This window comes from Dunckerocampus dactyliophorus, chromosome 9 (assembly GCF_027744805.1).
Source record: "Dunckerocampus dactyliophorus isolate RoL2022-P2 chromosome 9, RoL_Ddac_1.1, whole genome shotgun sequence".
NCBI classification, from domain to species: Eukaryota; Metazoa; Chordata; class Actinopteri; order Syngnathiformes; family Syngnathidae; genus Dunckerocampus; species Dunckerocampus dactyliophorus.
This window is the reverse complement of record NC_072827.1, coordinates 18,629,897-18,751,792: the sequence shown is the minus strand read 5'-3', so window position 1 is coordinate 18,751,792 and position 121,896 is coordinate 18,629,897. Positions and strand designations below refer to the sequence as shown.

At 45.0% G+C, this 121,896-nt stretch overlaps 10 protein-coding genes across 13 annotated transcripts; 3 read left to right on the top strand and 7 right to left on the bottom strand.

Moving 5' to 3' along the window:
- Positions 1–10,483: 10,483 nt before the first annotated feature.
- On the bottom strand, positions 10,484–11,413 carry LOC129187341 (olfactory receptor 6N2-like). The gene has a single exon (XM_054786459.1). The coding sequence runs from the start codon at positions 11,411–11,413 to the stop codon at positions 10,484–10,486; it is 930 nt and encodes a 309-aa protein (XP_054642434.1).
- Positions 11,414–18,486: 7,073 nt separating this feature from the next.
- Positions 18,487–21,069, bottom strand: gdf3 (growth differentiation factor 3). The gene is made up of 2 exons (XM_054787844.1): positions 19,552–21,069; positions 18,487–19,357 (listed from the first exon to the last, which is right to left on the bottom strand). The coding sequence occupies exons 1-2, from the start codon at positions 19,826–19,828 to the stop codon at positions 18,525–18,527; spliced, it is 1,110 nt and encodes a 369-aa protein (XP_054643819.1). The 5' UTR covers positions 19,829–21,069; the 3' UTR covers positions 18,487–18,524.
- Positions 21,070–21,278: 209 nt separating this feature from the next.
- On the bottom strand, positions 21,279–39,818 carry trappc10 (trafficking protein particle complex subunit 10). Its single transcript, XM_054787843.1, has 23 exons — positions 39,651–39,818; positions 37,973–38,054; positions 37,744–37,879; positions 36,406–36,605; positions 36,139–36,334; positions 35,925–36,036; positions 30,924–31,171; positions 30,434–30,580; positions 30,203–30,317; positions 30,052–30,128; positions 28,519–28,610; positions 28,308–28,448; positions 26,972–27,081; positions 26,348–26,892; positions 26,003–26,144; positions 25,771–25,929; positions 25,319–25,545; positions 23,973–24,073; positions 23,768–23,891; positions 23,526–23,690; positions 23,262–23,442; positions 22,509–22,703; positions 21,279–22,433 (listed from the first exon to the last, which is right to left on the bottom strand). Exons 1-23 carry the CDS (start codon positions 39,709–39,711, stop codon positions 22,183–22,185), a joined length of 3,807 nt encoding a protein of 1,268 aa, XP_054643818.1. The 5' UTR covers positions 39,712–39,818; the 3' UTR covers positions 21,279–22,182.
- Positions 39,819–41,477: 1,659 nt separating this feature from the next.
- On the bottom strand, positions 41,478–45,215 carry cnga4 (cyclic nucleotide gated channel subunit alpha 4). The gene is made up of 6 exons (XM_054786458.1): positions 45,157–45,215; positions 44,748–44,854; positions 43,028–43,611; positions 42,706–42,951; positions 42,170–42,335; positions 41,478–42,028 (listed from the first exon to the last, which is right to left on the bottom strand). The coding sequence occupies exons 1-6, from the start codon at positions 45,198–45,200 to the stop codon at positions 41,478–41,480; spliced, it is 1,698 nt and encodes a 565-aa protein (XP_054642433.1). The 5' UTR covers positions 45,201–45,215.
- A 12,303-nt stretch (positions 45,216–57,518) lies between these two features.
- On the top strand, positions 57,519–74,024 carry fhip1b (FHF complex subunit HOOK interacting protein 1B). Of its 2 annotated transcripts, XM_054787645.1 has the most exons (13): positions 57,519–57,787; positions 60,012–60,165; positions 62,600–62,944; positions 63,251–63,655; positions 63,746–63,976; positions 64,360–64,605; positions 64,691–64,858; positions 66,632–66,711; positions 66,798–66,967; positions 68,540–69,835; positions 69,910–70,088; positions 70,160–70,322; positions 70,404–74,024. In XM_054787645.1, exons 3-13 carry the CDS (start codon positions 62,816–62,818, stop codon positions 70,721–70,723), a joined length of 3,387 nt encoding a protein of 1,128 aa, XP_054643620.1. In that variant the 5' UTR covers positions 57,519–57,787; positions 60,012–60,165; positions 62,600–62,815; the 3' UTR covers positions 70,724–74,024. The 2 variants fall into 2 exon arrangements, with proteins under 2 accessions (XP_054643620.1, XP_054643621.1); XM_054787646.1 differs by lacking the exon at positions 60,012–60,165.
- A 1,066-nt stretch (positions 74,025–75,090) lies between these two features.
- Positions 75,091–78,424, top strand: LOC129187339 (uncharacterized). The gene is made up of 2 exons (XM_054786457.1): positions 75,091–76,824; positions 77,157–78,424. Exons 1-2 carry the CDS (start codon positions 75,091–75,093, stop codon positions 77,898–77,900), a joined length of 2,478 nt encoding a protein of 825 aa, XP_054642432.1. The 3' UTR covers positions 77,901–78,424.
- On the bottom strand, positions 77,978–96,250 carry ankrd50l (ankyrin repeat domain 50-like). Of its 2 annotated transcripts, XM_054787678.1 has the most exons (6): positions 96,149–96,250; positions 88,287–88,426; positions 85,792–85,917; positions 85,091–85,645; positions 83,478–83,695; positions 77,978–83,394 (listed from the first exon to the last, which is right to left on the bottom strand). In XM_054787678.1, exons 4-6 carry the CDS (start codon positions 85,498–85,500, stop codon positions 80,006–80,008), a joined length of 4,017 nt encoding a protein of 1,338 aa, XP_054643653.1. In that variant the 5' UTR covers positions 85,501–85,645; positions 85,792–85,917; positions 88,287–88,426; positions 96,149–96,250; the 3' UTR covers positions 77,978–80,005. The 2 variants fall into 2 exon arrangements, with proteins under 2 accessions (XP_054643653.1, XP_054643652.1); XM_054787677.1 differs by lacking the exon at positions 85,792–85,917.
- On the top strand, positions 91,840–94,958 carry hpxa (hemopexin a). Its single transcript, XM_054787679.1, has 9 exons — positions 91,840–92,003; positions 92,226–92,311; positions 92,569–92,726; positions 92,949–93,102; positions 93,234–93,446; positions 93,587–93,682; positions 93,932–94,062; positions 94,133–94,280; positions 94,518–94,958. The coding sequence occupies exons 1-9, from the start codon at positions 91,942–91,944 to the stop codon at positions 94,745–94,747; spliced, it is 1,278 nt and encodes a 425-aa protein (XP_054643654.1). The 5' UTR covers positions 91,840–91,941; the 3' UTR covers positions 94,748–94,958.
- Positions 96,251–110,114: 13,864 nt separating the features above from the next.
- Positions 110,115–112,100, bottom strand: olig1 (oligodendrocyte transcription factor 1). The gene has a single exon (XM_054787295.1). The coding sequence runs from the start codon at positions 111,998–112,000 to the stop codon at positions 111,299–111,301; it is 702 nt and encodes a 233-aa protein (XP_054643270.1). The 5' UTR covers positions 112,001–112,100; the 3' UTR covers positions 110,115–111,298.
- A 4,512-nt stretch (positions 112,101–116,612) lies between these two features.
- On the bottom strand, positions 116,613–118,480 carry olig2 (oligodendrocyte lineage transcription factor 2). Of its 2 annotated transcripts, none has more exons than XM_054787293.1 (2): positions 118,411–118,480; positions 116,613–117,669 (listed from the first exon to the last, which is right to left on the bottom strand). In XM_054787293.1, exon 2 carries the CDS (start codon positions 117,648–117,650, stop codon positions 116,892–116,894), a length of 759 nt encoding a protein of 252 aa, XP_054643268.1. In that variant the 5' UTR covers positions 117,651–117,669; positions 118,411–118,480; the 3' UTR covers positions 116,613–116,891. The 2 variants fall into 2 exon arrangements, with proteins under 2 accessions (XP_054643268.1, XP_054643269.1); XM_054787294.1 differs by lacking the exon at positions 118,411–118,480 and adding an exon at positions 117,763–117,817.
- Positions 118,481–121,896: the final 3,416 nt, after the last annotated feature.

The following is a 121,896-nucleotide window of genomic DNA, read 5'->3' as shown; positions in this document are numbered from 1 at the left end:
GCCGGCACTGTCGCGAAATCGCATTTTTTCAAGCTGCTGAAACGCCACTTTTCCGGCCCGGGAGGTGGGCCAAACCCCCCAAACATTCATCGGGGGTCCCGGCAGGACTCAAAGATGGCAAAAAACCCAACTTTTCCGAGGGGTCGATTTTCACCCGTTTCGACAGTGCCGGCACTGTCGCGAAATCGCATTTTTTCAAGCTGCTGAAACGCCACTTTTCCGGCCCGGGAGGTGGGCCAAACCCCCCAAACATTCATCGGGGGTCCCGGCAGGACTCAAAGATGGCAAAAAACCCAACTTTTCCGAGGGGTCGATTTTCACCCGTTTCGACAGTGCCGGCACTGTCGCGAAATCGCATTTTTTCAAGCTGCTGAAACGCCACTTTTCCGGCCCGGGAGGTGGGCCAAACCCCCCAAACATTCATCGGGGGTCCCGGCAGGACTCAAAGATGGCAAAAAACCCAACTTTTCCGAGGGGTCGATTTTCACCCGTTTCGACAGTGCCGGCACTGTCGCGAAATCGCATTTTTTCAAGCTGCTGAAACGCCACTTTTCCGGCCCGGGAGGTGGGCCAAACCCCCCAAACATTCATCGGGGGTCCCGGCAGGACTCAAAGATGGCAAAAAACCCAACTTTTCCGAGGGGTCGATTTTCACCCGTTTCGACAGTGCCGGCACTGTCGCGAAATCGCATTTTTTCAAGCTGCTGAAACGCCACTTTTCCGGCCCGGGAGGTGGGCCAAACCCCCCAAACATTCATCGGGGGTCCCGGCAGGACTCAAAGATGGCAAAAAACCCAACTTTTCCGAGGGGTCGATTTTCACCCGTTTCGACAGTGCCGGCACTGTCGCGAAATCGCATTTTTTCAAGCTGCTGAAACGCCACTTTTCCGGCCCGGGAGGTGGGCCAAACCCCCCAAACATTCATCGGGGGTCCCGGCAGGACTCAAAGATGGCAAAAAACCCAACTTTTCCGAGGGGTCGATTTTCACCCGTTTCGACAGTGCCGGCACTGTCGCGAAATCGCATTTTTTCAAGCTGCTGAAACGCCACTTTTCCGGCCCGGGAGGTGGGCCAAACCCCCCAAACATTCATCGGGGGTCCCGGCAGGACTCAAAGATGGCAAAAAACCCAACTTTTCCGAGGGGTCGATTTTCACCCGTTTCGACAGTGCCGGCACTGTCGCGAAATCGCATTTTTTCAAGCTGCTGAAACGCCACTTTTCCGGCCCGGGAGGTGGGCCAAACCCCCCAAACATTCATCGGGGGTCCCGGCAGGACTCAAAGATGGCAAAAAACCCAACTTTTCCGAGGGGTCGATTTTCACCCGTTTCGACAGTGCCGGCACTGTCGCGAAATCGCATTTTTTCAAGCTGCTGAAACGGAAACGCCACTTTTCCGGCCCGGGAGGTGGGCCAAACCCCCCAAACATTCATCGGGGGTCCCGGCAGGACTCAAAGATGGCAAAAACCCAACTTTTCCGAGGGGGTCGATTTCACCCGTTTCGACAGTGCCGGCCACTGTCGCGAAATCGCATTTTTTCAAGCTGCTGAAAACGCCACTTTTCCGGCCCGGGAGGTGGGCCAAACCCCCCAAACATTCATCGGGGGTCCCGGCAGGACTCAAAGATGGCAAAAAAACCCAACTTTTCCGAGGGGTCGATTTTCACCCGTTTCGACAGTGCCGGCACTGTCGCGAAATCGCATTTTTTCAATCTGCTGAAACGCCACTTTTCCGGCCCGGGAGGGGTGGCCAAACCCCCCCAAACATTCATCGGGGGTCCCGGCAGGGACTCAAAGATGGCAAAAAAACCCAACTTTTCCGAGGGGTCGATTTTCACCCGTTTCGACAGTGCCGGCACTGTCGCGAAATCGCATTTTTTCAAGCTGCTGAAACGCCACTTTTCCGGCCCGGGAGGTGGGCCAAACCCCCCAAACATTCATCGGGGTCCCGGCAGGACTCAAAGATGGCAAAAAACCAACTTTTCCGAGGGGTCGATTTCACCCGTTTCGACAGTGCCGGCACTGTCGCGAAATCGCATTTTTTCAAGCTGCTGAAACGCCACTTTTCCGGCCCGGGAGGTGGCCAAACCCCCCAAACATTCATCGGGGGGTCCCGGCAGGACTCAAAGATGGGCAAAAAACCCAACTTTTCCGAGGGGTCGATTTTCACCCGTTTCGACAGTGCCGGCACTGTCGCGAAATCGCATTTTTTCAAGCTGCTGAAACGCCACTTTCCGGCCCGGGAGGTGGGCCAAACCCCCCAAACATTCATCGGGGTCCCGGCAGGACTCAAAGATGGCAAAAAACCCAACTTTTCCGAGGGGTCGATTTCTCACCCGTTTCGGCACTGTCGCGAAATCGCATTTTTTCAAGCTGCTGAAACGCCACTTTTCCGGCCCGGGAGGTGGGCCAAACCCCCCAAACATTCATCGGGGGTCCCGGCAGGACTCAAAGATGGCAAAAAACCCAACTTTTCCGAGGGGTCGATTTTCACCCGTTTCGACAGTGCCGGCACTGTCGCGAAATCGCATTTTTTCAAGCTGCTGAAACGCCACTTTTCCGGCCCGGGAGGTGGGCCAAACCCCCCAAACATTCATCGGGGGTCCCGGCAGGACTCAAAGATGGCAAAAAACCCAACTTTTCCGAGGGGTCGATTTTCACCCGTTTCGACAGTGCCGGCACTGTCGCGAAATCGCATTTTTTCAAGCTGCTGAAACGCCACTTTTCCGGCCCGGGAGGTGGGCCAAACCCCCCAAACATTCATCGGGGGTCCCGGCAGGACTCAAAGATGGCAAAAAACCCAACTTTTCCGAGGGGTCGATTTTCACGCCGTTTCGACAGTGCCGGCACTGTCGCGAAATCGCATTTTTTCAAGCTGCTGAAACGCCACTTTTCCGGCCCGGGAGGTGGGCCAAACCCCCCAAACATTCATCGGGGGTCCCGGCAGGACTCAAAGATGGCAAAAAACCCAACTTTTCCGAGGGGTCGATTTTCACCCGTTCGACAGTGCCGGCACTGTCGCGAAATCGCATTTTTTCAAGCTGCTGAAACGCCACTTTTCCGGCCCGGGAGGTGGGCCAAACCCCCCAAACATTCATCGGGGGTCCCGGCAGGACTCAAAGATGGCAAAAAACCCAACTTTTCCGAGGGTCGATTTTCACCCGTTTCGACAGTGCCGGCACTGTCGCGAAATCGCATTTTTTCAAGCTGCTGAAACGCCACTTTTCCGGCCCGGGAGGTGGCCAAACCCCCAAACATTCATCGGGGGTCCGGCAGGACTCAAAGATGGCAAAAAACCCAACTTTTCCGAGGGGTCGATTTTCACCCGTTTCGACAGTGCCGGCACTGTCGCGAAATCGCATTTTTCAAGCTGCTGAAACGCCACTTTTCCGGCCCGGGAGGTGGGCCAAACCCCCCAAACATTCATCGGGGTCCCGGCAGGACTCAAAGATGGCAAAAAACCCAACTTTTCCGAGGGTCGATTTTCACCCGTTTCGACAGTGCCGGCACTGTCGCGAAATCGCATTTTTTCAAGCTGCTGAAACGCCACTTTACCGGCCCGGGAGGTGGGCCAAACCCCCAAACATTCATCGGGGGTCCCGGCAGGACTCAAAGATGGCAAAAAACCCAACTTTTCCGAGGGGGTCGATTTTCACCCGTTTCGACAGTTGCCGGCACTGTCGCGAAATCGCATTTTTTCAAGCTGCTGAAACGCCACTTTTCCGGCCCGGGAGGTGGGCCAAACCCCCCAAACATTCATCGGGGGTCCGGCAGGACTCAAAGATGGCAAAAAACCCAACTTTTCCGAGGGGTCGATTTTCACCCGTTTCGACAGTGCCGGCACTGTCGCGAAATCGCATTTTTTCAAGCTGCTGAAACGCCACTTTACCGGCCCGGGAGGTGGGCCAAACCCCCCAAACATTCATCGGGGGTCCCGGCAGGACTCAAAGATGGCAAAAAACCCAACTTTTCCGAGGGGTCGATTTTCACCCGTTTCGACAGTCGCGAAATCGCATTTTTTCAAGCTGCTGAAACGCCACTTTTCCGGCCCGGGAGGTGGGCCAAACCCCCCAAACATTCATCGGGGGTCCCGGCAGGACTCAAAGATGGCAAAAAACCCAACTTTTCCGAGGGGTCGATTTTCACCCGTTTCGACAGTGCCGGCACTGTCGCGAAATCGCATTTTTTCAAGCTGCTGAAACGCCACTTTTCCGGCCCGGGAGGTGGGCCAAACCCCCCAAACATTCATCGGGGGTCCCGGCAGGACTCAAAGATGGCAAAAAACCCAACTTTTCCGAGGGGTCGATTTTCACCCGTTTCGACAGTGCCGGCACTGTCGCGAAATCGCATTTTTTCAAGCTGCTGAAACGCCACTTTTCCGGCCCGGGAGGTGGGCCAAACCCCCCAAACATTCATCGGGGGTCCCGGCAGGACTCAAAGATGGCAAAAAACCCAACTTTTCCGAGGGGTCGATTTTCACCCGTTTCGACAGTGCCGGCACTGTCGCGAAATCGCATTTTTTCAAGCTGCTGAAACGCCACTTTTCCGGCCCGGGAGGTGGGCCAAACCCCCCAAACATTCATCGGGGGTCCCGGCAGGACTCAAAGATGGCAAAAAACCCAACTTTTCCGAGGGGTCGATTTTCACCCGTTTCGACAGTGCCGGCACTGTCGCGAAATCGCATTTTTTCAAGCTGCTGAAACGCCACTTTTCCGGCCCGGGAGGTGGGCCAAACCCCCCAAACATTCATCGGGGGTCCCGGCAGGACTCAAAGATGGCAAAAAACCCAACTTTTCCGAGGGGTCGATTTTCACCCGTTTCGACAGTGCCGGCACTGTCGCGAAATCGCATTTTTTCAAGCTGCTGAAACGCCACTTTTCCGGCCCGGGAGGTGGGCCAAACCCCCCAAACATTCATCGGGGGTCCCGGCAGGACTCAAAGATGGCAAAAAACCCAACTTTTCCGAGGGGTCGATTTTCACCCGTTTCGACAGTGCCGGCACTGTCGCGAAATCGCATTTTTTCAAGCTGCTGAAACGCCACTTTTCCGGCCCGGGAGGTGGGCCAAACCCCCCAAACATTCATCGGGGGTCCCGGCAGGACTCAAAGATGGCAAAAAACCCAACTTTTCCGAGGGGTCGATTTTCACCCGTTTCGACAGTGCCGGCACTGTCGCGAAATCGCATTTTTTCAAGCTGCTGAAACGCCACTTTTCCGGCCCGGGAGGTGGGCCAAACCCCCCAAACATTCATCGGGGGTCCCGGCAGGACTCAAAGATGGCAAAAAACCCAACTTTTCCGAGGGGTCGATTTTCACCCGTTTCGACAGTGCCGGCACTGTCGCGAAATCGCATTTTTTCAAGCTGCTGAAACGCCACTTTTCCGGCCCGGGAGGTGGGCCAAACCCCCCAAACATTCATCGGGGGTCCCGGCAGGACTCAAAGATGGCAAAAAACCCAACTTTTCCGAGGGGTCGATTTTCACCCGTTTCGACAGAAAATCGCATTTTTTCAAGCTGCTGAAACGCCACTTTTCCGGCCCGGGAGGTGGGCCAAACCCCCCAAACATTCATCGGGGGTCCCGGCAGGACTCAAAGATGGCAAAAAACCCAACTTTTCCGAGGGGTCGATTTTCACCCGTTTCGACAGTGCCGGCACTGTCGCGAAATCGCATTTTTTCAAGCTGCTGAAACGCCACTTTTCCGGCCCGGGAGGTGGGCCAAACCCCCCAAACATTCATCGGGGGTCCCGGCAGGACTCAAAGATGGCAAAAAACCCAACTTTTCCGAGGGGTCGATTTTCACCCGTTTCTGTCGCGAAATCGCATTTTTTCAAGCTGCTGAAACGCCACTTTTCCGGCCCGGGAGGTGGGCCAAACCCCCCAAACATTCATCGGGGGTCCCGGCAGGACTCAAAGATGGCAAAAAACCCAACTTTTCCGAGGGGTCGATTTTCACCCGTTTCGACAGTGCCGGCACTGTCGCGAAATCGCATTTTTTCAAGCTGCTGAAACGCCACTTTTCCGGCCCGGGAGGTGGGCCAAACCCCCCAAACATTCATCGGGGGTCCCGGCAGGACTCAAAGATGGCAAAAAACCCAACTTTTCCGAGGGGTCGATTTTCACCCGTTTCGACAGTGCCGGCACTGTCGCGAAATCGCATTTTTTCAATCTGCTGAAACGCCACTTTTCCGGCCCGGGAGGTTGGCCAAACCCCCCAAACATTCATCGGGGGTCCCGGCAGGACTCAAAGATGGCAAAAAACCCAACTTTTCCGAGGGGTCGATTTTCACCCGTTTCGACAGTGCCGGCACTGTCGCGAAATCGCATTTTTTCAAGCTGCTGAAACGCCACTTTTCCGGCCCGGGAGGTGGGCCAAACCCCCCAAACATTCATCGGGGGTCCCGGCAGGACTCAAAGATGGCAAAAAACCCAACTTTTCCGAGGGGTCGATTTTCACCCGTTTCGACAGTGCCGGCACTGTCGCGAAATCGCATTTTTTCAAGCTGCTGAAACGCCACTTTTCCGGCCCGGGAGGTGGGCCAAACCCCCCAAACATTCATCGGGGGTCCCGGCAGGACTCAAAGATGGCAAAAAACCCAACTTTTCCGAGGGGTCGATTTTCACCCGTTTCGACAGTGCCGGCACTGTCGCGAAATCGCATTTTTTCAAGCTGCTGAAATGCCACTTTTCCGGCCCGGGAGGTGGGCCAAACCCCCCAAACATTCATCGGGGGTCCCGGCAGGACTCAAAGATGGCAAAAAACCCAACTTTTCCGAGGGGTCGATTTTCACCCGTTTCGACAGTGCCGGCACTGTCGCGAAATCGCATTTTTTCAAGCTGCTGAAACGCCACTTTTCCGGCCCGGGAGGTGGGCCAAACCCCCCAAACATTCATCGGGGGTCCCGGCAGGACTCAAAGATTGCAAAAAACCCAACTTTTCCGAGGGGTCGATTTTCACCCGTTTCGACAGTGCCGGCACTGTCGCGAAATCGCATTTTTTCAAGCTGCTGAAACGCCACTTTTCCGGCCCGGGAGGTGGGCCAAACCCCCCAAACATTCATCGGGGGTCCCGGCAGGACTCAAAGATGGCAAAAAACCCAACTTTTCCGAGGGGTCGATTTTCACCCGTTTCGACAGTGCCGGCACTGTCGCGAAATCGCATTTTTTCAAGCTGCTGAAACGCCACTTTTCCGGCCCGGGAGGTGGGCCAAACCCCCCAAACATTCATCGGGGGTCCCGGCAGGACTCAAAGATGGCAAAAAACCCAACTTTTCCGAGGGGTCGATTTTCACCCGTTTCGACAGTGCCGGCACTGTCGCGAAATCGCATTTTTTCAAGCTGCTGAAACGCCACTTTTCCGGCCCGGGAGGTGGGCCAAACCCCCCAAACATTCATCGGGGGTCCCGGCAGGACTCAAAGATGGCAAAAAACCCAACTTTTCCGAGGGGTCGATTTTCACCCGTTTCGACAGTGCCGGCACTGTCGCGAAATCGCATTTTTTCAAGCTGCTGAAACGCCACTTTTCCGGCCCGGGAGGTGGGCCAAACCCCCCAAACATTCATCGGGGGTCCCGGCAGGACTCAAAGATGGCAAAAAACCCAACTTTTCCGAGGGGTCGATTTTCACCCGTTTCGACAGTGCCGGCACTGTCGCGAAATCGCATTTTTTCAAGCTGCTGAAACGCCACTTTTCCGGCCCGGGAGGTGGGCCAAACCCCCCAAACATTCATCGGGGGTCCCGGCAGGACTCAAAGATGGCAAAAAACCCAACTTTTCCGAGGGGTCGATTTTCACCCGTTTCGACAGTGCCGGCACTGTCGCGAAATCGCATTTTTTCAAGCTGCTGAAACGCCACTTTTCCGGCCCGGGAGGTGGGCCAAACCCCCCAAACATTCATCGGGGGTCCCGGCAGGACTCAAAGATGGCAAAAAACCCAACTTTTCCGAGGGGTCGATTTTCACCCGTTTCGACAGTGCCGGCACTGTCGCGAAATCGCATTTTTTCAAGCTGCTGAAACGCCACTTTTCCGGCCCGGGAGGTGGGCCAAACCCCCCAAACATTCATCGGGGGTCCCGGCAGGACTCAAAGATGGCAAAAAACCCAACTTTTCCGAGGGGTCGATTTTCACCCGTTTCGACAGTGCCGGCACTGTCGCGAAATCGCATTTTTTCAAGCTGCTGAAACGCCACTTTTCCGGCCCGGGAGGTGGGCCAAACCCCCCAAACATTCATCGGGGGTCCCGGCAGGACTCAAAGATGGCAAAAAACCCAACTTTTCCGAGGGGTCGATTTTCACCCGTTTCGACAGTGCCGGCACTGTCGCGAAATCGCATTTTTTCAAGCTGCTGAAACGCCACTTTTCCGGCCCGGGAGGTGGGCCAAACCCCCCAAACATTCATCGGGGGTCCCGGCAGGACTCAAAGATGGCAAAAAACCCAACTTTTCCGAGGGGTCGATTTTCACCCGTTTCGACAGTGCCGGCACTGTCGCGAAATCGCATTTTTTCAAGCTGCTGAAACGCCACTTTTCCGGCCCGGGAGGTGGGCCAAACCCCCCAAACATTCATCGGGGGTCCCGGCAGGACTCAAAGATGGCAAAAAACCCAACTTTTCCGAGGGGTCGATTTTCACCCGTTTCGACAGTGCCGGCACTGTCGCGAAATCGCATTTTTTCAAGCTGCTGAAACGCCACTTTTCCGGCCCGGGAGGTGGGCCAAACCCCCCAAACATTCATCGGGGGTCCCGGCAGGACTCAAAGATGGCAAAAAACCCAACTTTTCCGAGGGGTCGATTTTCACCCGTTTCGACAGTGCCGGCACTGTCGCGAAATCGCATTTTTTCAAGCTGCTGAAACGCCACTTTTCCGGCCCAGGAGGTGGGCCAAACCCCCCAAACATTCATCGGGGGTCCCGGCAGGACTCAAAGATGGCAAAAAACCCAACTTTTCCGAGGGGTCGATTTTCACCCGTTTCGACAGTGCCGGCACTGTCACGAAATCGCATTTTTTCAAGCTGCTGAAACGCCACTTTTCCGGCCCGCGAGGTGGGCCAAACCCCCCAAACATTCATCGGGGGCCCCGGCAGGACTCAAAGATGGCAAAAAACACAACTTTTCCGAGGGGTCGATTTTCACCCGTTTTGACAGTGTCGCCACTTTTCCAGGCCGGGAGGTGGGCGAAACCCCCCAAACATTCATCGGTGGGCCCGCCAGGACCCAAAGATGGCAAAAAACGACTCTTTTGCCAATTGTGGATAATATCTCTTCCTGTGGTTCTCTGGAGTCCCAAAGCTTCAGAAATGATTGAATTGGAATGATAGGAGTGTTTTTGCAGCTGCAGCCTTAGACCTCAGAGCTCTGTGACACTGTGAGGACATGTGTGTGCAGACCAAAATCTTCTGCAGATACAACAACAAACCTTGGTTCACACCCAAACTCAGGCAGCTGCGTTTCATCGTATAGTTAGTAAAATCCACATGATGTAAAAAAAAATTAATTAATTAATTAAATCAATCAATCAAAAAACTATTTTGCTGATCTGGTGAACCTTCAAAAAGCTGAAATTATGCATAAAGCAAACAATAATCTGTTACCCACAAACGTAATCCAATTCTCACAACAAGAGAGATGAAATATGACCTTAGGGGAAATTTTAATTCAAATGTTTAAAACACGCATTCTTTGTTTACACCACATTGTGCAGACTACGGGATCATTGAAGGGACATAAGAGATGGCCGTCGATAGCATAGTAAGCGAGTGAGCTAACTAGTTAGCCTCTCCAATTTATTTCTTCTGAATTTAAGAAACTGTTTCATACAGAGTGGGGAAGAAGGACAAAGTAAGAAGCCAAAACGTACGACTTTCACACAAAATGAAAGGAGAACTTTTCTTTCACTCGATCATGACATGTCCGTCTCAGCCATGGCATGTCGGCTCGGCAGCCAGTCTCCATGCAGTGTGAAAGGTAATGTAATCTAACGTCATGTCTCATCAGTGTAACATTACTACATATACTACATATAACTTGTCTTTCAATATTTTTTGACTAACAGGTCGTAGTCAACAACGAAACAGCGATGATTAATGAATTACTGAAAAAACGCAACATTACGAGGGACCACTGTATTAGCATTTCTGTTTTACATTAAAAGACCAGCCCAAAAGGCCACAAAGTTGATCTCAAACATCAGGCCAGAGGTTAGCAACAGGAAGCAGATCCATTCAAAATTTGAATTTTTCAAGTACATGAAACTGGTATAGTATGTTTTACATTTCTGTGATTGTATTTAGTTTGTTTGCCGGGAAAATATAACTTTGCATGGCAGTCATGGACATTTGTAGATTGACACATGTGTTTATTTTGACTTGACACAACAATCAGACATGAGATTTTCATTTAACAACAATTTCACATCATCGTTTTTGTCAGCATGTATTAACATCAGTGACAAAACATCACTATCACACTGAAATCCCGTTTTTACTCATGTTTTATTTCATATGTTTGACCTGACACAACAGTTTCTTGATGTGTTTCGAGATTTCTTTCATTTTCACTCCATATATGATTGGATTGAACAGAGGATTAGACACAACTACTTCTAAAGCCATTATTAAATGTACACTTTTTGGCATGTCTGACTCAATTCGACCTGTGATGAAATCAAATATACACAAACAAAAGAAGCACATTAAAACCATCAGGTGAGGTAAACATGTCTCTGCTGCTTTTTTCCTGACTTCTGCACAACTGTGATAAGTTATTATAAATATCTTTATGTAGGTGAAAAGGATGAAAATCACAGGAACAACAACAGCATTTAGCAAGACAACGAAACCATAAACAATAAGAAATGTTGATTTTACACAGTGAAGCTTAAACATTTTATTGTTACAAAAAATTCCTCCTATTGTAAAGTCACAGAGTTTTTGTTTTGAACTAAATACAATTCCCACTGCTAACTGGCTTGCAGGTAGAAACCAGGCCACAGTCAAGAGGACAGTGACAGTTATATTTCCCATGATAGTTGAATATTGCAGTGGTCTGCAGATAGACACATACCTGTCATAAGCCATGACTGCCAGCAGAAAAAAATCTGAACCACCTAAAGAATAAAATGTAAAATTTTGAAACATACAAGCGGAATAAGAAATGGTCTGCTTCTGAGATAAGATGTCAGTGAAGATTTTGGGGTAGATGGCAGTGCTAAACAAAACAGAGTTGAATGACAAAGCTGCAATGAAAATGTACATAGGCTCATGAAGGTTCCTGTGAATCCAGATTAGACATATAATGGTGCAATTAGCGCAGAGAATGAGAATATAGAGCATCAACAAGCTGATAAAGTAAAGATATCTGTATTTGTCCAATTCTACATAGCCACCAAGAGTTATATATGTTCCATTGAATTCAGCATCCATGAAGTTAGTCCCAGATGAAGTCTGACAATGAAGATCACATTAATTCAGATGCAGATAACTGCTCTTCATCTCCACCATCCACACTGGTTGGCGTGTTGGAGTAGGCTTGTAGAAGACTTGTTCACCCTCAATGGATCTCACTAAGTGCTCCACCAAGAATTGCTGTTGTGTCAGCAAGCTCCTCCAAGTCTTCACGTGATGCTGTGAGCAGTCAATGCTGAGAAGAGTAGCAAGTCATCCACCTTATAAGGATGGCTCGCAGGATAAAGACCACCTGTGATTGGCCTCCAAGGTGAGGAGGTGTTCTGTAATCTTTTTGGCGGTTACAATCATCAAACCATTCTCAATGGGCACGTAATGCCCACGAATGGGAGGTGGGCAAATGCTCATTTACTTTTGGTAACAGGCCTACATTCTTATCCACATGGTTTCCCCAACAACAGACAGTGAGCTTTGCTGAAGTTTTATCAGGTGTGCTCAATGAGTTAGAATCAGTTATAGAAATTACGGTATGTAAAGTGGGGGAAATCAGTATTTGATTCCCTGCTGATTTTGTAAAATGAAAGGATAAATTTGTTATATATTAGCATGCTACATACCCCCTTGCTAGCACACACATACACTTGATAAAATGAAGATATTGATTCTTTACCACTGTATTTCTGCATGCTAACTGTTGTATCACTATTAAATTGTAGCATAGCACACAAGTGCAAATGGTCGTCTTTTAAAATGTGGCACACAATCACACATACAGTTAAATCTGCTAAGAGGTATTTATGAGCGTAAAAGCCTCGATGGAGCCAGTATAGGATGTGTTGTCATGGTAACCCAAGCCAAATGGAGACATCAAAGGACAATATAAGGAGCCATGAGAAGTTGAGATGTGTCTCTTTCCAGGACAGCCGCCTGAAATTGTACCTTTTGCTTCAATCAATCACGCTGTGGTGAATCTGACCGTGAATCTGAAATTGACAGATGCTGGATGAGTTTTGTTTCAACAATGAAATGATTCCGTGCTAAGTATAGCCCTTACAAAGATATAAACAGTCCAGAGTTTTTGTAGTAGTTTTATTGTAACAGAGAGAAACACAATGCAAAAACATGGTGAACTAAAGGTTGGAAATTCATTTGTATTAGATTGAGAGAAATAAGTATTTCATCCCCTACCAACCAGCAAGCATTCTGACCCCCACAGACAGGATATTTTCCCATGAAGATCACAAATTTGTCCTGTCTCTTTAGGAAAGTATTCCTAATCTCAACTCATGGATAAAAGACACCTTCCATCCATTCATCTTCTACCGCTTACCCGAGATCGGGTCACGGGGGCAGCAGCCTAAGCAGGGAGGCCCAGATTTTCCTCACCCCTGCCACTTCATCCAGCGGATCCCGAGGCATTCCCAGGCCAGTTGAGAAACATAGTCTCTCCAATGGGTCCTGGGTCTTCCCAGGCCTCCTACCGGTCGGACTTGCCCTGAACACCTCCCCAGGGAGGCGTCTGGGAGGCATCCTGACCAGATGCCCAAGCCACCTCATCTGGCTCCTCTCAATGCGGAGGGGTAGCGGTTCTACTCCAAGTCTCTCCCGCTTCCACCCGCCATCTTGTCCGTTCGGTCATTACCCAAAGCTCATGACCACAGGTGAGGGTAGAAACGTAGATCGACCGGTAAATTGAGAGCTTTGCCTTTCGGTAAGCTTAGCTCTCTCTTCACCACAACAGGGGCTAGCGCTTCCTGTCCTGCGCTGTTATTTTGGCAAGCTGTGCTTCCTGCTCGGTGGAAGAGGCAGCTGCTTCACTTCTGGTGCCAGCGCAGCTGTCGCCAATTAGTAGCAGTTAAAAGGCCAGCGTCGTCATACGTACGGCGCTGGCTCATTGAGTTTGTCACTCGTGCTATACCGTAGACTACCTACTTACCTGTGCCTTGGAATGTACCTGTCAGTTTTTTTCACAGAGCTTTCCTCTCTGTCACTTTTTGTTCCCATGTCTGATTTTTTAATTTCTGAACTATTAAAAACTTTTTATTTTGCACACCATCGCCTCATCTCTGCATACTGGGGGTCAAGCACTTGACAGCCGCCACGCATTCGTGACATTTAGTTCATTTAGCTATTTTTATGCTTGAAAATGATTACTTCAGGTCAAGAATAAGTACAATTTACTTAAATATGCATATTTTTTTACTAATAATAGGCCGTATTCAACCACGAAAAAGCGATTATTTATTAATTAATTTACTTAATAGTGTGAGGGACGACATTGACCAAAACGTCTTAGCAGGGGCGAGGCTTACAGCTCATTGACCATAATCCACTGACCATTTGTTCCATCCAGTGGCGGTTTTAGATATGGGCCACATGGGTAATGCCGCAAGGACAAGGTGGAAAAAAACAAGATTCATATGTTTTTTTGGTCGGCGCACATTTACTCGTGCATCAGGTCAAGATACAGTATGTGTATCAGATGGGTGCCCACCGCTCACATGAAGTGGATAAAACCAAATGAAGTAGGGAGTAGGGTAAGTTCACAGCTCAACCTCAGACCCTAAGTTACAAAATTTAAATTACAACAGAAATTCATCCTGCTAAAATTAAATCTCTTCTGTGTTGGTGTGAACCATTTGAAATAAGACGTAATTTAAAGTTATTTTGTACTTACATATGGCACCATACAAGCGGTTCCTGTTAGAGCGTAGACATTTAGATTTCTACAGACCCCACTTCTAAGTCGGGCGTTACACAATCGCCAGACCCTTCGACGCAACCGTTACATTGCAATACAGAGATTAGAACATGTCACTAGCATTGAAGGAACCACCAAAACTGGTTTAAATCTTGTTTATATGATTGCGTACAGTTTACAAGTCATGGTAAGAAAGGACTCTGTGTGTGTAAAAGTTACCGGTAGTCGTGGTACCCTGCAGGGATCAGTGCTTGGACTAGCACTGTTCGGTCTTTTCACCTACTGCCAGTGAATATTGTCATTATCCAGATCATCGTATTCTCATGGCATTCAATTCATCACGACTGGACTGTTAAGTTGTTTACAGCAACTTTTGGTTTGGTTTTGGTTCGGTTTAATTTATTTTGAACATGCATATGTCCGAAAAGGAGTAGGAAGAAGCAGAGCTTATTTAATCCTACCCACTCTTCGTAGTACATCAATTGCTAATACATACATGTTTATACATACAGGTACATATATATACACATACATCTGCACCTACACAAGTACACACATATACAATATACAATTTCTTTTTTTCTCCCTTTCCTTTCCTTTTCCCTTTCTATTTATCCTGTCCTTTCTCTCCTGTTGATATCCACATCCTCTTCGTTATTGCACTGCAATAACATGTGACGCTGGGTTTGTATGCAAGAGTTCCTTTTATTAATTATGTCAAGGTTATTGCTATGGAATGTAGTCCTTCTCGTTGCATTGGTCTATCTTGTAGGGTGTTTCCTCCATCATCCTTATTGTCATAGTAATATGATCTTTAATATGTATCCAGATCGCTGATATCTTGGACAACAAGCACTCTTGCATCTCCTGGACCTCGTTTTAGTTTGATGTACATTTTCCCGTTAATGCTCCGTTAGTTTCCCTTAGGCGGTATTATTACCAAGCACTTTGTTTTGTTATGTTGGCCAAGAACTGAACCCATATGATGTACTAGTTATTACCTCAGTACTGCACAGTAATACTAGCATCACGATATATCGTATCGTTAGTTCTCATGGTACATTATTGATGCGCCAACATCAGGTATTGATTTTCACACCGTCCATCGGTTTATTTAATGAATTGTTTTCATTAAATAAACTAAAATTGTTTTAATGTTTTCTCAACGGGCTTTACAGGCTACTATGACATGATATTTCGCCAAAACTTACATTTACATGACGCAGTTTTGAGATTTAAATCACAAACCATAACACAAAAGGTGATGAAATGAAATTAACGTCAAGCTGAAGTTTGTTGTATTGACGGCACACTGGAATTTAATAGGAGTTGCCACAGCAAACATCATGATGGTGATAGTGTCATCAAGGGAATGTGCTTGTTTGTCAGACATGACATCCCATCAGGCCACCTCACTGTGACCAGTGGCTCATAATTAGTTGTTCCAGTGTGTTCCCCTGAGGCCTGCCTTGTTATTCACCTCATGTTACAGTATCCTGACAACACTCTCATTCCTAATTAACCACAGTGCGTCCCACCGCGTCTGTCACGTTTATGTGGACAACAAAAGGCTTAATGGAGTGCAACATGGTCAACTAGCATCCATATCAAATCACATCACTCGCGTGTGTGCTAGTAAACACTTTGTAGGGTACGTGGTAGGAGATGAGTTAATTGGAAAAACAAAAAATACTAATAAAAAATGTTCCAGGATTTGATTGGTCTACTCTGTCTACACGGGCCGCGAGTGTTTGTACTTTCAAGGTGATGTGTGTGTATGTTGTGTGTGTGCATGGATTATTCATGGATGAAAAGTCCGCACTTGATCTTGCATCACGATGGTGGACAGGTAGATAAGTATATGGATGGAGATGAAAATAAAACAGTGTTCTTCTAAAATGAGTGAAGAGCATCAAGAGTAGATATCAAGGAGGACCTTTGTTCATGTCACTTAAAGGCTGAGTAAACAAGAGCAAATGAGGGTGTACATGAGTATACAAACAATAACAGTAACTCATCTGATCTTATCACCATGTGCACCCCACCTATAGGCCTTTTGTTTAAGACAAGTGAGGCTTGACATGATGACCCAGGTAAAAGAATACTTCAAAGAACTTGTGAATGTGGAAAACGAGTAAGAGAGAAGGATGGAAGTTGGCACTGCTGCAAATGAGGATGTTCCAGGCATCAGAAAGGGTGAAGTTAGAACAGCTCTAAAGAGGATGAATATTGAGAAGGCTGTCGGGGCTGATAACATACCTGTGTAGAAGTGTTTCAGCGAGACAGGATTGAAATTTTTACCAAGATTATTCAATAATGTCTAAGAAAAGGATGCCTAATGAACCGAGGGTCAGTGTACATGTATTGGTGGCAGTCTTTAAGAACGAGGGTGATGTTAAGACAGACGAACCATATAATTAAGTTAATTGTCACACAACTATGGTGCGATCAAGGACCGCCAAACAAATTGGGAGAAATTAATAATTAAACAAAACAACAATAAGCGTGCAAAAACCCTGGGCTTTCTAACAGTATATTATTGTTTACTCTAAAGTAATAGTCCCTATGTTGAAAATGTATATGCATGTACATTAAATCCGATGTAGTCAACGTTTACAAAAAGAGAAGAAACGAGATCTTTCTGTGATAGCTTCTATTAAAAGGGCCCTATCATACATTTCCAACTTGTCAGACTTCTGTATAAGTTTAAAATGTTGTGCTTGTAACGGATGCTAGCCTGTGAGGCTGCGCAAGTGTACGTTGGTAAAACCTCACTCCCTTTGCCTTAAGAGCTGATCACGCCTTCGACAGTCTGGGATTTTCGTCGTGTGGTCTCGTCTCAAGCCCCGGAGCAGGCAGTGTGAAGCAGGCGGGTTACATACTCTTGTTCTAGATGATGTGGAAATGCCATATCATGAGGTTGTTGTGTATTTAAGGTATCTCTGGTTTATTTTTCATGCGACTAGTAAATCTTGTCAATGGTCACGCGTGAGAACTTGAGATTGAGATAGGGGGACTGACCCTCGACCCCTGATCAATGGCAGCAGAGTATGCATGGCTGGGGAAGGAGGCTGCCAAATATGAGCGTTTCAGCCAAGAGAAGAATGCAGATTTACTATGTACACAACCTTGGGATTTACCAAGTATTTTATTAAAACAAACTTAGTGTTACTATAGTGCCCCACTGGGATCCACTATCATTTTAAAAGCCCCTGAAATGTGCAGGATAAGGCCCCTTTTTACACATGCAACAAGGCCAGTGTCATTTCATCACCTTCCGTGTTATGGATCCTTATTTAAAGGGGAAAATGTGTTTTGTGGACTTGGGAAAGTCATTAGACCCTGTCCCCCATGGTGTCCCGGGGGGGATGGCTAATAGCGTAATAGCTGTTACGGATCATTCGGTGCTTGTGCAATCACAGCACTTTGGTCCTCTTTGCTGGCAGTACGTCAAGATGTTAAAGGTAAATGTTTCTCAGCATAAGCAAGGAGGCAAGGAGGACCCATAAGGGCAAAAAAAAACGTTCATCTTGATTATTGCACCATCTGGTGGGCAACCTTTACAAATGCATTTTCAGCAATTTGAACTCATGCATATGAACGGTCATGTGTTGTCATATGTTTCAAATGCGATGTGTTGCGCAAATTACTTTTAAAAATAAGTTATAGTTACTAGATACTTTCCCATAAAGATGTCATTGGATTAGCAACAAAACTACTCCTTCATAAATTTAATTAGATACCAGGTGAAGTAATTATTGCTTTACTTAAAAAAAAAAAAACGAAACCCTTTAACTATACAAACAAATTCAGATTTAGCTTTATAGCAACTGTGCCGTTAAGAGATGTTTCATGAGATTATGGCTGAGCTCTTGACTTGCCATTTTTGCTTTGTGTGCCTTGAAAAGCACTATAAAAAATCCAACCCATCATTGCAGAGGCAAGAGAAAACAAGGCAACAAAGGGGAAGCAAAACAAAATTTTTAAAACAGAAAATGTCAAAAGTGTAGAAGCATTTCAGGCTAAACAGCAAGTTGAACACCATGTTGTGTATCCATTATAACGCTGCACTTACATACCACAACGGCATATCTTCCATGTTGCAGCATCTTTGAAGACACCTACAATGGCACCAAAGATCCGAGACAAGGTTAAATTAACATAGTGCAAATCAATGAGATTAAAGTTAATATACTTTACGAACATCACGTTAGCCGTGTGGGTCAATTATGACTACTGTCCAATGTGTGGCTACTTTTATACGATGGTTTGACCTTAACGTGACTTCACTACATTACTACATTACTGCGTAATGAAGACAAAAGTAATGCAATCAACCATGGTGTCATTCAAAGCTTTATTCAAGTTGTGAGTACACTTCATGGTCAACACAAAGTCGGCAGCAAAAGGGAAGCAGCGGCGGGGTGGTCATCGACAGCCACATTCATCTACCACCATGTCCTGGTAGTGACGCAGCACCACGTTGTCGTTGTTGTCATAATACAACATAGAGACAGGTGAGAAGCGAATGGGGACACAGCATGGCTGCGGTGTGCCGTGTGGGTCTAGTGAGTGGACCAGGGTCTGCAGGATAGCATGGTTGGTTCCGTTGAGACTCTCGCTGAGCGGGAAGGGGCACTCTCCATGACAGTAGTTGGCCAAGTAGCCCTGAGGGGCAATGATCCAGTCCTGCCAGCCCACGTCCTTGAAATCAATGTAGAGGCGGCGCGCCTTGCACACATTGCTGGGCGACACCAGGGGACGGATGGCGCTCCTTCTCTGACGGGATCGGCACTGGTTCGGGTTGAGCGATACCACCACCAGCGAGGCCCGGACAAGAGGCGCAGGCGAGGACGACTCGAACGGGGTAAGAGGCTTCTGCGGGTCGGCCCCGAAAGGGCGCAGCTCCAGCAGCAGACCATAGTTACGGGCCAGGCGGCGCCAGCAGTCTGTCAGCAAAGTGACATCCAAGGTGACGGAGACTGGTTCTGAAAGCAGCTGGACCGTCTGCGACAGCAGCAGCCGACGGTTGGCCCGAGGGTCAACTCCCTTCAGTGTGGCCCTGACCACCTTGTACAGAACGGCACTGATGGTGGGAGGAGCTTGCAGCAGTGCCATCGGACTGCTGGATCTCCACAGGAAGTGCAAGTGCAACCGGGCCAGAGACAACACCTCGACTGATTCTAGAATCGACATGTTGAAGAACAGATGCTGGTCCACACAGGCCGCACATGCCCCCCCTGGACCAGACACCAGCCGTCCTGCATGTTCACACACACATTCACACTTCAGATAGCTGTTTCTGGAAATTATTTTTGAATTATTTTAACTTAAAGCTTTAAACGTGTATTTTTTTTATGGTATAACAACATTACAACTTGTTTTTTTTAACTTGAACAATTACACTATTACAGTATGCTAATAATTACTGGTTCCAATGCTCCAGTGGGCTTACCTTGGTCTTGCACGTATCGGATGATGTTGCCGCGGACGCCGTACTCTGACACCGTGCATGGGTCGCTCTCCTGGGCCTGGACGTGGTCCGACTTCCGGAACATCTTCCAGAACGCGGGGGGGACGTGGCGCCGGGCTCGGGGGCCTTCGGCGGGCCGGGGCCGCTCGGAGAGCCCCATGGCAGCGAGGAGGAGCCGCTCCTGGCTGTTTGTGTCCTCTACGCTTGGAAGAGCGCACACGCCGAGGACAAACACCAACAGGTCGAGGACACCAATCATGGTGACGCTGGTCCTTCACGACTTAACTAGACTCAGCTGTGTGCGTCGCTCGCCGTCACTGCTAATAGTTGTGGCGGATCGATCCAAATATCGATAGGATCAATACAAGAGTGGTGTCTGTATCGAATCGATACTAGAATGAGGTTATTATTTGTGTCTCTTCTACTGTATGTTTATTCATTTAATCTGTTTTTGTCGCTGTTACATTGTTAATATTGTTATATCAAAATACTATTGGTAGTACGTTCTTGCAGTTAGGGGGGCTTTGGGGCAAAAAGCTGAAGGATTTGAATGAGAGCCAATGGTAGTTTCACTTTTGAGTTATTGCTCAAACTATTATATGTAGTATATGTTGAATAATTGTATGGTTTCGTGGGTATCACTACATACAATTTTGATAATTTTGGTTTTTTTGATTGCCAAACATCTCTGTCCTGTTTTATTCTAATTCTAATCATGATCTACAAATGGGAAATCACAAAATCATTCAAGAATCTTGAAAAATTTCAAGTAAAAACAAAAAAATTCAAATAAAAAGTATCAGAATTGGCAAAAGTGTCCCTGCATTTAGTAGACTTTGTATTGGATTGATACCAAAATCTGCAGTATCGCTCAACCATAGTTCGATTTAAGTGGCAGGGCCCCCAGTGTGCATGATTAGATAAGTTTGTTTTTTTTTCTTTTTAAGATTATCTTATTTGTTTTAGCTCTTTGTAGAGACCTTATCTAACACACACCACACAGATGTTCAATACCGCCCTGCATTGACAACATCAAAGAAAAACGATTAAATGCTTTTGTCTTTGATTGACAGGAAGAATGGACTGCAATGAGCCGAGCTAGCTGGAAAAACATACCACGTGACTACATTGGATTTATTTTTGAGTTTTTAGTAAACAAAAGCGACCCTTGCATTCAGTTTTTCTGTATGCGTGTTTTGTTAGAATCACAATCATGTGTCCCTTGATTATTTTATTACTAATATTGCTGTCAATCAAATCAACATTATGCAGTCAGTGCCGTTTTCCCAAATGCACGATAAAGGACTGCTTGGGGCTCTGCGGCCACTAGGGGGCCCACAAACACGGATGGCACAGTATACTCTGTGCTTCCAATAAACAAACTGGCATGTCAGCTAAACAAATGAATTATATCCTCAGAGGTCTATACTGCGAAAGTGGCTCCTCATATCCGGACTTTGTGCTCATGATGCAGCTCAACAAAGCCTAGAGTTAAATGGTACTGCAATGGTGGATATCAACTTTGTCAAGTCCAGTTCTTGGCTTTGTGCTCAGTGCACACCCTTATACATTTAAAGCAAACTGGAGTAATAGCTGTCTTTTTTCATCTTTGAAAATGGTCACAACTCCATTCTCCACGAACCAAAAAAAAAAAAAAAACAGCAATTTGGGGAACACCAAAAATCTCATGGCCAAAAAATGTGTACGTCCAGTTGTGACCTAGGCTTAGTGTTTTGTTCCAGTTGATTGATGCCTCAGAGTGCTTATTCCTCCAGCAAATATTGCAAGACCAACAGGCAGTACTCACTTAAGGACTGCTGCGACGCAGACGTCTGCTAACGCTGGCCGAATTAACATTCCATTATTGTATTATATTCCTGACGCTTGGCTCAAAAAGTGAACAAATGTAAGGTATTCCCTCAGCTGAAATTCCATATCTCTTATCGAGAATTTCATGAGGGCATGCTAGCGGATCAGTGTGACCTCAAAGAAGCCACTCCTGTTGTAGTGATAAATGGTGACGCCATCTCCGAATGAGTTACAGATGTTAACAGATAACAGATGCGCTTTCATAGCCGATTTTAAGATGAAACCTGGTCGGGACGAGGTTATGAGCTAAGCCTAAGTTACTCTGGTGATGTAGAAGTATTAATAGAAAGCCACCTTTGTAGCACAGGTAAGCCTGGCTTTTGGCTCAACAGACCTCGCTAATCCACCAAACTCACTTCGCAGTACACCCATTAAGTGAGCACTTTTGGCAACACACACACACACACACACACACACACACAAACTCCTGGCTGTAATGCACGATGGGTTGAAGAGGGAGTCACATTCAGATTCCAGATATACTTAAATTTATATACATATATCCTTCCAATCAGCTATATACAAAGTCTTCATTCATATCAAATCATGTGATTGGCTCTCTCTGATGGTGAGCAGCGAGTTCATGCTCTGGGGACGGAGGAGTTAATGGGGGTCCATAGTGCTGAGTCTTTGACATGGACCCACCTTGCTCAGCAGAGTCCATCAGGGTATGGCTTCAGTCTTAATAGGGTGATGTGAGGGTTGGGGTGGGCTGGGAGGTAACTGGGTGAATGACCTCACGGGTCACGTAGCGTTCACCTCCATGATGTGGTCGTCAGTGGCAGGAAGTACCAGGACCTGACGGGCCAGGCTGTGGTTGAAGACCTGGCCGGGGCTGAAGGGTTCTAGCCGAGGCATGGCCACACCCCTGTGCTGCTGATCGCCAACTCCCCCCAGCGAATGCACGCTGCCCCTACTGCGCACGCTCGCTGTGTCTGCCTGCTCGTCCAGCGTCTTGTCCAGCAGGGACAGGCTGTCATTCTCTACTAGGCTGTCTGAGGAGGCCACACAAAAAAAACACATTGAGGAACATGCTGGAACATGCTGCATGTGTGTGTGTGTTTTCATACCAGGGTCAGGCTGGATAGCCATTGCAGGGTTATGAGGCAGGTACTTGAGCACTTTGATTTTGGGGAAAGGCAGATGGCCTGCAAAAAGTGGCATTACTTCGATGTGAACCTTGTGGGCGGAGCTTGTGGCCACAGGCATCGCCACCATGCCCGAACTCTTCCCGCACACAGCCCAGTTACTGCTGCTGTCTGCCACTGTACACACACACACACGCACACACACACGCACACACACACGCACAGATTTGGTTGAAACACCAAAAAAAGTCATACCCAAAGTCAATGTATAGCTGTCATTGAACCATTTGGAGTGGAAATCAAGCTGGATCTGGGTTTTTTTTCAGAATCCGTCTAAGTGCTACGTACACTGACAAAAAGGAGTTTGAATACAATGAAAAAGTATATTAATTTATGGGGGTCCGTCGTAACTGCAAAACATCCTAACACCAGGACCGCCTGTATATCAGTCGGATCTCATGTATAACACAAATGGGACGGGGGCATAAAACCCAGACTTATCATGAAAATAATAGATGGAGGGCCGTTGGAACGGCAAGGGGTTAACTATGCATGTCAGGAAAGAAGGAGACCCTGGGACAAGTGGCGGTGGCTAGAGACAGTCTGGGCTGCTGCCCTCCGGAACCAAATAAGCGGAAGAAAATGAGATTGATGGATGGGTGGTTATTTAAAAAACGAGCGGGTCTGACCCAGCGACCAGCAGACAGAAGTTTCTCCTCAGCAGTAGAGGCCTACCTTCATACATCAGTTTGGTGGTTCTGAGGCCGTCCACATCAGTCTTGTTCTCGTCAGACAGCTCACCCTCTGCAGGCTCAGACAGTCGTGTAATACACACCTCCAGCCCACAAAGGGAGCCAGAGCGACAGTGCCGCTCACCAGCAGGAGGCAGGATGTCCGCTCTCACGCTATACAACGTCTGGAATCACATAGCGAGGGGGGGAGGTGCTTATTGGTGGAGGACAAGTGTTCCGAAAGTCATCAAAGTACTCTAATACTCACAGGGACTCGCTCCAGCAGGAAGTGGTAGTGGAAACGCTTGAAGGCAGAGGCGTCCTGGCTGGGAGGAGAGAAGTTGGCGGAGAAGACACACTGGAGACATGAGGGGAGGTCGTTCTTCCACTTGACCTCCCACAAGCAGAACACACTGTGTTTGCTGCACAACAACTACAAACACACACACAAACACGTCTTGGAGAAAGTCTTCCCAGAAGATGTTCTTCACTTGTTATTGTTCTGCTCACCTGGTTTGTTGTAGTGTTGAGGGACAGCAGCTCCAGTGAGGTGTGCTGTTTCTCTGCCAGCTTCACATTAGCTAGCGTGAAGTTAGAATCAGACACGTTTTGGACACACACCTGGATGTACTTCCTGTGTGTCGTGGAGACAAAACACAAGCAGTGACATTCCATCCTGTCGTTGACAACTGAGTTTTTTTTTCGGAGCAATCACCTGTTACCGGCAGACAGCAGCGAGTGTTTGGTTTTGAAGGGGATGTAGAAGGTGAGGGCCAGCAGGGTGGAGTAGATGGACCACGGACAGTCAATGGACATCTGTGAATATAATTTTAAATTGGAATATAATAAAAAAAAAGTTGTAATTTTACTGAAAGTAATCATTTTACAAAAAAAAAATGCAATGTTATAGTCAGAATATGTGGTCGAGGAACACACTCGAAACGTAGGGGTAGGAACATCCTCAGATACAACACCCGCTGACGAGACGGCCGAGCGGAGACCGAAAGAAGCATATATAAATGTAGGTAATTAAGCATAATTATTGATTTTCACAGTAACATCAATCATGTTTTATTAGTCAGTCCTTTGCTACTCCACGTAAATGCCATGTTTTGAATCGTCAGTTATCCCTTGTAGTAACGAGCCGTCTAGCACATATCTCAACTCACTGCAATCTATTGCATTTCATACATAATTAGATAATGACCACATTATCCTGTTAATCGGAAGTTATATTTTAAAATCCCTTGCCAGCTAGCTCACATGGCTACTGTAGAAGCTGCATTACTGAACTGTACTGTGACGTTGGCGTTTTATATTAGCCGTCGAATCACTCATGTAACACAGCACATCGTAGTGAAGTCTGTTTGCTGTGAATTATAGCCACCCTAGTTCACCAACAATTCTCATGGTGAGATATGTTTATTATATTCAGCATACAGTATGGATGGTCAGGAAGTGAGTTAAATAAAACTTTGGCAATAAATATCACAGTTTTTAAAAATGTGTTGCACGGTTTGCTCAAAAGTAAGAAAACCAAACATTTAAAAGTGACTGGACGGACCGATATACCATTATTCCTCCAGAATCCAGTGCCAAACCACTGTGTCTCCTATACTCTGAAATTGTAGCACTGGTCAAAAGTGCAAATGTGATGCAACAACCTCACAAAACACAGATAATTAGAGGGGAAGTATTCACGAAGTCTGATGTGAGAGCTTGGAAAATAACAGCTTAGGTCCCAGTATGAAAAATCTACAATAGTCTTAACACATTCATTCATAGCACAGCAATATGCAAATGAGTGTTCACTAAGGATCGTATGCATAGTGGAGCAAAAAAAAAATCCTTCACTGACGAGAGTGTTAATGAGTGTTTCTGCTTACTTCTGACCTTACTCAATGGTAAACAAAAAGAGGAATCGTGTGAGAAATTCAGGCACATCCCAATGTCAGCTCCAACAATAACAAGAAAATCTGAAACTTCAATAGGGTATACTATTGCAGATTTTCTGTTAAAGAGACACTTATTAAATTGCTACAGCGTGCATGCAGACCTCACCCTCTGGTCGACGGCGGTCATGGGCGTGTCAGGATGACTATAGCTGCGAGGACGATGGCGGACCTCTCCGTTGGTCAGCCTCTCGTTAGTGGGCCGGTCTAGGCCTGTCGGGATGATGCACAGAACCTCCAGCTGGAATTCCATGGTGTGGTAGGGTGGGGTGGGGGGCAGGCTGATGCTGGTCACCTTGTCGGATGACTGGATGGAGAGCACGCCGTCAGCCACCGCTGTGAATACAAGAAGCAAGCGCTTGGTTTCTCTGCAAAGTCCACTCATCTACAGGTATTTGCTGGTGCACTGTAGTTTTTTAGGCTGTCATGGTAACCGTATCATGACAAAAGAAACAGAATCACGGTGGAAATGGACTAAGATTACAAACCGGACAAGTAGGCTCGAGGAGCTAGCACTAAGAGCTAAGTACTAATGTCATGGACTAAGAAGCAGACACGTACCAGCGGTGGTGTTGCTGATGCGGGCAGTGCAGCTGCTAGAGGCTAGGATGGGCATAGTGTCACTGTTGCTGAGCTGCAGAGCGTCGCCCTTCTTCACCGCATAGTGACCCGTCAACAGCGTGAACTTGACCATCTGAGGCAGGCCGGCCAGCAGCGGTTCTGAAGAAACAAACAAGTGTTAGCTCGGAGTAACAAGAAAAGATACAGCACGTTCCCCAATGTGACGTCTGACCTGAGAGAGGTTCCACAGTCAGTTGGGGCTCCTGAGAGTAGACGTCATACCGGATGGATGGGTAGATGTGAGGCAACACAAAGTGCACCTGACCCACCGTAGCACACAGCTGACGCAGCGTGTACGACCCTGGCTGGTTGCTCTGATAAAATAAGCACCAAAGAATCACACGACACTCTTTCCTTCTAGAATTCTATCAATACACAAGTTTAAATAAACTGGTCTACATTAAAAAAAGGAGCACAAACACACTTTGTCTTTCTGATGACTGCAACAGAACTAATGTGAATTTTAGACAGCATAGAGTAAAGATTGTGAAGCACGGAAGGTGACATGTGACTTTACCGGCGCAGTGAGGAAAATGCTGTTGTCGCCAGGCACCAGCGTGACGTTGTGCACCCGCAGCATTTGCACTCCCTCCTTCAAGGTGACGGGAGGCGGGCTGACACAATTGGGCGTGTCCTGAGGGGAGTTGCTGTCATGACGACGGATAATGAGGTGAGTATTCTTACACACCACTCCTGCAGAGGTTAGGGAATTGTCCGAGGGACTGCGGTCATGGACCTCATCCATTTCCAAAGGGGGGCTGACAGTCAGGGAGGAAGGGCGCCCCGTTGAGGAGCCACCATGTTCTAAGTCTATTGTCCCACTGCTGGTCTGTCTCTGATTTCCCTTTGGTCTCCCCTGAGAGCCTCCGTGTTCTAGGTCGAAGTGAATGCTGATGGCTAGTTCCTGTACCTGCACTGACATGGGCATTAAACATCGCAGCATGAGCTCCACCTGCAGGAGAGCACCTGAATGCACGGAGGCGCTGGTCGGGTGGAACTGTAGCCGTGTGAGCTGAGCAAAGACACCCATGCTAAGAGTCACCTTAGCAGAAGCTGCTGGACCTGAGGAAAACAAAGTAAGTTAGCAAGAAGACACAAAGGTGGCCACCTAAGAATTCTTAATAAGGAGACCACAACTCACTCTGATTTCCAGGTTTGCCAGCGAAGGCCAGGACATCCTGACAGAATCGCCTCCTCTCCTCTTTGGTGAGGTTGGTGTCTCCGGCTAACAAGGCGCTGGTCTGCAGGGAGCTGTGCACAGCCACTTGTTAAGGAAAGGAAGTGCTACATACAGAGGATGCTGGACCACACCTGCCGGGTCTATTCTAACTCCACAAGAAGTGTCACTGCCTGTTAGGGCTACACAAAAAAAATTGAAAAAAATAGCGACCGTGACTCACACTAACATATGATCTCTATTTTTTTCCTAAGTTTACTTAAGGAGCTAAACCACAAACATTGCCATTTCACTCAAAGGCTCACATTACACTGTCGTTGGCTTGACGGCACGTCTATTCTGACTAGACTTGTCCTATCTAGTCTGACTGGTGTGTGTCCAACCAAGTCTTTGAGCATGAACTGATGAAGGCTGGTCCAATGAGGGGCAAAATTGTGGAAGACTGCCTAAACGGTCCACTTGCGATCGATTCATTGCCGAGAACACCTTGACCTGGATGAATGAGAACATTCACAGGCAAGTGTAGTTTATGTTGTGTTTTCTCAAAGGCCAGTGGAATGGGGTAACAAATTCCAACATGTTCTGTGACATTCTGAAAAACCCCTCCCTTGGGATACTGGGCGTATGGCAGTTTTCTGACATGATAAGGAGTCCAAACGCACCTCCAACATGTTAAGTGCCTTGTTGAGGTAGCAGAAGGTGATGAAGTGGCCAAGTACAGTGGTGTGAAAAAGTATTTGCACCCTTCCTGATTTTTTATTTTTTGCATGTTTGTCACACTTACATGTTTCAGATCAACAAATTTAAATATTAGTCAATGGCAAGACAAGTGAAGACAAAATGCAGTTTTTAAATTAAACATTTTTTATCATTAAGGCAGAGAAAAAATCCAAACCTACATGGCTCTGTGTGAGTCCATTGCATTGCCTTTTTGTCACCACCACTTTCGAACAAATTCAGCATACTGGATTGTCCGTGTTGATGGGCTAACCTTGTTCATTTGGTTTGATGGCGATATATTCCCACACCGTGCTATGGCATTTGGCTTGGCAAGCATCTTTTCCCCTCCTAATATCTACTACATTACCTTGCATTGTGCTATGTTGAATTATTTTCAGAGGTTACTAAACCTAAAGTGCAATTAAAGCTGTACACTCACTACTCTAAAATATAACCAAGTTTATTTTCTACAGGATTAGCCCTTGGGAAGATATAATAGGATGGAATCTGAAGGGTGTACTTTTGTGAGATACTGTAATTGGAGAGACATGAAGCCACAGGGGAAGTCAGAATAGGATACTCAACAGTTCTTCCCAGTAGCTTCTGGCATTCAGCAACCTGTTTCCTGGTGTGTGTGACCGGGAAGCTCCAGCCCTCAGAAACATACGACTTGAGGGCTTCCAGTAAGAAGATTTCTGCTCGCTCAGGGTCTTCCTTCCTCCTGATAACGACACACAAAGTATACATGAGCACAAATGTGAGCGTACAACTACACCAGCAGACTAACTCACATGTAAAATTCTGCCAGGCTTTTTCCCACCAGCCGGGCTGACCGGAGCCGACCGATGGCCCGGTACATCTCCATGGCAGCATGGGACAGTTCCTGATTGGACAGAAGGGAAATAGCATTTTAGATGAGACCGATAACCACCGTTAATGAGATCCAATACAATAGATCCACGGCTATTTGCAGTTCGGCATTCCACAGTATAGTCGCATATTTCTGACAAATTTACTGACATGGGCAAAATGATGTCGGTTATCATGGTAAATTTCGGTAACGGTAAATTTTCGGTTTATCGCCCAGGCCTAGCTGTTGGTAATATCAATGTGGAAACAGTCTGTGATTGTAGAAGCCTGTGTGTGTGATTGTGAAAGAGAGCAAGGAATTCAATTCAGTCTTTTTTGTTGCAGGGAAGTACGCTAAGATGAAGGATGAAAAAAATTCAGGGAGCTTTTATATAAGTTAACTTTACAAGAGTTGCTGGTGAGCTTGTTAACTCTGTGCTTTTTGTTGTGTTTGAACTTAAAACAAAGATAAGCTATATAAAAATGTTACTTTATTTACTGTGGAAACATTTCAGGGAGCTATTTAAGTTTTAATTCACCTTCTAAGAGATGCTTCTGAGTCTAGGAAGGCTCTTCTGGAGCTATTTTTCTGTTCGTTTGGTTAAATAAACATGCTTTAGGCAGTTTAAAAAAGTTAAGTGTATTATTCAACATTTTTTCGCCAATTTTTACACTTCTACTACAAATAAATATCAGCTTCAAATATCGGTTATCGGCCTCCTTAACTACTAACAATCGGTATCAGTCCTGAAAAACCCATACCGGTCCATCTCTAATTGTAACTGTTGAATTAAGATTATAATGACAAATGGGTGTAAATAGCATAAAGGTAACGGCCACACTGTTTGAGTGGAGATCTGCTTGGTAAATAAAGGTGTGTATTATTTAAATATTGGCAGAAAGCTCTAATAGTAAGACTCCTGCAACCTGGACACTGAATTTATACTGTTATTTTTTTTTTATCTAGAGCTAAAAATAGTTATTGAACAGTTTATTTCCCTTGTATTCATATTATTTCAAAACATGCATCAAATTAAATTCAAGTTTATGTCAAATAGTACAAAAAAAACCCCAAAACAATCCACCCAAACACCCAAATTTTTATTTTTTAATAATTACCTACTTATTGCCAGGGGCTCTTGGAATTGTCCAACCTGACTAATATCACTCATCATAAATAAATAAAAAAATGTACAGTTAATCCACGGGAACGGTATTGGCCGATCTCACTCACGGACGGTATTAGAATCAGCAGCATAAAACCATGATCGGAGCATCCCTAGTTCAGAGTATCAAGAAAAGGCATTTTAGGGCTTTTTGTGGGTGCATCAATTATTTGCAGTTTTTCAGGAGTCTTGAAACATAAACCCTGATAATAGCAAGAATCTACTGTAGAAAAATTCAGACTTTAGAGAGATTAAAATGCTCTGTTTTGTGACAGCTGAGTGTATTATATATGAATGACACCCACTTACAAGATAATGTCTTTCAAAAGCTTCCACAGATGATAAGGCCTCTTTCAGCTTCTTGTAGGGGCTCTGCAGACTGTTCACTGCAAGGCAACAAGCACTCATTCACCAGCTACATCATCTTAACTTTCATTCCTTCAGCAGCGTGTATACTAACCAGTCTCGGGCCGCTCATCTCCCAGTCCGGCCAGCAGGTCCACAGTCCTGTTCAAGTCTTCTGAAGTTGGACCTTTGCAGGACACCAGCCCACAGAGCTCGCCCAGAGACTTGAGCTGCACAGACAGGACACATCTTTATCCTCCTCCTCCTTCTTCCTCCAGCCATCCATTCATGCTCAGAAAAAAAAAACAGTGGTGTGTATTGAAGGAATCAAACACAAGCGTGTTACCTTGTCGGTGGCATAGGCCCACAGCCCCACAGTGTGCGAGCTGTTGGCAGCTAACTGAGCCTGGTCGCAGCAGCTCTCGATTCTGTGCAGAACCTCCAAGCAGCTGAGGAAAACCCAGCAGTCCAGCGCTCCCTCCAGCACAGACACCTAGACCACAAAAGACTTGTTAGTTCTTCACCCCTCAGAGATCTGGGCTTCATCTCATTTCTTTAATTTGTATCCCTCCTTAATCCTTGATACTCACACTAGTCTCTAGTCTCACACCATCTCATTATTGAGGCTCATACTGCATAGAGGAGCTAAAATCGAGGATACACACATTTGCGTCCCTCTAAGGAACACGTTTTGTCCTTGCCCGTGATGTATAAAGACTGGCGTACAATAGCACAGTCTATGGCGGGAGGAGCTAAGATGCAAACAAAGGACGCAGGATGACTCAAATAAGGAAATGAGATCAGAGAACAGCCATGACAGCTCACAAATGGACAACCTCCAGCAGGCGTAGCTCCTGAACGCAGTTGTGCAGCAGCTCGAGCGCCCTCTGGGTCACCTCCCAAGGCCTCTGGAGGAAGATGAGCAAGGTGCACTGACGAGAGAAGAGGTAGCTCCTCAGGTCCAGCAGGCTGGCCTCGCCACGCTGGATCCCATCCCTTTTCTCCATGTCAATGGGCCGCCGGAGCAGCAGGCCACTCCAGCTCCGCACCGGGGCACAAAATGAGCCCAGCCATTTGGCGGTGTCTGAGGACACAAATAGTAAAAAAATGTAAAATACATGGAATGCATGGCTGAAGATGACCACAACCTGGCTTTCTTCAGTACTGTAGAGGTAAAACAAACAATCAGGTTAAAAAATAATGTCTGCTTTCCACAAAACAAGGTGTGTCAAATTAAAGCATTAATTGCCATTAATTAGTCATATTTAGTGTGTTTTTTTAAATAATTGCGCTAATCTAATTTTTAAACACTAACTTTACTGTTTCTCTATGCGAGTTGCCTTTTTATAAAATCCATTTTTATGCGTTGGGCTGCTTGTGTTTGTGTTGTTGGGGGCTTGAAAACAATGGTCAGTAACACCCAGAAGTGGACGATGATTGCCTGTAATTGTGTTTGGGTTTGTTAACATCAGCTGATGGGCTCCAATTGTGGTTGGGAGAGTGAGTTGAGGAGCGGTGAGTTGCGGAGAGGTAACGTGGCAATGGAGGAGCATTTGAGAGTTGTTAGTCCAATGAATGGGAAATTTTTATTCCAATGAATAAATGTACAGTGATATGCCTTCTTTGTAAGGAATAGTTTGTGTTCCACCGAAGTAGCGCAAATAGCCGAGTACTACATCAACACAAAGCACTAGGCTGTCCCGATCCACATTTTTTGGCTTCCGATACAATTTTTTTTATAGTCTTGCCAATCCGATTCGATCCCAACCGATACCAATCCTTTTTTTTTCTTTTTTTTTTAATAATAATCCTTTGTTACAAACATGAATTTGCGGAATTGAATATGGTTATGAAAATAGCTATTCAAAGCATTAACAATAATGCAAACAAGTATTGCTGAATTAACTTTTTTATTACGCAGCATGACCAACAATATTGTTGGGCTTTTGTAAGAAACGTCTTAGTCAGGTTCCTAATCCAATAAAAGTCCATCAAATAAAAGATAAAGTTGGAAAAAAACGGGCGTGTAAAATACTTTTAGGGTAGGACTAATGATTTGACATTGTTATAGATTAATTTGTGGTGTGATTTAGAATATATGACTTTTTCTTTTAACAAACTTTTTTAGGGCTCTATGAAATCCATTTTAATTTTTGAGAATTCAGTTTTTTTACCTTTTACACTTACTGTATTTTACCAGCAAATAGTGTGTGCCATTTGGGCTAGTGAATAAAATGGGAAAATCCTTACATTTATTGGTGCAATATATCATTGACCCATTTTGTCCAGTAATGGATGTAGCTTCGCTAACTTTTCTAAAGGGATTGCTACACAATCTTCAACAAACTAATGCCTGTGCTTGTTACTAAGGAAGATGTAGTCACAGATGTAATTCAAATTGCGTTATTAATGTAAGATATTTTAAAGACACCCTTGTTTTGTTTACACAATTAGACAAATGTGACAAAGAGCGCTCTTATTTTGAAGGCCAGAATGTATTGTGTGTGTTGAGAATGGCAAATGACGGTTGATACGCGCTGGGTGAAAAAATAAACCTTCCTCTCGTCCTTTTTCACTCACAACCTGCAAGTTGTCAGTGGTCATTGTAAAATGGTCCTTACATTAAAGCAGTAAAACAACACGGTGAAAATACTGTATACTCATCCAGCCTGAGTCACGCACACACATACGCAAAGCTGCACTAAGCAAACCCCGCTAGCTTCCATTGACGCTCCTAACAGGAGTTTTCAAGGCTTTTCGCCGCCGTTTCAACATGTTTAGTAGTGTTTGTGCGGTCCCTAATATAAGCAACTAGCGGTTAGAGCGGCACTTCCCATGCAAGCTCCCTACACCATGACGCAGCAGTCCGGGAACAGTGAGAGGAAACTGCCTCTACAGCTACGGAGCCAACGTCCAACGTCAAACGAACTTCACCACGGTACACCGTTGCCTATTCTTCTTCTAGCGGGTGGCGTGAGTCCAGTGGCAACCAGCTTTGAGGCGCATTACGGCACCTACCATGTTGGAGTGAGGCTCAGTGTTATGAACGTGATACGGCAACCGGATCGGCCCGATCCCGTGGCGGAAGCCGATATTATCTGATCTTCACAAATACAGCGGATTGGCAGCCACATCCCTACAAAGCACCCAGTCGCAACTGCAGCCACAGCTAACGTTACCAGCAAAGACATTACCAATTTAGCAAGCCATGGCTCTTTGCCAAACTAAACTCGAAGAGAACACCCCGCGTATGAGAAAGTCTGCGACCGACTGGCTGACATATATTCTTGCCAAGTGGATCGCGATGAACTGCAGGCCGATAAAAAGTGGAAGACGAGAGGTTAACAGGTGTCACAAACTGCGTCCAATGACCCCTCATACAAGTCACAGTGCAGGACTACAATGACGACCAAAATCAGCCAGATGTATGACAGCGAAAAGAAAAACAAAATTAAGATTTTAGTGAAGGATTCGCTGATGTATGACAGCGAAAAGAAAAACAAACTTAAGATTTTAGTGAAGGATTCGCCCAAATGTGTTGCTACAACCAGAGATCACTGGCCCTCAGATGGTTCAGTGGTCAATACAAGGTTGCAGGCAGCACTTGGGACTAGTCTCAAATACAGTGGAATGCAAATAGCTAGGACTTCGTCTGTTCAACACTGTTTAAAACAATACATTCACTTTATAAAAGCCATTTTTTGTCATATCAATATTTTGATGTGCTACAATAATCTAATGAATTTAAATGAAAATATCTCAAGGCGAGGGCTTTTCTGAGCAATTTTTAGGTGAGGTTGAAAAAAATTAATTATCTCATAATTACATTTCTCTTTTTTGATCTCTTGAAAGCACTACACAAAACATCTAAAAATGATCGGTGCCTGGAAGAGCACTCATGCGGCAGGTGACACAATTTGTTGCCTGATACAGTACCTCACAAAACTTCACACACCCTCTCATATCCTTCACATTTCAGCAACCATATTATATTCTTTAAAGGGATAATGGTATAGAAGGTAAACTGTTTATAGTTTACAGCAGTCAGTATACACCTGCAGCATAAGTTTATTATCCCCTGCCTACACTGTCAACACACATCCATTACTGTCTACTGAGCATTGTTCCTGGAGAAAGTAATTTCTTGCTACAAAAATGGCAAGAAAAAAGGGAATTAACAATGGAAGAGCGACAGACCATCTTAACACTTAGAAATTTAGATTTTTCCTCCAGAGAAACTGGAGTGTTCTAAAACCTTTGACAGGTGGTGTACATTTACTCAGCAATAGAAGGGGTCGATAAAAGGTGACGCATTCGGGTGTGGGGATGTGCGGTGCATGGGGTTTCAGGCAGGCAGGCAACCTTCACAAGCCTGCGAAGTATGCATTAAAGAGGCCATAAAAAGACGAGGCGCAGAAGTGTGCAGAGCACCCCCACAAGCATGTAACCCAGCCTTTGACTAGTGGGAGTCAAGAAGACAGTGTGCAGACCCTTTCCCGTCGTTTAATAACTTTTTGCCTTCCCGGAGAAATACGTAAATAGGGGGGGCCCAACGTACGGCCTGGGGGCCTTTTGCTGTACATGGCTCGGTTTTATTGGCCCACACTGCATTGCAGAAATTCAATAACAAAAAAAAAAATCCACGAGTAATGGAAAAATATACCAAAAAGGCATAATGTAATGAGAATAAACTGAAATGTTGATACTAATAACACAAAGCTGTGTCTTTATATTAAACTCTTTTAGCCTTATCACAAAATTATATATCTTAAAGTGGATGTCGCATTTATTATGCCGCCCTTGGTGGAAAAAAGTTTGTACACCCCAACGAAAACAGACCAAGACAAGTATATTAGACAAAATCAGTGAGCTGGCATTGTTCAGGTGCATGCTGCACTTCAGCCAATAAGGAACTTTACTTTTTTTCAACGCTTACTGTTGCAAATATGATACAGCATATCATACTTAGTGATTTATTCTTCAAAAATTATTATTATTCAATATTGTATTTATTTTGTATTTATTTAAGAATTACCTGCCAGCAGTTTGCAGTTTTTTACTTTTCATTTTAAAATTCATTAAACCTGTTTACACAAAAGCAAAGCAGTTTTATATTACTGTACCGGAAATAAACCGAACCATGACCTTAATACCGTACCGATCCGTGTTGATGCCGTACCGTTATAGCCCTGTTATCTAGTATTGCCTTAATCCTCTTGGGTATGAAATTCACCAGAGCTGCACAGGTTTCTCTTCCATGCCTCCATGATGATATCATGTAGCTTGTGGATGATATCACGCACCTCCTGCTTGGGGATGCCCCAAGTGGGCTCGGGTCGGAAGACATACTCCATCATACTCACCTTTAGCTTTCTCAACAAAGCAATAGTCATTTTGAAGGTGTTTTTGGACTCCTTATCATTTAGAAAACTGCCATGCAGCTCAGTTTTCCAAGGAGGGGTTTCACAATTTCACAGTTGAGGATGAAGCGGTATAGAAAATGGATGGATGGATGGATGTTGGAATTCATGTTTCCCTCAATGAACCACGGATCCCAAGTGCCAGGAGCACTCATGCAGCACCAGACCACAACGCTACCACCACCATGCTTGACGGTAGGCAGGACACAGTTATCTTTTTACTCACCTGTGTTGCCAGCTATTTAGACAATACTGGATGTGTGCTGACTCATTGTCAGTGGACAGTAAATCTATACTGATATACAAGTTGTACATTGACAACTGTAAAGTCCATCTAAGTTTCATCTTTACTGTATAGGATGTCACTTTGGAAGATATACTGTAATAAAAACTGTTGGTGTAACAATGTACACGTACCTCCAGCTCCAAAGTTAAGGACATACTGGGTGAAAAGAGCATCCAGCTCATCATACTGGACCAAGGCATCTTCAAACTGCTGCAGCATCTCAAACACAAAGGCGAGTTCTTCCTGCAATTTCAACAAGCACACAGACACAAAAATCCCAGGATCAGGAATATAGAGCGCTGGATTTCAAGTCTTACTTGATTTAACAAAGTGTTTGATGGTCACCTGGACCATGAAGTAGTCACAGAAACTCCAGCCAGGCTGGGTGCGCTTCTCTCTGAGAGTACGCATGTCATCTTCGAAGCGTCCCAGGTTCTTGGTGAAGGACATGAGGAGAAGGGTTCTCAGCTTGAGTAACAAAGAATTCCAGGACTCCTGAGACCGGGATGAATCCTTCAGAGGGTCTGACAACACCACGCATCTGCAACAAAGTTTAATAGTCAAGGTTTTGAGAGGAGTCCAGGCTGACCACGTGACTGAGGTTTCTTTCACCTGTCGTTCTGCTTGTTGCAAAAATCACTGCGAATCTTGTCCACAATGGAGGAGCGGGGCAGGATGTTAGTCTTGTTCTTCTTTCTGGTATCACTGGTATCCACCACGATGATGACCCAGTCGGCCGAGCTGTGCGTGCGCAGACTGTTCTGCCAGCGCATCATGTCCTCCTTCACCGAGCTCTTGTACGTTTCCGTATCCTGAGGAAGTACAGTGACCATTACAACTGGATCCTCAAAAGTCCTAACGGGTGATCCCACGCCAAAGGATTAACCCTACAGTAAAGAACAGTATCAGTTCAGTATCGAAGATACTGAACCCTCAGTTGCTCCTGATGCTGTGTCATCAGTAGGTAAATGTCCTAACAGTGTCAAAGCGCTTTGAGTGCCTTGGAGGTGGAAAAGCACGATACAAATGAAAAGATCATTTACCATATAAATCATAGTAGAACCATTTCATAACAGGCTACATAGGCCCTAAGAAAAACCAAGCTGCTCAAATTTTTAAAGACAGGAAAATAGTAAGTAGCTTAGAGAACATTTATTGTGCAAAACTACAATTATACAACATAATGTTGCAGATAAATTTATTTACAAGAAAATTCAAGTATTAGCTGCAGAGACTTACCTCACGGATTGGGTTTCTCTCCCTTAGTGCAAACCATACAAAAAAGGCATTACAAGGTAGTTTTATTCGTTGATTCTAAAATCACGGGAAAAGCTGGTGTCCAATTAATAACGGAATGGATACTGTGTGAGGTAAATACTAAATATTAGTCATGGCAACTTAAAAAAAAAACATTTATCCATGATTACTGTATCTACTGTATCAGCACCTACAAGCCAGTCCGCGGTAAATAGCAACTTCCGGTGTCCAAATATGAAAAAATATCAGTTTTTGGTCTGTTTTTTCCATTTCTGTTGAGTGGTGACGTTATTTTTTGTTATATGAAATATACAATAAAAATAAAAACGTTTTTTAGAAAAGATAAAAAGAAGAATGCTTTGTGTTTCAATTTTATTTTTTTCATGTCAAAAATTTTTTTGACATTTTTGTTTTTTCATTCCCATTAATGAAAAGAAAATTCAGTGACCAAAAGTTAGACTATTGTGGCTAGACTGCGTCAAGGCATTTTTTGTGATAGAGCAAAAGATTTTAAATATTTTAAATTTATATAGTTTCTATCGCATGTTGTTTATATCGCCCATTACTACTTGACGATTTCTTTTTTTTTGAGGGCACGCCAAAAGGGGGCTGATGATGGCAAAAAGGACCTTGACCAGCGTCCCGGAATGGACTGTATTTGCACTTGTACAAGATCAGAGCGACAGCACTCACACAGCAGTCTGTCCAATAGATGTGGAGAAAGGGGAAGGTGAGGAGTGCCTTGTTGCCATCCTTGGGGAGGAGCTCCTCTTTAAACTGGACAAAGTTAGCCTCAAGGTGGATCATTTTTGGAGCTCGGCCATACGTCCTAAAGGGAAAAGCAAGCTAGTATGTGACATGTTCTCTACAATGAAGGATTATCTTATCTTGCCGCTTTGTAGTTCGGTCATTTGACACCCACCTCCTCCACTCCATGGGCTCCCTGGGGAGCTGCTGGGCCAAGGAGGTGTAGAGAGACGTGAACAAGCCCTGGTCTCCGGCACCTGTGAGGAACAGAACATTCATGCAGTCGATGCTAAATTGATTGAAGTTCCAGGAGTGACAAATTCAGTGATGACGCGACACAGTCCCTGACGACCGTGGTCCAAACAGAAGTGAAAGGTTTAACAAAAGGCCAGAATAGGAGGATGCTTACTCTGCTAATTCTACAAGTTCTGACCCGGTGTCACTTTGCAACAAGCCTTATGGGCAATGAACAACAAAGATTGCTCCTATGCAGTTACATTAGGAGTGCACATGCGCAGCAAAAGTGTGCGTGTGTGTGTGTGTTGGGGATGACAATCGAAACACTGATACAAAGACTTGCAAAGCGTTGCAAAGTGTATTGTAATTGCTACTCCACTGTCACGTTTCACAAACTTTCATAATACCAAGCGATAGTAGTTCAACGTAGTCCACAAACTCAAAGACTTGTCATTTAATCAATGCAATCGCTCCTCCGCAAGCAATACACAGAGCAGTAGAGAAATTGCTAATGCGACCAGGTAACAGACAGAAATGACATGCTGTCATGTAAATAAGATATAGGATATTTTCTTTGTTTAATGAAAGAACAATGTATAGACCTGTTCTATTTTGAAATACATCTGTTGTCATCTAGCGCTGTCTAAAAAATTAAATTTAAATTAACTTGACCTTTTTAGGGGTCCGAGGGAGTACCTTAATACAATACAACGCTTATTACAGAAGAACCGCTACTGTTGAATTGCCTTACGGTCGTAAAAACAGAAATGTGCCTCTAAAGTTGGGGAAAAAAACCTGCATTGTGGAGCTGTCATTTTGCATTAACTCAGTACAGGTTTTAATTTTTCTTGAGGATTGTTGGGGGATCAGCGTCAACAAGCAGTGCTAAGAGAAGAATGAAGTTCCAGAAAGTCAAAACTCGCATCCAAAGAAGTAAGACTGATTGTGCAGTGCAAAAGAATTAATCAGCTCTCATCTGAAAACAAGAGGCATGTAAGGAAATTAAATGACAATATATAAAACACACTTTTATTGTAACTCCTTATATGTAAAATGTAAAAATACACCAACACAGCAGTGTGAACTTCAGCAATTAGTGCTCAAACTCTTGCAGAACAATGTGTGGGAACTGGCGATAGTTGCTACCATTGAGCAAGGCACAGAACTGCTGGGAAGTGCAATGCCGTCTTGTGTGACATTTCTCCAGCATGTGTGCGTCTCTCTAATAAAATACCGCGAAATTGTTCTATGTTGTACAGCATATTACACACATGCAAGGTTGAAAGAGTATATGACTACAAGTCCGAGACAAGACAACCAGGTGTGTTGTCTGTCAGTGGTGTCCGACGTTAGCAGGCCTGCTCACCTGTGTAGCTGGCTGCTACGTTAGCTGGCACACACACACACACACAACACCAATGTGCGCAAACAGTGGTCTTGGTCGCAGCCGAGTCGTTGTTCGAACCACAAACAAGAGCAGACGAGACGTAAAGTGACTCTAGAGCGGAATGGTTTGTATCGCGCTGCGGCGGAAGCTAACGCGGGCTAACGAAGCTAGCAGGCTAGCTGTCAAGAGCAGCAAAATGACTGTTAGTGTTCTGTAAATGTGCACTCACATGTCACAATCGGCTTATTTTCCATAGTATAAATGATGGGCTTCTCTTCTTGACACTCCATTAGCGGTGGCACTCCATGGAAATGACTCACGGGCGCAGCTTTTTTATTATTATTATTATTAGAAGTAAGTGCTTAAGTCTGCAATCGTACGGGGGGAGGGAGGGGGTCTGTCGCTACACTGCACTTCCGGGATATGCGTCAGCTGATGTCCTTAAAGGGCCAGTCCGCATTTTTAGGGAAGTTTGAAGTGGAAAGTCGGGTTGGGTGATACTGGACATTTTGCTATGGATCCGATACAACGTAAATACACGGACAGTGTTATCGATACCGATACTGATATCGATACTTTTTACTCGAAAATCGTCAAGATTATTGAATTATTTTGTGATTTTTGATTTAATTTGTTTTGTTAATTGTAAAATTTTGTTTGAAATGTTCATTTTAATCATGATTTTAAAACACAAGACATCGGTTTTCTGCATAAAGAAATATCAACACAATTTAAAACTTAATATTTAAATATAACAAAACAAAACAATGCAACAATTTCAACAAAATAATACAATTCTTCCCCTTTATTACAGAGAATTGTTTGAGTAACAAATAGTGAAAGAGTACTAAAGACTACTGTTGGTTGTTATTCATATCCTTTGCCTTTTTGCCCTGTCCAGTGTTCAAGAATTATTTATATTTATATTTATATTTATCCACCCATCCATTTTCTATGCCGCTTATCCTAAATTATTCTCATCTGCCCACCAATTGTCCCTAATGCGGCGGGCCGAAAATGCTGTAAGTCTGCGGAATCCATTGTGGCCAGATTGTTCTGTCAAGAGTGGCCAAAGCCAGTGATAGGATCCCAAGATTCAGAGATGAGACAGTCCGTGTAACCAAAGGTTATTAAAAAACGAGTACAAACAAGAGTCAAAAAGCAGCAAACAAAACACCAGGTAAAATTACAACACAAATCTATCGGACCAAGTCACAGGGAAAAATGCAAAAATACTAAACACAAAGTGCTGTTAGACACAGAGATAGCAGGAGGAAAAATATTATACTAACAAAAAACACTGCTGAGAACCGAGCAGGACAAAACTAATATTAACAAAATGCCCTTAACCAAGCAAGAAATACATAAGGCCAAAGTACAACAAAAACCACCGCTGGAAGTAGCCGAGCAGGGAAATGACAAAGCACTCACAATACAGGTAGGTATGACCAGAAAGCTAACAAACAGGGACAAATATATGAGGCAGGGAGGACCAGGAAGAAGGTGTAGATCAGGAAACAATCTGGCAACAGATAAGTGGCCATTTAGCTAACTAATGCCGGCTAGCTAGCTAGCGCCGCAGCATGTCTCCACAATCAATTAAAGATTTATGGCTGATTATTATTGATACAGGATACCTTTTGCCGGCAAATCTGAATTGTTTGCTCCCCAAACCAATTATCCGGTCGGATCGGTTTATCGTTCACATCCCTAGTGTAGACTAATTATCACAAGATTTGGTGTTGGTTGTGTGATCCAAGATGGCAGAATAAACAATTCCGGGAGTAGTCTCTCCACATCTTAATTAATACCAGAAGATTCAACGTGCCGAGGGGAAAATATAAGAGGCAAATGTTACACTCAATATTGTACGATAACTGAGACAATGTATGAGAACCGAGGGTAAATACTGGCAACAATTTTCTATCAAATCATACGAAAACAGGGCCGTTTGAAAACCGAGGTTTGACTGTATTTTATTCAGATGAAACAAAACTGATTTTGATATCCTTTACCAGCGTCCTGCTCACTCGCCTTTGTTTCCCTCCAACATCCTTTACACGTCTTTCTTGGCACTCTTCCTGTCGTCATTCTTGGCGGCCTCACTACTGTCTTCACCCTGTCCTCGGATGCAGAACTCGACCTCCTGCTCCTCGGCCTCGGCCTCCTCTCTCTCGCACATGGCATTCTCGCCGACCCCCAGGCCTAGCCATTGTCCCCCTCCATCGTGGTTGTCCTCTCCCTCTGCCAACCGTCTGTGGCGAGCGGCCACCTCCCACTCCAGCTGCATCACGCGGGCCTCCATCTTGCGGTTGCTTGACTCCGCTTCCACCATGAGGCGAGCCAGTTTGGTTTGCATAGCCTCCAGGACGCTCTCCAGGCAGCTGATCTTCACCTCCACTTTCTCTGCAGTATCTTCCTCTTGTGCCCCACCAACCTCCAGCATCCCCATTTTGGTGAGGATCTGTCTGCCTTTCTCTTCCAGGTGGCGCTTGGTCGCTGGATACTCAGAAAGCACGTCTGTCAGGTCCTCTTTGGACAAGCTGAACAGGTCAGAGTAGCCGATACTTCGGATGTTGGCAGTGCGGCGATTGCCCGACTTGTTGCCTAAAGCATTTGGACATTTTCAGAAAATACAAACATTATTAACACAGATGAGCTGAAATACCAAAGAAAGAAAGGAATCAAGAACAATATCTCTGACTGTTGTGAGAAGCGTAGAAAGAATACAATGTGCCCTTGACATACCTCTAATGTTAAGAATGCTAATTTCGCCAAAGAAATTGCTTTCACTGAGCACAGCAAACTCTGTGACACCGTCGTCTGCAACCACTGCCAGTTTGCCTTCTTTAATGATGTACATTTCATGGCCCACATCTCCCTTCCTGCACACATACTCTCCTGGACTGAACACCTGCAAGACATACAACATAAAGACTTCATGTGTCTTTAGCAGTCAGTGCTTGGGGGGCACCGTACTTGCATCATCATAAAGTTCACCAACACGAAACAACCGAACCGAACAAACATCTACTGTATATGAATGAGCATCTGACAAAGCATGTGACTTAAGCAAGTAGAGGAAAATTCAAGGCATTTGGAACTGCACACCAACTGCACACCAAGTGATAAGTTTACATTAATTTAAATGGAGGACTGGAAGAAGCCAAAGTTTGTGTTTTCATAGACATCAAGGAACTGAATAAATATTAAACATCACATCATCTTGACCACAAGAAAAATGAAAAGCACAACACACAAAGAGAAAAGACAAGCCACTTGACCTGGGGTGTTAGCTTTAGCACCAGTTCCTCCAGCAGGCTCTTCTCGCAGCTCTGGAAGATGGTGACTTTGGAGAGAGTGGGCAGGTGAACACTCACAGCAATCTTGGTCCTCAGGTGGACGGGCAGCTGCTGCAGGATTTCATTCTCACGCATGATCTTCTTGTTGATGTGTAGGTGTTGGTACCAGTTGTCAATACGCTGCCTCAGCTCCTTGCTGATGTGATGGCTGCGCAAATAGGCTTTTACCTGCAATGGGGAAAGGCAACTTTTCATCCAAACTTTTAATTCTAAGACTGAAGAGCAGCGATGCAAGCAGTCTTACCAGCTCATGATTGGGGAAAAACACGTTGTCCCGGTCTCTCAGACTGGTGATGACGTTTCCGACGTTGCCAACTATCGAAGCAAACACCAACACGGCAATGAGCAGGTCGGCTATCATGAATAAGAATGCCTCTTCCCGACTCGGAAGTGGAGTGTCTCCGACTGTGGTGAAGATCTGAGCCGAGAACCAGAAACAGTAGAAGTACTGACGGCGCGTGGAGGCAAACACCGGATTAGTGATGTTGGGGTAAACCCAGCCATCTCTCCCGAAACCAATGTAGTTGGACAATGCAAAGTAGAGACAGGCATTCCAGTGGATCAGGACAAAGATGTAGATCATGAGTTTGGAGATGCGGAAAGTGTTGGGATAAGAGGTCCTTGTCTCCATGCGATCGAGTGCCTCATTGAGTCGCGGTGTCCGAAGAAGACGGTTTATCCTCACCATGGCCGTTTCGATTCCAAAGACCAAGTAGAACAAGTCGGTGGGCAGCAGGGACACCAGATCTCTTAAAAAACGTTTTGAGTGAAGGTAGCGCTTCTTGAGCTGATTTAGGTCTTTGATTATGATGCCCTGGTCCAGGTATCCTGGAGAGGTTAGATGTCAGTCAGTCAAAACATTATAAATTTGTCTTACGATAGAGATTTTCATTCTATCGTCCTATTGAGATAATGCATGTCGATGACACAATCTAGCAGCAGCCTGCAAAATTGAAAGCAACAAGCTGCAACAGGCTGCAAGGTATCGTCATTGTAATGTAGCGTCCTGACAGAGGCACACAGAGTCTGATTCCTGACCTCAAGGAGAACAGAGCAGAAAGGAGACAGAGCATGAAGTTGTTCGTTGCTCTGTGCATTATAGCAGTGGTTTATTTTCTGTCATGCCCCTCCTAGGAGACAGAAATGTATTCACGCAGCCCCCGACTTGAAATACTATTGAGAAACTGAAAATATCTATTTATTTTTCCGTGCTGTACAAACTGAACTCCAAACTGAAACCAGGAAAATCTAATTTTCCTTTTCAATTTTGTATTAAAATAATATGCAGACGTAAACCATAGCTATCATGAGTGGACAAAAAAGTGAAGCTCACATTCAACCCATTCATACAAAAGGATGCCAACATCAGACTGGAATAAAAGATATGTAGGATGGCTACATATCTATTTATCAGTGCTCATGTGAAACTTTATCAAAATGCGACCATGCAAAATACACATTTTGACCCGGAATTACTACAAAATGAATTATCCAATTATGTTCAATATTTCAAGTTAATTAAGATAAAAACGTTTATGTTTTTTAAGTGTGCAGGAGTAGGGGGTACATGGCATCAGGTCAAATGTCTGAAGGGGTACGCGACTGTAAAAAGTTTGGGAACCACTGATTTAGCTTGTTAGCCTCCTTCTTCTAAAAGAGAGACGGTGAGTGTTATTGGAGCTGGAACTTATCCATATGTTACAACAAGCACTTATATTGCAAATGTTGATCTGAAGTCGGAGAAGACGCTCTTGAACGAGTCATCTAATAGCTGAGCAATCATAGCATTTTCCGTCAGCATCATCACGACACAAGGTTATGTTTTTTGGAGGAGCACAAAGGGGGTGTGGGTAGGTTGCTGCTTTCATAGCATACTCCGGTGCATCCACACAGAAGCAGAAACCAGGACTATTTTCAACACTGTATCGCCAGTTGTTAGCACTGGTAAAATTTTACATTCTTACCGGTACGGATGGCGATAAGCATATCTGTGGCATACAGCAGGTCGGACACATAGTCAAGGGTGAGCCACACGGGCAGGTAGCTGAAGGCGATGGACGTGAAGCAAGTTCTGTGAAAGTAAAATCATATGTGACACACACTATTTCCTTTTACAGCAGCTAGGTCTTCAGTAAATAGCTGCGTCACAGTCACATTTATTTACGCAAGTGTAAAATGTGTAGTTTAACAGCTGCTAACACAGAATGGGGTGAGAGATTAAGTGAGAGCTGGTATGCAGGACAGCACCAGTGTGTAAGGAAATTCTGCACTGCCCCACTTTGCTGCAGGTTCTGTGTAAAAAGCAAAGGCGGATGCCGCCTCTGATGCTGTCGTTTTCTCTGTGTAACCTCTATGTGAGAGAGACTACTGTACCTCAAAATGATGATCACCCAGTTGTAGACGACGGGTAAAATCATCACCTGCAGCCACACGTAATAAAAGTGCTCGGCCGGGTCCACCACCCAGCCTCTCCAGCTGAGGAGAAAAGCAGGAGTGTTAAAAATAATCATATACAGTAATGGTAATAATTTAATTTATTTTGAACCTGCATACATGTTACACTGGAATACGTCACATTTTACAGTTCACAATTCCACATGTGATGAGTGAATACAGACAATGTGAAACTTCAAATAGTCCTAGGAAATGAAGAATAATGAGTAAGTGTCATATGATATAGCATTGTACAGATATTTCCCTGTGGCTCAAGAGTCTTCCTCCTTATATTTTGTAAACATCAACTGCCTGTACTGTTTCTTGAAATTGCTCATTTTAGTGCACTGTTTGAGCTCTTTACTCAGTCCGTTCCATAATTTAGGCTGAAGCCCAATTTCACCCTTTAGCCTTCCCCTTTGTCTTATCTCTATCCCTACCCCTTAAAACTAAGGGCCAAGGGGAAGAAGCTACTAAGAAATGGGACACCACTTGATTCTCATTACATCATCAGTCTTCACTGCTTGCTGGCTGTGACGCAGGCAGATGAGACAATTACATTTTTCATAATAAATGTTTCCTACATAAAGTAAGTTGCATACATTTCTACATTATTTCAATGTTATACTGTATACCCTACCTCAGAACAACCTTTTTTTTTACAAACCGTAACATTAGCCAATCACCTGGAGTGTAGTGTAGTGCCCTAACTAACGTCTTGGGCAGCGTCCTCCTAATTAATTGCTCTCACAGACGGTCCAAAAGCTGCGGGGTGGCCACCCCAGGTCACTCTCTGGCAACCCCACTGGCCATCTAGACAATTCAGGTATCAACTCATTGCCACCTCTATGTGATTAATGGCCTCACCTGTTCCACCCCAATGAAAAATGTTTATTTTCCACCATGTTTTGACCTGATTACAGATCTCAGAGAAGCTCCCCTTGAGGCTTTCAATGTATGATCTCAAATCTTGCCACATCTCCTGCTGCAGCTCTTTCATTTGCATTTGCATTACATTGTTCAAGAGGTTAAACAAACAACAAACAAACATCTGTGAATCAATGACTGTTCCTAGTTATTCATTTATTTATTTATTTATTTATTTTAATTTGATTTTAATAAAATTTCTTTGGATGGGATAGACTGTATTACACACTAAGGTTGTCTTCTACTTAGGATTTCTACTAAGTCGAACAATTGGCTTGATTTTTTCCATAGTCAACTAATTGTCAAATGTTGATTTTTTTTTTTAAGTTTTAGAACAGTTAATGGGGATCTCTACAAATCAACAGATCTCATATGCAACTTTTTCCACGTCAGTGAAAAAGGCTAAAACACCCAGATAAACAAATCCCATGGTAGTTGTGAAACAACAGCACACTGATTTATTTAGTTTCACAGAAAGCAAGGCCAATGGACATATCACACATCAAAAAAGTGTACATAAAATGGAAACAACATGGCTTGACAAACAACTTGCCAACACTTTGTTGCAACCTAATTTATTGTATTAAAGTCGGCATACAAAATTAAGTTGGCGTAACAGCCTAACCCGTTTTAAATGATACATCATGTTGGTTGTTGTCGCGTGATATGCAAGAAGCTGCTGACACAAGTTGCACTTTTAGTAGCCATTATGAGCCAATAAGTCAGTCAATGTTGACAGTTGTCCAAACACTCACCTCAGCTCATTTGGATTGTGCAACTGAAGTGGATGATTTTATGAATGTATAGTAAGTGTAGGTCTTCTGTTTAAACACACACGTCATTTAAAATTCTTTATTAACACAAAATAGATAATTTATAACAAAAACAAAGATATTCTATGTAAAAATGTATGCTCAGCAGCAACCGAGGACACCCCGATGTAGTCAGAATGGTACAATCTTGATCACATGACATGTTCATACGATTCGACGGTGAGGTTGATTGTCGAATCAGATTCCTCCGAATCCACTTGTCGAATAGTTGATTATTCTAAGATACCTCATTACACACAGTAATTTTTGCTTAACTTTTACAACAAATAAAATACTGCACAATATATTTTCAAATATTTACAACATTATGCATCTCAATAAATACACCTTCCACGTAAATCAGTTTGTGTGATATATAAATATGATATATATAACGTTTGCAGTGTGCACATTTTACAATGCATATTGCAGCTGATTGGCGGGGAGCACATGAAGGAGGTGAATTTGGTTTGTGTGTTACACTGCTGCTTTTCAGTCATTCAAGCAACTTCTGTTCTTCTTCTTCACTTGCCATCTCTTGTTCTTATTCTTCTTCTTTTTCTTCTTCATGTCATTCACGTCGCTCTCCTTCTTGCACTCCACCTCCCTCTGGTTGGACTCAACGGACGCACTTTCTGTGGCCTTCATCATCAGCTCCTCCTGAGGTTGCTCCATCTTTTCTGAGTGTTCCATTTCACAGGGAGTGTCGGGTTGTTGACCCTGGAACAAAGACGTTGTATTTTGTGTGTTAGCGCCAAAAAAGCCGTTAAATCTGTTAGCTGGACTTATGTGGTCCTCTGACCTGCAGCTGGTCTGTCTCACAGACGTAGACCTGAGCGTCCTCCTCAGTATGGCTGGTCCTCTCATTCCATTGCCTCTCCAGAAGAAGCTCCATCTCCATCTCATCTAGCCTCTTCCTCCAGCTCTCCTGGGAGTCTGTCATCTGCCGACGGAGGTTCAGCTCCAGGGCGTCATACCTGCTCCTCCACTGCTCCTCACTCTCCTTCAGCTGCATCTCACGCACCGTCAGCTGGTACAACGTGTCCACGTAGGCTCGGGTGCGAGCGCGGCGCCTCCAAAGGACTTTGGCCAGAATTTCATCTCTGCTGTTGAGCTCCGAGACATGACTGATCTCCAGGAGGACAATTTGCTGCTTCAGGGCATGGTTTTCCTCCTGCAGGGACTTTATCTCACTGGTGGCACGCAGCAACACGTCTCCCAAGTCACGCTTATGCTCCGAGTCATCGGGTAGCTGCCAGACATTCGGCAATAGAGTGGAGCTGATCTTCTCATCTATGTCGGCCATGAGCGATGCGTGACTCGGACTCGACGTTGTGACGAAAGACGCTAATGTTGCAACCTTGGTCTTTCAACGAGGCAAGACAAGTTTTTTTGTGGCATTGAGATCTTAGGCTTGTGTCACAAAGCCTCTATACATCATATGAGGTGACATAATTGTGAAAGAAAGAAAGTCATCACCATCGTCATCATAACTGAAAGACTCACAAAAAACAAATCCAAAGAGGCTGCTCCACAGAGGCGAGAATGTCATCTCACGTCCAGCTGCAAGATAAACTGAGCTACTACCTCACTAGCAGTGTAGTTCGTCAGGCAAGGGACACTACAGGGTACTCACATGTACCCCTTTTCTACGGTGGCTGTTTCAACTCGACGAAGGTACTGGACTTAGAAGGTTTGATCTAGCTGACGTGAAATGTGGGATGGACTCGCATGGATCGATGCATGGAAACAGGGTTAATAACTTTGGCCTAGGGGAATGGGCCCACGAAACAGAGAGCAAGCTTCTTGGACCCATAAAGAAAGGTTCTCAGTGAACACCAGACTTACTGGCCAAAAGCATGGATAGGGCGGGTGTATTCTTATGATCCGCTTCTGCCTTGTAAATGTCCGACTGGCGCTGAAGGTTGCTGCAGGCCCACTTCCCCAGTTTATTCTGTAATGTCCCACCAAGACAAAGCAGAGAGAACTGTGCAATCCTTGACAGGTGAAGAAAACAGAGAGGGCTGGTGACCAAACACCACGTGAAGTGGAAACTGGTGGACAAGGAAGGACAGGTATTGTGGGATAGCCAGATCTTCCCACAAGTAGTGCTAAAAACAAGAAGACATTTTCTGAGAGGCCAGACACCGTAGCTTGGTCTCCAGCACTTGGTTGAGCCTTTCTGCCTGGCCATTTGACTAGGGGTGGAACCCGGAAGGGAGGCTGATGGTGGATCCCAGCAAACCACATAATTCCTTCCAAAACAAACAAATTAAGGACCACGATCAGGCACTATGCCCACTATGCCCAAAAATACAAAATATATTACTGAGCAGGGCGGCTGAGGGTAATTTAACAATAGGAACAAGGCGTGTCATCTTGGAAAATCTGTCCACAACTTTGAGAACCGTGGTCTTCCCCTTGGAAGGTGGCAGCCCAGAAACAAAATCCAACAATATGGAAGACCAGGGCTGGTAGGAAATTGAGAAATTATGGCATAGTTATGCCCTGTGGTAGACAATTTCTTGTAAGTAAGCACAAGAGTGAAATTTATCGTCCATGGCACAAATTTGAAAGAGGATGGCCACCACACCAATATCAGAAGCGTCCACTTCGACCACAAACTGCTGGCTAGAGTCAGGGATGAGAGCACTGGACCAGTGGAGAAACTCACTATGATCTTAACAAAACACTTCTCACATTCTGAAGTCTGAAAGAGAAGGTTCAGATTTTAAAGGAATAGGCTATGGGACAACCTACAACGTTTTTGTATCCTTGTTAAAACATATCGTCGTATTTTCCTCACACGATAAGCTTCTTCTGTTTTTTCGGGATTGGCGGTTAGCAAGCGGCTCACACTGTTAGCTAGTTTGGTAGCCATGACCACAAAAAGAGAGGGCACGAAGGAGATTGATCGACAATGGTCTACAGTCAGTCAGAACTACAACACTCAACTTCACACAATGCAGTTCTTCTTAAAGATTCAAGATTCAAGATTCAAGATTCAAGAGTTTTATTGTCATGTGCATGGTAAAACAGCAGTTATACCATGCAATGAAAATCTTATTCTGTTCATTCTCCCAAGAAAAGAAAGGAAACACAAGAAAGAATAAGAACATAAGGGCCATGCCCGGCCTGTAACAGCATTTAAATGCTGTAAATTTTTTTTTTAAAAAGCACTATAATTGCACTAAAAAATCTGCAAAACAGTGAGTCCGCGAAAGGTGAACCACGGTGGAACGAGGGAACACTGTACTAAGTACTCACAGTGCCCACAGAGCCACTCCTGAACGTATTCTTACATGACTCAACACTCAGGAGGCAACAGAGAAAGTAGTTTTCCCATGGGGGTGTAGCACCTGGCAGCAGGTCAATGGTACAGTCATGAGAACCAAGAGGGGCAGAAATCCGGCTAGATGAAACGGGGATACATTGATCTTCTCTCATTGCTTCAGGGTGGAGTTGACATTGGGCAAGTATTCTGACATCCAGAACCCAAGGAGACAATCTGGCCTGTAGACCAGTTGAAGTAGGGGTTGTGTCTTTATAGACACGGGTACCCAAGGAGGACCTTGTGATATTACTTGGAAAAAAGACTTAATTGCTTTGTGAGACTGTCCGAGGATATGATCTTTACCAGCTGAGTCCTGTGACTAATCTTGCCTAGAGGACTGCCGTCCACCCCCTTGACTGCCAGAGGATGTCGTAGGCGAAACACTCCGAGCTTTAATCTCTTGGCGAGAGAAGGACTAATCAGATTAACATCAGATCTTGAGTCCACAAACAGGCCAAGAGCAAAACTGAACTAATGGCTTGTACAGCGCAAGACTGCTAATAACAACATTTAGACTTACAAAAAACTCACACGCTTGTACATGGTGGCCTACATTTGCCACCTGGAGATGACAGTTTGCCACTCTGCGTTCCCCTTGATGACATTTGAATCATTTCTCTTGAGACAGCTGTTTAAGTGCATGAGTTCTTCAAAGGATGGCGGTGGTGGTGGCACAGTGGCAGCAAGCGACCTGATCTGGGTGTGTCGACGAAGTGAGCCGCTCATTCACGAACCTCCCCCTCTCCTCCTTGCAGTCACACAGACGCCTACCCACCAAGGCAAGCAGTTACAAAGATCCTCCAGGAGGTGGGATCATTTGCTCTTTGACATAATTACACAGTCCAAGTAAAAAATGTGTCAAGTAATGCAGAGGCATCCCAATCGCTTTCAGCTGCAAGTGTTTGGAACTCTATGGCATAGTCTGCAACGCGACACTGCCCCTAACATAGCTTTAGGAGAGAGCGGACTGCCTCTCTGCCAGGTGGCTGGTGCTGGAACATTTGCTCTAAACTTTGGCAAACGGCAAACATGGCACACATGGTCGAATGACAACTCCATTCAGTGGTGTTCCATGCTCTAGCCCTGCCCATCAGATATAGGAAAAGCTACTGATTGGAGAGGAATGTTTGGAGAGGGATGCAGAAGCTTGGAGTTCAAAATGTAGTATTGTCGCTTCATTCAAAGGAAAACCACTCTGTTCGTGACACCTGGGAGCTGGTAGCAACCAAGCTAAGTGGTGGCTTTGATGCAGGACGTTGAGCTGTCAAAGGAGGTGCTAACAACAGAGCATTGAGCTGGCCTCCCAGGGTGTCCATCATTGAATCCTGATGCTCCAACAAGCTCTCGAGGCTGCTAACCAGCATGGTGAGTTGTTCCTCTTGCTGATGAAGCCACTGAGCTTGGTTCCTGAGGGCCCAACGAACAGGTTTCAACTCCTTGCTTGGCCAGTTTGTTCAGTCAGGACTCGTAGTGGGAAGGAGGACCCAAAGACAGAGTCAGTATGCAAATCTCAGGTAAGTCTTAATACTTCAGCATGGGTTGGTACACAGGAGGTGTAAAAAGGCAGGTAAAAGATGTGGTCAAAAACAGGCAGAGCATGAACAGACAACTGAGAGACTAAGGCTAAATCCCAATTGTACCCCTTACCTCTCGTCTTACCCCTTACCCCTAGGTTTTGTGCGTTCACGAGAATCAAGTGGTGTCCCAATTCTCCTTAAACCGAGGGGTAAGGGGTAAGTGCTAAGGGGTATACACCCCTTGAAAATTAGGTCCTCCAAAACAACTCGCTGACCGCACTTGAAACGAAGGGGAAGGCGGAGCTACAACACCCGCTGAGAAGAAATGTAAGTAACTATGCATAATTATTGAGTTTTACTGTAATGTCACTGATGGTTTATTATATATTCAATCATTTGCTACTCCACGGAAATATTCACCATGTTTTGAATTGTTGGTGTTCGCGAGTTATAACTAGTCGGCTAACACCGATATTTGACTTCACTGTAATCTACTGCATTTCATAATCGATAAGACAATGATTAGATAGCGACCACATTAGCCTGTTCATTGTTTTATTTTAAAATAAATTGCTCGCTAGCGCGGGGAATCTACATTACTGAACTGGCCGAGAGAGTGCCATGTTTCTGTCCGATCAAAGAGCCCCCTTTCTCGGCCACGGAGGGTGGATATCCCCCACTTTATCCTCCCGAGCTCCATGGTAGCGCGGAGGCTGCTCGGATGCACCTCGCCCGGCCATGGCAGGGGGCTCGCACCGCTCCAGAGTGTACAGTGACGTTGGCGTTTTCTAATGTAATCATTCATGTAATGCAGCACATTGTAGTGAAAAAGTCTGTTTGCTGTGAATCATAGCCACCCTAGTCCACCAACAATTGTCATGGTGAGATACATTTACTCTATTCAGCATACAGTCTGGATGGTCAGGAAGTGAGCGAAATAAAACAAGTAAACAACATGACCATATGTGGACAGCACATTTTTTTTACCATCACTCTATATTTGTTTTCAGCACACTGTTACTATACTACAATTATGATTATTATTCTATTTACAATGAGTTAATAGTTGAAGCCCATCATTCATGCAGATGTGTAATTCTTGCAGGAGATGCTGAGCCAAGTGAAGTCAGCTGCTACACAATACAGCACTCCAGGACCTTTCAAAAGCTACAATCTCAGTATGGAAAAGTCTAATACAACAAAAGGCAATTCTGGACTTTCTTACAAAACAATCTGAGAGAGAACATCAAGTGAAGTCAGCTGCTACACAATACAGCACTCCAGGACCTTTCAAAAGCTACAATCTCAGTATGGAAAAGTCTAATACAACAAAAGGCAATTCTGGCCTTTCTTACAAACAATCTGAGAGAGAACCTCAACGACACGAGGAGAGTGAGGCTAAAACAGGGAGGTTTCTAAACCTTGAAATGATGCTTGACAAGGTTTATACATTTGTTGATGACGTTTGTTCTATTGTTATTTCTATTTCATATGTATATTTGCTACATTTTCTACTTTTATAAATGTTGTTACACTGCTTGTTGTAATCTGTTATTTATTACAATTGTTTGTTGTTTTGCAATAAATGATGATGTGGTCTGATGTTTAAAGTGCTCCTCAAAAAAGGGACACAAGGTGTGAAAAAGTGTTTGCCCCCTTCCTGATTTCACTTTCATTTTCTATGACGCTTATCCTCGCTAGGGTCACGGGTATGCTGGAGCCTATCCCAGCTGAGTTTGGGCCACAGGCGGGGTACACCCTGGACTGGTCGCCAGCCAATCGCAGGGCACATGTAGACAGTCACACTCACATTCATACCTATAGACAATTTAGTCACCAATTAACCTAACATGCATGTTTTTGGAATGTGGGAGGAAACCGGAGTACCTGGAGAAAACCCACACACGCACAGAGATGCCCAACGGAGATTCGAATCCAGATCTTCCAGATCTCCTGTGTGGCCAACATGCTAACCACTTGACCACCGTGCGACCATGTTTCAGATCATCAAACAAATTTACATTGGATTTCGAAGGATAATAATTTCTGGTGCTCGCGTGAGCATATCTAGCGTATTGCCTCGGCTGAAAATCTATATCACTTATAGATGGATTATATTATCAGGGAATGTTCTTTTAAAAAAAATATTTTTTCCTTGTCCCCTCGGGAACCGCGTAGATTCTAAATAAATGGTGACGCCATCTCCGAATTAGTTAAACTGTGAAACAGTAACACTTTCATAGCCCGTTTTAAGCTGAAAGCCTGGACATAACCTGGTCCAGACCAGGGTATGAGCTTAGCCTAAGTTACCATGGCGATACAGCTGCTTTAAAAGAGAGCTACCTTCGCTGAACACCTGTGTCTGCTCACTTTATACTCGACAAAGCTTGCTAACCTACTAAACACGCTTCGCAGAATACCCCCTATATCAGATTGTATGACACTTTTACAGAAAAGTAAAACAAGTAATTGCAGGTGGACTGTTTGAATTACATTATAGGCGTAAAATAGTGTGCATGTATCAAATGTATGGTCTGGCCCCCTGGCCAATTTTTTTAAAACATGAGTCAAAAAGTTTGCCCACCCCTGGACTAGAGGGTATATACAGGTACTGTATAAGAAGCAGGTAATGAGGAACACGTGCAGACACAGGCAGGCAGGGGGAAGTCCCTGAAAAGGGCATGACAACAGGCCTGACAGTTGACAGGCTTTGGGGGTAAAAAATTGAAGTATTTGAAAGAGAGCCAATAGTATTTTTTGCTTTCGTTATTTTACTCAAACAATTGTATGTAATAAAAGGGAATAATTGTCCCATATTGTTTTAGGTACATACTGTTAAATTGTTCACAAAAGTTTGTTGAGAAAAATATTGTTCTCATGTGTTTTATTGTGACTAGAATCATGATCAACAAATTAAAGGCAAAACCATAAAATCATTCAAGTACAAAGTATTATACCAGTATCATATTGGCAATACTGGCCGGATCGATACCAAAATTTGCAATATCGTCCACCCCAAACGTACTGTAGAGAAGAGATGGCAGAAAATGCAACAAGCTGTTCGATCTTTGACTTTAGCTACATACTTACATATCCTTTAAAATGTGTTGGACTGTTATTAATTGGCATGCCTAAAAGTTTGACGTACTTATCTCACATGAAAATACCATCAATACAAGATAACAGACAACAATTTGAAAAATTGTTCTTAACTCTGTTTGGGATGCACCATCCAGGCTGCAGTTGTCTTCTTTGTCTGTGTTGCTACTATCTTCTCCCTCATCTGCAACTTTGAGCCTCTGAGGCCATCTGAGCCACCTGTGCCATCCAGAATCTGGATCACTGACGCTGGAACTTTCATTCATTGTCCAAAGTCCAGTTCTTTCAAATTAAAGTTGTTTTGGAGGACTTTGTGGACATGCAGTCAGACGAAGATGTCTGGTGGTTGTCCTCTGCCTGTTGATGTTGGTCACCATGGACAACAACCACAATACACACACACACGCACATTTCCTCCGGGATTTTCTTCATTCCCTCTGGAAATTCTCCTGGAAAGTCTTCTACTCAACAGCCAGGCAGCTTGCTCCCACACAGACTGTGTACATAACGTGTTCTTAACCAGTTTTACATTGAAATGTAAAATGCAATGAATGTAACATTGAACCGGGGTGAAGGAAGAACGTGGTAAATGTTGGTGCTGATAGGGTCAAGGAAGTAACCGCACAATTGTGCAATGTTCTTTAATTCCTCTGTGGCCCTTTAGTTACAGCTGGTTTATACTTCTGTTAGTCTATTATACTTGATTACCTCCGCACATCCTGCACATTATCCTATGCATGTTAGCTTTATGGCTGTCCCTACAGTCTGGACACACGGGCAAAAATGCATACAGTATAGTATACAATTATTACAAAATTATGTTTTTTATTGAAAAAACAAATGTAGAATCTAAAAAATAATACACATATGTTTTTATGTATTATTTTTGAACATTTTATTACTATATATAAAATTTAGATTTTTTGTAATTTAATTATTTGAAGTTATTTAGAAATAATTATTTAAATGTTATGTTTATTGTTTAATTTATTTCAAACATGCAAACAGTTTACATTGAAGGCTTTATGTTATAATTCACAATTCCACATGTCCGAAAAGGAGTAGGAAGAAGCAGAGCTTATTTAATCCTACCACATCTTCGTATCACATCAATTGCTAATACACACTGTATGTTCACTACCTTTATTCAACATACACTAATTCACCGTTTACTTATTCTTCCATACAATCAAAGCACTCCCTGTTGGTATCCGGATCCACTTCCTGACATCTTTTGTGTTGCAATGCGAGTGTCATTGAATGTAGTTACATGGCTTACTAATTGTAGTCTTTTGTTGAGCAGGCTCTTGCACCGATGGTATCAAAGTCAAATGTTGTAGAATGTAATCCTTCTAACTGTATGGCTCTTTCTTCATGAGTTGTATCCTCCATTTTCTTTGTTGTCATGGTAATACGGTCTTTAATATGTATCCAGATTGTTGATCTTTGACAACAAGCACTCTTGCTTCTCCTGGACCTCAATTTGGCTTGATGTAGATTTTACTGTTGGTGCTCCAAGTGCTTTGTATTTTTCCCTGCTTCCTCAAGTCTTGTGCTTTTTGGTGATGTCAGTGTTGTGTTTTGTGTGATGCTCGTTCATGTAGACGTATGTGCCTTTCAGCTTTTTTACTTGTTTCAGCAGTGCAATTTTGAATTCTCTGTTGGTGAACTAAAGAATGATGACAGGTGTGGTGTTGTGTCTTCTATGTAGTGGGAACACGCGTCGATTGTGTTGATACACATCCACCTCCTTTGTACTGTCCAATCTTTTGACCGGAGTGTAATTCGGAGCCCTGTGAGGATCACTTCATTTATTCGTGCATTCTGATCCATCTCATCAATTATATTTCTCATTTGCGCAGTGATATTTTACGTTGCTTCTTTTTCTTCATCAAGAGTGGTGCCATTATCCTCCAATAATGCCTTGATGTCTGTCATCTTGTAGAATCCTGACATTCTTGCATAATGCTGTATTTTCTTCTATAGGGTTTTGGCTTCCTTAAGAGTAGCGCGCGCAAGGGAGCATTGTCTTTCAGTAATGCTTTGCTATCATCCTGCAGAACCCTATCATCCTTGCATAATGCTCTATTTTCTTCAAGACTTGTTATAGTATCAAATTTTTGCTCTTGAGAATATCTTTAAATTCTGAAAGTTTTTTAACTCAAGGCGTCAGAGCCAGACTAACCCTATTTCTGATTTTGAATCCGTATTTTCAGGGCCAGTATAATTTTGCTTTGTGTTTGGCATTGTTGCTAGTCAGCCGCTAGTAGCTATCAGCACTTGTAACTAATTTATTTCAAGGAAGCTGTACCTCTCACCTATCCTAGTTAAGTTGAGGAAGTCAGCAAGCGGTTCTGTTTTTTTTTCTGTGGAAAAAACATTTGTTTATTTATATAAATTTATATTATTTATTATTAGACCGGTTTCAATTCCTATGTATTATTAGTATTTATATTATTATTTATATTCATTGCTTTATCTTTACCTTTTTTTCTAAATAAATGTCCTTTACTTTCAAATGCAAATGTTGTTAATTATGACATGAACCAGACAGAAGCTGAGGAAGTGGGTTACAATGTTCGCGAGCATCGCGTGGCCGCGTGGGCGGAGTCACAGCAAAGATGGCGGTGGGTCAGGGACTATCATCGGGCTAAACAGCGTTTCAGGATGTTGATGTGTCCTTAACAAGATGCGCTGCCGCCCGGAACACGAAGTGTTAGGTGTTGTTGACTCCACTGTGGGGTGCCCAGCTGGGCGTCAGTCGGCCGTGTGCGGCGCTGATATTGGTTGTGAGAGTCGTTAGTGGCTAGCCGTTAGCTGTTAGCTAACATGCAAGCTAGCAGCTAAAATCAGCAAGTCAAGACTCTTAACACCAAAACAAGGTGAGTGGCCTCCATGTTTTACCAGACGAGATGAAAGTAGCACCTTTGAAAGTGTCTATAATGATGAACGAGGAATCAATCGCACTGCTCCATCATCTATCCTTTGAAATGCGCTAAACTACAGTCTGCTTTGCTGGGTGACACCATGGTCCTCTCAGAGCATCCATCAATGTATTGAAGGGATTTTGTAAGAATAATAATAATGGCTGCAACCAGGATCCATGGATATTTTGGTCAAACTGATGATGATTCTTAAATATAAGTAGTATTGTATTCGTTGTGGCATTTTTGTAATCAGTCATTGCAAACAGGCCTCCAATTATGGTTGGTTGATCAAGTAGTTAATATTGTTTATCTACTGTACAAACTGCTGTACTCTATACTGTATATTTGGGCTGGGCGATATGAATTCAAATCAATATAACGATAAATTGTGCAGTTTTACCTTGATAACGATAAATGCACGATAAAACCCCGACCACTATATATCTATGCAGGAATAATTGCAGGAAATGCAAATTAACTGTTTTTCGGTAATTTATTGACCAACTGCCACACATTACTTTCAATAAATATAATGCACATAATGGGATACACATACAAGCGCCAACAACTCTCCACCATTTACGTAATATGCTTTGAGTGGTTACGACAGATTTCATACTCGCTTTGTATTTCATGTTCTTTTGCTCAACATCATCTTTGTGGAACCCAAAATAAATCTCCCTGGGACTGCGGTCCGCAAATATGAATGTATCGTACATACCCTGGCATACTACATCCTGTACACACATGTATTAAGCTACACATACAGCCACATAACATGACTGGGATCACGTCTCATGCAATTACAATACTAACAGCCACTTATCACACTGCACAAGAAGAACGGCGTTGACATCAACCCAACCTACCACAACCATGTCAGGTAATATATTCCAAAAATAATAATACCATTTATAAATATAGTGACTTTCTCATTTTTCTAGCAATTCTATTCAATTACAGACATTCCATTGTCATGTTATTTGCTTATATGTGTGTGCCATGTTGGCTTTAGAAACTGGAGAAATAAGCATCATCATAATGACCATTAACACAATGAATGTCACATGTTCTTTTAGCCATGTGACCATCAAATACTGCATGGAATCCTTAAAAACTGCTACCAACAGCAAACTAATCATGGTTTCCTATAGAAACGCTTTAATGTTTTTATCTTGTTCTTTATTTGTCAATTGTCAATTTGCATAATTGGTCATGATGTACATGTTTTTTGTTTTGTTTTCCATATAATAACAATAAATTGATTGGCTGCATAAGGAAATACGTACCAACAGGATCTTATAATTGGCTGGACAGTGTTCGTCATTGTGTTTATATGTTGTTATCGCTTGTTGTCGCCTGTCACTTACGGAGTTGCATTGCAAAATGGCACAGAATAAATTGTTATGTGTTTATTTTATTTACTGTTCAGGTTGGATTTTATTTTGTGCTCTGCCTAGATTTGCTGTACGCTGAGAAAGCTGGACCAGTGCGCAGGCGTGTAGCTTAAGGGGGAACATTGTGCCCAACCCTATCCGTGTGTACGCACTTATGCACTCAAAAGACTAAGTGTAAATACGGACGTGCAAGGAGCGTGGCTTCCGAATATTGACTCAACCGTGAATGCGTTTGGCCCTCTGCACGATAAGCAGATGAGAGATTGTAAACATGACGATGTAGAGACAGAAATGACATGCTGTTGTGTAAATAGCATAAATAAGATAACGCTATTTCGTTTAAAAGAACAATGTATTTGCCTATTTCATAGGAAAGGTGTCCTTAAATTACATCTGCTGTGATCTGGTGCTATAGAGAAAATAAGATTAAAATAAAGTCAGGGGAGTGACGTGAAGGAGGTGTGCTTTGACAGGAAGTCGACGTCCTTCATGAGCTAAAATATCAGTCATCTTTCCTGTGTGTGTGGTCCTGTTGGTCTTCTTATCTGTGTGTGGCACAGTGACACAGTCCTTGAAATGTCACATTTTATTGCGGAGAAGAGAAATCTACTTGGCAGTAGTGGTTCAACCCTAAGGTGCAAAGGTGAGTCTAAGTGGAGCAGCTCACCGCCCACCAGTGCATACCTGTAGTAGCACTTTTAGGAGCTTACTTGTTCTCAGTTTCACACTGGACCTTTGGACTTGAACCATCTTGTTCTTGAACAGAACTTTCTTCTTTACAGCCCAGAACCTCCCTGCTTGGAAATCTTGGTGAACTTTGAGCTCCTAATCCGCTTCTCGGCAAAACAAAAAGGAAGGTTTCATTTCGCCTGAAGCTGAAGGGTCCGACATGCAGTAAAGGTTTTTGGCTTGGTTGATCGATCGATTGATTGCGAGGTGAGTGGAGCTGACTTATTGGACATGTATTCATCTGTTTTTGCAGCCATCATGTGCAAATAAAGACTTAATAATTTTATCAGAAACACCTTGAAGAAAGCACTTATTGGACACTGCCGCAAGTCCAGATCATGTGATCTAAGTCATGCAGCTGCAAATGATAACAGAACAGTTGTTTAAAAGTTAACCTAGCTAAACTTCAACACAGAACTGGCAGACTTTGTAAACCTTTCTTGGACTCCTTCACTAGAAATATCACGTACTTCCAGGTTCTAAGAGGCAAGAGTCTCCTTGAGCGAATAATAAAATAAAAGCTAAGGTGATTAGTCGTATGATTGTCATATGTGGTCTTGTTGTTGTTGAGTGACAAAGCTTCTTAGTTGTCACTAGATGGTTGTCATGGAAATTATTCCATGACCATTATTTTTTGTCTGTGTGGGTTAGCATGTTTGTGATTGTAGCTTAATGAACGATGGAACAAGTGAAAGTTTTGCAGACAGCAACATATGCACAAGTTTGCACAGTTTTGCTGTCCCTAAGCAATTACTGTCTTACTGTCATTGCACATTTATCTGAAATGACGATAGCAATATTTACCCACTTCTTCTTTTTTATCATCTTTTTAATGGTGAATTGCAAACAATCGACTGAGCATTATCGGCTACAGACTGTGGTGCGCGGAGGTCGCCCAAGTGTTGCTAAGCGGACCTGAAGGTCGCAGTTGAAAAAAAGGTTTGCCTTGTAGAATACTCCTGGCCGTCTGATTGAACTTGCATTTTGGAATACACCTTGCTGTCTGATTGAACCCGCACAAAATACAACAGCATTCATATCTTGCAGTGTGGGACGTGCGTTTCATATGCCTTATAACATGCACGAGAAATTAAAAAAACATTAATGTTGTTTCCTCAACTCCATGTAAGTGTGTGCTGATTTTAAAGATAATGTACACATAATTGTCGATCTAATATCTTGTTGTATTGTATTGTTGTATTGTATCGGTGTGTTGTATTGTAATTGCTGCCGGCTTACCCAGCATGCCTTGTAGGAACTTAGTAAATAACAGTTGAAGTGACAACTTTGTGTTAGCGCTTAGTCATTGTTTCACACATAGAATTGTACTTATTGTTGTGTGTTGACTGACTGTTGACTTGACTGTTAGGTCTTGCGCTGTTTATTTTTCGGTTTGCACTGTCTTTCTGTTTGATGACGTGCAACGTGCTGTCGTTTGCAAACACTGTGTGTTGTCAAGCACGTTGTTGGCTGCTGGACAGCTCATTAAGTTCAGACTGATCATTATAATGCGTATGTGGCGGCCGCTACAGATACTTGGCACTACTAAGATATCTGCTCACCGTCGTTCATGTTAATGTATAACATTATACTGACAATGTATTAACATTGTAACATTAATGTATGGGAAACCCTGGGATACAATAAAAACCTACCCCTTTAATAAATGGCAGAATGTTCTTGAAGCCTGATCGGGTGCCTGGGAGCATCCCAGTGGGTAGAAACATATCCAACAGCCTTATTTTACCACCTAAACTTAATTTCTGTGTTCAAATTTGAATTCAAATAGACCGAGAATAATGCATTTGTATTTCATTAGATAACATAAAATGTGAGAAAGACATCCACAACCAACATCATTAATCATACTTTATTTAGTGAAGTAAGACTGACAATTCAGATGTCATTGTCTACTTTGTATTTAAAAGTTTGTACTTAAATAGTCAAAGAAATCCACCTCAGTGGCGATTTTTTTTTTCTATGCCTTGGAGGAGCACCATAATCACAAGAACCAAAGCAGATATCATTTAAACATGCATTAAAATGTTACTGATAACACGAAAGAGCTGTGGAAAGTTATTTTATCCGATGGATGGACAGGTCCTGCGAGTGACAGCTATTGGCATGTAGCATTCTCTTCCTCCACCCACATAGCTAAAGAAGCTGAAATGACCAAAATCAGAGGCACACAGTGTTTGGCCCATCATCGACTTACACAGGGTGCAGATAAACAGGGACTTCACATTGAAGTGTGAAAACTGGAAGACCGAAATATTTCCTGAATCAGTTTTGGTGCATGTAAACCTACTGAATGTTTTGGTGGATGTCACACCCACAATGTATGAATCCCTCCAGATGCATCTCTTTATTCCACCAGGAGTTAAATGTAAACGTTGCTATTGTGTACAATAAGCACAAGAAAATAATACCATCCATCCATCCATTTTCTATGCCGCTTATCCTCACTAGGGTCGCTGGGGTATGCTGGAGCCTATCCCAGCTGACTTTGGTCACCTGCATACATGCATGTTTTTGGGATGTGAGAGGAAACCGGATTAAACTTATTAAAACTTATACACACTTATCTTTAAGATGCAATGTGCTAATCCAGTGAATGAGCATGTTGGTGTTCTTCTAACAGCTAAGAGTCCAGACCGGCTATGGAGTGGTCTTGGATTCAGACCGGATGACAGGGTCTCCTCGAAGGACTTGTAGCACTTCGTGAACGACAACACTGACTGACAGCCACAACGATAGCACCTCCCCACTTCTCATCCACGTCATCCTCTCTTTGAGCAACGCAGCTCCTCTTGTCGTTTGCTACAACCCTTAACCCGCCTCTGCCGCCGTGTGTGATATGAGCTGGCTGAGCAAGTTGAACACGCGGGCTCCTGGCAGTCGGCCGGGTTGGGGCGCCGCACCGTCGGCCCCCTGCACAGCCGACCCGGAGACATGTCTGATGGTGTTTGAGAACCACTGGAGACAGGTGAGCATCTTAAATATTAAATTGTCAAGTACTTGTCTTCTGTAATTTTTTTTAACAAGCTTACATGCGCTCAACATTTGTACGAAGCATCTGTGCTTATTTAGCACCCATTTACAATGAGGCTGACAAAATTGAAGGAAGTAACACTTTATCTATGACAACACATCATCACTGTAGTCACGCTGATTCATCACTTTGGTTGTGCACTTGTGTGTCTACACTGGCTTTAGGCTTTATTCAGGAGTGTTACTATGACACGTGTATCTTAAATGTTCAATAATTAGACATTTTCACTGCATGCTACAGGTGTCACGTGTGCTGGAGCAGAGTGAGTCGTCATCATCCACTGATGACTTGATTGCAGTCAGGAACCACACGGACCAGATGCTTTGTCTGCTGGCTGAGGAGCGGCCTGCCGAGGCGTCGGAGGGCGGCACAAACAAGCGAGTCGCAGGCCCCATACTGAACTTGGTGGTCAGCCAGGACATTCTAGGGTGTGTGGTCCGGTGGCACCTTCGCCGTGGCCTGGACCCAGACAGCCAGGGAGCACTGCTCAAGCTGTTTGAGATGCTCATAGGCCAATCCCAGCAGCTTTTGCTGCAGCATGCAGCCATCTTGCACCCCCTACTCAGGCTGCTGGGTGCCTGCGCTGACCCGGAACTTGGTTGTCCTGCTGCCTTGGAAAACAGTCTAGTTCTGCTGCTCAATCAGGTAGTGTATTTTGTGTTTTTTGGGTGTTCTTTACCAAGTCTAATGGTCACAAAATAATAACCATAATGACCTTCCCAAATATCTGACCAGATATGCGTGTCCATGGCCCAGCAGCCTGTGCTTCTGGAGATGTTGTTCCAGGCGACACCTATCCAGCAAGGATCCACCAACCTACTGATCTTCTCACTCCTCGTGCCCTTCATCCACCGTGACGGCGCCATCGGACAACAGGCCAGAGATGCACTGTTGCTGGTCATGGCCACCTCAGCCAGCAATGACAACGTGGCTCACTACATCGCAGAGAACTCCTACTTCTGCCCGGTGTGTGTGTGTGTGTGTGTGTGTGTGTGTGTGTGTGTGTGTGTCTGTGTGTGTGTCTGTGTTGTCTGTCCAGTTGGGTTGAAGGGGGGGGGGCATGTGTGCCATGGTTGTTAAAGAACACATCAAGTCACACAGCATTCATATAACCCAAGCTCTCTTTTTGATTGCTTCACATCAGCACTGATAAATCGTTATACCGACCTACATTGGATTGGTTTTAGCATCTTTAATGTATCAAAATGGCCCCCGCATGCTTTAGTTATTCTGTATGCAGTCCTTGGAGAAAAAAGTTTGGATACCGCTGCACGCTCAGATAATCTCGTCCACCAGAGGTGACTATTCTGAATCCTGTCACTCACCTTGAAGTCTCCGGCTGTCCTCAGGTGCTGGCAACCGGCTTGAGCGCGCTCTACTCGTCTCTTCCCCGAAAGATTGAGGTGCGAGGGGACGACTGGCATGCCTTGCGGCGCGAGGACTGGATGAGCGTGTCCTCCCTTGTTCTCTTTATGAACTCGCTGGAGTTCTGCAATGCCGTGGTACAGGTTGCTCATCACCTGGTGCGCTCCCAGCTCCTGGACTACCTGCACAACGGCTTCCTGGTTCCTGTCATGGGCCCTGCCCTGCACAAGGTGCATACAATAAGGCACAAATTTATTTTGTCATGTTAACTGTGTTGTACAAAATGTTTTTATTGCTGGTGTGTGTGTGTTGTAGTCATCAGTGGACGAAATGATAGCCAGCACCGCCTACTTGGATCTTTTCCTGCGCAGTGTGAGTGAGACAGCCCTCCTCAAAACCTTCCTGCGATTCATTCTGCTGCATCGCCTGGACAACGACTCCATCCTGGACACATTGCTCACGCGCATCAGCAGCAATTCAAGGGTTGGTCGGTGTGTGTGTGTGTCCGTGTGGGTGTGTGTGTGTCTGTGTTGTCTGTCCAGTTGGGTTGAACTGAGATGCTTACTGCCGAGAGGTGGAGTGTGTGACCTGTTTGACCTTTTTCGAGAATATTGTCAGTTTGTGTGTCTAAAACACTCACAGGTTGCATGTCACTCAGTGGAATGTGGCTCAACAAACCTGAACATGTTCAACTGACTTGTTTGATTTAAAAAAAAAAAAAAAAAAAAAGAAAGAAAGAAAAAAAGGTCATGCCCATAGCAAATGAGCCAACTTTTTAAAAAAGTTTTTTTTAAAGAGGTTCATCTTCTGGATCTAGTGGGTCACCGCCACTCTTGGCCTCAGTGCAAGCAGACGGTAATGACTAGGACTGTAGTGCTACATGTAATTGTAATATGATTTTTTTGGTACAGAACCTTGGTTTGGTACAGAGGTGTACGATATTGCACATTGAAAGTGAAGGACGGAAGGCCAAACTTGTGGAAAATTTCCATTAGCACAGGTGGAGAATAGGAATAAACTACTCAACGAAAGATCTGTCTGATTTATTTTGCAGAATAGGAAGACAGTTGAAACAGACCGTTGAGAGTCTGTGCCATCTACACACAAGGCAGCAGTGTGTACCATTATGCCACCTGGGTGCCCTCTGCAAAAATGTATTCATTATTAATTATTATTATCTCTGTGTGGAGTTTGCATGTTGTCCCTTTGCGTGTGTGGGTTCTCTCCGGGTACTCCGGCTTCCTCCCACATTCCAAAAACATGCATGTTAGGTTAATCGATTCTAAATTGTCCATAGATATGAATGTGAATGGTTGTTTGTCTAGACCAGGGGTCTCAAACTCAATTTCACTGGGGGCCACTGGAGGTAGAGTCTGGGTGAGGCTGGGCCGCATCAAGTATTGGGAGTAGGGCTGGGAATCTCAGGGTACCTCACGATACGATACAATTCACAATACATGGCTCACAATAACGCTAAAGGGCCACCCCTCCCCCGTTCCATGTGATAACACCACTGTTAGTTCAGTGTTGGTGTTAACTTGCCCCTGTAAGTATGTAGGTAACACTGAGCTTGCCCAGATGTTGCGGGCTGCAGTTACACTACTCTTTGATGTCCAGTCGCGGGCCGCAAGATACGATTTGGTGGGCCGCGAGTCTGAGACCCCTGGTCTAGACGTTGATATTTCCCTGGCGACCAGTCTGGGATGTACCCTGTACCCTGCCTAGCGCCCAGAGTTAGCTGGAGTAGGCTCCAGCATACCCCCGTGACCCTCGTGAGGACAAGTGGCGTAGATAATGAATGAATGAATGAATGAATGAACAATAATTTGCTTGATCACCTATAATACAAAGATGAGGTGTGGATGTTTTTTCAAGCAGCTTAGCATATATTGACATGATTTTTGATGATGTTCTCTAACTGTACACAAAATGAAACAAGCCAAGACCTTAAAACTGAAGTACTGTACTTACCGAATTGTGATTACGGTGTACTGGTACACCCCTAGTAATGACCAAGTGAAAAGAAATTCCTCAATCTGCACCTTTTATGCGGCATAGCAGAACTACCTGTTTTACTGTGCATATGACAATAAAAACTCTTGAATCTCTGCACCAAAACCAACTGGCCCATGTGCCAGCACTCTACAAAATTTTGTGAAACAATTGTTTTGTTGTTTTTGCTAATTAACAAAAGTTTTTTCTCTTACCTCTGGTGGAGGTTGTACAAGCTAAATTGAACACTTTACTGTGTCGTAGCTCTGCATGGTGTCTCTGAGCCTCTTCAGAACTCTTCTGGCTTTCAACTGTGAAGACATCATGCTGCAGCTCGTCCTCCGGTATGTCATTGCATAGCAATAATGCATAGCATTTGCATCATCAATCAAACTACAGTATTAATTATGACCGTTGGGCGCCTGCCCAGGTACCTGCTCCCCTGCGGCCATGTCATGCTGAGTCAGCGGCGTGCTATCAGGGAGACGGACATGTATGGGAGGTGCGCAGACAAGTTCCTGTCACTGATTCCAGAATGCTGCCGTCTGAGCATTGTGCCCTCTACAGAGCGGGATGAAGATGCTGCATTTCGAGCCAAAGGTCAGTGAGACTTCAACACCAAAGTTCCTGCTAATTTTTCAAGTATCTGAGCATACACACAAACTACCTGAGCATCAACCTCTGTGAGCGCCGTCAGACGTGCACACTTGTGCACACTTGTGCACCTGTCCAGTTAATGATCTAAATTTTGTAGGAAACACCTAGTTTATCATTTCATTTTCCATTTCTTTCCTTTTTTACCGTTTATTTTGTTAATTATGTATACTTGTATTTCCTTATTTATTTTCTGTTTTGCTGCAGCCTGTTCTGGCACTGTTTCATTCCGGAAATGTACTTGAAATTGATGCTATATTTGCTGTGTATGTTTACTTTTGTCTAAATAAAAAATTAAAATAAAAAAAATCTCAACCAAAAAAAGCAACCACCTTCTGGTCCCTTTGGTGTCACTTGGGTAAACTCATGTTAACATTTCCTGTATTCGGTAAGTGCGGCTATCAAAATAAAAGCATGCCAGTAACACATGCACCGTTAAGCCACTCATTTAGTCCACACTTGTCACTCAGAAAACTGGCTCAGAGCAGCCCTTTCTTATTGGATTTTTTATATATTTTTTTTAATTACTTTTGCTTGCTGAGTGGATGCCCCATTTTGCCATGACACGTCGTTAACAAGCAGCATTTAGCTCCCTTAACTCCCCTGCACCAGAATCTATACGCTAACCTGCAAAACAGTGGCATGTACTACGTAACGCACTATTAAAGGGATAGTTCGGATTTTTTGACATGAAAGTGTATGACATCCCCTTCAGCAGTGTACTACAACAGTGACTTACCCCCCCCAATTTATCTTGTGAGTCCACTTCTGGTTGGAGATCCATGATGAGGAATGTAGTTCCGCTTAGTTGCTGGGGCCATTTAAGTAAAGAGTTTAGCTTCTCCAAACAGTATGCATTCAAAAGAGTAATTCATTTGCATCACAAACATGCCTCCTCAAAAAAATTAGACCTCACAAAAAGATGTGAGCGTCTTCATCACATACGCATGAATGCATAGGTGATGGTGCGCAAGGAAACAGTGGGAGAAGAATATAATGCAGAGCGTTTTTTGTGAGGTCTGATTTTTTTTTTTTTTTTTTTGAGGAGGCATTTTTGTGATGCAAATGTTGCCCCAGCAACTAAGCAGAACTACGTTCCTCGTCACGGATCTCCCACAGAACTGGACTCACGGGACCAATTGGGGGGTAAGTCACTGATGGTGATATCATAGTTCATGTCAAAAAATCCAAACCATCCCTTTAATTAATTGATTGTTTGTATTCAGTAACTACGTACCAACAGGATCTCATCATTGGCTGGACAGTGTTAATCATTGTGTTGTTACCACTTGTTGTCGCCTGTCACTCAGAGAGTTGCATTACAAAACGGTACAGAATAAATTATGTGTTTATTTTCTTTACAGTTAGGTTGGATTTTATTTTGTTGCGCTGTACGCTGAGAACACAAGATCAGTGCGCAATTGCGCACGCATTTAGCTTAGAGGGAATGTTGTTCATCACCAACAAGCGTCATATGACTTTGACCTGAAGTGGACTTGTGGCTCCTTCTGTTTGCAGTGTTCAGCAATGCGGGAGCTGAGTCCCCGGCCACACCTAGACCTGGCACGCCATCGCGCTTGGCTTTCTTTATCCGCCAGCATAGTAGTGGAGTTGGGTCAGGAGGTCGCCCCCCTACCCCTCCCAGCATGGAGCTGCCACAGCCCGGCACCCCCATTTCTTACAGCCCAGACAGCCCCATGCACCCCCAACAGCACGAGAGTCTGGAGTGGGAATCAGGTTACCTGGACTATCTGAAAGACGCCCGACGAAACATCGAGCTTTGCTCTTGGGCTTGTCGGGGTTGGTCAGCACCATACGACGGTGAAAACCCTTCCCCGAACACAGCAGCGCCTCCACCCCCGCCCCCTCCCGCCTCCAACCCCTCCATGGCCATGTTCCCCGAGCACTTCTCCTTCCAGCCGGGAGGAGGCAGCAATACGTCATTGGGCCAGCAGAGGGAAGCCATTGTGGCTGCGGCCAGGTCCGAGTGGAGCAGCTCAGAGCGGGACAGCGGCGAGTGGGACGTGACCATCGGCCAAAACAACTGCATCAGCCTCACGCCGCGTTCCAAGAAGCGCAGTTTGCAGCGAGAAGAGGTCCTCCTGAAACCTGTCCCCCCTCTCGTGCCATCCTCTTTGCCCGTCCCTTTATCCAGTTCCCAACTGGCCCCCACGCCAACGCCTCACAGTCCTGCCGCCATCACCGTTGGTTATGTTGCAATCTACAACGGGACGGCAGAGACTGCGGAGGGGTGTTTGAGCCATGAGGTGAAGAAGGTGAAGAGAGACTTGGGCGACCAGCAGTTTTTAGATGAGAACGCAAATCAAAATGGTTCTGTCGTCACATGCTCCTCCCAGGGCTGCCCTGTTCAGCAGTCCATATTAAACAAGAGTGACGCCATCAGTGACGCCAAATCTGCCCCCACCCCGCCTCTGTCGGACACCGACGACGCCTCCAACCTGCACGGGGCACCCTCATGTGAAAGTGGGCCCACGGTGCAGAGTCTCATCGAGGAACTTCTGGAACAATCTCCCGATGAGACGCATGACCCCGAGGGCTCTAATGGCGAAGGCATCAACATCGAGGCCTTCACACAGGAGCTGAGAGAGCTGGAGGACCGTGTGACTGTGTGCAGTGCCGCAGCCTGCCAGCAGGAGGAGACCAACCCCAAGTCCTATACTGATAAGCGGCAGGAGGAGCACATATCAGGGCTGGAAGCAAAAATGGCAGCTGATGACAAGAGGGAAGCTTCTGGAACCGCCCTCTGTAGTCCAGCCAGACCGCTCAATGGAGCCTCATGTCAGCCATACACAGGTAACAACCTCATGGCGATGCCTGAATGTTTTTTTAGGGAACATGCAAAGGATCCATCTTTGGTGTCTTTGCAGGTCCGTTCATGTTGGTTTTGCTCACCAAGCTGGAGAACATGCTCCAGAACTCTCTGTATGTCAACATCCTACTGACGGGTATGGTGGCCCAACTGGCATGCTATCCTCAGCCGCTCCTGCGCTCTTTCCTGCTAAACACCAACATGGTCTTCCAGCCAAGTGTCAAGTCTCTCATCCAGGTATGCGGCACCCCCGCCATGTCAACACCGCCCTTAGCCTCGCCCACTCACACTCTCTCACGTGTCGACAGGTTTTGGGTTCGGTGAAGAACCGCATCGAGGCCTTTGCCGCCTCCCATGAGGACTTCCCATCCATGTTGAGGAAAGCCCAACTGTACCTGATGGCCCGTGGGAAAGTGGACTGGAGTGAGCCCCCTGGCGCCGTCCCTGCCCTGCGGCGCTCTGATTCACTAGGTGAGTGTGGGAGCCAGGGTTTGAAAGGCATGATGGTTATGGTGCTCACTTCCTGACTCGTGGCACATTCTTTCGTCCCAGTCAAGAGTCGCAAGTCATCTCTTAGCGACCTGATCCTTCGCCACACAAACAGCCCCACCCGGACTCGCAGTGCTGCCCAGATGGCTCTGGCGCACGTACGGGTTGGTGGCCAAACACTGCACAGCGCTCTGTTCCGTGGTAGCAGCGGTGGAGGAGGAGTGGGCGGAGCCTCCAATCTGGAGAAGCAAGCCGAGGCGCTGCGCGTGAAGAACGCAGTCTACTGCGCCGTCGTCTTCTGCGAGTTCCTCAAGGAGCTGGCCGCCCTTGCTCAAGAGCACGCCGTCGCACTACCCTTTGTTGGCACAGACGCCGAGGAGTAGGCACCGCCTGCTCGCCATCTTTATACGTTGACTACTGGATTGTCAACAGAGACATTAACCATGGCCATGCTCTCATACCAAAAGCATTATGGGTGGGATGTCTAAAAGACGTTGTGCATATCATGTCTCATATCATGTATTATATTATTTACCTATAGGCCAAACTTCCCTGTGTTGTTTGTCTGCCTACAAAGTAATAGCGCACTCAGTTGGTGCTAGCCGAGGTCTTTTCAAAGAGTGATCAATTGGATTTAACTGTAATGTGTCCGAAACATATCTTAAAACCTTTTTTTAAAGATTTCCCGTGTTCCATGGACACTGCATTTTACATTGAAAGGCTGCATAATTGGTAATTGAACACCGAACACCTCATCCGTGAGTCTTTTAACTCTGACATTGCATTCACTGTCATTTTCTGCCCAGTTTACAATGCTCTGCATTGCCAGTTAGGACCAGTTAGAGGTGGGATTGTCATTGGCTTATTTGTCTGGTGCCATATGCTAACTACTAGCAACTCACTTTAAAAGCTTGTTGTTTTTTGTTTGTTTTTTGCCTGCCTACAAGCTTATGATGATCTGCTTGCTGAGAGAGAAAGTTGACAGGTTAGTTCAGGTTTGGATTTTAAAAAAATTAATTAATAAATAAAAGGGAAAAGAGAGGTTTTAAGACATATCTTAGAACACAATGTTTGTTACGGGCATTTTAACCTCCCAAGATGATGTCTTCCTGGAGTCACACCATTTGTTGTTAATAGTAGTGAATCAGGGAGATCCACATGTCACATTAATATTAGAAATGTAAATGCTTGAAAAGATTATTTCACAGCAAGCAACTGTATTGTATGGACCGATTGCAGTTCCACTGACAGCCACTTTAGGGTGTTATTACTGTAAAGCTGTGACTTAAAGCAGGGGTGTCCAAAGTGCGACCCGGGGGCAATCTGCAGCACACAGCTTGTTTTGTTTTGTTTTTTAATTATTTTTTTAATTGGCCCACGGCACACTCTAGCAAGCAACGTAAAAAACAACAAAAGTTGAAACAAGATGTGTGAGGCATATGATAATACATCCATTGTCACCTATAAAACTCAACATGCACGCTGTTTTTTTCTGAAAACATGTATACTATTCACAAAAAGTTAGGGATATTCAGCTTCAGGGTGAAATGCACTATAACCTTTTAAAGTTGAACTTTTGATAATACGTCCAGCTGTTCAATGTTTCAGTACTTTTTGCACAACTTACTGAGTTCTGTAAAAAGCAACTGAATGGCAAAATTCACAACAGCAGAATTTTTTTTTTGTCAGAAACGCATACTATATACCAGGTTCTTTCAATTGCCTTGTATCTCTGTTACAATCTGCTGTTGAAACTCTGACACTCAAAGGTCAGTGGCCACCTCCTCTGAGATCATCCAGTTTGAAGTACTGTTAATCAATTGTTAGGTGTCGTCTTGGTCACATGATGTCAAAATATGAACAGCATAATGAAGAGGATTGTTTAAATAACCAATTCTAATTGAACCAGGACATTTATTGGTTGATTAACGCCGTGGTCCACAACCCTTTTGGACCCACAGCCCGGCTCGTGTTCCCACAAATCTCGGCGGACCGGGGTGGTGGTGGTGGGGGGTCGTATAGCGATGTAATTTATCTAATTTAGTATGTATTGTGTAAAACTAAGACAGTAACAACATCAAATTAAAAGCACAAAGTGAATACAAACCCACCATCCACCACTATAAGCTTGGAGTTTGTTTTTCAGAGAGAAGATTTTAGCGCCGCTGTTTGATGTGTGTGGTAACGGGCATGGTGCTAGCATGAAATAACTGCTATAAATAAGCTGTGCACACAACAAATATACACATTACCACTCAGTAACGTCATCAAACTTTACCTTTATGCATTCCCACAGAGTATCAGCATTTGGGAGAAAATATGACGTGAAAAACCCCCGATAAAAATACAGTATAGTTGACAATCTGCAGAGTGGGGAAAAGGCTGGCGCACGCACTATGGTGCGTTCAAGGACTGTCAAACAAAGTGGGACACTCGCAACAAACAACGTAAACATGCAAAAACTTCAAACAGTATTATTTTTTGAATAACATAATGGCCCATATTTCAAAATTGATATGCATTTACCTAAAATTGTATTTAGTCATTTACAAAAGCTTTTTGTGTGTGTGTGTGTGTGTGTGTTTTTATCATTGCGGCTGAAACGTTTCGTCTGCCCTGCCCACGGACCAGTGGTTGGGGACCCCTGATGTAGAATCATTCTGAAATTTCACCTGAAAGCCAGTTATCCCTAACCTTTTGTGAGGAGTGTATGGGTTTGTTTTAGCCCTTTTTACAAACTTAAATACAGTATATCACAAAGGCCCCCAGATCCCGTAATTTCATTTTTCAGTGTGTGGCCCTCGGTGGAAAAAGTTTGGACACCCCTGATTTCAAGGGAAAAAAGACAATGATGCCAAACAAACATGTCTCACTATATTTGCCAAGTTTAGACATTATTTGCAGAGCAATCGTTTTTCTTTTTAAATTGTTATTGTGCCATGTTTGAGTTTTCACAAAAACAAGGTGTGCACCTATTTTTGTTTGTTTTGTTTACCTGTGAAACTCGAGCTATGCAAAACCTGCCGGCATCGCCCCTACTGGAGGTGAAACACAAAAACTGATGTAAAATGTAAATACTGTACAAAAAAACAGTATGGTGGCTATACAGTGCAGAGGTATGATGAAGGCAACAGCATCAGGATGGAAAACATTCTGAAAGAATGTTACGAATATTTTTCTATATTATCACATTGTGTTTGTGCGTGTGTGTGTTGGCGGGGCAGGGCAAATACAATGTAGAAAAAAAACTGTCACAAGAACACTAAAGGGAATGTTTTTATTAATTTATAAAGTCATTGTCAGCAGCACAGCCTTTGTTCTGGTGTCTCTTGTGTGTGACTCAAGTGAAACTGTCAGCTGCTGATTGAAAATGCAAGACTTGACTTTATTTTTAAGATCTGCTTAGGGTGTAAACCCAGTCAGGAGAACATGGAGGAAAGTACTGGAGTCAGCTTACCAGTCTCCTAGCAACAGGCGATGGCAAGAGGAGTAAAGAGAAGCTTACCAAGGTAAGACACACTTTTAAAGTCCATCTTTTTGATGACTTTATAGATGTTTTCCGTTTTTTTTTTTAAATACATGCTATACTGGGTGTGTGTGTGTGCAGTATTTAGATTTGACCCATGTACAATATGTGTATATACATATCATTACACATTGTTCAAAAATGTTTAATAAATAATTACCTAATGGATGCCGAATAATTTCTTGATGTTTTTAATTTAAATTCATTCAGAAAAATAAAAACAATATAAATATTTTAGGAAATAAATTATGAATATTATTTATATAAAATTTGGTTTCATTATTTTTTTTTTAATTGTATACTGTACAAGTGTACATACTGTGTGTATACATCACACACACATACTGTATATTTGGCCCATATATTTACTATATGTATATATATATAAGTAAAATGTAGGGAAAACAAAGAGAAACATGTTGCATTGTGTCTCTAATAAGTTTATTTTTTTGTTATTAACAGGGTTAAGCCTTATTGAATACAATTTCAAAAACAAAATGATGTCAAGCTTCCATTAGCCGTCTCTGACGTCAGCTCGGTGTGAGAAACATTTGTTTCCTGTCTTTACTTATTATTTTACTTTCACATGCTCTGCTTCATTACTAAGGACAACTTTGAACAGTGTGTAGGAATAAAAGTGAGCCTTTATTTGTGTCAACACATTAAAAATCCATTTCTTTTGCTGCCTACACTCTGCCCGCGGCTCTTAAATGCAAATGACTTTGCTGCAGAAAACTTGAAACTGCAACAGTATCCCTCTGCAACAGCAGCTTGGTAGCTTAGCAACCGCGTGGCTAACAAACTTGAAGATAAATAAATAATGGCCTCATGCCTGATGCTGTTGAACATTTGCATTAATAAACACATACAAATGATAAATAGTGCATCATTACCTCTGCCAAGCATTGAATTGATGTTACTTGTTAGTTAGGATTACACAAAAAACTACTCAACCAAAGTCCACAAAACCTTGTGGAGTGGCGGCACTGCATCTTTTGGTGACAATCTGGATAAAGGTGTGGCTACAAGAAGGTATATTCCTATTTTGACATTTTGAGTCACCTGGAACCTCCTCCATAGCAGAATGCAAATGGCAAGAATGATCCCAGAAAGTCATCTTAATCATATCATAATCTCTTCAGTTTTTGATTGTTGTTTGTATGCATTCATCTTCCCTTCCGCCATCTTTGTTGTTTCCAGAAAGTCACTGTTAGATAATCCATCATGATTCCAGGAAGTCGTTTGCCGAGCAACCCCGCCTCTCCTGTTGCAGCCCACGGCCCTGCCCACCAGCCCCAGCTCCCGACAAGCTGGGCGACATGGGCACAATATGATCTTGCCCAGGCCGAGGCGGAGCTTCATCGTCTGCAGGAGCGCCACGCCACCGAGACGGACTCTGTGAAACGGGGGGTAGAGCGCGCCATCCTGGGAGCTCGCAGAGAGGAGCGCCGCCTGCTGGAGCGGGTAGAGCAGGACCATCGTGATACTCAGCAGCACCTGGAGCAGGTCCAGAGGGAGAATGTAGCAGCAGCCAGAGTCAGCCAGTCCCTGCTGGACCAAAGACTCAGAAAATTGGTTATCCTTCAGCAGCGAATTCAGGAAGCATCTCCAAACCAGAATCTCTTGCTGAAGGAGGTTGCGGAGTTCCTCCAACCCTGGGAAGTTTCTGTTTCCTTGAAGAAAGTGACCTTCAAGCCCAGCTCCCAACCAAACGCTGTCACCTTTGGAGACATCAGAGTGCAGGACCAGAATATATCTCTGCATGCCGGAGCATGTGGTCCGCACGGGCAGCTGTGTGCTCTCCATTCTCAGGAGATGCCGTCTGCTGAGACGAGTCACCAAATTCTCAGAGAAGATAGATGCCCAGAGGAACAGGGATGGACATCCACAAAAGACTCAACGGTCAAAAAAATTAGCTTGTCTTACTCGTGTGACCCAGAAGCAGAAGAGGAGCCAATGACTTCCTTGACCCATAAATGGCCTCCAAAGTTGGAACCGTCGTCTAGATTAAAATCCCCCGAATCATCATGTGGGGAAAATATTCCAACTGTCCTTAAGACTGATAGCAGAGAATATGATTGGTCAATAAGCAGCAATAGCGAACTCCTCGCTCCCAGGAACAAGAGGACACCACCTGCTGTCTCCTCACCTGAGGGGAGTCGGGTACATGTTGGTCCTCCTCATGCTGTAAATTTAGATAACCAGGGTGCGGCCAATGGAAAGCCCAATCCAGGCAGTGGATTTCGGAGGGCTGGAAAGAGATCTCTGTCATCTCCTAGGAGGAGGCAGAGGGAGCCTGCAGCCAGCCACAGCTGCCTGGACCTCACCACTCGAGGACGTCCTCACTCATGCCTCAGCCAGTCCTCGGATGAGCACTCCCTCGGGACACTCTGCGATTCCGGTCGAGCACCTTCACCAGCGGACAGCCTGGACTCCAGCTACACCTTTGTGGTCGGCCCTTCTCGTGACTACGGTGTGAACAGAAGCTCTCTGAGCTACAACGGGCGCCTGTCGAAGTCTGCTGTGGACTTGACTCACAGGACACGCCCCCTGATCAGCGCTGGGCCGAATGAACGTGTGGGAGCTTGGACAGTCAATTGCAGCAACTTCAGCTCATCTTCGCCGCCTCCCAGTGGGGAACTGGGGGTGTTTGACAGGGGACAGGCGGTGTCATATCAGGTCCCAACTAGCGACTCGACTCAGCCGCTAGTCGGCAGGTCTCTCTCTCTGTCTGTCTTAGATGTATCCTTGCATGAGCCCAAAAGAGGCCGAGGTCTAGCTCTGGCAGGAGTGCAGGAGGAAGGAGAATCTTCTTGGTTCACACCAAGGGAAGGCCTTCCAATCCACCAGTTTGGGAAGCAAGGGTCAGGTCGGGCGGACCTCACCCTGCCGAGTGGTATCTACTGCACACCACATGGGCAGCTCTTCATCGTGGACTGTGGGAATGCTCGTGTTCAGGTTTGTGGAATGTAGCAGCCAGGAAACAGGAACCTCTAAAGTCCAACACGATGGTCAACTTCTGATTTCAAACAAATAATTTGTGTTTGTGTTCATATGTCCTGTGACTGACTAGACACCAGTCCACAGTTGCGAAAAGAAAAAAAGAGCTGACACATGCTGACTTTCAGGTGGAATGCGTGGACGGTTTGAACAAGGACATTTTGTGCAATGTATTTCTACTGAAAATGTTACTACAATTCTGAAGTGTTGCACTTTAGAGGTTTCTGTGTATTTGTGATCAAGCAAAGGCAGTTATGTGTGCTTAAACTGATTTTAAACTCTTGGCCTAGGTCACAGACCCTCGGGGCAATGTCCTCCAGCAAATCACATCCCCGAACTCTGAGGGCTTGGCCAGGCGATGCAGGAATTTCTTTGACATAGCAGTCAACAGCAAGGGCCTAATCGCACTGAGCTGTGCAGCGGAGCGATCTCTACTGGTGTTCAACCGACACGGCCGACTCCTTCAGACCTTCGGAGGGTCAGGTTTGGGCTCTGCAAAAGATGAGCTGGAGGCTCCCAGGGGTGTGACGGTGACACAGTTGGACGAGTTCTTGGTAGCTGATATCCGTAAAGGTACCCTCATCGCCTTAAAGCTGGACTATAAGACTGGTTCACGTTTAGAGCGCACCATCGTGACTGGATTCCACCGGCCTTACTTGGTGGCAGCTTGCGTGAGCTCAGGAATGGTCGCCGTGTCTGAGAGAGGCACAGAAACAGGCCGTGTGCCCTGCATCAAAGTCCTGGAGCCAGGCTGGAGCACAGTACGAGTTCTGGGGGTGTGCTCGGCCATGGGGCCTGTCCTGCACTGCCCCTGGGGTGTCTGTATCGACTCTAAGGGCAGCGTGCTGGTGGCCGACTGGGGGGAAACCCACAGGGTCCTGGTGTACCCGACATACGGAGCGGGGTGGACGTTAGTGACCCAGGGTTTAAGTAGTCCACGTGGGATTACACTGCTGCCAGAGGGCCATCTCGCTGTGTGTGACAGCATGAACCACTGTGTGAAGGTCTACCAGTACATGGCCAATCAACACTAAAGAAATATCAGAGTCGAGGCATCCCCTATGACACCATGACGATGCTATTTAATCACTGAAATACACGTTTGATTGATTTACATTTAATCCCACCTGCTTTTTTTATTGATTTAAGTTGACCAAAATAACATTTTCAAGTTTAGACCTGTGTGTTTCTGAGCGTCTGTGCCTTTTAAGGCGGTAAGCTTGACCGTACATCGGGGTGTCCACACTTGTTCCATCGAGGGTCGCATACAGAAAGATTAAAAGCATGTGGTGGCCACTTTGATACGTTTTGTACAATAAAGATGCTAAAACTAATCCAGTGTATTTCAATATATGCTTATGCATAATGAATTCATTTTATTTTTACAATATGCCAAGGACCAATAAAAAAATCGAGCTGCGGGACAAAAATGGCCAACAGGTGGCACTTTGGACACCCCTGCCATACATGAAGCTGATTACAAATATTCATCAATGACTTGCATTAAAAAAAATAACTACAAAGTAGAATATCAGTCACCACAACCCCAATGCCATTTTTGAAATGTATGAGTGTTCCTGCTGTGGCTTGAATTAAAACTATCAAAATCCAAGCAATTTGCTACGTTTTTCTTTGTTAAACTCAGGTTTGCATGTGGTTTGAGTTTAAATTGGGCCCGTTTTCAGAAATGGTTCAGATGGTGTTTAGGCTGTGCTACTGGTCTGGTTCACATGTGGTTGAGGTGTTCGCATATGGTTTGGTTCTTGAAATTCCGGTTCTGGCTTAGAATTGTTCCTGACTCAGATGTGATTTTAGCGTGGTTCAGATCAGATAAGTGGAGGCAGTTTCATTTTTGCTTTATGTTGCGGGGCTCAATGTGTGCCTGATGAAAGTGATCTTGCTGCTTAGTTCTGGTTGCTAGGTGACCCACACGCGCTGAATGATGCTTCCTGTTTCCTGTCAACTATCCTGTTTCCTCATTGTTCTCCAGCATGCTTCATGTTTCCTCAGCAGATGTTTCCTTCTCCCCTTTTGCATCTTTTTAAAATCTTTACATGTTTCCTTACGTCTTGAAATGTCTTACTTTCGCGCCGTCAGTGTTTATTATTAACACTCCATCTGTTTTACTCCTTCACACTTTTTTTGCTTTGTATCTTTTAGGGTTCCTTACATGTTTTTCATGTTTTTTTCTTTACACCCTTTAGGAGTCTTTTTATCCGTCTGATGTCGATGTTTTTCTTTGTTCATTGGTGAGTTGGTGCTTTAATTTTTAATGATAATGAGTTGTTTCTATGACAACATTCCCACCTGATGTGGGCGCTGTTTGACAGTGGAGGAGTGATGCAAAAACAAGGACAGGAAGGAGCATTTTAAACTAATGTTGCCTGCTCACAGCCAACAACTAACTACACGTCTGAGCACCTCTTCACAGATATTTACTGTAAAACACAAATGTCCAAAGTGCAACATAGCTCACTTTTTTATTGGCCCTGGGCGTACACAAAAAAAAATGAAATCATTATTAATGAGATATACTATATTAGATGTAACACTAATTTGCTTTATCACCTATAGCACTAAGTTAATATGTTTTTTCCTGACAGCTTAGCATATATTGACCTACACTGACAACAAAAGGTATCAAAGTGTGTACATATGCATCATCTCATTTAATCATGTGTTGGCTTTTAATTTGCTGCGGTGCATAGTTTGTCACGTAGTCAAACAAGGTGGTGAAAATATTACAAACAGTATGATACAATACACAAAAAGGCAACATGAACATCAGTGTTATGTGTTCCCTGACATGTTGTTATGATTACGATAGCTAATAACATCATTATTCAGAGTTACTGGCTCAGTCTCAAATCCATTCAAATAAATTAGAATAACACAAAAAAAGACAAAACAGAACTAGCCTGATGACAAAGTAAGGCCTTTGTGTGTGTGTGTGTGTGTGTGTGTGTGTGGGGGTGTGTGAGCGCTGCTCAACAAACATTTTTGCCCCAAATAATAATAAAATAAGTCATTATTGTTAATCAACCAAAAGCCTTTACATGAATTATTACAATATCTTGACTGGTCATGTAGTTTATTTTCTGTATTAGCATTAGGTAGTCCGACCCTGTCTTGGGGGTGCTCACAGGGGGGTTTCTCTCTTGTACAAAGCTGCGCTGGTGGGACCCTCAAACTGCAGCTTGATGGCCTGTTTGAGGTTCAGCTGGGGGTCTGAGGTTTTCATTGAGACCACGTCCCTTGGCGAGGCACTAGAGGGTGACACTGGGCTAAAGCTAAAGTGAGCGGGCGACAGGCTGTTGCGTTTGGGTGGAGGATCCCAAGCCTCCCTTTGGTGTGGACCCTGGATCTTGGATGGGAATCCAGCAGGGGCACCATTTACAGTTTTAGCACCAGTCGTTCGGCTTAGGTTCTGCTGGTTCATTTTGTCCTGATAGTCCAGTCCATATGATGAGTCCTTTGGAGGCCACTCACAATTGTGGACCATGGCGGTCACAATGCAGAGGGTCGGTGGGGGGCTACTTTTGGGAGGCCTCCGATTACTGCCCGCGCCTGAGCCCCCCGGTGGGGGGAGTGTGGAGGGGCGGCTGCGGCTGCGGGGCAGCGAATGCTGCTGGATCTGCTGGATAAAGCTGAGACTGTCGGCCGGGACCGTTTGCGTGGTGGCCATGGAGCATCCGGTGGATGACGTCTGGGAGCTGTGGGTGGAGTGGAAGCGTTCTGCAGTGGAGCCTAGAGAAGACGAGGACGACGAGTTCACAGCTTCACCTCCATTACGGCCTGAAATGTTTGAGGAGGATATCTTGTTGGCTTTGGCATTAGAGACAATGCAAGCTCGGGGCAGCACACCTGGGCATGGTTTGGCTCCAAAGCGCTCTAAGAGGCAGACCACATGCGCATGTCCATGCTTCCTTGCCACTTTCATGGGAGTGCGACCATATTGGTCCACATGGTTGGGGTTCGCACCTCGCTCCAGGAACACTGAGACGACATTCGTCTGTCCTTCCTGGGCTGCGATACTCAGAGCTGTCGCTCCCTGGTGGCAAGCGAGGTCTATGTTGATGCCGCTCGCTGCCAGAAGATGGCGCCCGATATCCAGGCGTCCTGTCCAGGCCACAGAATGCAACGGTGGCCTCCCCTCTGCATCTTGTGCATTGGGGTTGGCCCCGTGCTTCAGGAGCAAGTCCACCATGTCCACACTTCCCTGCCAGGCGGCCACGTGCAAGGCTGTACGGCCCTCTGAGTCTCGGGATTCCATGGGCACCCCCCCTTTCTCTATGAGCAGAGTAGCCATGTCAAGCCGACCTTCCAAAACCAGAAGGTACAGCAGAGGTCGTCCTTCTGCGTCACGGACATCAGTGTCAGCTCCTCGTCGCATTAGCAGCTCAGCCACCTCAGCGTGACCTTCCAGGAGGGTGGCGCTCAAGGCAGAATGTCCATCGTAGGCCCTGTGGTCAATGGGCGAGCGTCTGTCCAGCAACAATCTGACTGCACTCAGGTGTCCTTCCTGAGCCGCCAGGATAAGCGGCGTGCGGCCTTCGATGTCCATCTCGCCGACTCGCGCCATGCTGCCTTGCTGAGTTAGCACAGCGCACACAGCTCTATGGCCTTCGCAGGCTGCAGCGTGTAGTGGCGTCCATCCCAGGTCGTCCTTGTGGTTTTCATCAAGGCCTCGGTCGAGGAGGGCTCGTACAACCTCTGTGTTTCCTTGCGCCGCTGCCAGGCTGAGCGCCGTCCTGCCTTCGTAATCGATGGCATCCACAGCTGCACCCCAAAAAAGGAGCCGAGACACCGTCTTCATGTGTCCCATTGCTGCAGCTGCCAGCAGTGGGGTCACAGCCGCCGCCACAGGGGCAGCACCATCAGGGCCTGCAGTCTCATCAACGTCTGCGCCAGTGTCCAGCAGGAGCTCTACGATGTCCTCATGGCCCTCATAGGCCGCAAGGAGCAATGGAGTCATTCCATCGTGGTCTCTGTGTCCGGGTTGGGCTCCACGTTCCAGTAAGAGACTTGCTACCTGACAGTAACCTTTGACCCCTGCTGCTGTCGGGACACAGAGGGCAGCGACTGACAGAGCAGTGCGCCCATCTCCGTCAGGCAAGTCGACTTCTGCGTTGTGGTCCAGCAACACCTCCACCGCCTCATGATGTCCCATGTAGGCGGCTGCAATCATGGGAGTGCGACCTTTGCGGTCAGCCTTATCCACCTGTGCCCCGTAGTCTAGCAGGATGAGAACTGTCTCTTCGTGTCCCCCCCAGGCCGCAGCCCTGAGTGCGGTGCGGCCCTCTGCATCACAGCCATCCACTTCTGCGCCCGCATCTAGCAGAAGCCTGATGGCTTCGCTGTGTCCCCCCCAGGCCGCCGACCGCAGTGCTGTCCAGCCGTCATTGTCTACATGCTCCATCATTTTCATAACGGTCCCCTTATCCCGGGCTCGTGCCCAATCCAGCAGTACATGCAGTACGCTAATGTGACCCTGCCTGGCGGCCAACGTCAGCGCTGTTTGACCCTGGTAGTCGCTGATGAGAGGATCGGCTCCACGCGTCAGCAGAAACTGGACTACATTTGCGGAACCCTCGAGGGCCGCGGTGGCAAGCAAGGTCTGTCCATCTGTAGAACTGAGCCGGTTCACAGACGGCCAACAGTTTGTTTCTTCACGAGCACAATGCACTCCCAGGCTATAGTCTGCATTAGGTAGATCAGCTGCAGAAAGCAGTCCACTCCTCTTCAAAAGCTGAAAGACTCTCTGCTGGGTCAGAACTGGTGCTTGAGTTAGTGACGTGGCGAGGGTGCCGCTGCTGTTCAAAGCAGGCACGCCAGCCCAGATCATCCACAGTGCCAGAAGGGAGGGGTCATCCTTATGGTGACCAGAGCAAATTAAATGTGTCCCGAGCTGGATGGTTTCCTCCAAGTCCAGCAGGGGTCCCCGCAGTGTCAGAACCATGGCAAGCATGCTGTGACCCTCGGCCCGGCTGCACAGGTACTTTTGAGTGCAGTACTTGACATCCGTCAGCCACTCTGCAAAGCTGCCATGAAAAAGTAATTTGCTGCCCTCGGGACCGTCGACGAGGAGAGGGGAGAGGGTTCCTAGTTTGTTCTGGAAGTCCTGGACACTGAGCAAGTTGTTGTGGGTCCACAGTGCCATGAACAGCTGCTGAGGCGTGAGGGGTGTGGGGGCGGCCAGGATGACATTGAGGAGGGGCTTGACGTAGCCAAAGAGCCCCCGGGGGAATAGTCTTTGGCACAGCCACAGGTAGAGGCCATTCAGAGTTCCCGGAATGTCCCGGATCTCGCGGAGACCTATGACGGCTGCGGCCACCCCATCCAGTACCCGCTCCAGGAACAGGAAGCAGCCGCCGCTTTTGATGTGAAGCAGATTCAACATGTCCGCCGTGTCCGGGGTCAGCTGACGTCGCAGCGCCCCTTCATTGTCCAAGCGGCACAGGATGTACTGCTGCACATCGTGGACTGGGTCGGGCCTCCGCAGATCATCAAGGCACAGTTTACGAAAACCTGCCAGACAAAAATAGACAACCCAGATCTTTGAAACCCTGGCACGACTTTCACAAGAAGCAAGGACGACCGAGTCTTCCTACTTGAAAACATCTTGCACATGGTCTTGTTGTGGCGCCGCACTGAGCAGACCAGAAGAAGCCAGCTGGGCAGGAGGTGCTGATGGGCCGCCAGGAGCTCTGGGATGGAGCGGCTCCTCCCGCCTGCTTGACTTCCCTGGTAGCCCACATCCATGGAGTCCACCAGCAGCATCAGCGTCTGCGCAGGTGGGGGAAGGGCCAGCAGGGGGTCCAAGACTGCTCTGTGGACACAAAACCGGAGTGGGTGAGCAAAATTTTTTTTTTTTTTTAAACCTACTGACAAACCTGAGAGGTGCTACAGTTAGCCACAAGTACATCACATGGACAAAAGTATTGGGACATCTCCAGGGAGTGAAGCATGAAGAAAACGTGAAGAGAGATTGGCATTTATCTGTCAGCCAGTTGACCAAGTTCTCGTCCACAGCTGTCAAACCACGAGCCCCATTGGGATGACTATAAATGGGGCAGGGTGTTATCACATGGTCCCAATACTTTTGTCCACATTGCATTGGAAAGAGCACAATCAGCACACACACACACACGCACACACCTTTGCAACGGTGACTCAACCCACTGGAACTCCTGAAATGTACTGCCCTGCCCTCGTCTCACACACACTTCTTACATTTTGACTTTCTTTTTGCTTAAAGAGCCGCTCCCGCCAGCAGCCGTTCATTACGTATCAGGACAATAATCCAAAACACACCAGCAGGTCCACCTCTGAATGGCTGAAGAAAAACCAAAATGAAGACATTGGAGTGGCCCAGTCAAAGTCCTGACCTGAAACTTGTTTCGTTACGTACGCGGTGCATTTGACAAGACAGAGCTGTTAACTGCTCATGTTGCGTCGGTCACTGCCGGTGACTTGGCAGGTGATATAAAGTCAGTTGCTCGTAGTACTGAACAAAGTTATTAGGTTTAGGTTTAGCAAACCCTTTTTCACACCACTCTTATGTATATATACTGTGTGTGTATCTATACATATATATATGTAGTGTATATATATATATATATATACAGTATGTATTATGTGTGATCAGGTGATAAACAGCCTATTTCAGTTTAATTGTTGTTTTCAATAAATTACTTTTCCAAAATGCTTTTTGTCTCACTCCCCCTTCTTGCTTTTGCATATTGTAGCTCTACTTAAAACCTCATTAAGATCCAAATGTGCAAAATGCTAATACTAGCAATTTTTCAACTAATCTTAAGGTTTTGATCAGATGTGTATCTTTGACTTGCTTTTTTTGGCGTTACGCTTTTAAAAATGAAGAGCTCTCCTGTCACGTAGAGAATCTTTGACTTGCGTTTTTGCAGTCATTTGTTAAAAACAACAGTGGTCCAGCGTGTCCAGTGTGTGCCGCTAGGTCAAGAGGTCACAGGTTCAGCAACCTCAGGCCTCCTCAGGCTCATGTGGAAGTCAACAACATGACGGTGTGATGACACACACACACACACAAGTCACCTGAGTGCAAGTCATTCGACCTGATGCACCAAACTCAAAGCAGGTAGCTTTCCTGGCTACGCCTGAATGCAGCACGTTGGTGGCCCTAATCAAGTGGCTACTAAGCTAGCTCAGATGTGCTGCTAGTGAACAATGATGTCATCACACCAACCTCTTAAAGGTGTCGTCGGGGGCTTTCTGACAGCTGAGGGGGTCCAGCGAGGATGCCGCAACAGGCTCTTCGAGATGACTGCAATATTCTGGCGGGAGCAGCGATGACGCCCTCAGCTGGTCCACCAGGCCGAGTACGAAGCGCCACACCGTCATGCTCCCTTGTGCCTCCCGCTGGCAGAAGTGCCAGGCCAGGCATCGCGGCGCCAGCCCGGCCACATGTCCGGCCTCGGAGGTGGGCCACACCGCCTCGGTGCACAGGGCGGTCTTGCCGGCGCCGGGGCCCCCCATCACCAGCAATCCCGGAGGCTGACCCGGCACGGAGCGGGCATCCAGACAGCGCCGCAGCTTGTCCAGGGCCCATTCCCGGCAGTAGAAGCGGCGACCCCGGAGCAGGCTGGAGCTACTCATTGACCTTTTACCTCAGGGCCTGTGGCCACAAGTCCCATGATCCTCTGGCCTGCAGCTTCCTGCTTGGGTCAGCTGGTTCACACCTGCGAGGCTCAACAGGAGGTCGGCCTTTGATGCTCCATGCTGTGGGGTCATGGGCAAGGGTCTGCGGGAGAGGGGGAGGGGCAAGTGAAGACAGGAAATGGCCGCACGTTAGTTTCTGTTGAAGACCTTCACCGTCAACCTCAAACTGCACCTTTAAGTGCTGCTTCAGCGCTGACACACTCTAGCTCCACCCCCCCAAACACACACCTTCCTCCACTCTGGTTTTTCTGGTTCCCTCTGCTGGCTCCACCCCCCACCTACACTTGTCAGGACATGTTGCCGAGAGGCGCCGTACGTCCACGACGTGGTGCATCCCTCAGAGTGAAGGGTCACCTGCAGGGCACATGCTAACACATTTTGAGCCTTTTTATGAAGCTAACTCATCCAAACTCTTAAAAGCAGGACATTGTGTGCTGGGCATGTCTCCTTGATGACAATAAGGCCTGGTGGGAGCCCCACAGTGTCACCTCGTTGAAAGTGAATATGCTGCACCTCTTCATGGAATGTCAGAGACCTCTGTGACTAAGTGGCTAATGGCTTGCATGCTAATGAGTGCACACGCACACACAAGATGAAGACGTGTGTGTGGCTTTGCCGTAGGATGGAGAAAAGTGACACCAGGGGGACAAGTTGTTGACATTCTTGTCATTTCTGATGTTGACGTCCTGTCGGATCACGTCTAACAGCTCGCTGGACTTTTTAGCAAGATGCTCATCAGGTCACTTCCTACATGCTGACACCATGTGACCAGCTCACCTGTCTCACAATGTGGCAGTGTCTGCGTCACTGTGTACCACCAGTCCCACTATTCGGCATATCTCTATCGCTATATGGCGGCCTGTCTCACTATATAGCAGTGGTTCTCAATTATTTCCTGTGACTAATGTTTTTGGTAGTAGGTCCTTAAAAACAGTAGAGTGGACCTGTATACAGAGGGTCTTAGATGAGCATTTTTTGCGACTGGTGCTTAAAAACAGCATAGCTCTCTTGCCATAAAGAGGATCTTTGGCTAGCGTTTTTGGTAAAAGGCCTTAAAGTGCTCATGACACCAAAACACGTGTTAGTCTTATTATTTCCGCTGTGAAAAATAACATTGAAAGGCATATTCCCCGTGTTAGATGTGTACTCGAATAGTGGAATATTTACAATTTAAAAATAAATTCGGCAGTTCTTCCGGGTCTGGAGGAGGCAGCGCAAGGGACGTCCACACCAGATGATCACTCCACTGCTTTCCCAACTGCTATGGTCCAGTTCTGGATGAACTGCTGTTGTTTGATATATATTTTATGAATGATTACAAATTTTAATCAGATTAATCAGAGTTTTTAAACGAATTAATCATGATTAATCACCATTAGTAACTATGTCTGAAATACGCCCATTTTTACTGTATTTAATTAACAGAAAGATAAATGACAGGACAGGATTGTATATATTTATATGTATTAATAGCTCCAAATGAACTGAATGTGTCAATCAAGCTAAAAGGTAGCACACAAGTCTAAAAATGTATTTGTCTAACACCAGTCTCTCTAATAGTAGCAGAACACTTGAATCACACTTTAAACCTTGTTATAAGGTGATAAGAATATGTGCCTATGACGACGGATCCGTCTGCTGTCATAACAGAGAGACATGCTTGTTCTGGTGCGCATACGTTAATTACACTAAAAAATGTAACGTAATTCATGAAATAAATTAGTTGTCGCCGTTAACGTGTTATTTTTGACAGCCCTAATTTTTTTTAGATTATGCCCGCTCATTGTGTTGAAGGCTTTTGCTGGAACACTCGAGGCGAGCAAGCTCGTTCGCATTTCTAAATGACACCATTCGCTTCATCAGATCGGCAAACTTCGGGGACAAATGTTACTTTAAAAGACATTCAACCGTGGAGAAGCTTGCCAACGTGGCAGTAAGTCACTCTACATTTCTCCTGCTAATATGCTCCACAGTAGCCAGCCTGGTGCTTATGGTGGCTAATGCAGTGCTGCTTCCTAGCTGACGCGCTAGCTTGTGTTGTAGTGTGTTGACGCTTTTTACTGCCAGTAAAACTAATCATACGCCTCACAACACAATATTACGGTCGTGATTGTTATTATTGTTGTGAATATGTCACCTTCTTTGCATGTTTTCATGGTTGTGCTTGTTTTGCACCTGGTTGCTGGTGTCTCCTGTAAGTGTGTAGACCTAAACTGCTATCTTGCAGTCAGTTTTACTAGATCTATTCTACCAATGTTAGAATAATACTATGGGGTTTAATTCCAGACGCCCTGTGCTAGATCAAGATGTGCACATTTATTAGTTTTATTACTACGAAAAGTAAAACATTGACGTGTTTTTTATGATTGTGACTTGAAGAGGCGAAAATAAAGATGAGATAGCAGAATGTTGGTTTTTCATGCAGTTCCATAATAATTGTAAAAGCTGGATATCGTCTAAACATCTATTTATTTAGATATTCTCCTAAGAAAAGACACAAACAGACTGACTGTTTTAAAGATTCATCTTTCAGCTTTGTTAACATTTAGGCTTGCAAAAGTGAACATTCGTGCTGGATCTGTGCACACCGTCTCAGTATTTGGCAGCGCCTGCTTCACTGGTGACACCGCTTGTCTCACTACTCTCCACGGCGAGACGCATTTATCAGTACCGTAAAAAGTACAATTAATGACTTTTAAATGTGTGTTTTTGGGTTTTTTTACCTGAGTGGGAGTCCTCATCAGCTACGCTCGTCCTCAGCATCCTCGTCGTCACAGGAGCGCAAAAGTCTCGTCACTCGTATGAAAGACACACTCAAGCAAATGCGAGCGTGATCACGTGACTTTAAAAAAAGATATTTCTCCTGTACATAAAAATGTTAAATGTTGACTCACTCTTTCTCCACATTGTGACTTATTTTATTTTCTATTATTTTATTTCCTTTTTTTTAAAATAAACTTTTCCTGTCTGTCTGATGACGTCATCACAGATTTATAACGTCTTCCTTTTAGGACGTGTCTTTTCTGGACTGGACCAGGACAACTTTGGCGTCACCTGGTGGTCAAACGGAGTAAGTGACACACCGTGCCAGCAGGTGAACTTTGACCCTAGCTTGTTGTTGCAGCTTCCTTTGGAAGGACAGCGCCCTCTTTCGTCTTGATGAGAAAATGCTGTCCCTCCAACATGTCTTCTGCTGCTACGGTAGCTGCTATTATGTATTAGATATTACAATTAGGTAACGCTTACGCATCACGGCAAGCCACGGCTCTGTTATGACGTCAAACGGCGGCAGTGTAGCGGCCCCACAGAGTCACACAGTGTCTGACTCTCTTTTATAACTTTATTCTGACCTGAACACATCAACAGCAGTGCAATTCCAACACAGCATATGTTTCTCCGGCTCCAAACAAAAACGTCTCCACTGCATTCGTCATTGCAACGACACTTCCTCATTGTCACGAGACAGACCGTGAGATGCATTCAGGGACACTCCGAACATCACAACAACTAACAACAACAATAGAGACTACGCGTAGATGGGTGGTCTACATGAAGAGAAATGCAATGAAAGTCAATAAGTGGATATTCTAATCACTCACTTGGTAACTCTTAATGCGGAAGTACAATTTGCTGCATTTAAGAGTGCTCGAAATCGCATAAAATTCACTCAAAACTTGTGAATTCAACTTAAATGACGTAGTGTCTTTGAACACAACTCCTCATTGTTCATAATAACACAGTTAAAGTTTGATTCAAATATTCTGCTATTAAAGAAAGCAGTTTTAGGTAAATAGAGTGTGCCATCTCTTAACTCGTCTCCTAACACGATTAATTAATTTGAAAACCGTGATTAATCTGATTAAAAAATGTAATCATTTGACAGCCCTATTATTTATATACACTACCAGTCAAAAGTTTTTTCCTGCCATTATTGTAGCAACAAATGACTTTCTCCAGTACAGTTCTATTCAACTGGTGTTCACGAGGGTATTGTACCACAGTGCGTTCTGAACACTGGTTTTATGCAGACAGAGGAAGTAGTAAGTACTCCAGAACTTGGAACACCTGGAGGAATTAGTTGCAGCAACTGCCTAGGCTTGATCAACCTCCATTTCTGCAGAACAGCTTTAAATTGCTGACCCATTTGGTGGGTCATTATTACTACTAGTAGTATTTGTTTTTATTTTAATTATTACTATTATTATTGTTGTCATTATTGTTACAAACATATTTAGTTTGTATCGTCAGAATTATTAGTGTCATTATTGTTATTACTAGTGTGACTATTATCATTTTTATGATTCTCATTATTATTATTATTATTATTATTATTATTATTATTATTATCAACCAATAACCAGCTACCCATTTATATCACTGAACAAGTTATCCACAAGCATTAAACATGAATTATCTGTGTCTAGTAAACAATGAAGGCAGGCGTCTACGACGTAACCTCATTCAAACTGCAGTGTGTTTGCACTTGATGAAAGGCAGTGAGAGCATTAAGAGTCGTCGTGGCAATCGAGCAAACAACCCCACGACCTCAGCGTCTTTGTTCAAAGTCGCACTGGCGTGAACTCCTACAACCCGCAAAGACACCACAGACGAGTCGCTGTGGTGAGTTCAAGGGCCAGATGCTTTGTGCAGCTGAAATGTGAGCTTTTTGTTTTCATATTTATAGTTTATACAGAGTAATCATGAGGGTAAAAATACCTCTAGGGGCCTTTGGTGTTTTAAGAACTAGTGTTTTGATTGGAAGCAGTGGTAATGTATTTATTGATCTTTTACATTTTTTTTAACTTGTTTTTTCTGTCAATGCTTTTAATGTATTTTATCTAATGGTCGAGTGGATTTTATGTACAGCAGGGGTCGCCAACCCGTCGATCGTGAGCTGCTATTCGATCTTTCAGACTGCCGGTCGATGGAGAGAACATTTTGAAAAAAATGTTTTATCATCTCAGTGCCCTCACCTCCCAGAGAGCGACAAATAGGCCTGCCAACTCCGCCTTCAGAGGTGAGCTCACGTACTTAAGGTCCATGTGGTCAGCGTTAGAGATCCACCGGTGTTGTCTAGGCTGTTGGAATACCATTATTAGTTAGTTTTAATTATTTTCTATACAAAATGCATACTGTACATGTTGAGGAGAAAATTCCACCCGAGAGCTTGGTCACGTGGCATCTTTGCCCCCATGTCCCCCCCAGTAAAGTCAATTAGCTCAACCGGTGGCAAATGTTGACTGTCCCCTCAACTGATCCAGAATTTAGGACATGTGAAGCATCCAATAATAGTCTGAGGTTAATGTCCACTGTGCAGACATTATACAACAATGTCATGCAGCTTGTGTTTGACCCTGCTAGCTCGTTTGGTTAGTGACCTCTCACTGTGGACCTTTGGAGTTACAGGTTGTTCCTAAAGTCTGGAAACAGCCCAAAACTCACACATGCAATTTTAGTAGCAAGATATGCAATTATACAAACATATATATACAGTACAAGTATCTAATAAATATCTAATTGTATTTTATATGTACAATATAAATACTGATTTTCCTTCATTTGGTGTATCAATTTAAGCATATTCTTATTACTATAAGTATACTTAAAAAAATAATTTAATGTAACAATTCATATATTTTGAAATGATGTATATTCTTAATTTCATTCATTCATTTTCTGTCGCAATTGTCCAGCTGACTTGGGCGAGAGGCGGGGTGCACCCTGAACTAGTCACCACTATCATTCATTGATAATGTGCAATGTATGTATATTATGTTTATTTTATACAAGTGTGTACAATAAAACAATAAAAAAACGAATTACATTTGTTTAATTTATATACAGTATATACTGTATATTTAATTATAAATAAATAATACAAATGTATGCTTTCTTCTCTTTCATGTAATGAATTGTATTTTTTGTACTATTATGTGCAATACTTTGCATGTGTAACGTTTAAATGTTAATTATTATTATTTTATTTATTAATAAAGTGCTATTTATTAATTGAACCTGTTTTTTTATAATGTATGTATTTTATGTGTCCAGACTTCAGCTACAACCTTTACCTGCCAATCAGTCAAGGAAGTAGTTTTATTAGATGTATATCATAATGTAACATCATCACATGTGGATGTGGAATTATCTGAAAGGTGTTCAAATTCCAAGTACTTCAGTGTGAGCGTGTGCATGCGCGTGGGTGTGTGGTGGTGTGTGTATTGATCGTTCCAGTTCCGTGAGTTCACATCAGTCCAAGATGCTAGACCCTAACAGCATGTCTGGCTCCACCCCCTGCTGGCGTACTCACGTCCTCGCCGCCTTATAAACAACTGATGCGCCCAGCAACAAGTCACCTTTGGTCCGATCCTGCTCGCCATGAACCTGCTCGTCAACTTCCTGTGTGTGTGTCTGGCCTTAGCGCTGGCACATGCCGACCAGTGAGTTTGTCTTTTCTGCTATCCCTTCGAGACATGTCCTCACTTTAAAGAGAGCCGTGATGTGATTTATAGTGTCTTTGCAAGTCAGAAAGACTTTCTAGTCCTATAAATTCTGCCTAGCAACAAGTGTTTCAGATGTAAATGCCACAATATGTCCCAAAGAAGCTTCTAGACAAATATGACATGTCTTAACGATGTAAGACATTTTTTTTTCTTTTACAGTCATGAAGAGCTTCCAGACCGCTGCCACGGCCTGGAGATGGATGCTGCGGCAGTGAACGAGGACGGCATACCCTACTTTTTCAAAGGTGGGACACGCATTGGTCGCCTTCAGTTCAACTGCAGGTGTTCCACAGGGCGTTGCATTTCGGTATCTGGGCCTTCAGTGGGGCGACAATCGCTTAATACCGCCACTATCACATCACAATAAAAACTGAAATCTGATTGGACAAAAAACAAACGCACGCGGAGACATGATGTAAAAAGAAACAAGAGAAAAAGAAGATTTCTGGGGAAAAAAAAAGAATAAAAACACGTGTATCGCACGCACGCCACTTCTTTCCAGGTCACTTCTTGTTCAAGGGATTCGATGGCAAGGCAGAGATGTCCAACGAGACCTTCGCCGAGTTGGACGATGATCACCACGTGGGACATGTGGACGCCGCTTTCCGCATGCACTACGAGGACAGCCCCACCGATCACGACCGCATGTTCTTCTTCTTGGTAGTGTCTCCTTCCTCAAGTTCAGTCTTTGGTGGTGAGCGAGTTGACGCAAGACCGCAAAGCTAAAACTGTTACACGGGACCAAGGTGCTCCAGAAACCAACCTGAAGTTGACTTGAACTTAGTTTCAAGATTAAAGCATTTGGTGCAGTTAGTGTGCAGGTGTCCTCTGCTGGACAAATGTTGGACTGCAGCCTTTAAAACTTCTTTTTCATTCATCCAGGACAATAAAGTCTTCAGCTACCACGAGCATAAGCTGGAGGACGGATATCCCAAGGACATCTCTGAAGTGTTCCCAGGAATCCCTGATCACCTGGAAGCTGCCGTCCAGTGCCCAAAGCCAGAGTGCGACGAAGACTCTGTCATCTTCTTCAAGGGTATGTTTTCATTTGTCCAACAGCCTTAAAAGGTCTCAAAAAGATGCTCCATGCTTAGCGCCTTACGTCCCAAAAAGTTGATGGACATTGGAAAGACTAGAAAGAGCTTCCAGCACTCTTTTTCTCCGCAGGACATGACATCTACCACTACCATGTGAAGAGCAAGGCTGTGGATAAGAAAGAGTTCAAGTCCATGCCCAACTGCACATCTGCTTTCCGCTATATGGGACACTACTACTGTTTCCATGGACACATGTTCTCCAAGTTTGATCAAACGACCGGCGAGATCCAGGGAAAATACCCGAAGGAGGCAAGCGAATTCTTTGCAAAGTGCCCTAAGTACGGTAAGTAAGAAATAAAAATATCTTTGAATGTCAACGAGATATATCAGTCTAACCGTAGCAGACTTCTCTGGTCTCCTCTGGATGGTCTATGCTCTCAAAGACATGCTTAGCAATTAGCATAACGCTGCTGTGGGTCGCAGGTGAGGACAGCGACCACGTGGAGCGAGAACGTTGCAGTCGTGTTCACCTGGACGCCATCACTTCCGACGACGCCGGGGACTTTTACGCCTTCAGAGGTGAGCTCACGTACTTAAGGTCCATGTGGTCAGCGTTAGAGATCCACCGGAGTCGTCTCATATTGCTATGGACGACAATGTAGGAGCCAGGATGCGATTCGGTGACTCGAGAGGGGCCGAGTCAAAGGGGAACTATCTTTGTGTGTCCAATACTGTCTCTTTGGAACTTAGTGATCTGGTCCTCAGTGGGACCTGAGTTCCTCAAAACTCTCCAGAAGCATCGTGGCTAAGTCGGTGTTTCTTGGTCAGGTAATTATTTCCTCCACAAATACGCGGGCAATCACACGCTGACGGCCGATACAATAGAGCACGCCTTCAAGGAAGTTCACAACGACGTGGACGCCGTTTTCTCCTACCACAATCACCTCTACATGATAAAGGTCAGCCACATGACCTGTCCATTAGCTGCTCTACTTTCTGGTCTTTTCCGTGACGTTTTTCTCCTTGCAGGGTGACCAAGTGTTTGCTTACAAAGTCAGCGATCCTCACACCCTCATGGAGGGTTTCCCCAAACCCATAAAGGAGGAGCTGGGCCTGGACGGCCCCATTGATGCCGCCTTTGTCTGCGAGGACCATCACATTGCTCACCTCATCAAAGGTCAGGTCCACTCCACAGAAGGTCCATCCTTCTGTCCACTGCTGCATTCTGGTCTATAGTCTCTTGTGTAGTCTTCTTCTGTTGCTTGTTTCATCTCCTGAATGTCTCTGGTCTACTACAGACCTGATGCTAGACTCCTACAGAACAATTAGTGGTTTCTTACGGGGATCCCGTCAGGTGTTCCGTGTCATAGTTCTTCCTGAATCTGGTCCACAAAGTTGCGGTCTTGCCTTACAGGTCAACACATTTACGACGTGGAGCTGGACGCTTCTCCTCGCGTTCCTACCAACGAGCGTTCCCTTGCGTTATTCAAGAAGGTGGAAGGCGCCATGTGCGGCCCCAAAGGCGTCAACGTGATCGTAGGGAACCACTTCTACCACTTTGACAGCATCATGCTGTTTGTGGCAGCCAAGTCCCTGCCAGAGCAGCACACGGTGTCCATAGAGCTGTTTGAATGCGACCACTGAGCCCCCTAGCGGGAATGCCACCTTCATCATGATGCGGGACAGCTTAGACCACCAGGAACCAGCTTTGGACTAACACTTGTAGACATACATGAACCTCAGACTCCTCGGTGTCTGGATCTTGTCAGCTCGTACTAGTATTAGTTACAACAACTAGCTAACTAGTGTCTGACTTTGTACCCTTTGCTATTGTCAATAAATATGAGCAAGGTCACTCCGCCTCCTCCTTTTCATCTATTATCAATTTATTTATTTATCTATAAATCTATATTTATCTTTATAGCATCCATATCTATCTACAGCAGTGGTTCCCAAACATTTTACACTTGCGTATGACATTTGACCTGGAGCCATGCACCCCTTCTCCGGCACACTTCAAAACATAAACCTTTTTATCATAATTAACTTGAAATATTGAACATAATTACTTCATTCATTTTATAGTAATTCCAGGTCCAAAATGTGTATTTTGCATGCTCACATGAGCACAGATAAATAGATAAGTAATCATCCTACATATCTTTTATTCCAGTCTGATGCTGGAATAAATTCATATTCATATTCCGTATGAATAGGTTGAAATTGAACTTCACTTTTTTTGTCCACTCACGATGGTTATGGTTTCAGTCTGCATATTCATTGAATATCAAATTGAAGGGGAAAGTTAAACAATCATAATAAAACAGTATCCAAAGTACAAAAATACATACAACCAACAATAAAGCCTAATTTTCGGGACAATCCCCACTGACAGTGTCAAGTTTTCACCGCTGCACAGTCATGTGGCTATATATTGTCTATCCACATCTATACCCGTCTATTGTCTATATCGATACCGTCATCACCAGGCTCTGGTATCTGTGTACATCCGTGTGCATTGAAAATGCCATTGCCCATACCGTAACCCGACCGTCACCATGGGCCACTCGATCTGCAACGCAGGTGTATTTTATTGATGGCATTTTCAATGCACAGAGATACCATGACAAGATCTCGAGGCCTATTGTTGTGCCATTCATCCTCAACCACACATGTTGCAGCATGATAATGCACAGTCCCATGTTGCAAGGATCTGTCCACAATTCTGAAAACTGAAAACGTCCCAGTTCTTATATATTTTAAATGTACCGGAAGGCATCTTCGAGTAAACGAGTTGCATTTGAGTATCTCATTAGGTCGAGTGTCCTGGTTTTCAGGAATCAAAGTATGGTCACTACACAGACTTAAACATATTTGTGTACAATATTTGAGAGAGACAGGTCTTTTGTGCAATAAAAAAGTTGCGTTTACATTTTTGTTGCGTAAATATAGATTTACTATCATCTACGTCCATGACGATATATCTAGCTAGCTAGCTAGCTAGCTATCTGCTAACCAAAAAGAAACGAATAAAAAAAAATTAACCTTCTACCGGGTCTCCGCCAGAGGGCGCCACAGCTCCACTCTGTAGTGTTTCGCATCGGCGTGACATCGCCACTTCCAATCTGCTGACGCTGCAATTCAACTAAGACTAAAGACGAACGGAAACACAACCGGTTTGCATGCCTTCATGCCTCTTTTCACGCGCGATGATGACGCCAAGTTGCACTTCAGCACCACTCCTGGTGACAACATGCTCGTCAAACGCGCACACACGCACGAGGGTTGCGGTGATGCTTAATTAAGTGGAAGAGGTACTTGACAGACATCTGCTCTCAGCCTGTCTTTCAGGCTCACATGACTCGTGTGTGTGTGTGTGTGTGTGTGTGTGCGTGTGTGTGTGTGTGTGTGTGTGTGTAGGTATGGACATTGGCCAAGAGTGTGGCAGGTACACATTGGCTCTGGTGACCAGATGGTAGCGGCCCGCAGCCCCTCTGGACTGGTGACCGCCAAAAACACTCCCTCAGACGTGACCTCAGTGCCCCATCAAACTGACAGCACTCACAGGCGCACGTACACACACACACACACACGCACACACATACGCAGGCAAACAATGGATGGAGATGAAAGAGACTTCTATGACTGACTGGAGCATCTGTAATAGGGACAATCTTTGACGTCACTTACTGTTTAACTGCACTTCACTCACACACACATACTCATATTTGGGTTCACCTCCTATGTGGACGGGACCAAGACCAGGACCAGGAGGTGAAGAACCAACCCTAGGACCAGGAATTTTCCAACATGGAAGATGGACGAGTGGCCTTTTTCCTTGTTTACTTCTTCAACTCATCTCAACTTTTCCTTGATGCTCCATCAGTCTGTTGGCAAAGTGCCTGCCCCCCCTCATCCCCCCGCCCCCCTCCACCTCCCATCGTCTAGTGGGCCACAGCAGAGCTGTCAGTTGCGGGTCGGACCTGCCAAGCCGCCCGTCCTGCTCGGAGCGAGCGCTCAGTGTCGGGATGTGGCTCCACATGACCTCCTGCCGATGGGCCACCGACCCCGCCCCCGACAGATTGAAGCTCCAGCTGCTCCGCTACGGCCCCATACTGCGTGCACACGTGCCACACGCACATATACTGCATATCATATACATGTACAGTAGGAATAACACTGTAAGTATTCGATCCCCTGCTGATTTGTAAGTTTGCGCCCCTTACGAAGATATGACCAGTCCAGAACTTTGATGGTACGTTTTATTGTAACAGAGAGACAGAATATTAAAAATAACATAAAATAAAGATTATAAATACGTTTTGATTTGATTAGCTGAAATAAGTATTTGGTCCCCAAGCAAAACGTGGTTTAGTTCTTTGGCGGAGAAACCCTCGTTAGCCAGCAAAGAGGTCCGACTCTTCTTGTAGTCACCACGATTCCACTGAGTCATTCAGGTGTTGATCGTCAAACTCCACAGAAGCTTCTATGTGTCTTCTTGACCTTACAGTCAGTGCAGGATCTCCAACCATTACAGCAAAATGTGCTACTCATGCTTTTCTTGACTGTGCTCCCAACTCCCTTGATATCATTAATACGTAATGGAATGGAATTCTGGGCTCGTCCCTCACCTGTTTAACAATCATCCTTACTCCACCAGGTGAACTCTTGCCTGGAGCGAGGGCGATCGATCGTTATCTTATACTTCTTCCATTTATGCAATACTGCACTAATAGCGGCCTCTCTCTCACCAAGGTTCCATGCCAGTCTTATGCAGGTCTACAATCCTGTCCCTGAGGTCCTGTGGCATCTCTTTGGTCTTGCTCACGGAAGTGGAGATGGGTGGATGAAAGAGACAGCGACAGGTGTCTTTTGTCCACATATCTAGTTGAGATTAGTACTCCACGAAAGGGACAGGACTAATTTGTGTTGGTCGTGGACGCATAACCAGTCTGTGGGGGCCGGAATTCTCTCTGTTTGGTGTGGGGATCATATACTTATTTCCCTGAATGAAATACAAATGAATTCATAACTTTAATGTTTTTTATGGACGTCTCTGTTAAAATAAACCCACCATAAAAGTTTATCATTGGGGGTAAACTGTTGGGGATTAAATACTTATTTCCCCTCATTCTGCTCAATAATTGTTGACACATGGATGCAGCTTTTACTGTCTCACTTCAATGTTCTTCTTTGGTATTTATTCACATTTAGAGAACACTGTAGTTGTTTATAACATCATCATTGCGATGATTGCGGTCACACTTGCTGGTTTGAGGAGAGGATAAAGTGGACAAGACCAGACTAAGGGCACACTCACCGTAGACCTTCGGTTCCCAAAGTGGGGTACACGTATCCCGAGGGGTACACTAATTGTAATAAGGGTACATGAATAAGAATGAAAAACAATTAGCGCCTAACACTTACACGTAATTACGAGTGCGCCTGAATACCTCACGGCCCAAGGAGAACGGAGCAGAAAGGAGGCAGAGCATGAATTTGTTCACTGTTGTGTGTGCTTCATATCAACAAATAAGTAAGTTTGATTCAGAGTGTTTGATCTTTTATATTAGTGTTCTAATCCCTGCACGGCGCAGCGGTGAAAACCTGTCACTGTGAGTGAGGATTCCCCGACAACGAGGCTTTATCACTGGTTGAATGTGTTTTTGTTTGTTAAACCTCCCCCTTCAATGTCGTATTAAATGAATATGCAGACTTAAACCATCGCCATCGGGAGTGGACAAAAAAAAGCAAAGCTCAAATTCAACACATTCAAACAGAAGGATGCCAACATCAATTGGTGCAGTGTGAGTGCACCCTAAATCAGTCATCTGTTGGATGTGAAGGTCCAGTCCAGTTCCCAGAGCAGGGGCTTAGCTTACTCAGTCATGTGATCTTCTCCTCTCATAATTAGCTACACTTACACGCTTACTTTATCTTTTACCTCCCACCCCCACCGCCTGGGGCCTCTGACACTCTTTTGGGGCCTCAGTACTGGAGGCCTCAGGAGGTTGAGGGTGAGTCTCCATGTGGCTTCCAGTAGTTGTGCAGGCTGTTCTCCAGTTGTGACTGCCAATGCTGCCTTATGATGACAATTAGTGGCTGTTAGGGCGCACACATGAGCAGTGTGTGTGCGGGGAGCGGTGAGGGAGTCACCGTTGGGGGGGGGATGTTTCAGTGTGAGGCAAGAGCATAGGAGGAGGGGAGGGGACGGGAGGGGAGGGGCAGGTGGTGCCACATAGAAGGACACAATTAACAAACAGAAGAAAAATACCTGCTAATGAGGACGGCCCAGCTTCAGGGACCTATCAGGGGTATGTGTGTGTGTGTGTGTGTGTGTGTGTTGGGGGGGACAACAGCACATACAGTATGTGACCCTCAGTGAGGTCAAGTGTCATGTCACCTGACTCAGGTGAACATAGCGTTCATACTGGTGCAATAGTACATGCCAGAGGCGAGGGAAAGTCAGTGTTCTGCAAGTCTCAAGTACGTCTCAAGTCAAGACAAGGGAGGCTCAGTTAAGTCCCAAGTCGTAAGCTTGAAATTTGCGAGTCCCTGCACGTCATAAGCACTGTTTAGTGTCTCCCAAATAAAAAAATAAGATGGGTGTGACAAGACAGAAGAACTATGCTGACATACAGTAGCAGTCAGGATTTAGTCAAGTGCTACGCCCTCATTTTTCTTAAACCTGATTGGATGTTAATAGATGCATTCAATGAGGCGGATTCTGTGGGAAAATATGTCGTCTAGCAGGAAATGACTTCGTAACGATCACGTTAGTTGAATATTTGGAGTGGGGACACATTTTACTCAACAATCAACAAGTATTTTCAGTCATCAGACTAATGTCTGAGTCAAGTCCAGAGTCATTGATATCAAAGCCCAAGCCGAGTCGCAAGTCTTTCGTGATATTGTCCAAAGTCATCAAAATTGTGACTCGAGTGCAAGTTGAGTGACTCGAGTCCACCCTTCTGTTCCATGCTACTGCCTTTCGCACAGACGGGCACAGACGATGTTGAATCCCGGCCTGGGCCACCCATTGAAAATGTCCAGTGCCGGTCCTCGGCCTGGATCAATGAATAAATTGATAATAAAACTGATAGACGGCATCTGGTGTAAAAACTAAGCCAAATTAAACATGCTGTTGATTCACTGTGGCAACCCCTGATGGGGAAAAAAAACGCTAAAAAATGGTTGTCTACTATAACTGTGCAGGTGTAAACGTGATGTCCCAGAATGGACTTTGTTAAACATGTCCGAAACAAACCATGACCATGAACCTTTATCACTACTACTATTATTACAATTCAATATTGTCTACTATTATGATTACTCATTGACATTGTCCATCATCATATTATTCTTCTTTAATATTGTCTATTATTATTAAAAATAAGTAAAATTAGTCAAGTGCTACGCCCTCATTGTTCTTAAACCTGATTGGATGTTAATAGATGCATTCAATGTACCCTGCCTGTTGCCCGAAGTCACCTGGGATAGACTCCAGCATGCCCCCGCGACCCTAATGAGGAAGAAGCGGTATAGAAAATGCATGGATGGATTATTTAAAAAAAAAATTTATTGTTCTATGACAATAATAGAATAGAATAGAATAATAAAGCCTCAAAATATGTATGTTTTCTATATAAATGTACATAAATATAAAGCAGCTGACTGGCTGAAGCTACAACAACCAACAAAGACCCCCCCAACACACACACACACACACACACACACAGTGACGCCATGCGTGTACACAAGTCTTTCTTTGTTGTGTTGTAACTCCTCTTGTCGCAGCTGGACGTGCTGACTGGCACCAGTTTGGTTGGGTCAATGAGGGGGAGGGGCTGCATGATGCAACCTACATGACATCACACACAATGGGTCAGGTGACTCGCACGCTAACTTCCTGCGGCTGCTCTTCTCCTGTCACCGTCGTCTTTGTCAAGCGAAAAAGCTTTGTGACTTCTGGTGACTAACTAATAAATAACTAGCAAAAGCACGTAAAAAAAAAGTTGTACAAAACTAATGAAGTAGTCAATAAGAACTGGAAGTAAGTAGCAAATTGTACCATGTGACGCGAGACGGAACCACAATGCTAAGCAATTAGCCACCCTGTGGCCTGATGGGAGTGGGCGTGGCCTGTCATCAGGGACGGACCTAGAACCATGATCACTAATTTCCCTCAGGAGGACACACACACACACACACACACACACACACACACACACACACACACACACACACACACCACACTGGTGTTGTCACTGTGTCGTTTAATGAGGCGGCGGCGCTCCCACTGGTTCATTTAGCAGCGGCCATGACGCTTTCCCTCAGACTGACATTTATACACAATTAGCAGCTGCTCAGTGTGTGTGTGTGTGTGGGGGGGTCAAATTGTGTTACCAGCTAATTGTGCTAGCATCACGATAATGGCAGGTGTTGCTTAAGCGCTGTTATCATATTGTCGCATTAGACGATAAAACACAGTGTGACGACTCAGCAGGTGAAGACACAGAGTGGCACCACGAAGTTCCAATGCCGTACAGCAGGGGTGTCCAAACTTTTTCCAGCCACAAAGTGAAAAGTGAAAGGATGCAATGGCCACTTTGATATTTTGTAAAGCAACACATGCAGATATGCTAAGAAGCTATATGTAGCTCAAGAAAAAACTGCATTTCACCTTTGTAATACACGTGAAATGCTAGTAAAAATGATGTTTTTCCCATAATAATACAATTTTATTCTTGTAAAATTGCGACTTTTGTTCTTCATTATTATGACTTTTTTTCTTAATATTTTGACTTTATTCCCGTAAAATGACAGCTGTTTTTTTCATTTCAGCTTTCTTCTTGTAAATGTTCTTCTCATAATTCTAACTTGATGTCTTTTAAAAGAATAATGTATTTTTCTTTATGTCAACATTGTTCCTAAAATGATCGTTTTCCTCATTTTACACGTTTATTCTCATAAAGTTGCAACTTTTTTCTCATTAGAAAACTTCTTTTTCTGTTAATATTTTGGCTTTACTCTGGTCAAATTTCTGCTGTTAATGTTTTTGTATAATTTTCCAAACATTTCAACTTTCTTCTTGCATATATTTTCTTCTCCTAATATTTTGACTTTTTCCCCCAACCTAAGTTTCCAAAAATTCCAACTTTATTCATTGTTTTTGTCTTTAAAAAAAAAAACTAAAAACTTTTTTCTTTAATATTTCAACATCATGCTACTAAAATGACATTTGTCCTCATACTGTTACTTTATTCTTGTGAAATTATGGCTTTTTTTTCCTTGCTAGATTACAGCTCTTCTCTTAATATTTTGACTTTTGATTGATTTTCCCATTTTTGCTGCTGTTGTTGTTTTTTAAGGGTTAAATTACATTTTTAGACTGTGCTGCGGGCCGATAAAATCGCAGCCGCGGACCGCACTTTGCACACCCCTGCCTTACAGCTTATAGATCTTATAACAGCCAGCATCAAAGCATCAACGCTGTTAACCCTCACCCACGTGTTGTTTTTCTGACATTTTTGGGTCCTGCTCAACCCTGGATGAGAGCGTGGGAGGTTCTGGCCCTGAAAGGTGCAGCAGAAGCAATCTGAAAGAAAAGACCGTAACCCCAACCGTAAGCCATTATTTTCTGGGGTGTATTTAGTCATTTACTGACTTAAGTTAATGTCCTCATTCATGTTAGCATCCAGCAGCTCTGCAGCCGCTGACAGACTCTAACATGTTGGCTGTGTGATTCATGAGCGCTTGTCTCTGCTTCACGTGCACACTGACACATTGAAGCCAGCAGAGAATGCACGCCTTCAGCCTGGCCAGCGAGCACGAGCCATCTGTTGTATGCGGAATGTGACGCCGCCAGCGCCTAGCATGCACGTCTCTGTCCAGTGTGAGGACAGCCAGAAGACAGGAGTCAAGTGAGCAAAGCAGCATTCAGACAGCCTGTGTTCACTGCAGTACAAAGGGTGTTTGTGTCAGGACGGACGACAAGCTGAAACACTACAAACATGTTTTATTCTCTTTCATCGCTTATGCGAAGCCCTAACACAAACCACAACACTAAAGCTAGCCCAACCCAAAACCCTAACCCAAGTCCTTGCTCTAACCCCAACCTGAACCCAAACGCAAACCCTTACACTCGCCCTGACCCTAACTGAGCTGGAGCCTATCCCAGCAGTCACACAGCACATGTAGACTAGCATTCACAATTAGACAAGTTTGAGGCTAACGTGTTTTTCGACTGTTGGAGAAAAAAAAACAATCAAAAGATGTCCTCCCCCACAATGCAGCACAGGCAGGTGACAAGGAGTGTACAGATGGACACATTATCATAATCTTCCTCATGATTAAACATGGCGGCGCTAAATCTGAGCATTAGAATGCCGTCAGGGACAAGGCTAAGTGTTGGCGTGTTGCACAGTGTGAGGCACAAAGCGCCAGCCCGCACATCGACAAGCCTCCCGGCCCGCCGACACCGGCCCAGTAAACACACGTCTGTTTGGCCCAGCGGGGGACGACAAACACCTGCCGAGCGGGACCGGTGCGAGAGCACTTTGACTTTTTTGACCGCTGAGCGGACAAGACAAGGAAGACTGGAAAGGCCGTGGCCAAATTTAGACGCGGAAGGAGAGAGGACGATAGAGTCACCTTCACTTTGTTTCTTCATATTACAAACAATGGATGGGCAACCTGTGGCTCCTGGGCCATCAGTGGCTCATCACAACTCCTGATGTCACCCGCCATGGAAATGAAATCCAGTGTATTGGAATAGTGTGGTCAGTTCTTTATTTTTGCTGTACAGTCGTCCCTCACCACATTGTGGTTCAAACACCACTCCCTCACTCCATCAAGGTTTTTCAAACATGAATTAATTAATAAATGATTGCAGTTTTGTGATTCACTATGGCCCATGGTTAGTCTAAAACTATGCGTATTTAAGCAAATCATACATGTTTCTTTCCCAAAATAAAACATGAAAATGGCTAAATGCACCAGAATACAAATACAGTATAAGCAATTGAGACCACAACTGTATACAACAATGTAGTATTCAACGACTACGTGTCAGCAATTGCTCGGCGAGGCCACCACCAAAGCACCAGACTTGAACAACCGCATTTTGTTGCGAGTTTAAATGATCACACAGCAGACACAATAATAATAACACAATAAAAATAATAACAATCATAATAATTACATGGGTTACTGTTCGGGGCTACAGTAACATAGTGAAGCTAAAACTCAACTCTGCCCCTCCGACGCTACTTCCTGTCCACCATCGATTCTGCTCCCCTTCAAGGTAAACTGTCTTAAATGGCTTATTATTATTAAATATACTATATGGGCAATACGAATGTAAAGGTGACTAAATGGATGTTATTTCATGTCTAGATGGCTCTAATAATGGTAAAAAAAACATATTTAGGAGATTGTAAACAGGTTTTCTATGCTATAATTATGAAAATATTCCATTTATAAAGAAGGAATCCTACTTTGTGTAAATTCACTTATCGCGGTTGAGTCAGGAAACAATTGACCGCAATAAAAAGATGAACATGAGACCCAAGAGCAAGATTTCAGCTTTTATTTCCAGGTACCTACAGCTGAACGAACAGCATAGAACAGCCGTTCCCAAACTTTTCACAGTCGCGTACCCCTTCTGCCAAACCCGTCAAACCCACATGTTTTCAGTCTACAGCAAAAGTAAAGAAAGCGACCTCACTGTTCCAACACTCCTGGAGGGCACTGCATCACCCTAAACTGGATTCTGATCTGACCCTAACCCCAATCCTGACCCCAATCTCACCCCAGCTACTAACCCTAGCCAAAACCTCGCTTTGCAACATCCGTCCACATCCATGTTACAAAAGTACTTTCATTCTTTAAATGACAGGAAGTGGTAACCATTCTACAGTCATGTGACCTCTGAGCCGCATATAGAAGAAGTAGATCTGGTACACACACAAACTCGCGCATTCGCTCTCTTTCCATTTCACAAAGGTCGTCTGGCGGTGACACGTGGAGGTCGTGCGGATCTCGTGCGCCCACAGCGGCGTGCATGGGGACCGGGCAGTGGTCCAGTGAGGGGGGCCCCGCTCTGGAAGCTGTCAACGCCGGCCCACTTTGACAGCATGCTAATGTATGCTAATAAGGAGGGGCGGCCATGACACCTGCGCACGGGAGGACTCGCGTGCACGCACCCCGTGTGCGCATCAGGCATGTGTTCCAAAAAGCCAGCGGATGACATCACAGTGAACCCAGCAGTCTGAAGACCGCATCACAATTTGGTACTGGCCGGGTCCACTCTGTGGAGCCCTGAGCTCAAAATGCAGAACAACGCTTGGCCTTTGCTCGCACACGCAATCACACACACGCACACACACACCCAGTGTCCTTGGCTAGAGATTCAGACTTTCTGTTGGTCAGCATAAAGAAGACAGAAGTGTGCATGTGTGCATGCGTGTGTGCATGCGTGTGTGCATGCGTGTGTGCATGCGTGCGTGCGTGCGTGCGTGTGTGTTTGTGTGTGTGTGTGTGCGTGTGTGGTGGGCAGACTGAAGTGTGGTGGCTTTGGTCCAGACCTTGTAAGCATGTAAACTGGCCGCACAGAGACACACGCACATACACAAGCTATCAGAAAAAACTCAAATATATAACACACACTCACACCTACAACTTCCACTTTGCCCTTGACCGTGCGCGCGTGTGCTTGTGTGTGGGTCAGCAGATGGATAGCTCCCAGAGGAAGGTGTGTTTGCGTTACTTCGACATAACTTTAAAAGAAAAAAAAATGCTCTTCAATGCGCAGGAGCACACACCCATTTTTGTCGCAGAGTCTTCTCCTTTCACGTCAAAGCCAACAGGATGCTTTGGCACCCAGGATGATGTCATGGGATGCTTGATGGCATCACACAGGCTACGGGGTTACACGGCACGTGCGTGATTGACGTGTCCGTGTCAGCACTCTTCAACTGAACGACTGATGTTTGACCTTTGACCCCACACACTGAGTGGCGAGCCAGCTTCACTGCGCCAACAAGTAACAAGTAAACCCCTCCCACCAAAAGACGAAGAACACGCCCCCCATCACCTTATATCACATAATAGACTGCATATCTAATCAATTTATCATAATACATTTTATTAATACATTTTATTAGATTTGAAACAAAAATGATGGTATTATTCTAACTTACAGTAAGGACATATTTCATTTGATTTGTATTCTCATTTAGATGCATGAAGCTGTATTCATTAAATAAATTAAACACAGGGTGTCCCTACAGTCTGAAAAGAATAAAAATAAAAAATAATATTTTTTTTTAATTATCCATCCATCCATCCATTATCCATTTTCCGCCGCTTATCCGGGTCGCGTCTCAGTAGGGAAGCCCAGACTTCCCAGTCCCCAGTCACCTCCTCCAGTTCCACCGGGAGGACACCAAGGCGTTCCCAGGCCAGCTGTGAGACATAATCCCTCCAGCGTGTCCTAGGTCTGCCCCGGGGCCTTCTCCCGGCTGGCCAGGCCCGGAACACCTCACCAGGGAGGCGTCCGGGGGCCATCCAAGCCACCTCAACTGAGCCCTACTCTGAGCCCCACCCAGATAACACCCAAAAATTAAAAGTGAAATAATTTGTAAATAACTACATATTTTTTTTTACAATTTTAACATATAATAAAAAATAATATACAGTTTGAAATCCCACAATGCTTGCATGTTTAATGCAAGCGACGACTCGTTCCAAGGTCCTTGAACACACCATTTACCTTTGCAATGCATCGTCTCCCACTACGCACAGATAAGACTACTTTACTGTATTTTTCTGGTTTTTCTTTCACCTCATGTTTGGTCCCAAATGCTGATAATATGTTGGAATGCATAAAGGTAATATTTGATGACCTTATTCAGAGCTAATATGCATATTTGTTGGTGCACTTCTGAAAAACGTCCTGCAGGTTCATACTGGTGGATGGTGGCTCTGTATTCATTTAGTGCTTTTAATTTGATGGTAATTTGATGTTCCTGTCATACTTTTGCACAATACACAATAAATAAGATAAATCAGATCGCTATAATGTTACGTGTGTGTTGAAAATATTTCCCGGTAGTAACGCTCAACGAGAGCTAATGCTATTTAGATCCATTGTCATTGACACAAGCCCCAAATAGCTGTCCTCGGCTATGCCTGCCTGTAGCTAGTAGCTCCTAGCCCAAATTTTAGACGGTTCGCATCTAACAAGACACTCGTTAGTTGGGACACTCGTATGCCACGGTATCACTGTATTAATGACAATGACAATGTCAAGGTTACATTTTTTCTCATCAGAGACTAAAATGAGAAGAGAGACCAGGCCTTTGAAGACGTATTTTCTTCTTCTCGCCCTTCTCTCGCAAATGCCGTTTGATGGTTATTGGACTGCACTCGGTACCAGTAACAACCTTCATTTGGGTCTAGGATGGTCCCGTGTCTTGACGGACAGCCAATGACATTCTCCGGCTCAGGGCCGGTGACTCTTTTTTTTGGGTCTACCACTTGACCACTTGACCCGAACCCTCAGTATCTTTTAAGAAGTTTCAAAGGTCTGTGTTACCGCGTCCGACCTCAGCAGCAATGGTGCTCTGCGAGAGGCCTTGCTCATGCAGCTCAACAATCCGGCCGCGTTCAAAAATGCCTTTGCCATCAAGAGATCACGACCGTGTGAATAGCTGACAGAAAATTACATTGAATCCACATTTTTGCCAAGATTTCGCCTTTAAAGGCTGTGCTCTTAACCTATTGATCAGCCAATGAACAGCCTATCTCACTGTAATGCTTGTTTGCAATACATTGCTTCCTCAAAAAAAGGTCTTGTCTCACTCCCATTTCTTCTTTTTGGATTTTGAAGCTCTATTTAGAACCTCCTTAAGATCCAACAGTGAAAAATGTAAATTCTTGCAATTTTTCAAGTTGTCTTAACATCTGGATCAGGAGCGTATAGAGCAATTCGGACACATTGTTGTTGTTCCAACCTGGATAATTAGAAGTCTGCACCATTTTTAAAAAATATTTACTTTGTGACAATATATATTTACCATTCTAGCTCTCACTTTAGCGCTATCACGCCACAGCAATCGTCATCCGAGCATGCAAACACTGCGAAAGATGTGCAACGGTTGACAGGCGGCAGCCCGCAGTGATATGAAGGGAGAGGCAAGGGCGCAGAGGTTTTGTGATGCAAATGTATTATTCTTTTGTTTTGAGAAGCAAAACGCTTTACTTTCTTCAACAAGTCATTTGTTCAACACCAAAAACTGACCAGAACTCGGCTCACGGTACGACGTGGGGGGGAAGTCACTGTTGATGCACTACACTGCTGAAGAAATCCGAACTATCCCTTTAAATGTGTTTAATAAGCGTGTGAGGCATATACTGGGCTTCAACCTGTTTTGTGTTGTGAGTGACCAATGGCAGGAGGTTTTGGAGGGAGGGGGGGCGAGCTGTGTGTCAAATATAGCCGTCTTTATGGGCGTCTCAACTACTCACGTTTTTTACGCCATGCGCTGGTCAGTCTAAAGTCTAAAAGTATACGTATAGCATGAGTAACAAAGTAGGTAAGTAAAAAGGAGAGGCGATGGTGTGTGCTCATGCGTCACTGATGTAGAAAAAGTAAAGCGTCTGTGGGAGCACAATGGAGGAGCCCCCCCACCCACCCACCCCCCGCCCCCGCCTCCCCACCACTGGACTCCCCACATCGAGGGCGGTGTCCGACAAGGCGGCTGCCAAACAACTCAATTAAGCAGAAAGGAGGCAAGGACGAGGAGGCCAAAACAGAGGAGGTGTAGAAAGGAGGCCAAGAAAGAGGAGACGCGGGGCCGGTGGCTGTCAGCCCTTGGCCCCGCCCCCTTGTGAAGCGACACAAAGCGCTGAGAAAAGAAATCCAACTGCAACGTGTTAACTGGAATTCCCGCTTCCAAGACTTGCCCGGGTTGAAAGTTCAAACTGAGGGCCGAGGGGTTCATTACCGCGACAACGCACTTTTCAACATTAGCTGAAGGCATATCTTATGTTAGCTTGATGACACACTCGCTAATTATTAAATGTCGACGACATCCTATTTAATGTTTGCAAAACCATGTTAGGGAAATTCTACCAATCAAGTATTGTGCTAATGAATATATAATGCTAACAATGTTGGTGAGTCAATGCGTACAATCCAGTATTGTGCTAAAGAACATATAATTCTAAGCTAACAATGTTGGTGAATGCACTAATAAAACTGATCGGAACACACTAATAATCACTCTGTGATGCCCTTCCTCCTCCTCCTCCCCCATGCGGAACATGCTGCAACAACATCATCAACAACAACAACAAAAACTCCAGCAACAACAGGTGAAACTGATGGGCCGACTTGCTAACTAATGAGCGGATAATGCTAACACTGCTGGTCAGCGGAGCTGCGGTGTGGCCAGGGGTGGCCGTGGAACCAGCAGGTCCCATCATCCTACCCTACAGTTCTTTTTTCACGTGTGGGAGGGGTGTGTGTGTGGGGGGGGGGGGGGTCATCAAGTGGAACATTTGCAAATGTTTGGAGGTCATTTGGAGACAAAGTGTGACCACACCCCCCTCACAGGACTAATGAGGTGGACCTTGATTGGAGGGGGACTAAACTTGTCATGAGAAAGACTTGGTGGGCCGGACTGGGTGGGAGAGAACACGACGCTTAATGTCGGCCAGTGGCGGGGCGGGTGGGGGGGGGGGATGCTTGAGAGTCTGAGGGTGGGACAGTGCGGGAGGGATGGGGGGGGGACTAAGGGTGTTAGAGAGTAAATGGGGGTCCTGACCAGGCCCTGGGCCACCCCAAGCCACATCCACCCCAACCCCTCTCCATTGTGGGGCACAAATTTATGGCTCACGACTTCCTAGCGTGTGAGGACTCCCACGTAGACCACCTGACTGCACACTGATGACACCTGAGAGGACCCCCGCGCCCCCCCCCGTCCCATTTGAATGTGACCTCCATCTATGAGCAGGAAAAACAAGAATAGAAAGATCATCTATTTTTTTCATGACTACAAAACTTTATTTCATTTTATGCCGTCTTTTTAGCTTATTGACACACGTTAGTCACTCTTTAGCGACACTTCCATGACACTACTGGAGTTCCACTTCACACTTTAGTCACACTTTAGTCACACTTTAGTCACACTTGTACACTCTCATAACGGTAATTACGCTTTACACTAATTACACTTTAATTACACTTTAGTTGACTTTATCTAATGGGAGAAAAGAGGAAGACGTGTTGAAAGTGAAACGAGAAAGAAAATCAGCTGCTCCGTTCAAGGCACATGTGTGTGTGCGTGTGTCTGTGTGTGTGTGCGTGTGTGTGTGTGTGTGTGTGCGTGTGTGTGCATGAGTGCGTGAAAGGAGATGAGTTAAAGTGCAAAGACAAAGCGTGTGCAGACCCCTGCGACGCTGCAACAATGAGGCCAGCAGGCAGCAGAAAGCGAGAACCTCTTGGAGGGGCACTCAAGACTGGGGGGTTGGGGAGGGGAGGGGGTGTTAAAGGTAGCAGAGTGTGTAAAGTAGCAAGGTAGCTAATCCGTGTAGCGACATAAAGCAGCTTTATGCAAATGAGCCGGGACACGTTTCAGCATGTCTCTTTGATCCATCAATAAGCTCCGCCCCCCTCCTCCTCCTCACGCCTTATTTGACGTAATCTCCCTTAATGGTGACCAGTGTGTCCTTTATGGGCGCTCACGCTAACGGCGTCGCTCCTTTCACATATGTAATCCTCCCAAAGCACTCGGCCTGGTCCATCACCTCGAGGACCCGCCCTCAATGGCCGCCTCTCATCCTGGCAGCGAGTTTGCCATTCAGCGCCGCATTTTCTGTCCGTTTGAACGCATTGTGTGGCGTGTGCAACGAGGAGCCGCCAATCACACAGAGAAAGAGCAAGAACAAAAAGACGGAATTACACCAAGCCCGTTTTTTATCTTTTGCTGGTTTGGAGGGGAGGACTTCAGGACCACTATAGTGTCTCAAAGGTGACAAGGATGCCCGTTAGTGACCTCATCAAAAAGTTTGTAACTTGACGTTTAAGGTTTGTTAGAGAGCACTTTGTTAGCATCAACTAGCGTTAGCAGCTAAGTCAACTTTATTTCATGAGTTAAAAAAAGAATGAAAAAAGTCTCATAAGCAATGTCACTTTGGAAATCTCGGAGGGGAGGCGGGGGGGCTGAACCTAGGCAGTCTGCACACGCTGCACGGGCACAGGGGCACCCCCGAGGGCCCCCCTGATGCCCACCGCACAGGGGCCAGCGGCGCTTCCATGGTGGACAGCAGGGGACACTTCAGGGCAGGGGGGGAGGAGGAGGACGAGGCGGCAAAGGACTCCCGGGCGAGGAGGAGCTGACCGGACCCCGAGACAAGGGGCCAGCCCCCCGTCAGCAGCAGCCGGGGGCCCAGGCCCGGCCCCGCACCTGCACTCAGCTCGCCCAGCAGTCGCCTCATCTCGTGCAGAGACGACCCCAGCAGTAGGATGTAATTCCGGGCCAGAACCAGTGTGGAGATTTTGGAGAGCCTGCGTCCTGGAGGGGCGCCCAGATGATGGGGGGGCGCACATGAAGCCGAGGAGGGCGAGGCGGCGTACGGGACCATCACCTCCCTCAGGGCGTCCATAGCCACGTTCAAGTCCTGCATTCTCTTCCTCTCCCGGCTGTTGATCTTCCTCCTCAGCTCCTGCTGCTCCTCTGGGCACAGTTCCTTTGGGGGAACTTTGGAGGAGCGCGACCCCCCCTGGAGGCTCAGGCGGGAGGCCAAAGCTGGGGGGCAGCGGGCCAAGTCCTGGACGGACTGGAGGGGCTCCTGGGAGGTTCTGAGCATCTGGTTGGACAGCATGTTCATCTCCTTCTTTTGGAAGAGGCCTCCCCAAGGAAGATAAAGAAAGTGTTCCAATGAGGAAGTATTCCTTCGTCCACTGCGGTTGCTCCTCTTCCTCCTCCTCCTCCTCTCTCGCTGAGAGTGATGTGCAACATGCTGGAAAGTGAGCTAAATGACAGACCCCTCCGCGACACCCCCACCTTGATCAGCTCCTCCCAAACATTAAAAAAAAAGCCTCTGACATCCTCGACGACGTCCTCTCTTCAAACACTACGGCACCTCCACCACAATGACAACCACAGCCACCAAACTACACCGCAACAGGAGCAACAATAACACAATCACTACTAAAAACAACAAGCACCATCACAACAATAGCAATGGAAGCAAAGACATCAACATCAACAACTACAGCAACAACAACCACAATCACAATAACAAAAAACAGCAACGTTAACTACCACTAGCATTGTTCGCGTGTTAGCTCGCTGTCACAAGAGCTAGCGGCTGACTTCACCGCGAACAGTTTTGAGGTACGGGTTGTTTTGGCACTCAGTGAAAAGACCAAAAACTTCCAAAGACATCCTGGCTGCTCACTTCACAGCAGCTACACTAAGCATACTGGGGCTGCAAACAGGAGGGGTCCAGGAGGAGCGGGGGGACAACGAGCTAATTGAGTCAGGTGAAACTGACGAAGGGCAGTCCCAAACAGAAGGAGAGTTGTTTAAAACAGAAGGACGACAACACAGGAAGTCTCGTGTCCCTGAATGGACGACAGGAAGGGGAAAAGCTTTCAGGACGACCCAGCCCCCTGTCCGCCCCCCCCCCCGACACCTGCAGCATGTGTGTGTGTGTGTGTGTGTGTGTGTGTGTGTGTGTGTCAACAATGAAAGTGAGCAGTGAAGCAAACGAGGCGGGATGCTGCCGTAGTTAGTTTGGGAACCGGACGAGGGAAAAAAAAGGACACCTGCTGGGGGGGTTGTGATGGCGAGGGCATTGGGGGGGAGAAAAGAGTCCGCATAAAGAAGCTGGTGTCTCTCAACAAGGCCAAGGCCCCCCCCTCGCTCGCAAGAAGACGAGCTGGATGCGGGAAGCACATCCGCCTCCCAGCTTCCAGGCTCCTTTTCATGGACCACAACAGCCAAGTCCAGGATGAAGACTGGACTCTTTATGGTGGGAGGGGGCACGGGGGCGCTCCATCTGTGCACCTGGATGCTAAATGACTCGCCTGTCTCTGCTTTCCTGTCACAGAGAGAAGACAGGAAGACACGCGGGCCAAATGGCCAAGTCAGGCCGTCCTGTGTCACCGTGGCAACGGCAAAGAACAATTCTTAGGTTTGTTTGTCTTCGAAGACATCTGACAACACATCCCTTCATTCTCATATTTGCATGAGCGGGACAGTCGAAATGTTAGAATCATGATGTGAGCCAGAGACAGCAGCAGGTCCATTCATGATGTGAGCGGAGCGCGCCAGCGTGGGATACTTTAACGATGAGTTAGGAATGGTGGAGTGCTGAAGAAGAACTTTCAACAAGTGGTCGTGGACACACCCTGCCCCCAGAGATGAAGGTTCTTTGATGTTTAATCTCATCCTGACCGTGTCCTCCTCCAGTCATGAATATCCAAAGGTCTGGGATTATCCGTCCTTTCAGAACACTGCAGCTTTGTTCTCTCTCTTCAGCACACTGGCCGCCACTCCCACCGGGACGCTCCACAACGATGTGATCCTCATCAGCGAGTTCATCTGCTGACACTGGTTTCACACCTCCTGCATGCACACAAACACTCTGTCTGCACCACCACGATTCTAGACGCAGCCCACGCTTCTACGCTACATTTCATGTCATACATACTTGGACACGCTTTAGCGTTTAGCATTTGTACAGCTGTGGCTCAGTTGGTGCACTTATGTACTTACACTTTTGAGTGCATAAATGTGTTCACTCTGAGAAGCACGGCAGAACGTAGTGCTAAATAGTTACCATCTTGGCTACGTAGCACAAGGGGAGGGGCTATCCGACCTTTACCAAAATGCAAAAAGAGCTTAGAAGAAGAAGAAGAATAAAAATAAATGTGAAACACTCTGGAATTAAGTACACAGTATGCACTTTAGCATTAGCACATCCTCCCATTCCACTACGCAGCCAAGATGGCAACTTTTGGGTGGCACGTGCCCATCGCCGCACACTCACCACTTTCACCATGTTGAGTGCAACATCCGGGTGCACATGTGCACTCAAAAGACTAAGGCTGTGTCTCAAATGGAATACTTCCGTTAGCACACTTCAATAAGTATACTGTGTCCAGTACACTGTGCACTTAGTTCCCGAGTGCATGAATTTTGGCAGCGTAGTTTTCCAAATACATTACAGTCGTGAATGATAGTGTATGTATTGGTGTCACGTGACTTGAGTGAGCCAACGGGGCACTTTGGAGTGGTGCTGCATAGAGGTGATGTCAGGACTGGGGTCCCAAGGGATCTTCAGTGCTGTCTTTTTGTCTTTTGTTCGTTCTTCCGTCCCATCACGCACGTCTTTAATCCCTTGTGCCAACAGGCCTGTCCACCGCTGACCACGTCCGCTTGCAACACTAACATGCAGGAATATCTGTGTGTGTGTGTGTGTGTGTGTGTGTGTGTGTGTGTGTGTGTGTGCGTGCGTGTGTGTGTGTGTGTGTGTGTGTGTGCGTGCGTGTGCGTGTGTGTGTGTGTGTGTGTGTGTGCGCGTGTCGGAATGTTTCTCCTCAAACATTCCAAAAAGTGGACAAAATAAGTTTATCAAAATAAAAAGACCAAACAGAATGATGACTGTGAAGTCATGTGACCTGTGACCTTATCACCTGATCATGAAAACGGTCACACGGCTAAAGTGTCCAACGGAACTTGGACAAATTCTGAACGACACAGGAGGGCCTACAGAAATTCTGAGGAAATGTAAAAAAAAATGGACTGGATGTGTTTTATACTATTAATAATCATATTCATAATATTAATAATCACAATAATAATAATAAATCATCGTGATAAATAATAATAACAAACATTCAACTTTCAATAAAATTGTCTACATTTTCATTTTAGCAATAACAATAATAAACGTTCAACTTAAAATACAATTGTCTTTGATCAAAAATACAATCAAATAATCAATTTCATTTACATATTTAAAATAATAACAATAATATTTCACGTATCGTTCTTTATTCTCTCATTTACACATCGAGTAGAACGATTTTCCTGAGGAAATGTCCAACGTAAAAATTGGAATATTCGTCTTCAAGCAATCTTTATTTCCACAAATGTATTTTTATTATCATCATTTATTTATGAATTCATGTATTTATTGTATTTTACAGGGACAGTGCATAGTAATAAACCTTGTTCTCATATGCCAGACTTAGCCAATAGGCTATTTTTCATCTGTAGTCCCTATAGTCCTAGTCCCATTTACTCAAAGTACATAAAATAACAGTAATGATATAATAATATCACTACTGTTATGTTATTAATACAGTTGTTTGGAAGAAAAGAAGCATTCAAGAAGAACAACTTGTCATCTACTGATAATAATAAAATATACATACTGTAGATAATGTAATAAAAAATAGTGTTATTATTATTATTTTAACATGCCTGGGAAACATGATTCTTATCATCATTATTTTAAATATGACTGGTGTTGTTCAGGAGGAGCTTTGTCAACATTACAGAAAAACAATGTGCAGTTTTTACCTGATAACAATAAAAACCGATAGGCCTAATATTAATGCTAATAATTCATGTTATCATAATAGTCATTTCAGTGTGTTTGTTGTTTGTTTGGAGCATAGGAGGATCTAAATAATAAAGCTGACCTGCATGGGGGGGTCCACGGTGGTCTCAGAGAGGTCCTCCTCAAGTGTTTCAATTCTGCAAGATGAAGAAATTAACATTTTACACAACATGATAGAAAATGATATTATATGACTTTTTGAATTAATAAAACATTTGAAATACTTGAATTTACTTGTATATAAAATACTTGTTTGTAGTTAACCTTGTTATTGTATAAAATTGACAAGTAAATATCATTTCATGTAGGAAGAGATGAATTATTACTTCAAATAAAACTTGCTGTACGAGTATAAAAAGATAAAATAAGTGGGTATTGTATAATTACAATATGTTAATTAATATATACAAATTGGTAATGATATTTTTAAAAATTAAAGCAACAGTGTCTTTATTACTCTATCATAATAATTAACTGATTGATTGACTGATTGTGTTGAATCCATTTCGTTGACTTGCTCGTTTCATTCACAGCTTTTAACTTCAAAACTGAAGTTCCATCAATGTTTTTTTTAAATCAATAATTCATAACTTGGATAAGCGGCATAGAAGAAGGATGGTTGGAATTCATAAGCTGTCAGGAAATGTGTCATTTGCAAGCAGCTACCATGAATGATATTCTATTTACAATAGCGTGATAAGGAACAAACGGTACATTATTCACAATGATTATGTTTTAGTGCAGGTCTGGATAAGCATTTTAGGACAACTAAGACATGAAAGTTGGAACAATCATCTTAGGCGGTCTTTTAAATAAACAAGGAGAATTGATTTCGATTTGTAATGAAGTTTATTTTACATTTCAAAGGCAACAAGTCAATAATAAATATTCATTCATTCGTTCATTACAAAAATAAAGAGAGACAGAGCACGTGCATGTGAGAGACATAAAGAATGTGTGCGTGTACATGTACATTGAATGTAAACGTCTACAAAAATGTACATTTATTTACAGCGTTTTTCCCTCACTCCATGTGGAATAGGTTAACGTTCCCGCCAGCAACGGTGCACATTCCCGCCACACGCAAGTTAATTCCAACAAAAGGCCAACAAGTTTGAAGTCAAAGTCCCGGCGTTGGCGGTCGTCACTTAGAGTCACCCGCCAGGCGCGGCACTGTGCACATGCTACACGGGCATGGCATCCCGGCCGCGACTCCCCAGTGCTGAAAAGCCGGGGCGGCGGCCGGGGGGGCTTTTAGGAGTCCATGGGGGGCCCGGACCGTGGCGGTGGCGGCGGGAGGAGGAGGCGGCGGCGGTGGCGGGAGCAGCGAATGGTGGTGCACGGGGGCGTGCGCGGCCACGGGCCCCGCGTGGGTCATGGTCCCGCAGGCGGCAGCGTGGAAACCGGCGTGTGCGTGCGCCCCCCCACCGTATACGTCACTGAGAAGGCGCTTCATCTCCTCCAGGGAGCTGCTGAGCATCAGGATGTAGTTCCTGGCCAGCAGCAAGGTGGCAATTTTAGACAGCTTGCGCACGGAGGGGCCGTGCGCGTAGGGCATGACCTCGCGCAGGCCGTCCATGGCCACGTTCAGGTCGTGCATGCGCTTGCGCTCGCGGCTGTTGATCTTCAGGCGAATGGACTGAAGCTCGTTCTCGGATAGAAGCTTGCGCTCCTTCTTGGAGGCCGCGCGCAAGGCCAGCGCGTCCTCTTCGGACAGGCCGCGCAGGAGGTGCGCGCCGCCCCCGTGGTGGTGGTGGTGGTGGTGGTGGGAAGGAGAATCGCTCTGCGTGGACGACACGGCCCCCGGGAAGCCGTGCACGGACGTGCGCAGTGTGGACGTGAAGAGATCGTCCGCCTCCGGGGAGGACGGCCTGCTGGACACGCGGCTGGCGTCCGACTCCATCGCGCATGCGCACCTGCACCTGTTGAACGCAAAAGACACTCTGTCAATACACGCACAATACTTGAGTGATGTTAATAATCACTTTTTTATCTGAATGACGTCATGACAACACCTTCTGTACTTTCTTGTTCTCCTCAGGGACCATTTTTATCCCAAAACACTTTTTCTACAAAAATGAAAAGACATAATATGTGGAGCTTTTCATTATTATCATTATTATCATTATGATAATATTAAACAGTTCCCCTAAAGTCTGGACACATAGCATCCAAAGATATACACACAAGAAAAACGTTAAATTAATCATTAATTGATAAATAAACCAAATGACCATGTTTTTTAGAAAACAACATTTAATAGATTTTTTATAGAATTAAAAATATATTGTATATAATGTAAATCGCATTAAAATGTATACATGTTATTTAAAAACGAAAATGTATTCATATTACAATATGTTAGATTTAATATATACAGTATCTATATCTATCTAATATATCTATATATCTATATCTATATATCTATATATCTATCTATATATATATATATATATGCATTTTGCATTTAACACGCTATTTGTGTACATCACTACACTATTCATAGCCGTTTTGGTACATGCCAAAGTGAAACACTACAAATACCGCATGCACCTTGTACTCTGCATACTACGTAAACTCCTCAGTGGTTAAAGCCACATTTAAATTGAAAAAGTACAAAATGAAGCAATGATAATAACAGGAAAAGTGTGGGAAAAACTCACCGTTATTTTTCCACAAAGTGCACGATCACAAATCCACTCTTGGGCTAGTTTGACGGCTGCACAGTGACGCGCTTGCGTGTGCTGCTGCAGCCTTTTATACACGCACGCCGCGCACGCCGAGGGCCGGCTCACTTAGACAACAACAACACTGTGTGTGTGTGTGTGTGTGTGTATGTGTGTGCGCCACCAATCAGATGCTTTTAGGGAGGGGGGCAGCATCTGATTAAGTTAAATGACACACACACACACACACAAGAAATTGTACTGCCTGCAAAGTGGCCTTTAATGAAATACTGTAAGCGTTTAATTACATACGACAATGAAGTCAATATTGACATAATGAATGGTAACTCATATTAGCTTTTTCTGAAACAATAACAATAATCGATTGGTATTTCTTGATTATAATTGTAAGTAATGCATGCAAAACGTTGTGTCCGAACTGATAGCCTATTGGTCATGACGTCACAGCGGTGCTGATATGCATCATTTTCATGCTTTAAAGCAGTAAGTCCTCCTATGAACTGATGAGCATCATGTTCAGGGAGTGCCTAATGAACAATCACACGCAATAAGGGCGGCAATATGTTACTGCAGCCCCTCCCGCACTTAATGCGCGCTTTTCAGTTTGCCCCTGCTGTCTGCATGCTGTCGTAATGCTTCTGTAATGCTCCAGTGCAGTAACGGTTGTGGACCGGAGCTAATTGGCCGTGCAGCCTAATGACTTGTTGGCAGACATTAACTGTCATGATTTGCACCGTTTGGTCTGCTGCCCTCTGCTGTGTCTTTGCAGTCCTGCAGAGTACTCCTCCCACCTGCTCGCCTGGTCAGCACACCTGCAGCTAATCAGCAATTAGGCCTTGGTGGCAAACTCTCTTGTTCCCAGATTACTGCCCAACCTCACCAGCGTCATGCAACTCCTTCCACGTTTTGCTATAGCTAACCCTAACCGTCATCCCCTGGAAATCGTTGAGCATTTTGGTGTTTTCCTTTATTTGATACTGTCTTTCTTTTTGTCTAGTTTCCCGTTTGTTTTGTACTTGTTTCCCTCCACTGTGAGTGCTTTTTGTTGTATTAAAATAAATTTTTTACACCACTCCTCTTTGTCCCTGCTCTGGGGTCCACAACTTCTGGTACGCGTGCCAGCCAGTCCTGACAGGACAATGTGGCCAACATGGACCCCACGCAGTGGCAGTTCTGGCTTGAATGACGCCCTGGGCGGACCGAAGCTGTGCCGCTTCCAAACCCCTCACACTCAATTTTTATTAAAAATATACCTATTATATGTAAAAAAAAAAAAAAAAGATCTGTATATTAATTTATACATTGCCGCAAAAACCTACAAAATATATGAATAAATGAGCAAAAGAAATATTAAACACAACAAAAATATAATGGAAAATGATTTTTTTGCAGTGCACAAATCCCTCAAGTACAACCCTTCCCAGTCCCCCTTTCCTCCACCTCAACACACATAAATAGAGTGCCACGCCTTTATCTTTGACCCATTTCTCATCCTCTTCTTTCTAAATTGTGCACCTGATGGCCTTGACGTTGTCTTTTCCATGTTTTGTTGACACAAATTAACGGCACTTTTATCCTCATCTCCCACCGTCACCCGACTAGCAGTCGAGGCTAAACCAACTTATATCAATTCACAATTTCCTCCATTATCTTTCACATTTTCGTAGCGAATGTTTTACACTCTTGGTCTCCGATATAATTATGACTGATATAATTCATGTAAAATTAACAATTAAATATGTTTTATTTTTGAGCAACTACTAATTACCTTTTTTACCTTGTAATTAACGTGAGGGCTGCGGCCCACATCACATGGTGGATGTTTGATCACGTTTGAGCAGCATGGGGGGTGCCAGTATCACGCCTGTAGAGGGCGCCCGTCTGTCACACATATGCGCTAGCTTGATCAGGATATGATGAGTGCTGAACATTAGTAAATAATTCCCCCACCCCGCGGCGACCCCTAGAGAATGACGCCCAGGGCAATTGCCCAAGTGGCCCATAGCTAGAACCGCCACTGACCCCCTGAGACGCGCTCATTTCAACTAGCGCTTCGCAAACAAACCCAGTGGCTAGACAAGCTGAGGGAACAGTTTAGCTTACAGGGCAGCAGTATCTAAGGAATATTTAAGTGCCGGGATGCTTGCATGCAAGCTTTGGAAACACAACTCCACACCCTAATAAACCACCCCCAACACGGCGCCTCCCCTCCTGCCACCCTCTGCATCTCACGCCCAAAAGCCGCTGCTGCAGCTTTGAGGCCAGCTTCCCTGCACCTTTCCTCAACTCAACCTGAATGTTTCTCTGCTAATTCCAATGTACGTACTTTCCTCACCCAATGTGAACGCAATTTTGAGTTACGGTCAGCGTTCCGTTCTGAGAGAGCATAAGTGGCCTTTGTTATGTCTCACCTCTCCGCCAAGTGGGATCGCCATTCTCCAGTGTGCGAGATGTACCAGTCTTTTGCAAAAGCACTGGAACAGATCTTCTAGCGCCACCCTTCTGGTCGCAAGGCATCGCGCACGCTCTCCTGCGCCTTCAGCAGGGGCGGCGTAGCGTGACAGACTACGCCATCAAGTTCATCACGCTCACCGCCGACAGCGACTGGAACGCACCGGCTCTCCTGGATACCTTCTTCCTGGGCCTCTCTGTGGAAATCAAGACCCATCTCATCCCGGTGGAGACCCCTAAGGACCCGGACAACTTCATTTGCCTGGCTAGACAGATAGAAAAGCGGCTCAGCAACTGTGAGGAGCAGGTCTCTCCAGAGGGACATCACACACTGGTATCACCAGGACTCAGCATTGGCTCCTGGATCACACCTGTCAAGTGGACACCTGCTCTTCCTGCACCTCCGGCTACTGACATTCCTATGCAGTTCCAGCCAAGCGTCATCAGGGTCCTCTTCAGCCTCGTCCACACAACCTATGCTGCGTGAGTGCCCTTCTTTTCCTGATTCTTCCTGTGGAACACACAAGTAAACAAGAAAATTGTGAAAGGGGAGCATATGTATTTTGTTTAGGCAAATCTGTATCCATTCCAGTTTGCTTATAGGTCTGGCAGGGGGGTTGATGACGCGTCGTCTGATCCTGACACATCAGGAAGGTGCAATGACTTTTGTGCACCTAGTTTTTATTGACTTTTCCTTAGCTTTTTATTGCATCCAACCGCATATGTTCGCAGAAAGACTGAAGAGCGTCCACAGCATTGAGCCTGGCCTGATATCATGGTTGATGGACATTTTATCTGGGAGGTTGCCACTTGTGAGAGTAAACGGTGTTTTATCTGATATTCTTTTATCTTCCGCTGGGTCGCCACAAGCATGTTGGCCACACAGTCAGGAGACCGGGAAGACCTGGGTTCAAATCTCCGTTGGGCATTTCTGTGTGGAGTTTGCATGTTCTCCCCGTGCATGCGTGCATGGGTTTTCTCCGGGTACTCCGGTTTCCTCCCACATTCCAA

Excerpts from the sequence above, each read along its gene's own strand:
- cnga4 (XM_054786458.1), bottom strand. The coding sequence starts at position 45,200 with ATGATTTTACCCGTCGTCTACAACTGGGTGATCATCATTTTGAG. Across the intron at positions 42,952-43,027 it reads TTTTCCCCAATCATGAGCTG|GTAAAAGCCTATTTGCGCAG; the intron begins GTAAGACTGCTT and ends TCCCCATTGCAG. Across the intron at positions 42,029-42,169 it reads TAGCATTCTTAACATTAGAG|GCAACAAGTCGGGCAATCGC; the intron begins GTATGTCAAGGG and ends CAAATGCTTTAG.
- fhip1b (XM_054787646.1), top strand. The coding sequence starts at position 62,816 with ATGAGCTGGCTGAGCAAGTTGAACACGCGGGCTCCTGGCAGTCGGCCG. Across the intron at positions 66,968-68,539 it reads TGCTGCATTTCGAGCCAAAG|TGTTCAGCAATGCGGGAGCT; the intron begins GTCAGTGAGACT and ends TTCTGTTTGCAG. Across the intron at positions 70,089-70,159 it reads GTGTCAAGTCTCTCATCCAG|GTTTTGGGTTCGGTGAAGAA; the intron begins GTATGCGGCACC and ends ACGTGTCGACAG.
- LOC129187339 (XM_054786457.1), top strand. The coding sequence starts at position 75,091 with ATGATTCCAGGAAGTCGTTTGCCGAGCAACCCCGCCTCTCCTGTTGCA. Across the intron at positions 76,825-77,156 it reads GTGGGAATGCTCGTGTTCAG|GTCACAGACCCTCGGGGCAA; the intron begins GTTTGTGGAATG and ends CTCTTGGCCTAG.
- gdf3 (XM_054787844.1), bottom strand. The coding sequence starts at position 19,828 with ATGATTGGTGTCCTCGACCTGTTGGTGTTTGTCCTCGGCGTGTGCGCT. Across the intron at positions 19,358-19,551 it reads CCGATACGTGCAAGACCAAG|GACGGCTGGTGTCTGGTCCA; the intron begins GTAAGCCCACTG and ends GTGAACATGCAG.
- LOC129187341 (XM_054786459.1), bottom strand. The coding sequence starts at position 11,413 with ATGGATGCTGAATTCAATGGAACATATATAACTCTTGGTGGCTATGTA.
- trappc10 (XM_054787843.1), bottom strand. The coding sequence starts at position 39,711 with ATGGAGTGTCAAGAAGAGAAGCCCATCATTTATACTATGGAAAATAAG. Across the intron at positions 36,335-36,405 it reads TGCAACAAGCAGAACGACAG|ATGCGTGGTGTTGTCAGACC; the intron begins GTGAAAGAAACC and ends ACTTTGTTGCAG. Across the intron at positions 22,434-22,508 it reads GGCTATCCAGCCTGACCCTG|ACAGCCTAGTAGAGAATGAC; the intron begins GTATGAAAACAC and ends TGGCCTCCTCAG.
- ankrd50l (XM_054787678.1), bottom strand. The coding sequence starts at position 85,500 with ATGAGTAGCTCCAGCCTGCTCCGGGGTCGCCGCTTCTACTGCCGGGAA. Across the intron at positions 83,696-85,090 it reads CCCGACGACACCTTTAAGAG|AGCAGTCTTGGACCCCCTGC; the intron begins GTTGGTGTGATG and ends TTGTGTCCACAG. Across the intron at positions 83,395-83,477 it reads CATGTGCAAGATGTTTTCAA|GTTTTCGTAAACTGTGCCTT; the intron begins GTAGGAAGACTC and ends TTTGTCTGGCAG.
- hpxa (XM_054787679.1), top strand. The coding sequence starts at position 91,942 with ATGAACCTGCTCGTCAACTTCCTGTGTGTGTGTCTGGCCTTAGCGCTG. Across the intron at positions 93,103-93,233 it reads CTCTGTCATCTTCTTCAAGG|GACATGACATCTACCACTAC; the intron begins GTATGTTTTCAT and ends TTTTCTCCGCAG. Across the intron at positions 94,281-94,517 it reads CATTGCTCACCTCATCAAAG|GTCAACACATTTACGACGTG; the intron begins GTCAGGTCCACT and ends CTTGCCTTACAG.
- olig1 (XM_054787295.1), bottom strand. The coding sequence starts at position 112,000 with ATGAACATGCTGTCCAACCAGATGCTCAGAACCTCCCAGGAGCCCCTC.
- olig2 (XM_054787293.1), bottom strand. The coding sequence starts at position 117,650 with ATGGAGTCGGACGCCAGCCGCGTGTCCAGCAGGCCGTCCTCCCCGGAG.